The sequence below is a fragment of the Brachionichthys hirsutus genome, chromosome 13 (genome assembly GCF_040956055.1).
Source record: "Brachionichthys hirsutus isolate HB-005 chromosome 13, CSIRO-AGI_Bhir_v1, whole genome shotgun sequence".
Lineage (NCBI taxonomy): Eukaryota > Metazoa > Chordata > Actinopteri > Lophiiformes > Brachionichthyidae > Brachionichthys > Brachionichthys hirsutus.
This window is the reverse complement of record NC_090909.1, coordinates 3972165-4109207: the sequence shown is the minus strand read 5'-3', so window position 1 is coordinate 4109207 and position 137043 is coordinate 3972165. Positions and strand designations below refer to the sequence as shown.

The window sequence follows — 137043 nt, the reverse complement described above, 5'->3', positions numbered from 1 at the left end:
TTATAATAGAGCAGCTGTCTGCTGCTTCAGTTCCTCAGGCTGCGAAACCAAGAACAAGCTGGCCGACCGACCGAGAGCCTTTAAGTGCTAACGTCACACTTCTCTGGTTGAGCTCCAAAACTCTTGGCGGTTCAGCCATCATATCTAATGAATGATTCTGTTTTGTGGAAATTGTTTTGGACAGGAGAACAGAGAGAGTAATATCGGGGCAAAACTGAAAAGGGTCTTTGACAACAGTTACATTTAATAAGCTGGTAGTGAAATAGAGAATATTGTAAGAACATTCTTGTCTAGCGATTTAGTTTTACATTGCAAGTCAGACACCGACTTGTTTGTGTCACCGCTAGCAGTGTTTTCTTTTTTACTCTTTGTGGAGTTGGTGTTTCAGTTTATGTTCCTTCCAGGAAAACACATTTTGTTCTTCCTGCCAAGTCCCAATGCTTCATGAAATGCCGGTTTCATGGCAACCAAATCCCCCCCCTCCCATTTTTCTGATTATTTAACATTGCGATCAATGCCGCAAATAGATATTAAATAATAAAATTCAAGCCAATCTCAAAGTGAGAACAGTCATCTCCACTCCACTCCAGTTCATCATTTCTGTAGCAAACAAACAAACAAACAAAATGCAAAGGAAAAACAATATATAAAACGTGTAATATGTGTTTGCTTGCTAAAGATTATAGCGATAACAACATTAAAAACAAAAATATTGATGAAAAGAGCTTGCCAAGAATAACACAGGTGTGTAACAACTAGCTGTGCCTGGCTCTACTGGAGGTGTTAGCCGAGCGCTACTAGGACTGATGACACTGTGATGTTATGACATTCGCCTGCTAGCTCCAACCTGTTTCATCTGTGTGGCCCTTCTCTGACCATTGCAGGTTGCAAAGCGGAGTTCCCGGAATGGTTTCCTCAAACAGAGTTCCCATTTACTGCAAGAAAATGATCACATCAATTATCACATCAATACCCGTATTTGATTGGCCAGATAACTTTACTCTCATGTTCTTGGAAACTACTGTTTGCCTGCATTCAACAAACTTAGCTGGGATTAAAGCCTATCTTCATGTAAGGTTTACAGTTGTCAAAAAAATAAAATTTATTTGTGGCATTCATGAACCACTGCAAGTTTCCCCTTCACCTTTAGATGGGGTTAGTGCATCGTCTATGAGACGGTCAGTAGCTTGATGAAATCAGATGAGCAGCAGGTAACAGCAAATTTAAGTTGTTGTTTTTTTTTATACTTATTTACCATGCCTAATTATTTTCAGCAACCCAGTCTGATATCTTCTGACTTTGTGTCAGTGATAATCCTGTTTTTGTCTTGGGACTCAAATCAAAGAAAATGTCTGTCTCCAGGCCAGGGGGTGTCTGGAGACAGAGCAATTCAGAAAAGGTCCGGCTGATAAACTGAATTTGTTAGCAGACACATGTTTTCTTGTTCATGCTTTTAAAAAGGCGTCAGCATGGCTTCCTTCCGTGCTCTTGATACAATGCCTCTCTGTCATATATAATCATGATCGTTTATTCCCGTGTTGTGAAAACCATTAATCATCTAAACAGGAAGAAATATAACAATCAAGTGTTTTTCCTATGAATTAAGAAAATCCTCCCACGTCTTAAGCCGAATAAAAACGACTTGTTATTTGTATGTGAAATCTGCATTGTCACAAAGCATAAAATGAGCGTGAAAGTGCCTTGCTCAAGGGCATCTCAGCAGTCCTCTGGAGGTAGACTGGCCCTCTCCAGCCACTAGCGCGCACTCTATATTTTGGCTGGGCCGGGATTTGAACCCGAATCCCAACCCACTGAGCCACTGCCGCCCCACATGCTCACAATAACAATTTTTAGTCACTAATTAAAGTTGGATTGTGGGAGAAAGACGGAGTGTATTGCAGAGAGCGAAACAGACCCTCGACACAGTTTAAATCCACCCAATTGTCTTACTGTGATGTACCAGTGCTAATGTTTAAGGTGCAAATATCCTTGACAGGACGATGTTAAAGTTTAACAGAACAAATTTCTTACTGTGTAGTTTTTCATGTAAAACAAAATGCATTGAAACTTTTGCAATCTTTCAACCCAGCCTCTGTCGACGCGCTGACATTGGCACGAAGCAACGGGACCCCCCTGGTCTGCGTCTGCTCCGTCACAACACATCCTCCAAGTTAGATAATAGCATCATAAGGTCTTTTTTGGACTGTCCTATCAAAACCGGGGCAGCAGCTGTGTGGTACACCAACCCGTGAATACACTTACACACAGATGCGCCTCAAATGGGATCCTTCTTGCTGTGCTAAAACATGTCACATGTTCCATTTTCAGCCTTGCGGCCCATGGCTGTGACTGTTTCCACATTTCACCACAACGCTACCCCTCTGGACTGTTTGTATCCTGTTGCCTACTCCTCCAACTCAAGCTCATCTGCTTTCCCAAATGCTCCATTGGCCTATTGACTTTGCAAAATGCCCCCCCCCCCCCTTGATCTTTTTCTGAATTCTGCACCAGTCTAATGCCTTCTCCTCCTCTCAGTCATTTCCCCCTGCTCCTCTTTCGTTCCTCCTCTGTTCTCACAGCCTTGGCTTCCAGCTGCAGAGACTCAGAGGAGACACAGCACACCAACACACATCAAGGCCAAACTATTGGTACATGTGCATGTATGTGTGTGTGTGTGTGCACGCACTTGTGTGTCTGGTGGCCTAGTGTCATACTGTGTAGGCTTGCATTTATATTTTGTATCTGTGTCGTTGTGTTTAATGATCCCTCCGTTTTGCCAGCAGGGTTGTAAATGGATGAACACTGACATCACAGGAAGTCACAATAGAATAGAATAACAACAATTCAAGTTATATAAAGAACACACACACATATCCATATCCAATATTGCACCATGTCACCAAATATATACAATATATGCAACCCTTCGTTTTATTTACAAGTCAAAAATAGGCCTCTGATAACATCTTGAAACCTTTTGTGTCTGCATATGCAGAAATGGTAGCATGTAGCGACAACAGAACAAGAGACAGAGAGACATAGGTGCAGCAGTTTGGAAGCAAAGAAAAGGGGCGGGGATCTCTGCATGGCCTGTGAGCGATTTGATTGGACGGCACAGTTTCATTCACACACAAAGATTTACAACGGTGGCAAACATGACTGTGTGCGTGCATGTGTGTGAGTGATTTCCCCTTTACAGCTGCACCGTTGAACCCGTCTATCTCTCTCTGGATCTGACCGTTGTTTTTCTAAGCAGCATGCTGAATGCCTGCGCCGAGCTGGTGACCCGGAGTGCGTGAGTCGGGTCACTGTGAATCTTTCATAGAGCGCCTCATCATTTTCCATACTGAACTTTCAGCATCAGTGAAAATCAGAGTGCAGGCAGGAGTGTGTGTGTGTGTGTGTGTGTGTGTGTGTGTGCGTGTGCGTGCACGTGTGTGGCAACAGCCTCAACCCTTTGATGCACTCCACTATCTCCCGCCCACGCACTTGCCATGTGACCCACGGTCAATGACAGGAAATCGATGTCAAATCCTGCTGCCTGCTAACCAAGATCCTCTTCTGCTTCCAGTCAAAGACTTGTCTTTGCGTGCTAAAAGCTTTAACACACCCACAACACAGATCCAATGTTCCTCTCAGCTCAGTGTGCATTGACAGTTTGTACACCGCGACCCCACTGTCATTGCTTTGTGTCGATTGGGTAATTGCTTTCTTAAGCCATGGCACCACATAAATAGGACTGATCACATGCTATATTTCATTTCCTTACTGAAATTACCAAGTGTGTGTTCCCCGCAGCCTATGTGACTTGGTATCTGTCAATGGCAGGTGTAGCGCTGATAACAAAAAACTTTCTTCAACAGTTGTGTTTACATAGTTGACACCCATATGCCTACATAGATATACTATCTCATTTCCTGTTCCAGTCTGTCAGTAAAAACGTTTTTTTTATACAGATTAGACATGTCTTTGAGAAAAATATTGGTGTTCAATTCAAGTTTACTGTTGTGTACACTGTACACTGTTGTGTGTGTGTGTGAGCGTATGTGTGCTTTCTTGTGGGTGGGTGCACGTGCATGCATACAAAGTTGAAGGGACACAACCGCCTCTATGTTCTCTCCAGCAGTCAACTGTTGGCTGTTAGGACAGAACGCAGTCCCGGGCTGAAAGGCAGTACTCCTTTTGCTCAGGTCTGTGCTTGTCTTCTCTGCTTCACGCAGACATAAATCACAGGACAAGGAAAAAGTAACACGCCCTGTACACCAAGCCGAAGTAAAAGGGTATATATTAACCTTATGTGACCAGCTTCAGTTGCTTAGCAACAGCCTCAAATAACCTGGGGGGGGGGGTGACATTTCGGGACACAGCGTCAGACACAGGAATCACGTATACTTTCATTTCCCAAAAAGAGCAGCTCGGTATTTTGGAATTGCCATGGGAAGAAGTCAAAACAACACGCACACACACACACACACACACACCTTGGTCTTTCAGACAGTACCTCAATCCTGTCTTTCCTGTCATGGGAGGCGCTAATGTTTAAGATTGGTCGGCACAAATGAGCTGTTGGCTGGTCATGCAAACTCGTGTAGGCGAACATCCTTCATCAAGATATTCAGCGCGATGCTCACTGCCCCACATCCTCACTGCGGTGCCTGATATCTGCTGGTCACAGAGACTTGTTTCTCAGCGGTGCATAGTAAAGATACGAGATTGCATAGTTCCTGTCCAAAAAAACAAAGTGGATAAACAGAGGCATGCCTTTGTTTGAAGGTATTCAGTGTCACCATCCACAGCAGTGATGCAATCAGTAAAACACACTGGAGTCACCTGTGTGTTTGTGAGTGACTCCCCGGCGGTGATGAAATAATGCCCCCCACTTAGACCCTGCTGCCTGCAGTGGAAGCGCACCAAGTTTCTCCAGAGGTTCCTCCTTGTCCCTGAGGAGAGGTTCCCCTTCTTCTTCTTCTTGCCACAGCAAATCGACCTTCACGTTGATTGCATGCTTAATTCTGGCAAAGTTTCAGGGCGGATGTCATTCCTGCCGCTGCCCTCTTGCATTTATCCGGGGTTGGGACCGGCTCAAGGGAGACGCTGCATGCCCCGTGCCACCTCTATGAGGCTTGCATTCCCTGAGGAGTTGCTTGTTCATTGGAAATGCAGCTGTCATAAAATGTCCACATAAACAGATGTGTGGTGGCTATCGCTGTGAGTTCAAAAGAAAATGCGAACTGCGGAATGTTGGAAGTTACAGTGAAAAACTTTCACATTTCAGATCAAGTACAGATACATTCCTGCACCATGGTGCTTTCCAGAAGACCCGCACCCACAATTCACCACATGAGAGATGCACAAGTGCTAACAGCTACGAACCATGAGCCTTATGGTACGAACTCCAAGGCAATTCCTCCACTATCCTCACCACCCCATGTAGGCGAACGCCGTGGCGTTCACGTACACAAAACACTGGAATGTAAAGTGCGTGTTTATTTGTCCAAAAAACCTATAAACAAAAAAAAACACACAATAAGACCCTCTAATTGAAAATGATGTGGGGAAACAACCATCATGTCACCAGTAATTAGATCCCACCTGAACCACGTGCTGCTCGGTGACAGCGCCGCACGCCCACAGCAGGCCCATACAGTATCTGTGGCTACTCAACTGACTACAGAAAAAACGGCGTAATGGTTGCCAGGTGAAACAACAGCACGTCTTCACTTTGGATGAGCCACGCTTGTGCCAGTTAAATACCAGCGGCTCTTTTCAAGGTGCAATTAAACTCTTCGCCCACGAGAAGATAAAACAGCTTTTGATTTCTTTACTACAGATGTTGTAAAACAATGCGGGGCATTGATCCATATGTCTTGAACCATATTCCCAAGTTAGAGTGAAGGCGGATCCAATAACAGTAAAACTGCCGAGTTCATCTGCCCCACATCCTCTTCATGTAGAAGTTGTCACACCGATATCTGTGCTCCCATCTCCTGTTCCTTTAACCGTTACCACACAGACTTGAAATAATCCTTCCGGGCCCAGGCTTTAATCACAAAAAAAAAGACAAAAGAAATCTGTCAAATATTATTTATTTGCTCCCAGCTTGTGTTTCCTGCATCTGCGATTAATTTTCTGCGGAATGTGAGGAGCAGCTGTCACTTTAGCACATGAATGAAGCCAGTTTGGCGGCCCAGAGGCATCAGCGGCAGAGGAGGGACAGCTGGGCCCGAGAGGGGGACAATAGGCACTCTCAGTTAATCATTAAATACTCTTAATGAACAGCAGCCAGGCACCAGAGGTTCACTCACCAGTCTGTCCAGAATATTCCGCCCGCAACAGGAGAACGCAGGCAAGCAGGCTGACCCCAAACTGACACTTGTTGATTGGGGCCCTTAAAAGGGCCGCTTTATTCTGTTTGATGAAGTTTCACGCATCAGCCTGATAGAAAATTACAAGAACGACGGATCAAAGCTACGTTGCGTATTTGTGGCTCAAGAGGTTGATAAAGTCATGTTGAAAAATGCTTTCACCGGGGTTATAATGACATATGAAAATAAAAAAGGATTCACGGGGACAGCATCGAACTCCAACACCATAACTGCGTTCAACTTGCACTATCCCATTTTCTATGGATGATTATTTTTCTGCTAAAGAATATTTTATGTGAATAAATGGTCGATAGAATGCAGTTGTTGTTGTTGTTGTTGTTTTTAATCAGCGATGACATCTGACATTTGATTCCTGGTGACTCAAGCTTTAATGAGAACAGCGGCTTGCGGGGGCGTGAGATTTTCTTATGTGGTGGGGGGGGGAGATAAGAAAACATTAAACGAGGTTACAGGAAGTTGTTGCTAAGAACACAAGTGATTTATTTCTTTATAAGGTAACCACTAATAAAGAAGGACATTTTGCCGCCGAGCCGAATACCCATAACCGTTATTAATTATTGATTCTCTATTTGCCTTAAGGAAGACTTTTTGGATTGTTTTTGTTAGAGTTAAGAGAGCCACCAAAACAAATCTGAGATGTTTCTGAAAGATAAATGAGCTCCTAAAGGAGAGCAGATGTTAGCTCGAGGTCTCCTTCGACTGTTGTGTAGATACGTGTGCATGTCTGTGTGTAAATGTGCCACCGCAATAATCTGTATGTAAGTGTGTGTGTGTGTGTGTGTGTGTGTGTGTGTGTGTCTGCACGTGGCTCGGCGTCCAGCCCGGCCCTCCCCATCAGCGGAGGTGGCAGGTGTTCCTCTGTGTCTCCTATAAGAGCAGGTTTTTATGTCGCCTCCTCAAGTTAGTGGTTTGGTTGCCACGGCGATGCCTCAACAGAAAGAGGCTTGTGTCTGGGGGGGCCGGTGCCGGGGAGAAGAGCCGAGGACAAGGAAAGAGGGGAGAAAGGCTTTACTTGCGACACACACTCCGAACCTCAGCCTGGCTTGACAAGAAAGAGGAAGAGAGGAAATCAAGTCAGAGACACAAAACCGGCCCGGGCTGTCTGCCGGACGCCGGGCCGAGCCTTTTCGGTTGGAAATGCCGCTTAAATATTAAGCTGCTGATAAGACTTCACTTACATGCACCGCTAGGGATAAGTGACGCTTTTAATTCCTGACAATGGGAGTGGGAAGTTGAAATGGAATCCTATATCACACACCTCCTATCAGATTCCCCCCCCAGGTTTGAGACAGCTGTCTACTTATGTTCACTGTACCCTGTGCCTTGTGGCATGGCCACCCCCCCCCCCCCCCCCTGTATTTAGGTGGGACGTGGTCAACTGCGATCAATCTCTCCCTCTGTGTGATTGTGTATGGTGATGGGGGGCGTGATAGGGGTGTAAGGAGATCTGGGAAAGACTGGGAGTCACCTGTTCCTTGTTGGCCGGGCTCACCCCCCCCCCCCCCTCCCCCCCTCCCTGGGGAGGGCCATAATTCTCTCTTGGCTGTGGTGATCAGCAGATGCCACGCGCATATCCACACTGATATAAAGGCAAGTACTGCCACAATTCAAGAGCAAAAGCATAATCAATTATGCACCCCCCCCCCCCCCCCACCCCCCCACCCCCCCCCGCCAACCAGGCAGCTCAAAAGTTAATTATGCAGATTTGAAGTGTAAGTAGATTTGAAAAGAAATTTAATAGAATATGCCTTCATTACCCTCAATGCTATTAAACACCAAAGAACCTCTGAGCGGCACATAAGAACCGTGGAAAAGCAAGAAGCAACGTTCGCACCGTTACAATGTTTGGTTTCTTTCCTGCTTTTTAATTCCTTATCTGGTTTTACTTGAACTTGAAGAATGTAAAATTCCAGCCCGTGCAACTCGCATTGTCTTATCACAGCAGCATTCTGACCTGGGAAATGCTCGTTACAACCTGTCTGACAAAACATTTGACAACCTACAGCGTTGACAGAGGTAAAAACAGTTGAACCAGCTCATTTTGTTAAAACCTGCAAAGGAGTGGTGGCGTTGTTAAATGTTATGACACATACTCAGGTATGCAGAGATGTAATTCCAGCAGAGGTTTCTGACTTGATGACAAATTGTGTTTCTTTACTTCTGCATGAGAGTAAAATCTTTCCTAAAGGGTCACATGCTAGACGTGTTCATGTTCTCTGGTGTGTGTGTGTGGGGGGGGATACATGCATACAGTTGTGTGTTACCTGTAATGTACTTTAGTAGATCCGAGTAGATCTGAGTGCCACATTTCCTAATTAGCAACATTCAGGCATGAAACAGGCATGAAAAGCAACATTCATGCGTATTCTATTATAAACGGATGCTGTAGACGCCCAGATTAAATTAAACCGACATAAATGTACAGCAAGTCACCAAATGCACATAAGCACATCTTACTTGAGGAACTATTTGTTTCTGAAAACCAAGGCAAACAGGTTGCTATAGTCATAATGCACTTCTTGTCAATGTAAGGTGTCATTTTAAGGAAGATGAATCCATAAAAGCAAGAATAAGTTGATAATTTTCTCATCTTGTCCCCACAGTTGATTCAGAATTCTCATCCATGTACTGTGAGAAATAACTGAGGAAAATACAAGCTTTAACAATACTTTTGTCACTCCGTGAACAGGATGTTCTCATTTGGACCTTTTCCAAAAGGACTCCCACTGAGGAGTATTTTAAAATAAAAGAGTTCAGATGTCATTTATGGACAAATGACTGTCATACTCATCTCTATGCACAACGGCTTTAATTGGTTTGTTCTCCAGCCAGATAACAAACATGCATGCTAATGTATTTAATCTGGGCAGCGGTTCTCAGAGCTGATTTTACATGAACAATGACGCTGGAAAAATATGAATGCCTCGCGTTTTGCAGTAATTGGTCTGGGATACATTGTCTGCATTGTGTGTTTTGTGATGCAAATGCATTAAATGTGGGGTTGCTGGTTAAAAAAAAAAAAAAAAAAATCAGGGCAGTGGAGATTGTCCCACATACTTCCATGTCATTAGCTCCCCAATTTATCTTTTCAGTTGAAATCACTGGATTCTGCAAGCAGAATGCAGAACGGGTTCGCATGCAAATCGTAGCACCGGAGGAATGCCCGTCCTCTCTGATCTTCTATGCATTTTACAATACACGCCTGGCAATGAAGTTATGAGAATGAGCCTTGGTTGCACGCCCGTAATTGGCTATTCATCGGAATAATCTAGCATCGAGTCTTGTCATGTCTCAACCGTGTCCAACATGAAAGAGAGAAGAAGAAGAAAAAGATTAAACTTTATGTGACAGTTTTAGAGACAGAACATTATGGTTTTTAAATTCCTACACCTTTCAAAATAAAATAATAATGGCAGGAGGGGGGGGGGGGGGGATTATGGCTATTAAACTATAAAATATAATCCACAATTCAACATCTGTGGTTTACATGATTTTCAAGTTTGAATTCTTAAAACGTGACACATTTAAAAAAATAATAATAACCACAATTTAATCAAATATATGTTGATTTAAATGTAAATATTTTTTGATGATTTAAATCAGACTAAAAAAAAAAAAAAAGAATGAATCAGTTAATACCAGGATGATAGCATTCTGCTAAAGTGAACCACCTGGTAGCCCACATGGCCATCCAGCTTGCTGCTGGGACATGGGGGCTCTGAGAACGACCACCGGAGCAGAGGAGCGCCCTCTGCCACAGATCAAGCCACCGGGGGCCTTGAACCTGACCCCCCCAGGACCATCTAGGGGTGAGCTTGTCACATTAGATCCCCGCTGGCGCATTGTGCGCATGGAGCGCCTCAGATAGATAGTGTAGCCGTCCGTCCAATGACCCCCCCCGGATCCCCGCGGTGCTGCCCGGGTTGACACGGGAGACAACCCCCCCCCCCCCCCGCGGAGAGGACTATGAATGGTAAAGCGCTCTGAGGAGGCCGAGGGAGAGCAAAAAAAAAAAAAAAAAAAAAAGGGAGGCGGCGTGCCTTTGTAGTCAGGGAGGAATGCGGAAATGTCCCCGCTCCGTGTCAAACCTCTCTGAAGGGGGTCAGGCCGCATTCAGCCGGCGTGGGAAAGCCGGGCGGAGACGGAGCTCACACGGGCGAGCGAGGCTGCAGTTGCGTGGGCCTAACGTGGAGGGAAGAAAAGCGTGGTTTCTGGAGGCCTATATCACGCGTCTGCCTTTGTCCTATGACCCCCCCCCCCCCATCCATAAAGTTGCAGTGAGAGTGTGTGGGTGAGTTTTCATAGAGCCCTGCACCTCCTCCTCCTCCGCCTCCTCCCTTGCTTGAGCGTCTCTGCTCGGTCGGTGCAGTCTGAGGGGATGGGGGGTTAGAGCCTGCACCATCCGACTACCTGTGTGGCCCCCGCATGGAGGACAGTGGACGGGGATGCGTTTAAAGCCGGACAATGAATGTTTCCCTCGGCATATTTTTTTTTATTTTATTTTATCGGACATGCCGACGTTACGACATTTTTTATTGACAGCATAAACAAAAGGTAAAACAGCGATTGTGTGTCTGTGTGCAGAAGTGTGTGCGGGATAATATCTTATTTAAAACCACGAATCTTTTTATTTATTTATTTTTTAGAAAGATGAAATGAGCCGGTAAGTTAACTTCACCGTTAGTTATTCGTCCGCAAACAATCAAATTAAGGGAAAGAAAATTGAGTTAGTGTCGGAAACGTCACTAAAACTCATCCGGAGGTTGATTTTACGCATCGACGCGTTGATTTTCGCTCCGATTGTCGCGTTTTAACGGTGTTTTAAATGGACTGTTGCTGGTAGGAAGTCCAGACAATGCGAGCCAGTCCGACAGCCACGTGCTCTGCCGGGTCCGTGTCGCCGATAAAAGCCAGACCGGGGAAAACAGCTGGCTCTTTATCTCTGGCGCGTTTAAAACATCGCGTTATGGAAGGTCACTCTGCGGGTTCTCCTTTAAATGTAATTTCCTTTAACAGGATGAGACAGCCAGCCCACGTGAGCGCAACTTTTTACAGCGTTATTTTTCATTTATTTTTATTTGTTTTAATTAATTCGCGAGGCCATTTATTCACGCAAATAAAAGTATTTTTTTCTGTATTTAATTAGAATTATTTGACTTTTTTTTTTTTTTTTTTTTGCGTTAGCGGTAGGAGGACATCAGTCGCGATGCGTAATAAGGAGGAGGAGGAGGAGGAGGAGGAGGAGTGGAAGTCGGGACGCAACCCGGCTCTTGTGGGGTTGATAGTCGGAATAAAACATCATGACAGTCCTGTTATTGCCAACCTGGAGCACAGTTTGAGCAAATCTGACAAAAGATGGTGTCTTCCTCCATCTGTGTCTCCTTGTCATCTAGGCATTGCGTGTGCCGACTTTTTTCTCTGAATATGCCTTTGTGAGACACTCTCTGGCTCCGTCCACCCTCTCCGGGATTCCCCCCGCCCCCCCCCCGCAATATTTTCAACAAGAGACGAGAAAGAGAGGGGAGAAACAAATCCGGCAAAAATGGACAGAGACCCATCCGGTACTCAATATGAGCCCGTGGCCGAGATCGGAGAAGGCGCCTATGGGAAAGTGTACAAGGCGAGAGACTTGAAGAATGGGGGCCGCTTTGTAGCCCTGAAAAGAGTCCGCGTCCAGACGGAGGAAGAGGGGATGCCTCTCTCCACCATCCGGGAGGTGGCGGTACTGAGACAGCTTGAAGCCTTTGAGCACCCCAATGTAGTCAGGTAAGTGAGGGGGGGGGGGGGGCGCAAATGTGTGTTTGAGAGAGTGAGATCCAGCTGGAGAGGAAACAGTCTCCTCGTGGTGTGTGTGTGTGCGTGCGTGTGTAGGTGTGTGTGTGTGTGAGTGAAGACGTCCACACAAGCCTGATGTGATTTCATTTATAATGCAAATTTAAACAGCCAATAAAGGTGAAACAAAGTATTGGACATAAATAATTATAAAATGCATCAAAATAATAATAAATAAATAAGACAATAAAAGCAAACAAAACAAGACTAAAGGCTCAAGTGTTGAATGCCAAGGAATATATATGTGAAGTTTTAAGACTGTTTTATTTCTGGCGTAGGAAATGTTCATCTCCTCATGATGTATGAAAACGCAGTTTGGCGTTTACTGAACATCTGTCAGAATCACAGTTATAATATTTAGCCGCAATCCCAGTCTGCAATCTGTTTTTTTATAGGACTGATCGCTCCCGGGAAGTGTCTCTTCAAAAGTCATCAGTTGCTATTTACCTCCTGCTCAGAGTTTTATTTTTATTTTCTTTAATCTGACCGGGATTAGATTGGTAATAAACTAAAATATGTCATTGGAACCACTTTGTTCCAGCTTTGTTTGTTTTATCTCTTCAAAAATGTATGCAGGATTTGAGAAACTACAGAATAGGGTGATCCTGAAACTTGGTAAGGGGGTGTTTCATTGGACAAAGAACAATCCGTTAAATGTTGCGGGGGGGGGGGGGGGTTAAACATATAGGTCGGCTTCTCCTTTCCCAGTTCGGGAGAGAAGAAGGGGGCCAAGCAAACCCCCGACAGTGACAGAAGAAAAGGAGCTAGCTGTATTAGCAGCAACAAATCGGCGACTCATGGAGAAAAAAAAGAAAGCACCACATTCTGACAGTTTTATGCCGTTTACTCTCTGAAGCACATCAAAACACATCCCTGCAGGAAAGTGCCACATTTCTGCTTTGCATGTCTGACTAGCTCATGTTAAACACGTTGCACTCCTGCAAGCGCTTTATGCATCCGTGACAGTCGGCCCAGAGGAGAGAGAGAGAGAAAGAGAGAGAGAGAGCTGTAACCTGGCCGCTGCATTTTCAGCCTTTAAATCCCACCTCACACACTTGATTCGCCGTTATTGGGCCGGCCGCTTGCAAGACCCGCTAATCCCAACAGCTGACGCACCGCCAAACGCAGAGTCACAGACACAGACAGACCTCCACACCTTCTTTTAAAGGTGGGCATTAAGTTGAGAATATATTAACCCAAATGAGTTCAAAGGGTCGGTGAAGTCTCAGAATGAACTGAACTCACTCAAAGATAACCAGTCATATATTCTAAATACTGAATATCGCCAAGACAGGGTGTGCCATTTTTATTTTTATAATAATAAGACCTGATTTAAAACAGTGTCACAGAGTTTATCTTTTATATCCTGTGCCTATCAATTCTTAAATCAGACACGTGGTTCAGTCCTACTGGGGTTTTTTTCTTTTCTTTTCAGTTTCTGGATGACTTATTCAGCCGGCGGTCAGGAGTCGGATCCTGCGTCATATGTTTGCACTGACGGCCGCTCTTGCTTTATCATGGAATACTGAGGACTTTGGAATGACGTTTATTCAGCGTTTGAATCTGTTGCACGCACTGATGTGAAGCCGCGAGCTAGGAGAATCTGCAAGTAGCATTTGTTGCATTAAATTAGCTTCAAGGGTGCAAAACGTCATCTCTGTGAACCATCAGTGGGAACCGAGCTGTCTTTCAGCTTAGCCAACCGGCATGAGCAAGCAGCCCAGGCCAGGAAGGGTGCATTGTGGGCCTTCTGTGTGACTCCAGGCAAACCCCCGGTTGTTTGTAATGAGGCCCATTATTCATTCCATATGTTCAGTGTCTGCTGAGAGCCCCCCCATTGTAGCCCAACAATCGAGCTGTGAGGGCCGTTTAACCCAAGTGCTTCAGAAGGAGGGCGGCGTTTATTCTGCGACATCTTGCGCCGTGTACTAATACCTTGAATGAATCACCTCTCGCTCGCTCGCTGCGCCGACTCCAGCGTTTTCCAAGTCCGCTGATTACAAGGGTGTTGGCACGGATACGCGGCGCCTCGCTGGATCAGAATGAAAGAGTTCCTGGAGCGATTTAGTCATTTCTTTCCAAATGCCCTCGATTTTAAACGGCTTATGCAGATCAGCTAGTTTGGATTACAGCAGCATATGCTTTGAGCGTTGCAGTAGGGTCAGTGTGTATTGGTCATTGTTGCAATAATTATAAAGTTAAACTCATGCTTCATGCTGTGTAGCATGGAATTAAATGGACCGATATTTGCCATCGAGTCTGTTGGTCCTTCATCTTTGGAGGAAGGTTAATCCATTTGTTCGTGAGCCGCATTGCGACCACGATGCTCCTTATTTGTCTCCTGTGTGGCCGAGATAAAAGATCCCGTCTCTGCAGCGGCACACGGCCGGCCTCGACTCCACTGCCCGTAGAGCATCAGGCGTTGTCATAGCGCCGGTTGAGGAATGCTCTCCCGCTCTTTGAAGAAGACCTGCTGGATAGCCTTTCGCCAAAGCCTGCTTTGGAAGGTCTGCCGACATAATCTGGATTCTTCCTCCTAGTTTGTCGCCTAGCAAAACACAACTGCGAACAATGGGTCTTTGGGATTGATTGACTTGATTTTTTAGAATAAAAGTAGTTCTTATTTTCCTGTTTTCTCAGTGTAGCTTGACAACATCATCAGGGGTCGGGCGTCCCGCAGCAACTGGTGGTTCTGGTCTGGAATCATGTTCATTGTCTCTCTGTTTCTGTTCTCTGAAAATGCTCAATAGCAGAGAGCCCAGGAATGACTCATGCTTTCCTTTGCATTGTGTCAAATGTTCAACTGTGGTTGAAGGTTTATTGGGGATTATTTTATTTTTTTCCCATAATGAAATTTCTCTTGCTTTTTGACCTGACATTTTAATTTGTCGTATCAGGAAACACACAGTTGGGGTTATTCCCCCCTCAACATTTCAGATAACCCCATTGCTTTAAGCTGTTCCAGTGACTCATAATGGGTCTTATTATTGTCATCAGTAGCACCTGCTACTCTACTTGATTGATCCTCAATCAGAAGAGGTTGGATTAGATTGGACTCAACTTTTTTTGGTCATTGTGTGCTTGTTCCTCTTGTTTTAGGTTGTTTGACGTGTGCACCGTCTCTCGGACCGACCGAGAAACCAAACTCACTCTGGTCTTTGAACACGTGGATCAAGACCTGACAACTTACCTGGAGAAGGCCCCCGACCCCGGAGTCCCCCCAGAGACCATCAAGGTAAGACGAACCACTGTCTGGTGTGCATTAGTGAGTCTTTGGAGACCTTTCCTTGCTAACATTGATTAAGGAACACATGAACAGCATTCCTGGACTTTTTCTAAGGACTTAATTTAGAATAATTTGCCCATCTTATGTTTGTAGCACCGAGTAAGGCATTTGCTAATCTTCTGTGGCTCCACGTTGCGCGACCACAGCCGTGCCTACAGGGTCCCGGGTTTTCTTGGCCGGAGAAACAGAGGATCTCTCCGACATCAGAGGGACCAGAGCATTTTGAAGGGCAGCACATGTGGCATAAGGGCTCCAAATTAGAGACTCTCCGACTTCTCTATTTTCACTCTTTCCTCTCTTTTACTGCAGCGCAGATGGAGACGGAGGATAAATGTGTGTGAAATTAGACTTTGAAATCTTACCTTCGTGTTTAGAAACTAAGAGCGCTCGGCTTGATGTTAACCAGTGCGGTAGTTCGGTTCCTCTCCCAACAAAGGCACGACGCATTAAAAACGCCGCCGCCGTCCGTTGCTCTGATTCACAGGATAAATCGTCCCAGTGTCCTTTTACGTTTTGCCAAAGGGTCGGAAGTGCATGTCCCCGACTCTTTTTTCCCCATGTAGCTCGACTTTTTATTTTATTATTTCTCACAGTCAAACCGTTAAAAAAAAAAATGTGTCGGTCATGTTTCACCCCCCCCAGGTCTGTTCGTGTATTGTGTATAATATCGGGCAGGTATAACTTATAACACTGGAGCCTTGGAGTTTGAAGTGTCATATTTGAAACGGACGTTTGCGGAAGCAGCGTAACCATTGTTTGTCACCCCCCCCCGCCCAGGGAGGAGTTTGTGTGAAAATGTTTTGTGCCTATCTGTAACAGTGGTGGGATGTGTAGCTCGGTCAGGTAGATCACACCTGAGGCTGTCCCAGGCTTTGTGGCTGAAGTTAACGCCTAATGCCTTCTAATGATGATGATTTTCTTATTTAATATTATACTTCTGCCACAATGATCAAGCATTCATTCTCAAACAAGCTTGTAAGTGCCAACGTTTATCATTATTAGTTGTTTGAATTCAGTTCTGCTTATTCTAGTTAGGGATACAGAGGATTGAAATTCCGTTTCTCTCAGATCCTAGATGCAACAAAGAACATTCATAGCGAATTAAAAAAAAAATAGAAAAACGAGACTATTGAAAAGAAAATTGACTCAAATTTAAGTCGAAGATAAACAGAACAACATAACGTAATGCACAGAACAATTCTTAAAAGGCCGTAATGCAATTTGGCAGTAGTGCAATTATAGCTTTAAATAGTTGTGATCTCCAAACACAGTAATTATAGCTTATTAGCTATTTATATGAAGCCCCCCCTCGTAAGTATTTGTCTTTTTATGTGCTGACATGAAATGAGTCGATTGATTGGATGATAGAAAATGTAAAAAGAAAAAAAAAGAGAAAACGTTACTGCTTGCATTTGATGGCCCAGTCCGTCCCCGTCAGCGCCTTCGCCACCCACTCAGACTCAAGACCCACCCACGTGGCCATTGATGAAAGCGGCCCCCTCCCCTAGGAATCAAACGAGCTGGAAGGACATCCAGCCTCGGTGCTCCTCAGCCGGGCCGACGCTTTGGGTCTCGCCCACCCTCCTCCGCCACCGCCGCCGTCCTAGCTTCCACGACTCCATTCTCTGGGCCCCATGAAGGCGGAGGTTAATGAAGCATGGGGAGGGAATTACACTAACGCTAACTGGCAGATGTCCCATATTGTGCGTAGCTACAATAAACAATATGGCTGCCTCTGGGACATTTGCATTTGAAAAGGGGGCGTACTCGGAAAGCCATGTTTTGACCACGTCTTGCGGAGGACTGCCCGCTTTTTTTTTTACCTGCTCCTGCTTTTTCCGGACCTGATGTGTTGCTTTTTTGTGTGTGTGTGTGATTTTGTGTTCTCTTGTGCCAGTTGAAGACATTTGCCGGTTGAGCAACGCCCGTCTTCGTGCTGCTGAAATCGACTTTGTGCGAGGTTATGCGTTGTTTGACGGTTGCCGTCGCTGTTGCTTAAAATTTGCGCCGGTATTAATTTGAGTGTTTCAAAACTTGTTGCGCTGTTTAATAAACCCGGAAACACTTTTCATTACTCGGCGATGGTAATTGACTTTTTAGCAGCGATGGCGGCGGTGAGGCCAAGGTTGTTGGTGCGTTTGTCTAAGAGTCACACTTCTGAGATAATTAGTGTTTACTAAGAAACGGAGCTGAAAGGAAGCACATCGAAATGGCTATTTAAAGTGGAGAGGAACTGGCGGTGGGTGGGGGGGGGGGGGGGGGGGGTGTTGCTATTGTGTCAGTCCCCTCCCCCCCCCCCCCCCCTCCCCTCCTCCTCGCACATACGGACACACACAAAATAACCAACTGCCTGCCTCACTCCTCTTATGTTCCCGTCTGTCTGCTGCCCTCCTTGCTGGATCATGGCTGGATGGAGATGCAGAAAGGAAGGCCTGTTTATGCATCCTGCCTGCCGCCGGTCAGAGGGCAAACGCACGTGTGCATGCCTGCACACACACACACACACACACACACTCGTATACCCTTAAACGAGATGCACACACACATAGATGCATGCTCATTTATATGCATGCGTTTTTGTTAACACACACACACACACAGCGCTCCTCATCTCACTGTATTGTATGGGGCGCCCCGCCCCGTCTCCCCAGCACAGGGGCGAGCCTCACGCCGTTTGCTAACGGTTTCTGCTTGAGTGTGCAGACCCCTTTGACTCATTCACCAGCTGGTCGGCTAGTGAATAGAGCTGCGGGCTCAGGTCCATGTCACTTGTGAGGTCTTGGCGGAGTGTTTTGGGGTGTGTGTGTGATCAGGAGGGGTGGGGGGGTGGGGGTACATAGGTTCTTGGATTCAAAACACCGCCACCACCGTCGAGTCATTTCCCCTCACAAATGTCTCTCCTTTATCTCCACCTTGTCCATTTGACGTACGCTTGGCTGTAAACCGATGCTGAATGACTGGAGACGACCAAAACGACCGTTTCCCCACACTTAGTTATACCAAGCGATCCAAAACAAAGCGGTGCCAAAAACTATTTTGCAACGATCCCTTGCAACGGCGTATTTGTTTACAAGTGCGGCACCTGTTTGAAAGTCTTTCAGGTTGGAGAGAACAAGTTGAAGCTGGTTTTTCGATGTAGCTCGTCACTGTTTGCCCCGGTTTACCTTTTTTGCTGCCGTGTCCAGGTGTGGGTGCCCCCGGCCATTTCTGTGGTCAGCTTGTGGGCATAAAAAGAGATCGCGGGCCAATTAGCTCGAGCAGAACAGCTGCTCAGAAACGGAGATCCACGCCGGTATGGAACGGGGGGGGGGGCCCTCTCCACCCCCATTGGGGGTGTGTGTGTGTGTGTCAGTTATCAAACAATCAAACATCTGCTGCAGCCGACAAGAGAAAAGCCTTTATGCTTAACTTCTCATTCAGGCCTTTTGTTGGCTGGTTCGATGGAGGCATGAATTCAAATGTGGAGGTACGGAATCGTGAAGACATCTGTCTTCGCGAGGACAATTGAGACAATTTCGGAAATTCGAACGCATCCATCTGGTTTCAGCCATGTGCTCGGTCTCGTTTCTTTTTTTATCTTCACCTCCTTGTTTTAGATTTATTGCAGAGTCGTCGTATTATTAACGCACCCCTCCGTTCTCTGATTCAATTTCTGATTTGGTTTTCGACAGGATATGATGTACCAGCTGCTTCAGGGGTTGGACTTCCTGCACTCACACCGCGTGGTTCACCGTGACCTGAAGCCCCAGAATATCCTGGTCACCAGCGGAGGACAGATCAAGCTGGCCGATTTCGGCCTGGCCCGTATCTACAGTTTCCAAATGGCGCTCACCTCTGTGGTGAGTTATGTTTGATCATGTCTCACAAGTCAGCAGGACCCATGAAATGTTCTTGCAAAAACTGGAGGATCCCCCCCCCCCCCAATGGATGCATGATGCAAGGCATTGGTTTGTGATGTCACACGGAGTGCAGACCCTGAGGAGTTTCAGCACATCTGCATCCCTAGTATTTTGTTTGGCTATGCTATTGCTATTCTATAAATTACACACAACGCGCTTGGATGCTTCTTCTTAAACCGATTGCCATTCTCATCGGGGAATGTAACTAACGACAGAGCGACGGATCGTGTTGGACATCCATCCCATCTCTCTCTAGAGAGAGAGAGAGAGCTAGATCAAAAGCGTCTAATGTGATCAATGGGACCCATGTCTGCAGCACTGGGTCTAATGATAGGACTTCTCTGTGTAAAGTGAGAAGCCAAGAGCCCCCCCCCCCCCCCCGTGCTCTGTCTCAGGAATCCCTCAGTGGCCGCTGCAGACAAGGATGGGACAGACGAGGAGAGACGGACACCCCTCCCTCCCCACCAGACGGTACTTTGATGTCAGCTGGTGGAGCTCGGGGTTCTGATAACCAGATAAAATAGAGAGGCTGAAAAGAGCCTTTGGAAAAGCTTGAAATTAGGAGCGATGAGACTCTCAAGATAAAGGTATCTCGCAACAGCGGCTCGGTGTCGGACCGTTTAGTCTCAGAGAGGAGGGTTTTCTGATCGGCTTTGAATCCACGTAGCCGTCGGCTCCCACGCTGTTGGCCCCGTTCAGTTCGGAACCATCGGGTTTATTTGTGTTCACAACACAGAAGCTGGCGAATGAATCCGTTTGGCCAAACGGTCCCAACTGGTGTGAATGCAGCAGTACGCCGGCTTGGATCATTTGCATGTGAATGCAGGCTAACTTTACAAGACAGGTCTATTGAATTAAAATAGCATGTCATAGCTAAAACCTTCCAGGCTGTAACACGACACGCCGTTAAAGTCCAGCTCAATCAAAGCCGAATCGGAAATGCAATGATACGGGGTTATTGATCAGTGACACCGTTTAATCATTAAGACAGCAACTTTAAGGAAGCACAGCTAAAGGTCTCAATTATAATTTTTTTGTTTCAGAATTTCCCCAAGCATTTTCTATTTTGGCGATATTTTCGATTTTAGTCTCATTTCTCAGTATTATTATCGAGGTGTTTTTTTTTTTAGATGTTTCGTTTTTCATCATTTATCTCTGTACTTTAAAAAGAAAAATACCCAGCCAACTAATCGGGGGAAACATGCTTCACCGCAGAATTTACACAGTGACATATTTCTCGGTGTTTCATGCTTCATTTATGACTAGATGGGGAATACTTTTTTTTGTTTTTTTTCATGGGTAGAATAATTACCTGACAATTCACCTCAGAAGAGTCCCGTATCAAGTCCCTGAAGCCGCTCGTGCACGCACCGAGGCGCGTAGCGTGGCTGAACGTGAATGTGTTTGCACATATGCTCATTTCCTTTCATGGTTACACAGATGGGGCCACAAAAATACTAAATGGAGGGTGTGCGTGTGCGTGTTAGTGCATGCATATGCTGGGAGTGTGATGCTACAGGATCATTGGTACTGGATTGATATGCCGGGAATCCCCCCCTATCACACGCACACACACACACACGCACATTCAACTATTAAAACCTTCACAAATACACACGGCATCGAAGAGGATCTTCCCCCTTTGCCCAACAGAACAGCAGTTGCTTATTTAGTCACCTAATGTCACAGTTACTGGCGGACAGATGGGCTTTGGAGAACTGCTGTTGCTTAAGCGAACGAGATACTTCTCTCTCACTTTCAAAGTGATCCGTTTAGCACTTCTGGAATGACAAGATGGCTGAATTGAGCTTTCTCGTGAAGCCGTCAAAGAGTCCCGGTTAATTTCCCGGCAATGCTCAAACCTTTCATTTACGCAGTGGATGTGTCATCAACAACAACAACAACAACAACAAAAGTGATCTGTTTGTCTATAAAAAAACTTTGCAATGGAGTCTGTGTGCATTTGTTTTTTTGGTTGCATGTGACTGATGGCTTCATCGGCATCACCCGTTTTACATGTTGCAACCCCCTCTGAAGAGAGAAGGGAGCGGGACCACCCATTGGGTTAACACTGAGGTCCCGATTAGTCTGCCCCTGGCAGCCCCTGGGGATTGGCTGCTTTGTTAATGGTTATTTAATTACCCCTGTGTGGCTGCAGGCACGTTGTACTGACTTGCGTGAAGGGCAGATGGGGGGGGGGGGGGGGGAGCTGATGGGTTAATCTGGCATACCACAGGAGAGTGCAGAGGGGTCTTTTTCTGTCCGCCTCCTTTATAGATCCAATTTCTCCCGAAGCACTTTGTGGAAAAAAAAATATTTTGAGGTTGATTGAATGTAAAATGCATGCTTTGATGAATTTATATTTTCCCACGATGCTGGGCAAGCAACAGATCGAATGCAGGGGCTTTCTAAAGTTTTGGGTTTGAAGACGATCTTTTTAAATTGGCACTAAATTTGTTCTGAACCGATACTTCCGTGTTTATCGCTCAGTTGGGTCAGGTGCTGGTGCTGTTCTCAGAACCTAGGGTGACTTTACTGCAGTGATTCCAACTCGTCCAACCACATAGTGGAAACCATTGTAGTACAAAAGCTAACAGGATGGCCCCATGAAATCAATTAGCCTCTGCTGTCATGCTCGTCATGTGCATGTCATTGCCTGTTGAGTTTGATTTGCAAAATTGAAATGGGTTTGCCATCAAAAATGTGTCTCTGTGCTTCTTTTTTTCTACCTCAAAACCAAAATAGACTTTGGGGGTTACCATAATGTGCAACCGATGACAAAGATGAGCTCAGCGGTTATCTTTATTCTGAGTTGATCTGTAAGGCAACAGCCTCATGACGCTTGTATAATAAGAAAATCAGCCCCAAAATTAATAAAGCAAATCAGTCGTATATTAGTAGTATCGGCTGTTTTGAAAACTGTAACGCGTCCATGCAGTCGCTTGTCGCAGTTTCCTGTTAACGTCGCTGTCGCTGACTTGCAGAGTGAAACTGTTTCCTGACCAAAGATATTTTCCCAATTCCCCACCTTCGTTCCCACAGCCTGCAGCCCTCCCACTACGATTACCAGAATAAGACACCCGTATCTCAGACAACATTAAACAAATTGAATCCAGATTTTCTTCCCGCACTCAAACAGCAGACATGGTTTTACAATCCAAAGCTTTTAAAGAGCAGTCGGGCTGTATTCACAATGATTCTGTCCCATATGTGTGGGCTCTTGCTTGATTTGATGAATGCAAGTTCAAATCAATGGGTGCTGACCGCGGGGGGGGGGGGGGGGGACTATTCACATTTCAATAACGATGTTAAAACTGATAAGAAGATCTCATGATGGGGAATCACATGCATGTTGATGAGTTCCCCTCGCATGAATAGAGGGATTTTAGCAAAAATCTCTTTGCAAAGCATTCCGTCTCATGACTCCTGTAATCTTTAAATCTTTTACCCAGACTAACATCAGCAGTTTGCTGTCACTTGCACCGCATCACAGCTGAGGAACTGATGTCTGATACTGAAATTCCTCAGTAATGATGCCGTTTGCTGCCCACGTGAGCCGGAATCCATGCTGTTCGGTGGGGGTGGGTACCGTCCGACTTAGGGTACGTTCAGGGTACGTTCATACTAAATTAATCATTGCCGAATTTTAGTTCCTGAAAGTCCATCTGAGTGACGGAGTATAGATACTAGAGAAAGCGAGGTTTACGGGGTTTCTGAGCTCCGTGCTGATAATGCCACGATGCGACTGCAAAGCTGGCCAAGGCAGACCATCTCCTCAACGTATCAGAAAGCTGATCAGTGTGTTTGATCGCCTCGGTGCTACTCTTCAGTTCAGTACACACAGATCAAATCAAATCAAATAGTTTTTAGGGTTAAAACACATTTGCCGACTGAGTTGGCATTGGCCAGCGGTAGCACGGTTCAAAGGTGAATGGTACCCGACCCAAGTGATCCGGTGGACCGCCGTGTCTGTCGTTCTGTCCCTTAACCAGACAGTGTGCTTCAACGCAAGCAGGAGGGGCGGGGGGGGGGCTTTGCACTTCACGCAGTAGAGCATGTGCAGTGCGCTCTGGGAATGTTTAGATATCTCCTCAAATGACTCAAAAAAAAGGGGGAATAGTCTTCCTCTATGCTTTGACTGCAGCCGGCTGGAGGTAATGTGCTGGCACCACACACGCACACACACACACACACACACACACACACACAGTGATGTACTGTGGTTTACACACAACACATTCACGTTGCAGGTTTTATTTTATTCTTCCTGTATGCATTCCTTTTTTCTTTTTTTTTTAAGTGTGCAGAAAAAGAATAATGGTGGCAACACCTAACACACATGCCCCCCCCCCCCCCCCACACACACACACACGCCGCCTGCACTTAACTGCTCCAGGTGGGGAGAAGGAGTTACCGATGGGTGTGCATGTACACACACACACACCCGTATCTGGATATTAAACCAGCACGGCAAGAGGAAGAGAAGGGGGGGCAGTGGAAGGAAAAAAAAATTACAGCATATATCAGGAATTTTCCAGCTAATGATGTGCGGATGTGGTAGCACTGGGGAGAGGGAGCCACTGACTGTGCTGTCTTTGTTTCACTCGCCGAGGGCCCCACACTGCATTCCTGTACACTGTGCATACTTTGGACACAGTCGGCGCGGCCCTTTTTCTGTCTTACTGTATACAGCTTGTGTGCTGCTCTTGCACTTTTCGATCTCATCCCGCAGCTCTCCATCCCCTCGTCCTGTACCTTCTCTCCCGGCCTTCCGCTAATCTACCCCCCCCCCCCCCTATTTCCTTTCTTGGCCTGGCGCAGCTGTGTTGTTTGGACTATAAAAATATATATTGTCTGTTTTGCAGAACAAGAGCGAGGGAGAAAGTGAGGGAGGAGTAAAAATAATGGTGTTTACAACATGGCTGACTGCTAGAGCTCCAAATGGGGCCCCTCTAGAGACGCAGCGTTGCAGCATGAGCAGAAAAGTCAGATTATTGCTCATTATTATTACAGCATCCGCTCTCCTTCGCTCACATGTGGCCTGCCTGAGCGCTCGGATCGCTTTTATCTGTTTTCCTTCCTTAGACTCGCGTAGGAAGACTTTAAATTGTGGAGGATTCCTTTCAGAAATGTCATCAACGTCTCAAAGCATGAAACAGTGGAGCCATTTACCTGAGAGACGCAACCGAATTCTGTGTTTATTTCACTTTATTCAGTAATTTCTGTAAGACAAAACCTCCAATCACGCTCTTATTGATTCGATTACAATAGTTATTCTGTCCTCTGATGCATTCAGAGTACTTTCCCGAGCATGTGCTTGTGTGTGTGTGTGTGTGTGTGCAGTGTTGCTCTTTCATCCTGGGCTTCCTCAGTGAGAGGGAATGTAAACACGGGCCACCGGCCAAGCTCTCATCAGCCCCAGTGGCTATGGCACTGCAAGCCTGAAGCCCGGACCGCCGTCCTCCTCACGGCAGCGGGTCACTGCGAAGGTCACCTTCAGACAGTCACATGCGGCGTGACAGGAAAACGTTTTGTGTCACGGTGGGGGGGAGGATGGGAAAGAAGGGTCAAGAACTCCAAACATAATTTTACCCATACTTTAAATGATAGCTTGCTGATCATTACGGCTTGAATATTATTTTTATTAACATTCCCCACCATTACCGAAGGGAAAAAAGAGAATAAGGAAGAAAGGAGTTGCGTCTTTTGGTAAAAGGTTTGTTTTCTGGTGCCTCACTTAAAAGCGTGTCACATATTATTATTATTTTCATTGAACTTTGTACGCACATCAGTCACAACACAAAGTGGAATATTTCACAATCTGCTGAATTTTGTTGCTTTCATTTTTTTGTTTCCATAGTTACAAGTTGAACTTAAGGTCGTTCTGTGAGTGGGGAGATTTCTTTCTCAGATGTGTGTTTCTGGGCTGTGACTGAACAATATAAAATATTTTTTCATAAAACCATGTACTGGAGAGGTACCTTTAGAAAAAAAATATCTTTTTGAAATTGTATTTTTTATTTAATTTTCTCAAAATTTTCTCAGATATCCAGTAAAGAATTGCGACGGAGCAGAACATCTGTCTTTAGTGAAAAGCAGCTGTTCTGCAGGATCCGCAGCATTTCATGCTTGTTTCTATTCGTTTGTGTCAGTATTGCCAAGGTTCGATAAACTTTGTGCTCATCAAAGTCTTGTGCTTAAATTAAACCGGAAATATCATATATTGAACAGCTAGACATGAGGGTGGTATTGATCTAGTTCTCTAAAAGCAAAAAAGCACATTAAGTGTAAGACCCAAGTTATAATTGTCCAGAATTAGCCTCAAAACTTCAAACACATGCTGCAGATAACTTTCATACATTTGAAGACACGCATACACAAAATCACTTGGAAATGAAACATGTGAGAATCCATGCAAAATCAGGCGCTCGCTGCATCACATGCAAGTACTTGCACATAAAACAAACCAAACGTCCCCCACACTCACATTCCTACTTTCTCTATCCTACACTCCTCTGCTTTTCACGCACACTGCGCTGGTGGCACAGGTCTGGATGCTGCAAACCAGACGAGCTTGGAGGTCCGGCCCAGGGGGTCCGGGGGTCCTCTGGGGGCAGGAGAAGCCATTTCCTCCCTGAAGCAGAGCGGGGAGCAGAGTGAAGCAGTGAGTGCTGAGAAGGATGGTGGCGGTGAGGGGAAGGGGGGGGGGGGTGGATGCTCTCAGCAGAGAGGAATTCCCAGAATGTTGCCCTTTAATCTGGAGTCAGCTTCACACACACTCCGTCTCTCACTGTAACTCTCCCCCTTTTCTTTCTCCGTCGGCTTTATCTGACCCCCCTCTTGCAAAGACCCCCGAGGGCAAAACTATTTATATATATTGTTTGCACATTTCGGTCCTAACTCTCTGTGTCCCGCACATTGAATGTTTGCATCCGTTGTCATGCAGTACGGAAGAGGGAGCGCGGGAGTGTGTAATGATGGGATATGTGAAGCAGAACTGAGAATGAAAAGGGTGAGAAGGAATGCAAACGTGGTCGGAAGAAGAGGAAGGGAAAAAGGACCAAAAAGAAGCACTGTAGTTGGGGAAGTTTTTTTTTGTTTTTTTTTACAAGAGGGGTTGATAGTCATCTCGATGACTGACATTCAGAACATGCTGCTGTGTCAGGCACGGGCTTACGTCACAGGAAGAGGCATTTTGTGCAGACAGGACAAGATTTGAGCCGATGGGGAGGTGGTTTGCTACAGAAAGGTGAGGATCGCGTGATGGAAAGCGGGCTTTTGCTCACCTCTACCACCACTGTGATCTTTTCCTGCAACGATTCTGTTGTAAGGATGCACGAAAGACCAAAGAAGCACATCTACAAACTGCTTTCCATGAGTAGTGTAGTTTCATATCGCATGCAATATGCTCACTCTATCTTCCGGTGCCTCTGTGATGTGCATGTGTGATATATTTATATGCCTAGATACGCAGTTGCGGTAAGGTTTTCAAGCGAGACTCTGATGCAGATTTAGCCCCCAACACGCAGCCTGTGGTTCTTCCTAGAAGGCTCTATGTGTGCCTTATATGTTCGTGCAAGCCCTGACATTTATCATCTCGTTTGTTCTGCACGTCTTAACAAATAAATAGAGGTGTGGGTTATCTGACTGGGATATCCACATAAAAAATTGAGAAACAATTAAAAATCAAATTAAACAATGACATTTTCTTATATTTAAAAGGCATCAATGCAACGTTTCAGTCGGCTTTGCAACTTTCATTCATGCTTTTCTCGGAGGTCTAAGTGTTGTAGAAATCTTGAATGGCAGACGGTTTATTCTCAGCTCACGTCTTGTGTCTGGTCTTCGGGCTCTGCCGACAGATCTCGGTCAGCTAGCCTCAACTTCCTCCCTGTTTCCACTAAAGCAGGAAGCAGGAGAGTAAGTGCCACAGATCTGCAGAAGGCCCCCGGCTCTATTTATAGCGACATTTGTCTTTAGAAGGCAAAATGTGAACACACTTTAAATTCCTCGCTGCTGAACATCTCGGTTGAGAACTAAACTTGAGCATGTTTCATGTCAGATGCTGTGAGGCTGAATTTGGACACAGCAGAGCTCTGAGCTGTGTACAAACATCATTATATTATTTTGTAATGATGTTCATTAATGTGCACTGTCCCTATCAAATCAAATAAATAAATGATTGAATGAGTATGCTAATGTGTGAGCAGCCACTATCCAAATAGGCAGATTTTTATCAGGTCATGTTTATGCAAGGTTACCTGTTGACAAACTAAAATTGCAAAATGAATTATTTTTGCATTTATTTTTTGGGGGGGAAAGCTAATTATTATGGTAATCAGACAGAAAATGAAGCAAAAGTTTTATTTTATTTATATATATATATAAAATAAAACTTTATATATATATTAGGTGTCTTTGCACATGTATGTTTATTTACCTGCAACAGCTTCTATATTAACTGTAAATTAGTGATCTATTGCAAGCGTGGGTGTGAAGTCAAATTTTCTCGTTGAAGGTAAACTCCGTATAAAAGCCAAATTTGCATCAATCATTAAAAAAACATCTATAGGATTCAAGTGCAGTGAACCACAAGTACAAGTATCTAATCTTAAAGCAACAAGTCTCATAGCTGATGAGATATTTTATTCTGGTTTGATGATCCAGCTCTTAGCACTGGCTTTTCCTGATTGTAATCTAATAAGGCAAGAGCAAACATGTGCACGGAGGTAAGGTAAAAGTACGAGGGGAGCAGTCTCACACGCACACAAATATTTGTTGGCCTCAATTAATATCACTGATACTTAAATCATCCAGCATCCCATGGCTCATATTTTCAATCATCCTTTGAAAATTCCTTCTCTGAAATCTCATGCTGTTGTTTCCCAGTATTCCCACAGACGGTCCAAAACGACTAATAATGATATTTAGGTGACACCACTCTTTCTGCTTACAAATACTCTCTTCAGACTCTGATCCAGATAAGACCTCTCCAGCGCCTGAGAGCCAACAGCCAAAAGCTGTTGGAAAATGTGGCGTTTAGGAAAGCACCTGGAACTGTTCCACGCTCTTACTCTGGGTCACTGGGTTTTGTCTGGAGGCTTTCCCTACTGTAGCTGTTACCAATACTGCAGTTTTCCCTCAAGGCTATAACGGCTAATACACACACACACACACACACACACATATTCAGAACTCCCGGTAGTCACAGGGGATACATTGGATAACGTGCGTCGTGTGAAACGGCTGCAGGTGCATGGTGGCTTGAAGAAGATTTTTAAGTGTTGCGTTTTGATGCATCAAAACCAGAGTTGCGATTCCGTGTCCTGTTAGGTATGATTTCATGTCTTGAATGAGGTCAAGATGTAGGGGGAGGGTGTTGTGGGACACTTGTTGAATCCTGGGCATGAGTCTTGGTCTTTGTCCATGTGTCTGTGTGTTAACAGATTGCTGTGTGTGTGTTATAGGTGGTGACCCTGTGGTACAGAGCCCCGGAGGTGCTGCTCCAGTCCAGTTACGCCACACCAGTGGACCTCTGGAGTGTCGGCTGCATCCTTGCTGAGATGTTCAGGAGAAGGTGAGAGAATGGATGGACTGAAAGTTTTGCGTTGCCTTTCATTCATAGCCTTTGAGTATGTTATGCAGTGACATATATATATATATATATATATATATATACACTAAGTCATTTCCCATTTGTTTGAATTACTTGTTTACCTGCAGGGATATCCACAGAAATTAGGAGGAACCATTTTTTTAATGAATTTCTTTTGCCGTTGTTTTATCATAGTCACATCTTTTCCCCAAACGCCACCTGCCACATGTGTTGCACACAAATCCATTTTCCGTTGGCTTATCAAACCACTACAGTCATGACAGGCTGCGTGCTGTGGTTTCAGAAAGTCAAGATTTGGCCTCTCGGCTTAGTTTTTTGTCAGTTTGTGGTCTAACGAACGTCTCAAACTGGAGAGGCAACCCAATAAGAGATCTTAATTTTTTCAAAGGGGTAAACTGCCTGCCTTTTGGGACGAAAAAAAAGTATTTTTCAGGGAATAATGATATTTTTTTTAAATCATATCTTCAATCTAATACTAGCATTTAGTTGCTATTAGTAAGTATTGGACTGTATCTTCACAACAGCAGCAGTGAGCTGGGACTAAGCTGCCTCAGAGGAGATAAGAAAAGCCTGTCTGAGGTAGAGGGCAGGGTGCCAGAAGGAGCACCCCGTCTCTAGTTTATGCTTCCTTCCCCAACCGTCCTCATTGCGGACATGCACAGCCATGTGCATGTCCGCAATGAGGACATGCAGTAACCTACTCTATGGGATTGGATGGGCCCTGCTGGCGGGGGGCGACACTGCTACGCAGAAAGACGGCAAGTAAAAATGAGTCGTTCGTGCAAGATGTAGGGAGAGGCTTCTGACCAGGGACAAAAGAGACCCCAAATGGTTCATGTACCTCATTTACGATGATTGTGAGATTCAATCTTTATAAACATTTTGACTTAATCATCATTAAACCCAATGAATAGTATTTGTTACCAATGGCTTGATGCTTGTTTTCTTGTTGCATTTTAAAATTGAAACTGAAAATATGTAAATTTGCCAAATATGAAATTATTTTCATGGCATTCCTGTCAGTGAAGAAATTTATATATCCAGCTTGAGTTGAGTTGTTGCTTTTATTTCATTTCTGTGACAATAAGGGGACTATTTTTGTGTTTCTGGCTATTTGTTGGGTCAACTTACAGGTAATGTTTGGAAAGTGGATTATTTATTTGTTTTACAATTTATGAACAGAAACATTCCCAAAAAATCAGTTTTTCAGGAATATAATCAACAGCCATAATGTGAAATTACATGTAGTGTTTCTGTGGCCTTTTAACAGGAATTTAAAGCATGCAAGAACTGCAGCAAAGAATTAAGAATCAATATAAAGTACCATCAACGTTTATTATGTGCAAGCGAGGGTCTGCCTTTGATGCTCAAAGCGTTCCTTTGAAAGCAGACGCAATCTGAGGCTAGCAGTTATACAGCGATAAAGCTGTGTGTGTGTGTGTGTGTCGTCTAGGTAAAGGCACTTCTTCACTCGCTCTGACACAATAAACTGTAAAAGGCTTTAGTGTGTGTGTGTGTTCTCACAACGTGGCGCCCGTCCAGCTTTGCCTTAAGGTAGAAAGCAGAGCAGAGGCCTTTGATGGCCATGAACAGAACGTACACACTCGCTCCCTCTCCGTCTCACTTTCTACAGGTGATTGAGATGGCTTTTTTAAAAGGCCACCTGTTTAAGATTAAAGGGCACCTGGGAGAATCGCTGAAAGGAGGCAGGAGAAAAAGCGGCGCGATCGAGCCAAAGTGCAGAACAACAGCGGAGGGTGCTTATTGAGTTTGCAGCTTATGTGAATTGGAGATTATAGTTGTTGACAGCTCGGGCATGACAAGTTAGACATCACCTCTAGTGACTTAGGTGCCTTTGGGAATCAATAAACAATTCGATCATAATGCACTAATTCATTTCCCTTCAATGTAATAGCTTTCACTTGAATTATAAACCCCTCAGAAATTGTGAAACAGAATTCAGTGAAATTTCGTGTTCGTCCTGGGATCTCTAAAGGCATTCATATTTTTTGTTTTTTTTATATTCGCTTATGTTTATGTTTTAAGACAGTCAAACTTGTGATTTTCATGTCTGTTCTCTCACAGGGGTTTCCCCATCCCCTTTATGATACAAGTGTTTATCGGAGTCTCACTGAGAAATGACCCCCCCCCCCCCTCCCCATTGGGCTCTGTCATCATATACAGCGGATGAGAAATGTGCAAATCTGCCCGAGGATGGTTTTCTTATGACTCATGAAACTTCTGAGGCCCCTCCCCCTCTTAGCAGCGTCCTCACGCCTTCCATCATCGCACATGCCTTTGTTAAGGGAGGGGGGGTAACTGTAACGAGAATCGCTGTGAACTTGTCAAAAGAATTTGAGCAAATATCATGCAAGTCTGCATCTGCATGGCTGGAAATAGTGTCAGGATGAGTCATGGTTGGAGTGAATGGGGGGGGAGAGAGAGAGAGAGAGAGAGAGCGCCTGCTTGTTGACATTTCTCCAATCAAAAAGGTTGAATTAATGGTGCAGGAGAGGCCCCCACATCCGTGTTGACTTTCTCACACTTTTCAACTCAATTGAGAACTCCTGAAAAACCTCGAGCTGATGTGCGTGTGTTCGTTCGCACACTATCCAACTGCCGCACATGCTACAGTTGTGTGTGCAGAAGCCTCGGTCAAGCACAGAAACGCACATCTGTGTTTTCCACATGCCGCCGTGGCCTGCAGACGTGCACATGCACACACACACGTACACACACATACATACCAGAGGTTGTCTCAATAGAACGAAGGACAGAGCCATGTTGGCACCGGAGGAAGTGTGACTCAGCTGCCTGTCCCAGCCCAGGCTCAGACCTCTATTTACTGCCACCTATTTGTGTGTGTGTGTGTGTGTGCGTGCTCCCTCCTGCACATGTATGCCTTTGTGCACCCTGATTTTATGTTCTACCTTGAGTGCAAGTGTAGATTTGTACTCGATCATTGTGTGCATGCCAGTGGCCAGCTTGATGGCCTCTGCCCCCCCAACAAACCACTCCAGGTTTAAAAATGGACGTCTTGGAATTATCAGCCCAACTTGTTTTGTCATGATGGCTTTGCGGTAGGTGTTTTTTTCTTTCTTTCAGAACAGGTTTGGTCTGATCTTAAACGTCTTTCAAACCTCGGTGCCTTTCTTTTTTTCCTGGATAGATGTGGGTTGCTCATGATCCGCTTTCCGTGTCGGATGTTTAAAAGTAGAGCCACACAAGCCCCGGCAGCAGAGCCGTCCATTAGTGAAGGCTGCCAGGTTTGAACAATCGAAACCAACTCCATCTCAAGTTCACTGTTGAACCGGAGCACGTGACCGAGAGTTCGTCATCCCTGTGAAATGTGTCAAATGCACCCCCCCCCCCCCCCTCTAATTTCCTTGTGGCTCAGTCTGTAGGAAAGTGTGGGTGTTGAACTATGCGACGCTTCCTGCAAGAAGGAGAACGTGGGGGGGGGGAGCGCACGGCGGCTGGCCAGTGTGTTGACTCCACTTAAGTGGGGGTGCGCTCGAAAAGCGTACTGAGGCCTGGATACACACATACAAGCACACCGGTGTGACAAGCTTGCATAACATTGACATCTGCTGGCGACTGATTGACCGTTATAAAGCTAGAATACAACACAAAAGATGCGCCTTTATCCTTTTCTGGAGTCGGAGTGTGGGTTCACACAGTGTGGTTGAAATTAAGAATAGAGGAGTATAAAACCATCTACATTTCCTTTCAGAGGACCTTCAGCAGGAAAGTAGCTCCTATAGAATAATCCATCGTTTCTTTTACACGCCTCTCCCTCCCATTTTCCTACACACACACACACACACACATACACTCTCTCAGAGAGAGCACAAACGATGATGCGTATACACATATAAGGGATAAATGGCTTGTCTCTGTTCGGTGCGGCAGCTGGTAGGCTTGTGCTGATGATGACTGCTGGGACTGTGCGGCTGCCAGGGCAGGCGTGGCCGCCCACGGGCATCCAAAGACGGCCCAAAGCCACAGGAGCCACGGGCAGCCCTGCTACCGCTCTCCTCCTTCCTTTCCCGTTCTGTTCAGCGGTACTCCCGCCGCTGCTTCGCAATCCTGGCGACGTGAGATGGAGCTGCGAGTGTGTGTGTCTACTTCGAATGCTCACATCAGAGTCACACATTCCTCTTTTGTCCTGAGCCAATAGCCATGTGTTTTAGGGCTGTTCATCTGGACCGTACGATGGCACAGGGTTCTTATCCAAAATAGGTCAATAAGAGCATTAATGAAGGCTGCACACTTTTGACCATAATGCATTTGAAACTTTCGAACCAAACTGAACTGTGTCTTCATTTTTTTTTTCTCCAGACCACTTTTTCGAGGGAACTCCGATGTCGATCAGCTCGGAAAGATTTTTGAGTAAGTGCCATTCCTGAACATAACCATTCATTCATGAGAAGGAGTGACCGAAACCTGAGAAGTTTGATTTAAGTTCTCCAAATCTTACATCTGTAGAAATCAGTCGGTCAAAAGTCGATCTGATAAAATCTAACTTCTCATGGCCTCCTCATCATGGAAACATTTGGAGTAACGTGTTTGTCATTTATATTTTAGATCGGGATCTAAATATAAATGATTTATTTAAATTATTTTTTTTATCTGGTTAAATTTAGTAAACTTCAGGGATGCGTACAATCCATTTGAATGACTGTTACTCACTTCTCTATTCATGCATTGTCATCAGATACATTTCACCTTCCTCCAAAAATCCATATTTTAATCTAACATGATCAATCAAAAACAATTTGACTACTCCAAATATATATATATTGCATGTGCTATTTCTACGCAACAGGAGCTAGATAGAACAGAATAAAATGGAATAATTATTTTACATAATTAAAGTTAAAAACCCGCTGTGGGTTTTTTATGATTGCTAAATGCTACTGGCAAAGGGCTGATGATCATTATCGTCCTGCAGCGTTGTTGGGGTGCCATCGGCAGAAGACTGGCCGCAGGAAGTGGCCCTTCCGCAGAGTGCCTTCACCCCCCGGCCCCCGAAGCCAATAGAGAACTTGGTTCCAGACATGGACGAGCAGGGACGGGCCCTCTTAATGGTTGGTAGTAGAAGCCGCAGTCCTACCCAAATGCAACGCATTGCATTCATCAGCTGATGTCTGACGGGCTGCGCCGTTCTTTATCTAGTTCAACTTATCCTATCTTTTTTTCCTTCACAGCTACTCCTCGCCTTCAACCCCTCCAGGCGAATATCGGCCTTCGCCGCGCTTAGCCACCCCTACTTTCAAAGTGTGGATAGCCACAGTAGGAGTGTGTACGCGGCGCAGCCCATACCCAGCAACAAGCCCGCGATGGGGGAGAGGACTGCCTGATCGTCCCTCGACAACATTAACAATCCCTCAGTGTCTAGAAGAAAAGAATTCTGCATATCCAACCTTGCTGTTATTCAATTATACTATCTTTACAGCATTCAATGAATGTTAAGATTTTTTTTTTTTTTGACACTGATTTGAGACAAATCTTTGACTTTATGTCAATATTAAGGTGGGGGCGAGGGGGGGCACCTTTGGCATCATCTGCGTGTGACTCTTCATGTTTTGATGCTGCCATTTTTTTAACATTCTTCTTTGCAAAAAAATTATCGCTGCGAGTTTTGCGCGGTGAGCAAGCCAGAAGGGCAGTTTTCATGTGATAATTGGATTTAGGTTGGCTCGATTGTTCTTCTCCTTCCGGGTCATCCTTCAGGATTCAGTTTAAATAGTCCATCTCAATGAATTCGCATTGCTTTATAAGTGATTGAGTTGAAATGGATGTGGGGTATTTTTTTTTTTACCTTCACAGCTGCACAGAAACGTGCTGAAATTTGATACTAGCATCACCAAGATTTGCATAGCATTTAGCTTATTGGTGAAAAGTTTGTTGCCCTTGCATCATGTGACCTTCTTTCACTTCCAGTTTGGATAAATCTAAACGGAAACATCCTGAAATATTTCTAGGTCGGCTTTGTCTTTGCCAGTTGGGCCCTTAAAGCTGGAAATCAGAGAAGTTAGGAATAGATCTCATCATTCTAGACCTCATTCCTTGAGGAGGACCTGCTCTGGATAGACGCACACTCTCTCGGTGCCTTCGTACTTTACTGGTATCCTTCCATTGATGGGCACTTTTCAATAACCCTCTCGCTGACTGGTTTAGCTTAAAATTACTTTTTATAATCAGTGTCCAAAAAAAAAAAAAAAACCTTACCTGTATTGAGTCTGTTGTTCATAAAATCAATATGAAATAGACTAAGAGGATAAATAAAAAATTTTTTATAGACGATGCAGAAGGGTCCAGAAAAGTACACCTGAAGAGGGTAAAGATGGTGATGACACCAACGCTTCCACCCCTTGGAAAAATGCACAAAAGCTCTCCTCTTTCCATGAACTGATGTTTTGTTGTAATTGCTGCTTTTAGGTCTTTAAAGTTGATGATTGACTGTTTAACAATGCAAAAGCGACTCGCGTCTCTGATGGAGTCGGTAGGAATCGATGGACTGGAAAGAGGCCATGAAGCAGAGGCCTCTTTAGGACCGACGTTTAGTCTTGCAAGGGTCCTTTTTTTTTTTTTTTTTTTTTTGGATTCATGGGCCACATCAGAATCGTCCCCGGAGCCTGCGCGGACAACATGGACCTCACCACCTTGTACTCTCACTGTGGTTGTGTGTGCACTGAGGAGATTTAAAGTTCCCACACAAATACAGATGCACAACATTTTAGTGTGTGCATCATCACCGACATTTCACTATCGCGCACACCAACTTGCTGAACCCATCCACAAGCCAGCAACTCAACTGCCATGACTTATCATTCCAGCTGTGTGTGTGTATTAATACTGCCACCTTGAGGATGCCCTGTGCAACTGCAGACCAGTAGCGGGATTCTAATGGTTTCTGCAACTCTTCAAGAAATTTTAAATGATGTGCTTGTTTTTCTTGTGCCGAGACAATGATGAAAGATTAGAAACGTTTGTGCCACACTCTGTTTATGGCTTGTTTCTAGTCTGCCATCATGGGCTTTTTCATCGTTATAAAATCTAATTATTTACTATCCGAATGATAAAGTAATGCACAAGCATGCAATAGGTGGAGGAAAATCCCCACCAGCACTATTCAACATGAATACATTTGGCACAGAATAGTCTCACCAATATTCTGTTTTTTAATTTTATTATCAAGTCTTATATATTTGTTTTCCATCAAGCTCTTGCTTGGATTTTATATTTTTGTTTTTGAGATGCTTGGGCATCCAACTTTCTTACACCAATTACACTTATTTTTTTTTTTTTTTTTTTAAGATTATAGAATTTGTGCAAGAATAGTTTGACAATGTAAGAAGTGTACAAGGAATAGGCATTGGTACTGTGCATTACAGAATGCGATGTACAAGATGTCACGATATAGAACCATTTTGATGCGTTCGTTGTCAGTCCCTAGACATGTAAGGATGGATAGATGTAGAGTTAGTGGAGGAGGGTCAGTGGGAAGGTTGTATGGCAAGAGTATTCTGTCATTTCAAAATGTTGTGTGAGCAACAAAACATTTTGACTAGGTTTGGATCGAGTGCGTCTAAGAATTTTATAGTGGCTTTGATAATGAAACGAATGCACAAAAGAATCTGCGTACAGTTTTTTCACCCTTTTATTTTAAAGTTGTGTCCCTTTGTATTCCAGTTCCAGTTTTTACCAGCAAGGAAAAAGCAAGTTATACAGAGTTGTATTTTTGTATTTAGTAGTTCTTGCAGAACAGTAACATATTTTTTAACACTGGTTTATGATTTCTTGACAGGTAGTGCTGCTAGCACGCACACAGACCCTCTCTGACTTTCTCAGGTTCTCGTTATGGTTCTTGTCCGAAACGTTCGGGCTCCGTTTGCACATCCCTGGGCTACTAACTGACTACATCGCAACTCCGTCAGGTTTTCTTTCAAGCTGTTCCGTGACTGTGCCAATGATCACAGTCTACTGTCTTTCCTATTTATCATATATATGTTACTGTAAACTGTCTGAAGATAACTGCCTGTATGAACTGTCATACCAGCAGCTTTTGATTGAACACCATGTAGATCTATGTATGACTGTCTGCTTGATAAGCACTGTGTGAATCTTCTGTTGGATTGGATGACTCACATCTGGTGTCAGTGGTGCGTACAATGCAATGAAAGCTCCAAATACTTTAGACATAAGTTTACAATGAAATGACTGCTTTAGTGTCAATACTCTCAATACAATCACTGTGCTATAGCCCCCCCACCCACCCTGAGTTAACCAGCTTGAAATACAGTCTATTACAGCAAATTTAAATCCACTGTTGATTTTTTTATAATACAAATTTCACACATACTCCCGTTTTATATATTTTTATCATATCGAAAAGAAGACTATGAGGAACACAATCACAATACACTTGTGTGTGAGAGCTGGCATTGGACTCGTTTGAGTATGATCGACAAATCTTTCTCGTGAATGTGTATCAGTAACAAGTATTACATTTTGGAATGAGGGAACATTAATACGCAACCCCACTGCTGTTCCAATTTGTTATATATACATGCATTCAGCTACACTGCCTTTTTTTTCTTTCAAAAACTGCTATGTCATACCAGTATGATATTACTTTTTTTTTTTAATCATTAAATGCATCATTGGAAATTTGTCATTGGTCTGTCAATGTATTAGTTTCTGTTTCAAGTCTAGACGGTGTGTAATAATGGACATTGTAAACAGAAGAGGTCAGAAAAGAAAAATTTGTGGAAAAGGTTAGAAAATTGAGCAATTGAAAATATGTTTAATATGACTAGAATTATGCAATTAGGTTGGCATGGAGGGAAATGCTCAGGTTGATATGTCTCGTGTGTTTGTTGTATCAGTAACTAATCTAAATGAGCTACTTCTTTTTCAATTATTGAAATAATATGACTAAGTTTATTGCTTTACGCAGGCTTCACAGTAAGATTTTATGGAGAAGCCAGGTTGAGTTATGGTGGAGTGCTGCAGATTTCATGTTGTTTAAAAGTGAGGTTAACATCAGATGGCTCACTTACATCTAAATCTACATTTTGGAATAGGGGCTGTCTTCGTTTAAAAACACTGTGATGAAAAGGCTTACAAACGTGGGTTATTGGGAGTCTTTAAAAAACAAATCTCGGATACACGTGTTGAGACGCTGGACTGACAGCAACCAATCACAGGACGCGTAGAAGGCAACGAGTATCAGCCAATCGGATGTAGTTTAGGGCGGGTCTTCGCTGAGGGGAAAAAAAACAACACTAGCAAGATTAATGTTAGCTGGAAGCGCTGATGGTTCTAGTCTGTGTTTGCTATGTACCCCAATGCTAATTTAACATGGGCAAGAGAGACAATAGAGTGGTGAGTAATGCAGCCCTGTTAAATAGAACTGGAACTTTGACAGACGTTACATTTAGTAAGATTACCGTAGTAGATGCAAGCGTTTAGCTTTAGCTTTAGCGTGCATGTAGCATCGCCAAATATACGTCTCTCTGCTTGTTGTTCCGCTGTTAGGCCTAGACAGCGACGAGTCGCCTGTTAGCACATCATATATTACAGCAAAATATGTGTTAAATCTTTGCTAAATTTTCTACATTTTAAGTAATTAATGCATCGTTTTTTAGCTATAGGCTGGCATTAGGCTCACCCATGGCTTGGGGAACTGCGCAAAGCTGCAAATGCTAACCTTAGCTCATAACATTTTTGACCAATATTTCTATGTGGTGATGCTGCGAACCCCTGTGCGTATCGAGTCAATATTTTTTTTTTGAAATAGTAGATTTGCGTTATGATTAAAATGTCTAATCAGTAGCTGCACCTTGGTCCCGTGTGTTTGTGTCACCGTAAGCTGTTCGACCATGCCAAGTCATTTCTAGCCTTTCTATAAACTGGTGCAGATGTTTTATTCGGCTAATGCTGCTGCGGGCTCAATGTTGTAGTGTAACAAAAAAAAAAGAATACAGTACTTAGTGACTGATTGTTAGGTAAACCTCACCATGAAAATATCTGATGTTAAAGGCATGCACTGCTCCATTTTTTTCTGGTCATGATGTAGAACTGTACTGTTTTGTTGTTTTCAACAATGTCTTGTCGGTGTCCCAGGCTTACATCAACCCTATTGCTGCTGCTCGAGCAAGAGGACCCGCACAGAATGCTGGACCGACCATACAGGATTATTTAAGCAGACCGAGACCCACATGGTGAGTAGCAAAATGTCCTGGTTCCTGGTACACCCATGTATACTCCAGAATGACCTTAAATCACATCAACTCAAAAACGTTGGCATATACATTCATTCGCCCGATGATAGTGCACATAAACAAACTATATAGCTAGCTCAGTTTTATATTTTAATCCAAATGTATTGTAAAATATCCTGTCAGACTTAATTGAAGCCAATTATTTTTTCTTACCATAACCACAAGGGGGCGCTATATGATATAATACTGCATTTAAAAATGAAAGTTTCATCATCTATCAATGTCTGGTTTCAAGTTATTAGTTGAGCTTTTTTCCTTAATTATAATTAACTAAAATAAAATAAGCAAATGTTCAAAATGAATGGGGCCCTTGATTCTTGTTAATCATTGCTAAAAAAAAAGAAGTGCCAAGAAGTGATGGGATGAGACAAAGAGCAACAGGGGACACCCACGTTCCTCATTTTGGGGAGCTGTGGTCTTGATGAAATGTTTCTTTTGGATTAAAAATGATTTATTTGTTTATTTACCAGGGAAGAGTTAAAGGAGCAGCTGGAGAAGAAGAAGAAGGGCTCGCGAGCCCTGGCTGACTTCGAGGACAGAATGAATAATGTATGTTTGTATTATACTGTCTGACTTCACATATCTCTGTGAAGGTACTGCTGCATATAGAGACAATGATAAAGTCAGGCCCTCACATATTTACTATTGCTTACAGAAATGGAGAAAAGAACTGGCAAAGAATCGTGAGAAGTTATTGGGAAGTGACAAAGAGAAGGACAGAAAGACAACAGACAAAGAAAAAGAGGAGAAGAAAGAGAAAAAAGAGGTGTGGTATAGCTTTATCGGGCATTCGAACGATCGCGCTCTTAACTGTGGTTTTAACCTCTGTTGGCTTTTTTATTCATCTTCAGAAAAAGAAGAAAGAGAGGAAGAAATCCAGTAGGGTGAGGAGAGACCTCCACTCGAGACACACACACTGTTTACAGATATCATTTAGATCCAGTGAATTTTGTCTTTTTCCATTTTACAAACGAGTGAATAGCCTCAAGTCTAATAATGAGAAAGACAAAAAAAAAGTCTAATGAACCCTGCATTCATTGTGTTTTGGTCAAGCATTCTTCATTCTCCTCCTCCTCATCGAGTTCTGATTCTCCCAGCAGCAGCTCCTCAGAATCTGGGGATGAGGTAAATCCTTACAGATTTAAACCTGTGATTGTTGGATTTATAAACATAAATCTATGATCTTCAATTCAACTGTAATTATGATTATTATTATTTTCGTTACTTTCATGCGAGTGTTGGAGTGACAATAAAATTTCTTGATCTTGATCTTGTAATAATTGCTGCTTCCTCAATCGTTACAGAGATCTTTACCTGCTCTGATTGATGACGTTGATCGATTATAGCAATGTTAGCTGCTAGATGTTGATGATGCTGTTATAGATTAATTCTAGGAATAGAGTTATACATAATACTGCACCACACTGTTTGACTGTCTTTGTGTGTTTTAGGATGAAAAGAAGAGTACAAAGAAAAAATCTAAAAGAAAAAAGGCCGCAGCCAGGAAAGCATCCGACAGCTCGGAGGAAGAATCGGACTCTGAAAGCAAGGTTTTTCCCGTTTTTGTGTTGGATTCCTTTTTTTCTGTACGTAGAATCATGTTCTTGTGTTGAAATTAAATCAAATAATTGTCCTGCAGTGAATTCCAATTATTAAAATACAAGTAATTAAAATCCTTTCTCCTCCCCCTGAAGAAAATGAAACGAACCAAGGAGGACGGGGACAAAGACAAGGTGGCCTACTTTCTAAAAATGTTAATTCTTTTAATTTTGCTGTTCTTTGATATATACATTTGTTTCATTCATAAAACTTAGTTGTAAATTATCTCTCCTTTTTGCCAGAGTCGTAAAAGAAAAAGAAAGGCCGAGCGAAGTCACAGAGACTCGTCTCCAGAGTCATCCGTGGACTCTGTGTCAGAGGAGGTAATCAGTAACATTCTGAAATGGTTAAATCTCATCTTGACACACTGGATGATTGCACATACGTGCACACACACACACACACACACACACACACACCTTAATTCTTGTCTGTCCCTCCCTTTGCTTCTTTTAAAACTGGTATTGCTGGTTTGTGTTTTTTTCCGCACACTGTTGTATTGTTTTGTAGCTGCATGTTTCGACATACCGACTTTACCAGTTCCCCGAGCCTAACGTTTGCGTTTTGAAGAAATGTGACCAACTGTAAAACAGCAAGAGCAGAAGAATGACTGCCATTAACATTAAATTCAACTTTCTTTACGTTTGGGCCATGGTCACAGATTGTGTTAGAAATAAATCTGTGTTTTTGGGCGAGGAGCTGCTTTTCAGATTGTGAAATAAGATTGTTGCATCAAATGGGGTACTTTTATTTTTATTTTTAGATTGGATTTGAAACTCACCACACCACCTGGTCTTGTTTCAGCTTTCCCTCCCACAGGCCGAAGCCAAGAAGAAAAAGAGAAGTAGCGAAGAAAAAGATAAAATCACGGTGAGTCATTTGCTTCATAAGTTCCTCTTTATTGTTTCCAAATAATATATCGAGCTACTTCCACCTTCTGTCCTTGTGTCGGCGATCATTTTCATTTATGGCCTGAAATACAGTAGCCATAAACGAATGCAAAGGGAATAAAATGAACAATGAGAATGACGGGTAAAGCCGAGGTCGGGTTAGGCCAGCATGTTACGATCACACCTTAACCCATCCCTTATCTGTCCTTTGATCATTGTTTCTTCAGACTCGCTGCACAAATAGTTTCGGTTTGATCTCGTGCAGCTATGTACGTACATTTGTTTCCTGATTACTGCAGTATCTGAAGAATTTGTTTGACCCCAGAGAGAAGTTCTGTTTGCAACACTGCTCCACTCAACAGAACGTAGGAGAAATTAAGACAAGCGAAAAGTACCTAACGTCTGATGTTTTATGTTTACAGGACAAATCCAAGAAGAAGAGGAAAAAGAAGCACAAGAAGCATGGCAGAAAAAAGAAAAAGAGGGCGGCGTCTCAGTCCGACTTGGAGCTCGACTAACAAGCGCAGCATTACATTTCTCTCATCCTCCTGGCAGTCGGCTTGTAGTCATTTTTTGCCTTTCACTGCAGAACCAGTATCTCCCATCCAGCTCCGGTTTTAATGCGTGAGCAATAGGCCTACAGATTGTTAAAGTGCAGCTCCGTGAGTGAAAGCGAGGGACGCACCAATCCCTCTCAGTGGTAACTACTGGTACTTATCTTCCACTGTGTGTTTTTCTATTTCACTCACCGAGACTGAGAGGAACTCCTGTCTGCCCTCCTTAACTTAGAGATTTCACTGACCGCTACATACCTGCATCTATATACCCGCCACGCTGCCCTTGGGAATAGACTCCGCTAAAAACCCGACATCTTGCATTTCCAGTTGCTAGATGTGGATGTGCTGCTTCATGCCTGTGCCACGCATGCAGAGCTGATGTCTCGCCGGCCTCATATTGAAGTTGGGCACGAGAAGAAGAAGCGTGAGCTGCAAAGTCGACGTTTACGCAAGGGATAATTGTTTTGTTCTGGTATTGTTAACACAGCGGTGTAAATGTCCAATGGGAACTCATTAATAAAGTGTTGATTTAGCTTTTCACGCTGTTAAGCCAACCATTGTGAGACTTCTTTATTCTTAAAAAGCGTCGTTACATACAGGGAACGGAAAGATCACAGGCTAGAGTTGCTGTGGTGAAGACCTGCAGCCACATTTTGTTTTTCAGACGTATTCATCTTTATAAAGTCTTAAAAACTCAGGCATGGTGTCTATTAACTTAGTTTAACACCGCCGCGCTTTGAAAACATTTGTGCACGGCGTCTTCATATTGTGCACACGAGCAAATGTAGTTACTTTGCAAGTAATTCCAACTTTGTGACAGCTGAAACCTTTTTCTTGCTGGTGTGGATGTGGAATAGGTCTTTAAAAAGTCCTATATTTTACTCTTTGAAACCTATTTTGAACCCTTTAATGTCATTGTGAAACAGTACTTCCTTTAAACTGAAATGAATGTGGAACAAACGCGAGGCATTTCCCTGGGACCTGGTTGGGGGTAGAGTCGGGGTTAAGCACCCTACCGGTACGTGCTTTGCTAAAGGGCACCTCGACAGTGTGTGCACAGGGGGTGGTATTTTTTACCCTATTTCTCAATCTTGACTGTTTTACCATCAGGGCATGTGATTGAAGCACTTGTGTGAGAGTGAAGTATCGTTTTCTTGGGAATTTCTTTTTTTTAAAACAAGTTGGAGTTCATTCCAGAACCGGTTCTGATAACCACATTACAGAGGGATGAACGGCCCGATCAGTATAAAACAGCGTATCCAGATCAGTTAAGAGCAAGTAGGACGCCGAACAGTCTCATCTGAAGAAGGTGAGTCATCTGTAACTGTAAAATGGTTTTACGCAACTTTTACCATAATGCACACTTCTGCTTCTTCATTTTTACAGTTCAGGGCAAAGAGCAAGAGCAAGGTGAAATGTTAAAGCAACTTGGGGAATTTAAAGAATTATTATTATTTTAAAAGGACTCTGCAGATGGTTTCTGAATTTGTGTCTCGTGTTTATCGGTTTCAATTTCAAATGAACGTTCTCCTCTGCAGATGTTGAAGGTAACGCTGTGCTTGTCGGTGGCGGTGATCGTGTTGGAGTTTGCCTCCTGCTCGATCACGTGCCCCGACAGGAGTAGCTGTGAAGATTCTCAAACCTGCTGTATGGCTGGCAGTGGATATGGATGCTGCCCATTGCCAAATGTAAGTCACACATGGCAACACAAAACAGTCTGTATTTATTCAATATTTTAGATCTGAAATACAAGTTGAACTTCCCTCCCCCTCTCTCTCTCTCTCTCTCTGTGTGTGTGTGTGTGTGTGTGTTGATGCATCCTTAGGCTGTATGTTGCTCGGACCTTCCTGGAGAATGCTGCCCTTTTGGATATAAATGTAACGCCGTCAGACGGTCGTGTGAGATGCAAAACCAGCCATCGGTGCAGATGTTGAAGAAGCAGGCAACACACAAGCGTATTCAATCTGCATCTGACCCTGACCCTCAGGAGCTTAAAAACGGTATTACGTCCTTAAACTACGTCTGAACAAAAAACAAAAAACATGTCATTTATTTGTCAATTCTGAATTTTTCTCCTTTTTTTCTTTCTTTGATGCAGGGCCGGTGTTTATCTGATGATCCGCACTGCTATACCTGCGATAACGCAGCTTTCTCATGGCAAAAGAGTAAACCTTGGATCCTCTGAGAGTTAGAAGAAACTGCCACTGGCAAAATACGATGAAGATGGTTAAATCTGAGTACACTGACATGTTTTTGTTCCCCTCTAAATATTATTTTGATGGAAATTTTAGATAGCAATGCTTTAAAACGTTCTAACTGAATTATGTTTTAAAATAATGTCATACTTTACTCTATTGTTTCTCTCATTACATTCTATCCCAATTTCATTCTCATTATCCAGCCAAGCAAAGTTTCCTGTGATAAGTTTGCATGAAACTGAATTAATTGAAATTTTTATGAATGAATTTTGTTTAAATAACATTTTGAAAACGGGAGTGATTTTTCTTTCTTTCTTATAGTCTATTTTATCATGGGACTTGAAATGAATGTAACAGATCACTCGAGTGTTGAGTGAATTTGACTCGTGGTCATTGTACACTGGTAACTTGTAATGGGTTACCTGTTTACCTACAAATGATCCCCATCCTGTCTCAGCATTACATGAAAATTAGGTATAGGAAATTTGATATAATGGGAGAAAACCAACCACTTATTTTCAAATGCTTGTTTAAAAGGAGGGGTATAGATGCATGACAGATTGAAAAATATGTTATCACAGTATCACGCCTAGATACCACTGACTTGCTTCAGCAGTGAAGCTGCTCGTGTGTGTGTGTGTGTGTGTGTGTGTGTGTGTGTGTATTTTTATTTCAAAATGTATGACTTACAGTTTATGAAGATAAAAAATCTGGCATCACACAATATTAGAATATTTCACAAGATCAGTCAGAAAATAATAAACTTTATTTATATAGATATCACATTTCACGAAATAAAATTCACAAAGTGCTTTAGCAGACATAAACTAAAGTACAAAATCAAGTTAAAATACCTTTTTCAAAAGCAACAGTGGCGTCAAAAGGGAAAATCTAGTGGAGCCAAATGTATTTCCTTCTGCAAAATTTGCACAGAAAATACACCAACAAACGAATTTTTACATTTCATATATATATATGCATGGAAATGTATTGATTTGTCCCCAATCTCCGTGGTGGATTTATAAATTGTGTCAGAAGTTGAAAAGTTAACACGTCTCAATCAGGATGATCGGGTTTATTACCAATGGCATCATGTGATCGAAACAGTTTAGTGAGAACAAAGGTTAGTGGAATCTTCCGTCCATAAAATAACTGTAGGCTAGTACTGGCTGCTTAAAGCAACAAGCTCAAGCTCGTTCCAGAACAGAGGGCGGGGGCGGGGGCGGGGGCGGGGGCGGGGGCGGGGCGGGGCGGAAGGCGTGGCGGCCTGATCCGATGTATAAAAAGCGGTGTTAGAGGGAGTAGGGGATTTACGTCGTGCATGTTCTCATCTGCAGAAGGTGAGTCATCTGTAACTGTGTAAAATCGCTTTACATAACTGTCACTACAACAATGCACACTTCTGCTTCTTTTTATTTTACATTTCAGGTAGGTATAGTTTTGAGTTTTGTTTATATCTTGAAGAACTCTCAAAACACGGAAAGGACTCTTTAGATCGTTTCTGAATTCATGTAATGCCTCTCGTGTTTACCGGTTTCAACAAGTTCAAAATGAACGTTCTCCTCTGCAGATGTTGAAGGTAACGCTGTGCTTGTCGGTGGCGGTGATCGTGTTGGAGTTTGCCTCCTGCTCGATCACGTGCCCCGACGGGAGTAACTGTGAAGATTCTCAAACCTGCTGTCTGACTGACAGTGGATATAAATGCTGCCCATATCCAAAAGTAAGCCACGCGTGGCAACACAAACAGTCTGTATGTATTCAATATTTTAGATCTGAAATACAAGTTGCACCCCTCCACCCCTTCTCTCCCTCTCTCTCTCTCTCTCTCTCTCCCTCTGTGTGTGTTAATGCATCTCCAGGCTAAATGTTGCTCGGACTCGATCCACTGCTGCCCCTTCGGATATGATTGTAACCTCGCCACACAGACGTGTGAGAAACAAAACCAGCCCTGGATGCAGATGCCCATGGCGATGAAGCAGGCACCGAGCAAACGCCTTCAGTCTGCATCTGACCCTCAGGAGCCTAAAAACGATATTACGTCCCTGAACTACGTCCCGGAAGAACTGAAGAGTTCAGCTGTCCAATGTGATTCTTTTTTCCAGTGTCCCGATGGTTCTACTTGCTGCAGACATCCAGGAGGTCCATGGTTTTGTTGCGTGTATTATCACGTGAGTTGACCTAAATATGACTGTGCAATAGTAGCACACACACACACACGACTGTGTCGATGTTCCTTATATCTGTTGTTAACGTTAACACAACGCCAGCAAAATCAGTTAATCAGTCGGGTCATGGCTGATTCTCCGAAATTCATAAACTGTTCTTTCCTTTATTCCCTGTCTGCGCTCTTCTAACTCGTTATAGAGCCTGCCTTCAACTCATAATGTAAAAGTAGAGGATACTCATTAGCTGATGGAATAACGTCTGTGTGGGTTCTCAGTCGTCGAGGTAAATCACGGAGGTCGAAAACGATCGTGATTTAATGGAATAATAAACAGTTCTTTACTAATTTTTGCTTGTTTGTTGGACAACTCACCTTTTTGCCCATTTATTAAGTGTTACTCTAATATTTGAGCATTTTAATATTAAGCAATACTGATGCAAGCCTGTTGTTTATCCATTGTAGGCCGCCTGTTGTCTGGATGGGTTGCACTGTTGCCCATTTGGCTACCACTGTGACCTCACTTACACGTACTGCTATCCAAATCGCCTGAGATATCCTTTCCTCAGAAAGCCAGTTTCATCTTCAGTCCCTGCTACTCTCATTTCACGCCCAGAGGCCGACATGGTATGTCACAGTAAATGTTTTCTCTGTATGGTGAATTTGACACAGTCACGTAAGGTGGGGGGGGGGGGGGGGGGGGGCTATATCTGATCCAGAATCGGATCCAGAATGAGGTCATGAAAAAAAATCTTACATTTTAACATTAAAAACCAGATTTATGGATTCAAAAATCAGTTAAAAATACACATCAACTCTGATTCACTTTTACTTTTCATGGTTGGTGTAAAAAGATACCAAGAACAATTTAGAACCGTTTGATGACGATCCAGATCACCATGTGGACGGTGTAAATCCAATTAGATGGGGGGATGAGCTCCTTGGCGGAGGTCTGCGCTCTCTGAGTACTTTTCTAGTTTTTCATTAGTTTGAAGGAGACGGAGCTCATTTGAATAAAGGTGATGTCATATCTACTTATACAAGGGTTTAAGGGGTTTGATGATTTGTGTGATTTAAAAAAATTAAATTATAGCCCGAGTATAATGATCATATTATATAGCTATTAATGACAGAAGGCAGTGGCAACGTCTCTGGTCCTGAAGTAATTATCTGTAACCAGCGTTTTCTTTCAGCTCCCACAGACACAGTGCCAAATGTTTAAATTAAAATCTTCTTAATGGAACGAAATTAAAAATGAACCTGTTCTCTGTAATTTATTTGTCAATACAGTATTTTTCTAACTGTTTTTTTTTTCTGATGCAGGACTAGTGATCTGATGATCAGCACTGCTATACCTGCGATAACGCTGCTTTCTCATGGCAAAAGAGTAAATCTTCGATCCTCTGAGAATTAGAGGAAACTTCCACTGGCAAAATACGATGAAGATGGTTAAATTTGGGTGCACTGACATGTTTTTGTTCCCCTCTAAATATTATTTTGATGGGAAGTTTTAGATAGCGATGCCTTAAAACGTTCTTAAACTGAATTCTGTTTTAGAATAATGTCATACTTTACTCTATTGTTTCTCTCATTACATTCTATCCCAATTTCATTTTCATTATCCAGCCAAGTGAAGTTTCCTGTGATAAGTTTGCATGAAACTGAATTAATTAAATTTTTTATGAATAAATTAGGTTTAAATAACATTTTGAAAACGAGAGTGATTTTTTTCTCTTTCTTATCGTCTATTTTATCATGGGACTTGAAATGATTGTAACAGATCACTCGATTGAATGTTGAGTGAATTTGACTCTGGATCATTGTAAACAGATAACTTGTAATGGGTTACCTATTTATCCACAAGTAATCCCCCTCCGCTGCTTCTACAGATTTTACTGTTCTGTCTTTTTATAGAAATGGGGGGGGGGGGGGAATGAAAGTTTACTCTTTTGTGCAATCTGGACGGTTTTACCATTGGATCATGTTATTGAACCAGTTTAGTGAGATCACTTTTTATTTTATTTTTTGTTTTCTGTCTTGTTTTACTCTTAATTTTGTTAGTTCTGTGATAAAACACATCCATAGACGGCTTTTAAAAATTTTCCTTTCTTTCCATGTTTTTATGAATGTCTGTGATGGAAGCCCATCTATGGACAAGTGCTGCGAATTAGCTTTAGCTATAAGCTCTATAATGCAAACATCGGATACCTGTGCTACATGTGTCTATGTTTTGTATTTGTCCATATTCAAATAAACCAGAAATAAATAAATTAAAGGTTAGTGGAATCTTCTGTACATAGACTAACTATTGATTAAAAAAAAAAACAAGTTCCAGTTTGTTCCAGAACCGGTGTGGTTACAGCACTTCTGATAACCACGGGACGGAGGGTGGGACGGCCTGATCCAATGTATAAAAGGCAGCGTATCTCGTTCAGTTGAGGAGAAGAAGGAGATTTTCATCTGCAGAAGGTGAGTCATCTGTAGCTGTATAGAATTGCTTTATACAAACTGTCACTATATAATGCACACATCTGCCTCTTAATTTTTTTTGTTACATTTCATGTAGGTATAGCTTTGAGTAAAAGGACATTTTGAGTGTGATCCAAGAGAGAGGGGGAAAGAAAACCATGGAAAGGACTCTGCAGATAGTTTCTGAATTCATGTCTTATGATTTCAAATGAACGTTCTCCTCTGCAGATGTTGAAGGTAACGCTGTGCTTGTCGGTGGCGGTGATTCTGTTGGAGTTTGCCTCCTGCTCGATCTTGTGCCAAGATGGGTCTAAGTGTGAAAATTATCAAACCTGCTGTCTGACTATAAATGGATATCAATGCTGCCCATTTGTAGATGTAAGTCACGCATGGCAACACAAAACAGTCTGTATTTATTCAATATTTTGGATCTGAAATACAAGTTGAAATCTCTCTCTCTCTCTCTCTCTCTCTGTGTGTGTGTATGTTCATTCATCTTTAGGCTGTATGCTGCTCTGACATGACAAGCTGCTGCGGTCCCGGCCATCATTGTTCCGAACAGGGGTGTGTGCAAGAAAACCAACCATGGACACGGACATCCTCGTTGATGAAGCCGGCAACGCGTGTTCAATCAGAACAACCGAGGCCAACGCCCCAGAGTCCATCTGTCCAATGTGATGCCGATACCGAATGTTCCAGTTATCATACCTGCTGCAAGCAATCAGGAGGTCCATGGACTTGTTGCCATTATAAGGACGTGAGTTGACCTAAATATTACTGTGCAATAGCACACGTGACTGTGTTGATGCTTATTAACAGGGTGGAGATAGATCTGCAAAGACAGGAGATGTTATGCTTGGGCATAGACAATATTGAGCCAGACTAGACAGTTAGTTACTCATTTTCTTAATTGGACGACTCTTTGACGACTTTTTGCCCATTTATTAGGTGTTAGCCTAATATTTGAGTATTACTGATGCTAGCCTGTTGTTTCTCCAATGCAGGCCTCCTGTTGTATAGATGGCAAACACTGTTGCCCATTCGGCTACCACTGCAGCGCCAATCACTCGGCATGCACTCCAGATCTCTTGACGAAACCTTTCCTCAGACAAGTTTCATCTTCAGTCCCTCTTACTCTCGGTTCACGCCCAGAGCCTGATATGGTATGTCACAATAAATGCCCCCCCCCGTATGGTGTAGGCCCATCTTTCTTTAAATTTCCAACAAATGATTGAGCATATGTGGACATTCTCTCTTTTACGGAGCCAGAACCTATTCAGTCATTTCACAGGGGAATTTCGTGTTATAAGTTCTTTTTTCATTAGGATTAAGGAGAGAGGGCTCATTTGAATAAAGGTGATATATCACATCTATTTATACAAGGGTTTAAGGGGTTTGAAGATTTGTGATTGAAAAATTTCAATTATAGCCTGAGTATAATGATCAGTCTGTGTTTACCTTTACCAGATATTAATGAGAGAAGCCAGTGACAACATCTCCGGTCCTGAAGTAATTGGCTGTGATTCCAACTTTAACTGTCAAATGGGGGAAAGTTGCTGCAAAGGATCCAGTGACCAGTGGATGTGCTGTCCTTTCAAAATGGTATGGATTGAGCATCAAACACAAGATCATTTGGGATTGTGTCTGTTCACGTTGACACAGTGGCAAATTTTCTTAATGGTAAGAAATTCAAAGTTTGCCTGCGTTCTGTAATTCATTTGCCAATTCTCTATTTTTTTGGATGCAGGGCCAGTGTTGTGCTGATGGTCGGCACTGCTGCAATTATGGCTATACCTGTGATAGCACCGCTTTGTCGTGCCAAAAGCGTAAACCGTCGATCCTCTGAGAATCAGATGAAGATGGTTATATCTGAGAACAAAGAACGTTTGCCTGAAAATTAAGTTGTTTCAATTTTCAGAAATAAATGCATATTAAACAGAATTATTCAAATGTGAGTGATTATTATTAATTTTTTTGTATGTGATTTTAACTAATGGCCATTGTAACTCCTTGAAAGTTTGCTCAATCTGAATAATTTCAACATTAACAGCGAGCTGAGAATCTGTGCTTTCAGTCATTATATGATTTGTCGTATTGAAAGAGATGTACATGACATCACTTTAAGAAACTACCGCATTGTGGAAGCAGCCCAGGAACGTGGCGAGTGAATATGGTACAGTAGTTTTTGTTCAGCCAACTAAACTGATGGATATGTAGAAATATTATTTCTTAAAATACCTGTGAATATTCCCATTTAATCATGTCAACAAACTCATCACCCTTGCTCTACATAAAGTCACTTTTTGTGTAATTTTCATAGTGTGTACTGACCTAGAAAAACTGGTACAATATTCAGAGAAATGAGGACCAGAGCCAGATAACTCGAGTTCAGGGACCAGAGTCCAGTGATCAGAATCATCCGTTTCTCTGAGGGGAGGGGGGAGTGCCCACCAACTTAATGAACTGGGTGAAACACCACCTGAGCATAATGGTTCTGCTCTTCTATTTCTACACAGATTAAAACATTTGGCGGCTTTGTTTATTCACAAACAAACCTATTCTATAATAACATTCTGACGAATTGGGAGGAAGGGGCTATTGTTTCATGCACAGATAGCAGTTAAAGTAAAGTAAGATAAGTATATAAGTATATATAATAAGCATTTTATTTTTACTACCGCACACAAGAAATGCCTTCTCTCGTTCATTAAGACTTCCACACAGATAAAAACGAAATGAGACTCCTCAGCTTATGAACTGAAAATGCTTGACTGGCCGGTAGGGGGCGATACGCACCGCGAGCTGTTAGCGGTTCACCAGTATACTGAGAGAAGAGCAAGAATACGGTCGGCAGCAGGAAGGAAGAAGGGGAAAGCGGCACCTGGCGGCACGATTTGACTCTGTTCCGGAGACCTTTTCGACGTTTACTTTACCCCGGTTAAAAGCAGTAGCTCCCGGACGAGTTACTGTCTTTTTTTACAAGGGGAATATGGCCGTGTTGAAGATGCAAGACCAGGTAATGTCATATTGTCTAATAAGGCAACGTAACTTGTCAAGTTGACATGGTGGTGTCGTTTTTTTTTGGGGGGGGGGGGGGGGGGACGGACTATTAAAAGCTAGTTCGCTTCATTGTCTAACTTGGGGCACGTCGCCGCAACTTCTCGTCTTTATATAAATGCAACAGCTAACCTAAGAGGACTCGCGATGCTTCGAACCAGTCTGCCGGAACGTTTGTTTACAATAAGCGCTCGGTCTGCTGTCGTTCTCGCCTGCTAAATCAACTGGTACGTTAGCTAACTAGCTTGCGATAAATAAACCAGCGTTCACCAACGGAACTATTTTGCCAATCTCTGTCAGAGTTTAGATATCGGGACATTGATTGGTGTTCGGTAACCTCAGTGAGAACGAGACGTTTCATGTCAAATCGGTGGCTTCACGGCTTTACTCTGTGATTTGAACTGTTGCTGTTTGTTCTTTTTCTCTCTCTCTCTCTCTCTCTCTCTCTCCCGGTGGTGATGTGCTCTTGAACATAGCTTGGTGGCTAAGAGGTTTAAAAGAGTAGCTAACGCCTGCTAGCATCTTGAAGTAATGCATTTGTTGTGCTATCCCATTTGGAAATGATTACCTTTTGATATGGCGATATACTTTTGTTCTATGTTAGGTTGTGTGCTATCGACTCAATCGAATGGAAATCGATTGTCTGCCCAGGCAGGTCGCTTTATCGACGTGCTCTGGTTCCATAGTTCAGCTCCCTGTCGTTTCCTCCGGGTTGCTGAACGTGCCAGTGACCTCACCTGTTGGAGATGAGAAAATAGAAGGTGGTGCTGGATCCAAGTCTCCAGCTGTGACCCTGAATCAATCGAATTCCACAGTTGTTGTGAACACTGCTGGCAGCAAATGGCAGCAACCCATAGGATATTATGCATCACCTAAGTAGTTGTTTTATTCTAAAAAATAATGTGTTTTAATTTGTATGCACTAGTAGTACATACTGCTCTAACACACATCTACGTCACAAGTAGAGTTCATAATTCAATTACTATGAACAGTCAACGGGGGGGGGGGGGGGGGGGTCAAGCAAGGCCGCAATTCGGATTCGAACCCGCAACCTCCCTGCTGTGAGGAAACAGCGCCTACCGCTGCGCCACTGATCAATGAATCATAAATCTGTCATTTTTGTAATGATCATGTAACTCACATTAAGAATACGAATTACTACGTGCTTGAAACATGATATTTAGCATTTTCTTCCCCGGTTCACAGTCATGCAGGTCCTTAGATGTTACCATAAAAAAACAACTGGATTTCTCTGTAAGAGGTGAAGTTGAAATGTCTCTAAACCACAAAGTTAAATCCGGTTTTTAGAATCTCAAAAGATGGCCGTTACCTGGATACATGAGAAACTGCAAACATATTTAGTCTTTCAGATTTTGTCAATTATAGCTTCATTGCCTCTGGCAACTTGTGATAAATAGGGTACAGTATATGGTATTGTCTTTGTCATCAGTTATTGATCAATTAATACAGTTATAAAGTCAATTCAATTTGCCATTTATTAATTTGGACTTTGGTAAAATTTGGATTTCAGTAAGTTGGTGGTTGCACAGCTCCATGGCTTCTGGGCAATAAGAATAAGCTGGAACGCAACAAACGGAATTGTGTGAGTGCGATTAGATCTCAACTCTGTTCTCCATTGTTCTCAGATTTGTGCTGGCTGACAGACACTGGACAGAGGGACAGAAATAGTCCCGCATTGAAAGCAGGACCGAGACAGGCGTGTGTGTTTTTTTTCCAAGTTGTTCTGTTTTTCCGCTAGGGGGCATCATGCAGCTACGCACACGCACGCACGCACGCGCGCGCGCAAACACACGAACACTGCATCCTGCCTGAGAGGTGAGATGAGATGGTAGAGGCATTCAAAAATCACAACTCATGAAAACAAAAGGGCAAGTATACAGTACACGAGAATATATCGCAGTTTTGTTCATGTGTACTTGGCAAGGGGCTTTCCAGATGTATCAACGAAGCGTATATCATGTTACGCTGTGTTTCATATTAAGTTTATGATTTGTCAGTATGCGTAAATGCTCCATTCGATGGACGCGCACACACACACACACACAATCCCTTCATCTGAGTTAATAAGGTTGTGTGGCTTGGCAGGATTTCCCTTTTTAGGATCTGTGTTGATTATGAAGGGGATTTAGATGGTCTTGTTAGCTGTCCTCGCATGCTCTTGCAAATCCAGCTTGTTCCAATTTTATAATGAGGAGATGGAGACTTTTTTTCTTTCGCCCTGGTACAACAATGGCGATACTAGAAGCCACATTTTTACACACAACTAGTATGTTTTATTATGAGCTCACATTTAGGAAGAAAGGCCATTTGTGTCTTAGCACTAATGTCACGAAGACAAACACTGAAACATTTAATTAGCACCTAAAATCGTCGCGCTCTTCAAGTTTTCACCATGTTGTGGGTAATGGTTTGTGAGGTTGTCTCAAGCCAGTTCATTCAATGGCGTGTGAGAAGACCTTCAGTGGTTCACACCATCACTATCATGTATAATACTGGAGATTAGCACAGAGTCCCTTTTTAAAAAGACGATAAAATCAGCTGGTGATGATGCCCTCAATAAAGACCATGGCAATAGATGATGGTGGATGCCGGGCTTCTCAGTAAGGCCTCCGTAGTTAATAAGTTGGACAAAAAACAAACCCAAACTGAAATTGAGTTCAGTTTTTTGCTTCTCTTTTGTTCCGTTTTTATTCCTCTTTCTCTATCTCCGTCTTTTCATCCTGTATTTTGAGCTGTTTTGCTCCATAATTAACTTTATGTAACCGATTGCACCCGTTGATCTCCCTCTTTGTCCTTTGCTCCATTCATCCTTCGGTGTCTTTGTGCTTCATAGCGACCTTTATCTCGCTCTTGCTCTCTCTCTCTCTCTCTCTGTTTCTCCATCTCTATTTCTCCCTCTGCTCTCTCTCCCCCCTCCCTCTCTCTGTCCCCTCTTTTCCAAAGAGCTGGCTTCAGCAGTCTGCCGGAGATGAACAGCGCATGCCCACATGAATGCGGGCTGCTTTTGGGCCTCATCCATTTGTGCATTCGCCTCTCATGTGTGTGTGTGTGTGTGTGTGTGTGTGTGTGTGTGTGTGTCAGTTCGTGGCTGCAGCACAGCAATGAGGATATGACGCTTCCTGCGTGCTGCTAGGCAGCCCAAACTGATTCTGCCGCATGCCACTTACCTCCACCATTACACAGAGGAATTCCCTGCTGCTGTTCGCAGAGAGTGAGCGTGGGTTAGGGGGAGGAGGAGAGGAGGAGAGGAGGAGAGGACTCACGCAGCAAGGCAACACCGACAGATAGAGGACGGAGCTGGATTTCCCATCGGCTTTTACATGAAGATGCGGAGTCCGCGTTTACGAGGGAACCGCTCGGCTCGTGGGATTTATTTCTGTCTTCAGTCTTCCTGAGTCGCGCACACACACACACACACACACGTAAGAGGGGAAACTCTGTGCGTTTATGTGCGCGCGAGTGATCAAATAAGCGTGCGTATGTGTTTTCCTAATGCGGTCAGAGCGGGCAAGTCGCGTGTGTATTGTAGTCCTGGAGGAGGTGGAGGAAGATGAGCCCTCTTCTTCGCCCCCACCTCCCCGGCCCAAATCGTCCCCTGATCGCAGAATCCACCAAGCCCCTCAAAGGGCTGCCGTTCAGGAGGACAAGGTGAGAGGCTCCTTCTGTTGGGTTCTTCGTTTGAGTGGATCGGTTCAGTGAATGCGTGTGAATGGGCGGCATTCACCGGGGCTTCATGCAGTCCAACGCACTCATAACCTGCTCTGAAGTTTGGGGCCCCGTGAAAGTGCATGTCGCTACATGTCTCTTTGCATGACAATGCAAATGCCCCCCCAAAGACTCCGGCGCTAAATATAACGTCTGTATAGTCACCGCTATACTAGCCCTACCCTATGAGATGACAGCTGCGTTGTATAGATCATCAGCAAAGCCTAGGCCTTTGAAGTCTTTTTATTGGCTGTTTAAAAAAAGCAAGTCCACCATTGAAATATGCGAATCGTTTCATCCGATGAGAGAGATGTTTTTAGAAATGTCCACGGGAGAATGGAGAAGCCCTCCGTGATGTCACGGCTTCGCACGTGTCCATCCTGCGGTTGCAGGAGGTCATCGGTGCGACAGACGGCGACGTGCCTGACAGGAACACTTATTTTTAGATGGAATGAAACGCGAGAGGGAAAGGGAAAATATCAGTAAGGAGCAGATCCATATCAAAGAGCGTGTAGGTAGTTCTGAATTGCTGAGGGAAAAGTTGTGCTGATGACAAAAGTGTTTCCTGTGTGACAAAATGCTTCCCTCGTTTGAACGTTTACGTGTATAAAAATTAAAAATGTTTGTTTCTCTGTTGTACAGAAATTAGTTTATCAGGTTTAAAGTTTTTCATCATCAGTGTTTTAGGTTGTCGTCCTTATCTTAGGGTAAATGGTCCCCCCCCCCAAACAAATCCCACCCAGTATCAGGCTCCTGGCTCTCATGCTTCATGCCAGCTGTTTACATTCCCATACGTGTACTGACTGTTCAGACTTTTTTTTTGTGTATGTTGATTTTTCCTTTTGGTGTAATGTGGAAGTTCTTTACTCAGGAAAGTGCGCGTGTTTTATCACCCGTTTAAATTGTCCTTAGAGTGGAAATGCTTCAGCATTTATTGGGAATGTTATCATTTTTCTCCCACCTTATATTCATCTTTTTCATTGCCGTATGAACATTTTCATTTTCGGGGCCTTGCACCAACTGTCTAGAGAGCACAGCTTCAGCCCCTCACAGATCCAAACGCTTGTGCAGTTGTGTGTGTGTGTGTGTGTACAGTACGTGTGTATTTATCTGATGCAGCTGCCAAATGTTTTAAACAAAGTAGTGATATACTTTCCTTTGCGTCGTCTGGCCTAATCTCACATCTGGAGTTTACTATCAGTGTTATAATTTTACAGATAACGCAGATGTCGGCATAGAAAAATACTGCTTTACGAGTTTTGTATGCGGTGTGCATTTCTGCAGCCATCTCTGTTAAGAGCCATCTTCAACCTGGACCCAGACGAGGTTCGGTCCCTCATATTCAAGAAAGAGGACGTAAACGTGCAGGTAGGTCATACTCGTCTCGCTACTTCCCCCCAGTGTCTGTTCGTTCCGTTGCAGCCCAGTGTATAGTTTTTGAAACGCAGCAGGCTAACAGCAATTGATCTGGGGTTGCTATTGATTGCTTTACTGACTGAGGGAAGCTGCTGCGTGTTTCTGGCTGTCTCTGGATCTATAGTGCGTAGGTCATCTCGCCGAGACTGCCTGGAGTCAGCAACACTGGGCCGGGTCCATTGCAGTCACATGATATTTGTTTATAGCCATACTCTGTTAATGTTTGGGGGGGGGGGGGTTACAGGAGCAGTGTGCTCTGAAGTAATGGAGCGAATTGCATGCAAGTCAACAAATGATTGACTTTGTTCTGTGTGTGTGTGTGTGTGTGTGTGTGTGTGTGGTTTCCATGCCCTATCTTTGTGAATATAGAACTAATACAAGTGCTTAAATTTAAATTTGAATGCTTCTGTTTTTTTGGGATCTCCTGTCAGGACAACGAGAAGCGAACGCCTCTTCACGCTGCAGCCTATCTGGGCGACGCTGAGATTGTTGAGCTGCTCGTCCTCTCAGGTAAACGCCACAGCTACAATTCATACACATATACACACACACAAACACACCCCCGTTCGTCCTTTCATACCACCATCCCCTCACACACGTCTGTGAAGCTACTGCCTGTTTGTCGTCGCTTTCCTTTTCACATTCTTCTCCACATCTGTTTACCTCCACAGCCGCCTTATCTTGGTGACTGATGATTTTATCAATCACCTGATAGGGTCTGTGTCGGATTCACTTACTGTTGAGTCAGCTGAGCACATCAGGAGGTGGGACTTACCCTGTCGTAACACAAGTGTAGCGTAGAAAAGTGCGTGCGTGTGTGTGTGTGTTTGTGTAATCACTGTTTCTCAATAACGTGAAGCGCAAGCAACAGCTGCAGCTCTCGGGTTATTTTAACCGCCATGTTGTGTCAAAGAGGATCGTGGACGTTTTACGTCTTCCGGGCTCTCCTGGCTTCCAATAAGTCTTGTAAAAATCATTTCACATTAATGTTTGCCTCTTTTATCTTGTCCTTGTACTCTTTTCCTTTGGTCCTTGATGTATCTTCCAATGTTGAGACCTTTTTTTGTGTTTCCATTGATGATGTATCTGATGTCTTTCACTCTCCTCTCACTCAAGGAGCAAGAGTTAATGCCAAAGATAACAAATGGCTGACTCCTCTTCACCGAGCTGTCGCCTCTTGTAGTGAGGTAATGTGTGCTTTGCTCTCCCGTCACCGTAAATGTGTAGTTCTGTTCTGCTCTGCCACAAGTTGAGGAAATGTAACGATTCTTGTAGATTTTTTTATTGCTTTTCCACCCGTATTTCCGCTCTATTCTAGACAGATGACCGATAATCACCTGCTTCTCATGGCTGATAAGATGGGAAACAAATCAATGTAAAACCATACAACTATAGAGTTTATAAGATTTGTGGTGTCAAACCATTTAACTTTTTCCTCCGTGTTTTTGGTTTTATTAGTGGATTGCAAACCATATTTAAAGACTCATACACCTCCATCTCCTCTACTGGAATTTGTACATACTGTACTTTGTTTTGTTTTTGTTTTTTAGCACAGAGGCCTCCTAAGAGTAGCAAATACTTTTGTAATCACCCCAACACACACTTGTGAACTGTTTATTTAGTTCTCGCTGTTCATTCAGGATGCAGTGGCGGTTTTGCTGAAGCACAGCGCAGACGTTAACGCCCGGGACAAGAACTGGCAGACGCCGCTCCACGTTGCGGCTAGCAACAAAGCGGTGCGTTGCGCCGAGGCTTTGGTCCCGCTGCTCAGCAACGTCAACGTGTCTGACCGGGCGGGACGCACCGCTCTGCACCATGCTGCCTTTAGCGGACATGTAGAGGTGGGCGTGCCTTTTTGTCGATTGCGCACACGGACACTCGCGTTCATTCCGACCTCCAGTTAATTTGCTTTGGTGCGATAGATGGTGAAGCTGCTGCTGTCCCGGGGAGCAAACATTAATGCGTTTGATAAGAAGGACAGGAGAGCTATTCACTGGGGAGCCTATATGGGTGAGTAATGATGTCAGGTTCCACTGTAAGTTCTGACAGCCTCTGTCTCCCCCCCAGTCATACAAACTGATTTATGTCCCAGGCCACCTGGAGGTTGTGAAGTTGCTGGTGTCCAGCGGGGCAGAGGTCGACTGTAAGGACAAGAAAGGCTACACCCCACTGCATGCAGCAGCCTCCAGTGGCATGAGCAGCACGGTGCACTATCTCCTGAGCCTGGGGGTCCATGTCAGTACCGACACACACGTATGCAAATCCCAGCAATACCCCTAATATGTACTTTGAAGAAAAAAAAAAAGAAGAATTTAAGTCCTAGAAATGATTCTGTGTCCGTTTAAATCATCGCGTATATTTCTTCTCTCGTTGCAAAGGTCAATGAGGTGAATGCCTATGGCAACACTCCGCTCCATTTAGCCAGCTACAACGGACAGGATGTGGTCGTCGGCGATCTCCTCGAGGCGGGGGCGAACGTCAACCAGGTGCGTGTGGTCAGGTGGCAACGCGTGAGGCCATTGCGTTTCTTTGATCGTGTCGTTTCTGTTTCTTTGCTTCAGGTGAACGAGAGAGGCTTCTCTGCTCTCCACTTCGCCTCCTCCTCACGCCAGGGGGCGATGTGCCAGGAGCTGCTGTTGGCAAACGGCGCTCACATCAACATGAAGGTGTGAATGCGTTCATGCAGACACGCCATCATACACTAGAATATTTTTATGACTGCGTGCCGTACATGGGCCTGTCATCACAGCTCTTATTGACGTGTCTGCTGCGCAGTAATGGCAGTATTATTAGTAGTATTAACACCAGTAGCAATAATGGAAACTGATATTAGGTCCCCATGGCCTCAAGACGCAAGGCCATATGGTAGATGAAATGGGAGCGGGGTGGGGGGGGGGGACTCCCTGAGGCTGCAAGCTGCTCAGTGTGTGTGTGTGTGTGTGTGTTAGTGGAGAGTCAGCACACACTGCAACTCTGATATATAGATTTAATATTCGTCCTTCACCTCTTCCTCCGTCTGTCCAGAGTAAGGACAGTAAGACTCCCCTCCACATGGCAGCAACTCACGGAAGGTTCTCCTGCTCTCAGGCCCTAATTCAGAACGGTGAGTCCGTCCGCCCATCGGCCTGCCCTTCACCTTCTTCTTTATCTCTACTCATCCGTTCTCCTCTGTTCTCCAGGAGCTGAGATCGATAGCGAGGACGAGTGCAGAAACACCGCGCTTCACATCGCTGCCCGCCACGGCCATGAGCTCATCATCACAGCGCTCGTCAGACACGGCGCCGACACCGCCAAGTCAGTGACAAATAGTGAAGATTAAGACGGTTACCATTCGGTCAGACTGTTAGCAAAAATGCTCCTATGCATCCTCGCCTTACCGTCTATGTCCTGCGTCTCCTTGTCCTCTGCCTCCCATCTTTTTCAGGAGAGGTATTCACGGGATGTTCCCCCTACACCTGGCAGCTCTCAGCGGCTTCTCCGATTGCTGCAGGAAGCTGCTCTCCTCAGGTACATTCGAGCTGACACCGTTTTTGCCCTCTAGAATCACTTGACATTGTTATTATTGATGGTAATTGCATATTCTCAAAGGATTTGACCTAGACACGCCGGACGACTTTGGAAGGACCTGTTTACATGCTGCTTCAGCTGGAGGGTAAGTCAGAGTCTCTGCTTGCTACCCGATTGTCGTGTGACAAGTCTGTCAGACTTCATCAGATAATGAAACTCCTATGTTAAAACCAGGAACTTGGAGTGTCTGAACCTGCTGTTAAACATGGGAGCAGACTTTAACAGGAAAGACAGCTTTGGAAGGTGAGATAAGCATTTAGTTATATTGCAGAAATGCTTGAAATCAGATTGAAATCAGGACCAATGATGAAAGTGTGATTGGCTCATTGAGACAAACAAAAACAAACGTGGACTCTGTGACTGTCCCAGGACTCCACTACATTATGCATCAGCCAACTGTAATTACCAGTGTGTCTTTGCCCTGGTGGGCTCCGGGGCAAGCATCAACGTGCTGGACCAGAGAGGCTGCAGCTCTCTGCACTATGCTGCTGCAGCTGACACCGACGGGAAGTAAGTTCACCTCCATTGTCACACGCCGATGCAAGTGTGAAAGGACTTCCCAGTGTTCGATCGCAAATCTCTTCGTGTTGGTTGGATTCGTCAGGTGTGTGGAGTACCTCTTGAGGAACGATGCCGATCCGGGAGTGAGGGACAAGCAGGGTTACAGCGCGGTGCACTATGCCTCGACCTACGGGCGCACGCTCTGCCTGGAACTGGTGTGTGCAGAGTGAAAATATGTCCCACCGAGTCAGAAATATCAGAAAAGATTACAATTCCAAGCATGATTCCCTTTGTGTACCAAATAGTTTTAGAAGTGTAAAGAATACTACACAATCCCATAGTGAATAGTGGTTGCCTGTGCTTCTTTTAGATGGCAAGTGAGACACCTCTTGATGAGGTAAGAAAGAAATTGCCATTATCCTTTGTACCTTTAATATTAATATTTTTTTGTCCTGGCTTCACTGGCTTTTAACCAACACTTAATTTCTGCACCTATCTCCGCTGCTCTAACAAGTAACCTTTGCAGTGTAGGAATAATAAAGTATTATCAGTAGCAACATATCATATTACCTTTAACCTCGCGTTGATTCTTTTTGCATGGCGCCCCCTGCTGGGTATGTGATTGTCTGTTGAGAAGTCAAAGCGACTGCTACTTCTCTTCTTAGACAATGAAAGGAAAAAAAAAAAAAAAACTCCTTCAATAAATTTGGGGCGCATGGGTCTGTGAGAATTTGCACATAATGTCTATGAATCGCATTGAGGCTAAGTCATCACGTGTGAACACAGAGATCTGAAGTGAGCTATAAGAACCACGTCTGCATTTCAGCTGATGGAGACATCGGGAAGTGACATCCTGAGTGACTCGGAGGGCCAGGCCCCCGTCAGCCCGCTCCACCTGGCCGTGAGTTTGGCTCTCCCTCACAAACAGGATCTCGCCCTTTCTGCCGTGTCACCGCGAGACAAAAAAGAAGAGTGTCGCTGTGTGTCCCCCCCCCCTTCCGTTGATTTAGGCTTACCATGGACACTGTGGAGCTTTAGAGGTCCTCTTGTCTTCCATGCTGGAAGTGGACATTTGCAGCCCAGAGGGCCGAACGCCCCTCAGCCTGACCTGCTCCAGGGGTCATCAGGAGTGTGTCTCGCTGCTGCTGCACCATGGTTCTTCACCCATGACACGTGACTACTCGCAGAAAAAGACAGCCATGCACGCTGCAGGTATGCAGAACAAATGCAGAAATCTGTTGTAACGCCATTTATTTTCTGGCTTATAAAATGTTGCTTGTGCGTGTGTGTGTGTGTGTGCGTGTGTGTGCGTAGCTATGAATGGTCACTCGGAGTGCCTGCGCCTGCTCATGAGCAGCAGTGACCAACAACACATCGACGTGGACGCACAAGACATCAACGGACAGTGAGTCTGTGTGCTGTGTGAGTTTCCTTTGAACTGGAAACATAGATGGAATCTATTTTGGATCTTTATTTCCTGACTGTTTGCAGGACTCCCCTGATGTTGGCTGTGCTGAATGGACACACAGAGTGTGTGTACTCTCTGCTCAGTCAAGGAGCCAGTGTGCAGAATCAGGACCGCTGGGGGAGGACGGCTCTGCACAGGGGGGTGAGACGTCCTCGCTGGCGTTTCGGTTTCATTCATGATGTTTCCTACGTTGATCTCCTGTGACGTTTCCTTCTTCATGGCTCACGCAAGGCGGTGACCGGCCCGGAGGAGTGCGTAGAGGCCCTCCTCCAGCGCGGGGCTAGCGTGAACGTCAGGGACATCCGGGGCCGGTCTCCCCTCCACCTGGCATCTGCTTGTGGCCGTGTTGGCGCCCTGGGGGCCCTGCTGCAGGCCAACACCGACATCTCACACACTCAAACGCACTTCACTGACAACCAGGGCTACACACCGCTGCACTGGGCCTGCTACAACGGTACTGAGACACGGCACCACGACCAACAAGTGTGTTACAGCTGAACCTGGATCTGTTCCTCCCTTTGTACTTCTGTCCCCTCTCTCTGTTGTCTTAGGATACGACGCCTGTGTGGAGGTGTTGTTGGACCAGGAGGCGCTAAGGCAGATTAAGGGCAACTCCTTCAGTCCGCTGCACTGTGCTGTGTGAGACGATCTCTTTTTTTACATTGATGAATATTTATATGGAGGAAAAGGCTATTGACAGTAGCGACTTTAAACACAACACGTTCAAGGACGGTTGTGTCTTCATCATTATTATTCTTTTTTTTAAGTTATCACGGCTTCTTTCAAAGTTGTCGTTTTTCTGCCTGTGAGCTTACAGATGTAGCAACTGCACTGATTCTGCACCTTTTTCCGCACGATAATTGTCTTTCCACCAGGAGCATGCTGGGAAATGATTTCAAAAGAAACTCACTGGTAGCCTTGTAATCAATGAACCGGGTCTTTGTAAAAATCCTTTAGTGTGTGACTTCCGATAAGTTGTCCATAGATGTTAGTGGGAGTTAAATCTCCACAGTTTTATTGTGCGACCTTTTTGTAAAAAATGGCCCCGGCGTGTTGTTTTTTCAGGATGAATGACAAAGAGGGAGTGGCTGAGATGTTGATCGACTCTCTGGGCCCTGCTATTGTCAACAGCAGCGACTCCAAGGGCAGGTGAGACGTTAGTTTGGATCGCATCCCCTTTTTTTTTTGTCTGGTGTTGCCATTCTGTTATGTTGTTTGCCGTTTTCCCATCTACGCAGGACCCCCCTTCACGCTGCAGCGTTTTCCGACCACGTGGAGTGCCTCTCTCTTTTGCTGAGCCACGGCGCTCAGGCCAATGTACTTGACGCGCACCTCCGCAGGACGCCTCTGATGATGGCGGCGCTCAACGGACAAACCAACACTGTGGGTCAGTACGCCCCAAGCCGGCGCACGCCGACACGTTGACGTACCGGTAATGCTAACCTTTTTGACCTGGAACCATGTGGCGTTGCAGAGTTGTTGGTGAGCAGCGCTAAAGCAGACTTGACTCTGCAGGACGTACAAAACAACACAGCGTTACATCTGGCTTGTAGTAAGGTAAGACTGAAAGGGGCGTGTCGCTCTGATGTCACCAGGAAACACATAAGGATCTATAACCGTTAATACTCTAAACGCATCGATAATTATTCCCTTCATTTTGAACGGGAATCGCTTCCTTGCCTTCAGGGTCATGAGACGAGTGCCTTGTTGATTCTGGAGAGGATCACGGACAAGAACCTCATAAACTGCACCAACGCCGCTCTGCAGACGTGCGTATTATCCTTCGGCGGTGGAGGAGTGCAGAGATGAACGACATTCAGGCTGGGTTTAACTCTGTCCCCTTCCTGCAGACCCCTGCACGTAGCGGCCAGAGAGGGACTGACGGTGTTGGTCCAGGAGCTGCTGGGAAAAGGCGCCAGTGTGCTGGCAGTGGACGAGAACGGTTGGTTTTTATCCTTCGCTCCCATCAGCAGTCGCACTTCTTCTTTTTAACGCTCTCGCTCCTCGCTCATCCGCAGGCTACACTCCAGCGCTGTCCTGCGCCCCCAACCGCGACGTGGCCGACTGCCTGGCGCTCATCCTCCACTCCATGATGCCCACCTCCCCCATGGTCACCATGGCAGCTCTGCCCACCGTCACCATCACTCAGACGGTTATCAGCCACCGCCCCGCCAACAGCATCTCCAAAGGCGCTGCTTTCGACACGCCTCCCTCCCTGAGGCCTGACGACGCCTCCTACTGCAGGCCGGAGCGCCCGCCGTCTTCCGTCTCTGCAGACGACGAGCTGAATGACTCTGACTCGGAGACGTACTGACAGACGCAGCCGCTATTAGACGGAGCCCCACAACACTCGGAAGCCTTAACGGATCACTGACAAGGAAGTTAGAAAGAGAAAATAGATTATTTTAGGTAAGCGTCTTCATGTCTGAAATGGCTCTTCTTGTAAGCCGGATGTTTATTTCCTTATGGAGCGCATCTCTGAGGGACGGTGTCGTAAAAACACAGAATGAGGTGAACATGTACTGTAGCTGTGTTTCAATTCAGGCGCTGCGTCCTTAGGGGGCGGTGTTTAAACACAGACTGTGACATCAGCGGCGCGAAGGAAGGTCTCGCGTAAATGCTGCGTTCTATTCTGTGGACGTCCCGAGATTCATTTCACACAGTGGTTTTACTTCTTTTTAATTACCACCACTATTACAGCTTTTACTTCCACCAACGTTTGTGCTATCACTACAGCTGCTGCTGCTTTTACCTAGCTGCCAGTGTTGCTGGGCAACAAGCGCGGTGCCTCGTGAAGCAAGATGTGAGGGCTGGAGAAACGCGAGTATCTCATTCTGATGCAGCACCGTGAATCAGCTCGTATTCCTCCGACGGCACCGCGGCATGATCCGTAGCGTAGCCGCCCATAATCTCTTCTTAAGTTTAAACAGACCTATTACGGGAGGCGGCGATAGGCGTCACATTGATATTGCTGCCTGACGGTTCCTAAACCACTTTCCAGTTACGAGGGGACGAAATCTTTTTTATCAAATCCTATGAATTTGCTCGGCATGTAAACTGAATTGTTTGGAGCTTGTTCTGATCCATTTACTGTACGATTGGTCCAGGAGTCTGTGGAACGATGACCAGAACGAGCAGCGGGAACATTTAACTTAATATGCTGTAACTACTCTATGTCTGTGTACTGTACTGGAGACGGGGGGGGGGGGGACTGTGTGTGTGTGTGTGTGTGTGTGTGTTTGTTTTTAAAAAAAGAACAGCATTTTGTGCACGTGTGTGGAAGAGGGAAATTAAATATTGCCTTTTTTTTTAAGAACAAGCAACTTTCAGGCAGAGAATGAACACTATTTGTTGCAATGCTTTATAAAGCAGTGGATGAATAAAGATGGTTTTATAATTTATCGCAGCGCGCACGTATGATTGAAACAACAAGCTAATTTTTTCTCTTTTGTTTTTATTACATGTTACATGTACAAACATGTGTTCCAAAGCATTTCACTGTTTGTCCAGGTGATACATTCGTCCGTACAGACAGGCAGTCACCAACCCAGCGGTCATGTTGTGGTGTTTCAAAGTCACTCGGCCGCATGCAGCGCTTTGGAAATCCTTGGGCTGCTCTAGGATCATATCGCTCGACAAAACTGATGGATAAACATATTTGGTGTCAAACATCCCTTCCAGTACAAAGTCAAATTTAGACTCCGATTCATCCACTTCCTGTCCGCAGGAATAGGGGTCCGAGCCTGCACAGCGAACGAGAGCACAGATCTGCAACAGAGATGTGATAATTGTGACGAGATTCTCACGAAGCGCCTTCAAATAGTTGAAATTGCTCTCGATCATACCTGGAGGGCGTAAAGCCCGTTTCCCTTGTGTGTCCCAGCGAATGCTCCCAATGCAAAGAGCTCTTCACTGTTCCCTTGTGGTGACCGCCGGTACTGCAGGTAGCAGCAAAAGGTGCCATTGCACACCTTCAGGTTGCCCTCCGTTTCATTTAAGAGGGCAAAGGTAAACGGATCATGCATCATTGATGAGATGAAGGTATCAGGGGAGGAATAAACTGCACCTGCGGGTTCAGGAGGTGAATCTGAACCATTCTTTTTGTGACAGTATCCAGATTCGTCATTACTAAATAATCCGGACTCGTCTGCTAGCACCTCCTCTTCTTCGGTGATGCGCTGCTCCAACCACCGAGGGTCCAAGACCGGCACCCTTGACATTAGCAGCCTACCCTCCTCTGGCTCTCCTTCCTTGGCGTGGTGGTAGTAGGCAAACCAAGGAGTGTAGATACCACTTCCTGTCATAATGAATTTATCATGACGAATGTTGGCAGCCAACAGGGTGACATTGGCCCCGAAACTGAACGCCCTCTGGAACTGGACTGAATCTAGTAGGGGGAGCTGGTTCATCCAAGCCGTGGGGAAGATCAGCTGACGCACACCCTGGAATGGTCCAAACGGAGGCAGATGTTAGGAAAAAAAGGTACACAGAGCTGCAGGGCTGTGTATGAAATGAGATGTTCTACCTGCTCCACCAGAGTAACGGTGGGATTATAGAACAGAAGGTCGAAGCAGATCAAGAGGCCAAACCTCCCAGCAAAAGGCGTGTCAAATGTTATGATCTCAGGCTGCGGAGGCGTGTCAAAGGCATCCTCGTAGTACAGGTTGTGCTTATGGTAGCGCGCCACCAGCAGACCATCTGAACTGTACGAATAATAATGATTCGATACTAGTAATTATTCATGTCGGCTGGGATATTCCAGTACGGCGAGAAGCCGGTCTTTGTCTTAATGCTGAAAGATCTACGCTGAACCTGAAAACCACGTTGGTGTTGAACTGCCACCGTAGGTCTGCGGGGCAGGTGGCGGAGGGGTCGGTCGGCAGGGGGCAGGGCTGCAGGTCAGCCACATTGGCCACAAGGTAGAGGTTGTGACGCCGGGCCATGCAGCTCAGTCGGTAGAGAACCTGTGAAATAAAATAGGTACTCAAATGGTGATGCATGTTTTTACAATCCCAAAGGTGTCACCGTTTCATTTCACATTTTAGACTTCCTGATCCAAATCCCATTGAAATAAGTTTTTAATAGGGGATGGTTTACCTCGGTGTTGTTGTGTTTGCCTGGCTCTGTGCAGGGGTTCCACTTCTCCTGCTGGGGGTCAGGAATGGTTTCAAGGTAGCCAGCGACGGATGAACGGCTGAAGTTGAAACCCTGGAGACCGTTTTCTGGGAACACCAAGATCTGGACACCCTGAAGGAACAAAGGCCAAGTTTCATTACGCTACAGCAGGTACTGAGCGTGTATTATAATACGCGTTGAAACGTATCTCAGCAGGAAATGGGCTAAATAAAGAGTTGCGCATGCTTAAGACTTAAGATACAGCAGCAGATACAACCATAGAGTTGTCTATAACAATTTTATAGACAAGTAATATAATTTATAGTTGCGGGGGGGGGGGGGGGGGGGGGGGCGTAACAGAAAATAATTGAGAAGCACTGAGATATAGGGGAGATCCAGCTTTCATTGTACCCGCTGAGACGCCTCGGCTGCCTGCGTCTCGTAGACGTCCAGGTTCAGGTTCATGTGGCGCAGCGCATCAGCCCGGGACAGGGGCACACGGGGCTCCGGGTTCAGGATTATCTTGTGCTCGTACACCGCAGCGTGGTACGACGGACGGAAAAGGGAGGAATATGGTAGAAGGGCCGAAGTGAAACCGAAAATGACCGGAACAAAAACGAATAAAAACATCGTTTCTTTCGTTGAGCGCCGTTCGATGATCGCCAAAGGTCACCGAACTAGGCGGTACCGACCTGGTCCAGTTGGTCCTATACGAGTCCGACGTGACCAGTGGTCAAGGGCCACCAGTTGATTTGTTGCCGACGCTGTCAATGATTAAACTTGCTGTGGTTGCGTTTACATCAATCGGGAATAGGAAACAAACAATGCCTTTGTTTTGAAAAGAACAGACAGGAAATACCAGTTCCGTTACCCAGAACCCCTTTCGAATCCGATCAGTGTTAATTTATTTGATGGAAATGTTCCAGATTTAGCATCTTTTTTTTTGTTGTTTTGTCGTAAACACACAAACTGTGTTTTGTTCCACATGAATGAAAAATATTTTTGATTAATCAGTCATAAAAGCAGAAGTTATTTCTGGATGGTCGTTCCACGCAAATGAGAACTCTGTAAATAAATTTAAGATTGAAAACCGGAAAAAAAACCCAAACCTTTATTTTAAAAACAAACCGGAAATATAAAGTTTTTAACCCGGAAGCACTTTGAAAATCTCTTTTTCGGCCGCTTTAGTACGTTTATGACAAACTACGACCGTAACATCGCGCTTTTTTGATTTTCTCGTCCAAGATTTATTAGACCACATGAAACATTTGATCTTGTCGCGTTTCCGTCACGTCTCCTTGCGCTTTGCCCGGGTCATATATTAGCATTAGCACTAGCACATTGCAGCGCAATGTCAACCCCTCAGGAAGCACCTTCAAACGGCGCAGACGTGTCAACAACACCCACCAAGAAGATATTCGCTAACTGTTGGAGCTGCCGCATTCTCTCCGGCGGGGGTTTGATCCTATCTGGAGCTTACGTGTTTTACGCAGCCCGGAAAGTAATGCAGCGCGGCGCACCGCCCGCAATGGGGACAATAGCGCAGATTACTTTCGCTGCTAGTAAGTTGTGTTGAAACTGTAGCTGCGACATCAACGAGGCGCCGCTTTCTCAATGATACGTGTTTGTTTGTTTGTTTGTTTTTTTTCCCGTCAGGTTTATTTGCGTGGGGAACTGTTCTCATCGCTGACCCGGTCGGAAGAGCGAAGGCGGCGGACCTGAAAGTGTAAACAAACGTCTTCTTGAACTACAAAGTGACGTAATGATGGACAACGTGACACCAGGAAGAAGTCGCTGCTCCGGTGTTGGAAGATACGCTTTGCGCTGTAAATGGAGCGACGTATCATTGTGTTGATGAATGGAATCACTGAAAGATTAATTAAAATGGATTCAAAAGGGGATATTTTCTTCATCTTTGTGAGTATACGCATATATTTTTGAGTAGAAACGAGTGCATTCATGCGGGAAGGTAAAAGTATGCTTAACAGGAATGGGTAGGTGAATAGAAAGTAATTCCAAAACTATATCTGAGTGTAAAATAGACATTTTATAAAGTTTAATTTTAATATTTGCTCAATCCCTGCTGACAATGCTGAGAGGCAGTTTACACCTCGGACAGGTCGCCAGGAGACAACAGACAAAAGTAGACCTTGTTTTAACAGTTTTGGTGGTGATAAAGTACGCATCCTGCCTGTTAGGATTTTAAAAATAAAAAATTAAAGCTCAATCTTGACAAGAAATGCAAAACATGCTGCCACTTCAGACACATCAGTGTTTGGCATTCATAGCAACAACCTCAAATTCAGAAAGCAGAAACACAAATATAGAGCACACACAGTGGGTAGGTTAGTCTGAGTTACCTTTTTATTAGTGTTATACTGGTCTGAGCACAATTGCTCACATGAATTTGATAAGCATGACGCAAAATAAACAACCCTAAAGTCATTTTCATTCGCATAAAATGATCATGGCGTTGATTTTTTTTTTTGTCTAAAGAAAAATATGAAAATAGAGTTGACAATACATTTAGGCACACTCTTAACATACTGTACACAGATATGCACATTTTATCATTATCATAAATACTGGGGTTAAAAAAAAATGCCTTCTTCTGTGCAGAAAGTTCAGGGTGATGCTTCCTCCAATGTGGGCTCAAAATGTTCACCTCCCAGTAAGAGAGGCTCCAGTTCATGTTCTCCTGCTCCACCCGGAGAGATCACCAGGGCCAATCAGTGCAAGCAATCCCCCAGCCAAGGGGAGAGGCCTTCTAGCAGCTGCTAGTCACCTGCTCATTCGCAGTGATGTCATTGGTCACAAGACTTAGCTCTTAAAAAAAAAAACATTGGATATCAATAACTAAGACTTATTGCCACTCAAAACAGGTCAGACCCAGATTATGTATGTAGTGGACAAACCCTCAGACTTATAAAACAAGTCTTTAAATCAATTAAATGTACTTTTACAACAAAGGAATGTTGAGTTTTTGGGATAAGAAAACATCTGTGGGGGAAGTTCTTTCACTTTCGCTATTAAAACCATACAAAGCACTTTTTTGTTTTTACTGCACAATTATTCAAAATGCACATGCATTAAAGAAAAAATAAATAGTGCACAAAATTAACAAAACTTTGAATGAAAGTGATTGGGGATATTTCTCCACATCACATCCCCATCTTGATTTTCCTCGTAACGTTCAGTCATGTGAGGGCAAGCGACCGCTAGCGTGCGTCTCTTGGTCAGTATGTACTGTGCGTATTCTTAAGGCTGATTTCTATCTCACACTTACAGTTTCTGACTGACGAGGGCTGCTTCTTCGTGCTACACGTACATACGCACACACACACACAGACACACACTTCTACATGAGCCTAACAGACTGGACCAGAGAGTACATTCTTTGCTTTTAGTTCATTATAAAAGGTCAGCTTTGTATTCTCTTTCCCCACGTGAATGATGGTATGAAGCACAGTAAATATTCAGACGATCCCCGACATCAAACCAGTGCGCGCGCACACACACACACACACACACACACGTGGATCAGATTGAGCTTTGGTCGTCATTAAAGGGGAAGTCACTTTTTCTCAGAGGATCATGGGTGGTGCACAGATGGTACAACTTTGGAAAGAGGAAATATAATTCTCAACATGAATCTTGAGAAACATACAAAGTTAGAAGAGGAGGAAAAAAACCAGGAAGAAAAACAGAAGTCATGCTTTTTGACCCACATTTGTTCAGACACATTTTAAAAACGCCGCCTTTTCAACCCGGTGCTACGGTCATATTTGGTTGCTATGAGAACGAAATATCCTTGCATGTGAGCAAGTGTGCGGCTTTTGCAGATGAAATTAATACGGCGCGAGGGAAGGTTTTACTGCAGCCAGCCAGAAGACAGAAGCAAGAAGGTAAGGCAAGGTGTGGGTCTATGCTATCAACGCCTGCATTTTAAAAACTATACAGTATTTGTGGTCTGCTCTCTCCGGACCGCAGGACAGCAGCATTTGATCAGCCCACGATTTAAAGCTCAACACAGGTCCAAAAGAGGCAGAGGACATTATTCTAAATAAAAAGAAAAGACTTCCAATATTCAGTCTGGGTGCAAATTACAAGAATCGTTTGTGCGTGCGTCACAGAGTGAGGAGGGCAGAGTGTGTGTCGCTTATCCCTCAGCTCCCTCAGAAATAATAGTCAGGATAACTGGAGTGTTTTCCGAATAGAGTATGTGAGGGGAGTGAAGAGGCTGAACAATCTGTGGCGCACACGCATCACCATTCGCAGCAAGCCACCCCCCCCTCCACTCTCAGTTCTCTTATTAGTGTCAAGTCAGCCCCATGTCCCGTTGCCCCCCGTCCTTTCCTGTCACCTCTTGAGTGACGAGGATTTGAGTTTCTGGCTGTATCTGTGGATGCGCGGCGAGCGGGAGTGCAGCTTGACAAACAGCTCAGGGAATTTGTACTGGGGAAACATGGTCTCCAAGAAGCCCTCCAGGAAAACGTAGACCAGGCGCCGGTTCATGGGTTGGTACTGGAACATGTCGAAGACGCGGAGTATGCCCTTCCTCGTGGTGTCCGCTCCGATTATGTGCTTCAACTCATCTGAGGTAGGAAAGAAAACATGTCGGAGGGAGTCAGGAGGTTTGATCTCAAGTGTTTGCTGACAGAATGTTTCTGTTCGAGAACTCGATGCCGTAGACCCAAACAGGGATATAGGACATCTAGATTAACTGTGCACGTGTTTGTGCGTTTGCACCTGGCATGATGCCCAGCAGGCTGGTCTTGGCAGCTACTCGTGTCCTCATGCGGTTGTTCTTGTCCCGGCGGGGCGGTGTCTCGGCCAGAATACCGTTGGGCCAGTAGGAATCCCTGTGTTCAGAGCCGACGAGGATTACTCGCAATGCTTCCGACCAATCGGAGTGATTTCAGAGAGAAAGGGGCGGGCTTACCTGAACTTCTTGACGTAGTCTGCCACCTGTTCTGGTGACGTCAGGTAGTCCACATGATCTACAATTTTCCTGTAGAAACAAGGTCGTTCATTTATTGGTCTAATCCTCGTCTGAGTGAGAATCATATTTATACGTCCGCTCAGGTTAAATTGCTTGGAATAATTTGTTTATACGTTTGGTTTATTTTGACATTTTCGAGCCTAAGCTCTATGTCTATTTGAACATGATCAAAGGCGGTGGTGAGATCGCACACACACACACACACAAATTGTTGCTTCAGCTTCACTGTGTTTGTTTCTTCAAGCAGCAATTGAAACAATTGAGGGTAAGACTCAAAGATACAACCTCCTTGGCGGCGGTAAAAATCATCTTCTGCCTCAAAGCTCAAAACACTTTAATCATATTTACACAAATTTACGCCATCATTAAACTTCAGTGTGTCCGGGTGGAAGGCAGCACAAACAAACGCCTTATTTTTTTGCCTGCTGTCTATGTGCTGATATTTTCCATAACTTTCTGAACTGCCTTTTCTGACCTGTTGATCGTGTCTCCGTACGTGGCCCTGATGAGCTGCTGCAGCAGGTTCTTGATGTTCCTGCGCAGCCACTGGTTCTTCTCCTTGAGGTCAAACACCTCGTCCATCAGCAGCAGCATAACCCTCAGCGGGATGTTATCGTCCACCTGGAAACGCAAACGGTAAACAAACGTACAAATAAAGCCACGAGGAAACAAATGAAAACACACACCCAGCCCCCCAAAGTGCCCGCTGGCTCACGTTGTCATCGAGCTGGGCCGACACTCGACAGTGTTCAGGGTCGATGTCGGCCTTGGGGAGGAGCGGAGGCACCTGGTAAAACCGGAGAGGATGTGGGGATAGTCAAATCACAACACCAGCAAACAAGAGATGCTTTTTGATTCACAAAATCTACAACTAGACGTCTTTATTAGGCTACGGCATCCTGGTGCTACCTTGAGGATGGACTGTTTAATGTCCTGGCCCAGTCGCTCCGACATGCGACCCATGTTATCAGACACTTTGGTCATGCCCTCAGCCAGACTGTCTGGCAAGGCCTTCACCTTATTAGACACGTTTCTCATGGAGCTCCTCAGAGGATTTACAAACGTGTCAATCTGATGGGATGATAAAACCAAAGGAGGAATTGTATTTTATATACACATTTGCAATTATTTGGTAGTAAGCATAAGCCACGGAAACACTTGACCAATTTACCTTTCGTGCAAACTCTCCCTTGCCCTTGTTGTAGGCTTTGTTCTCTAGGAAGTCGTAGACGTAGGGAATCAGAGTTGGACAGGCCTTCACCATCTCTGGGTTCAGCAGCAACTAGCAACACACATCCGATCGTTACCGGCACACACTCTACAACACGGTGCGAGACAGTGAAGCCAACTAAGAGTCCGACTGGGAAAACCAGCATGTAAAATTGTTACCTGAAGGTAAGCGTTGAGGTCTTTTTTCCTCTTTTCGAGGAAGTCTCTGTCCATGTTGTTGAAGGTCTTCTTCCCCGGCAGCTTCAGGATTGATGCCAGGTTCTCAAACTAAAAACACAAAGGGACCCGTTCATGAGCTGCTGCTGCTTCGTGTTGCAGCACGAATCCTAACTCCCTTCAAGATAAACTCACTGAATCACACACACACACACACACACACACACACACACACACACACACACACACACACACCTGTTCTGTGATTCTCATGTGGAAGTCGTGGAAGTCCGAGTAGCGGCGGTAGGTCTTCCAGCAGTCATCGCTGCCGTCCTGATGTCGTCTGATCACGGTGATGGCGTACAATGCGTAGGTCTTACCGTGCTCATTGCAGACCCCTGCAGCACCCCAGAATCCCGGGAGAGAAGCATCAGCTATCCCGCCCCGGAATTACAGCCAAAATGGGGGTGGAGGAAGAGGGGTTGGAAGCAGAAGATGAAGGGGGGGGGGTATGTGCAGGTTGAAAGCGGGAGGGGAAGAAGTGTTAAAAAGAAAGAATGCAGAGAAGAGGGGGTGGGGAGGTGATAAAATGGGAAACAGCGTGGCAGGAAGAGTAGGAGGGATGAAAATGGAACAACAGAAAAATAGTGAAGGTGATTGATTTACATAAATAAAGAATACTGGAACTGAATGAGGTGATACAGCAGACATGCTGTAAAATGGAGGGCGAGAAACCAAAGAAAAAGCATGCAGAGAGGGATGCAAAGGGGCTAAAAGACATCGAATATACTCAACAAAGTCCCAGTCTCGTATTTCCCATTACTTATAACACCAAAAACCCACACCTGTGAAATGCAGATGAAGTGTTCTATAGTATAGAACACTTCATCTGCCAAATCTATACCGACCCTTAATGTCTAATTCACAAACGTGCATCTAAAGGTGATGGCTGGAAAAAAAAAAAAATCAGTCATAAGCTGCCAGTGACTGAAAGAAAACCCACAACCTCCTGACCTTAAGACCCCATGGCAACAATGTTCAGACGGGAGCATTTCTGTACCTGTGTCAGAGATGAAGGCGTGTATGTGCATAGATTCATCGTGGCAGGAGTTGGACAAGTCGTCATAAGACTGAAATCACAGCAAGCGAGTCGTTTAGTTTACTCAGAGTTAGACAGCTACATCAGCATTTTTATCCTGAACGCGAACGCGACTCACGAGGCTTATGCTTCCGGTCGGAGAGCCATTGAATGATTCCCCGTCGCCGTCATCAGATCCCCGGAAGCTGGGCTCCTTCAACATATCCAGCTCTGCCAGCATGCGGACGTAGAGCGGACTCTGCTTGAAGGAAGGGTAGTAGCGTTCATCGCGTAGCATCATGTCATACACCTGGGGGGGGGGGGGGGGGGGGGATAAGCATAAGATAATTTGATACCAAGCAGAAGCAAGGCAGCACATAAAAAAAAAAAAAACTGTAAATGTATTTCATATACAAATGAAACACACATTTCTCTGGATTTCATCAAATATCTCTGGCGTGGGGTCATCTTTCTGTAGTTTCTCCCCGAGATTTGAGACGGACACCTCGTCCACCTGCACCCGAGGAGACGCCTGTTGGGTAGAAGAGCAACAGACGCATGTGCATTTGTATTTGAAATAAACAACAACAAAAAGACAGGAAATAAGTCCAATTCATTATTTTCCTTTAAAGAAAAATAACTCTTGTCTTGAACTCGACCTGGGGCGGGGGGGGTTCGAGTCGAGCCCTCCTACCTTGTCAGAGAGGTATTGTTCGAAGACGCCCAGGGCGGCAGCCTTCAGCAGCCCCTTGGTGGCGCTGGGTTGCTTCCTGCCATCTTTCTCCCAGTCTTGCATGGCCTCCAGCTGCTGCTGCGCAGTCACTCGGTAGCCCTCCACAGTGAGCCAGAAGAACAGCTCTGCCTGAGCCCCCGCCGCCTGCATGTAGTCTGGGTCAAAGAATCACACCAGCTGCTCAGGAGAGCGTCTGTCCACCACGGCGCTCTAATTACACGCGCATAAACAGAGCGTTTATTTGACTGTCTGTTGATCTTGTGACGGACGAGCCATCTAGTGTTACACTTTTAGAACGTAATTTTGATGATGCAATCATAGTTTGACGTTTCAAGCAGCATATAAGCAATCCATAATTGTCGGCCTTCTATTATTTTCCAGCCCATATCCTAAAGTAACTAAATTTGACTTCTGGTTTGCACTGTGGTAATCTGATCTGTGCTGTTTAGCGACCTTTAAAAATTCTACAGACAGGGAATACATTGCGAGTTCTAAAGATGATTCAGGTCTTGGCAGTCATTTCTGCAGCGATGTCTGGCAAGTGTGACGTGTGTGAGGATGCATCTCCAGAATTACCCATGAAGAACTGTAGCGCTATGTTGTGGATGAGAATGTGATCCAGTGGGATAACACAAAGCTTGCCAAAGTTGGCTGCCAACTTCAAGGCATCCACCTCCTATACGTCACAGAGAAAGATCAGTGAAGTTTTGGCGCAGAGATAAAACTGTATGTTTGAATACAGGCCAACACAAAAAACTTCCAAGACTTCAATAGCAAACTGGCTCTCAGCAGGTCCAGCTGATATTTTCAGAAACTATTCAAGATAACAAATAGTGTTTATGCATCTTGTCGGATCCACCAATGCAAGCACAATTAGTCCGTGCAGCAGTTCCTCACCTTGCCAGACCGTAGTCTCTGGATCCTGGTCTCACACACCTTCTTCACAAACAGAAGACTGTTGATCTGGTTCTTGATCACATTGATGTCTTGAGAACAGAAAGACAAAGAAAGCCAGGGAGGGGAGGAAAGCACAAAGTTACGTGGTGCCTTTCTCCTCGCACATTAAATGACTACTGGTGTGCGAGTGCTCACCATCTCCAGCGGTGTCCAGGGAGCGGAGGTACTGCAGCTCCTCCAGGACCTTGTCTTTGACGGCCTCCAGCTCGGCGGGCTTGTCCGTCAGCTTCAGGATGTTCATGAAGGCTTCGTAGTTACAGCTGGAGTCGTGGATCTACGGAAAAACAAAATGCATTTGCGCAACGACATCTCTCTTTTTAGTTTTGCCTCGTGTGACTTCCTTTTCGGCGACAGTGTCAGCTCTCTCACCATCCAGATGACAAACTGGTTGATGTAATCGGGGTCGCTCAGCTGGTTGATCAAAGGAAGTAGCACGCCACGCGCTAGGACCTCCTGAGAAACATCGCAGAGCATTTCCAGGTGCACTCGGAACAATCTGCATTACATGTTGTCGCATAAACAGGTATACTGCAGTGCGGCGTGTTCACAAGCATTGTGTTGGACAATAACGCTGTTGACTGGCCGGCGGCCAAAAGCACCAGCAGCAGCTCTTGGCTCGTGGGCTCAGCCATGATGTATTAACAACACAGGCAGAGAAATGCGTTCTGCGATTGACGATGCGATTCTGAATCCAACATTCGCATCTCGGAACAAGGAAGTCGAGTGTGTTTAGCTTGTATGAAGACTCACTCTTAGGAAGTATCTCATGTTCTTGTTGTGGAAATCTCCAGGAGGTAGTAACAGATACAGAAGCAGTTCGCACAAGTCCCGAAGAAAACCTGACGTGCACACACACACGAACTTCGGTTTGCGCCAATCGTAACATCAAGTGGAGAAACACTCCCGTTCCGAACGGCGAGGCCGACAAACGGCAGCTGCGTTTACCTTCTTCGTCCTTGTGCGACGTGCAAACCACGTCTCGACAGATCTTCCTCTCCATCTCCACCTCAGCCTCAAAGAACGACTCGACCAGCTCCTCCGCAATATCCCCTGTTCAGACATAACTCCTCTTCAATCATCACCACTAATGTCCACATAGTGATCATTGTCTTATTGTGCTAATGATCGCTCTGAGCGAGAATGATAATATGTGATTGAGGCCATGTAGACACGTAGCCGTTTTTTTAAAATTTTTATTTTACAGAATATCCTTCCCCGTCCGCTTCGGAAAAAAAATATATGTAGAAAAATATCTTGGTTCCTGGAGACACCCGGCTAAGTGTGGACATGTCCCGAGTGTGTGCTTACTTTGCTTGTCCTCTCTGTCAGGGAGGCGATCCTGTGCTTTTCTAAAGACGCGTAAATGTGTGGCGAAGTCGTCCACCAGGCGAGTGGTAAAGTAAGGCTGCCAGTCCACCTCTTTTGACCTTGGCACATGAGCAAATAACGAAGAAAAAGATTTCAATTAAAAGCAAATAAAAAGAAGCGACAGGCATTGAATATCGAGGCCTTAAAAGCACGTCCGTGAGTCTCGTACCTCGTGGAGAACTGGACGAGGGCGTTTTGCAGTGTCTGCCGGATCTCCATTAAAAAGGATTCATCCTCACTCAGAGTGTAGTACCAGTACTGGATGTAGTCTCTCAGAGCAAACTGGATCACCTGCAGACGAATATGGCGGAGGATGAGAAGGGAAATGGAAAAAAAAATTCTGTGATGACCCTCGGAGAAAGATCTGAGCTGGTCTCCCCAAAAAAGGGAATGACGAACTGCTTAATTAAATGCTGCACACGACTCAAAGGCGAGATGGGCAAATAAAGCTTTGAAATGTGATTAAAATGTGTTGACTGCCAGTATCTAGTGCAAACACCCAGAGAATAAATGAACGGGCACTTCGGTCTGAGTAAATGTGAGCAAATAAATCATTTGGTTGTGCTAATATTCATACAGCTCAGAAATATAGCTGTCATAGCAGTATAACATCTTTATTTATGCAGAGGGAGAGAATGAAACATTTCAGATGTGTATATATATATAATAAAGATGTTATACTGCTATATATATATATATATATATATACACACACATAAACTGTATGGCCACGCTTCTTTACAGAGGACAACACAGTAATTCCTTGTTGTCTGCTGTCAAAGCTGTAACCGCAGGATGGGGAGAAAATAAATAAAACGACCCGCAGGAGGAAAAGACAAAAAACATCTCTTCTCTGGCAGACAGCCGAGTCATCATTTAGAGAAACTATTTATGAATTAAGATGAAAAACATTTACCTGCAATCTCAGAAAGCATTTTCCAGCATCAATTAAATCAGTTGACCTACTCTCCTGTGGAACCACCTCTTCATCGGGGAGGAAGACCCCCCCCCCCCTTACAGATCTATTTACCCTTTTTGATAAATCTTAGATTTAGGTTGACGACTTCTTCAAGAATCGAAGCCCAAACTACAGTTAAAAACTGTTTCTATAAAAACCTGAACAATGCACACACACACACACACACACACACACACACACACACACCTGTTGTAGTGGTTCATCTATGAAACTGGAGCCGGTTAGTCTCCGGTCGATCTTCGGAGGCTTCACCTCCTGCCTCATATCATCCAATGTCTGGAGGAGATAAGGAGAAACACAGTCAGTGGATAACAGTGAATGTAAACTTTAATATTCTTTAAGATAAAAAAAAAAAGAAGCATTGAGGCGTACCTTCAGTATACCGATTTGTGTGGGAGGCAAGTAGGAGTGCTCTGACTTCTCCAGATGTTTCTCTGAATTGATCTTTCCATAGAGCAGAGTGACCGCAAAGCCCCTGGAAAGCAGAGGTGGGAACGAGAGACCAGCTGGTAAACTGATCCATCAGGCTCCCCGTACACAGTGACGTCACGATTAACGCGAGACGGCGTGCTAATGCAAAGACCGGAAAAGATGAGCAGTTGAGATGTCGTTCTAGCTCACCCGCCAATGAAGCAGAAGATATAAAAGGCCAGGTAGAATATGGCAAAGGGTCCAAAGGTGACGAGGAACAGCACGACTCCAAGACCCCCCCATCCCCAGATGGACAGGCTGGCCTGAAATGCACAGACATTATATATATAAAGATATATATCTCAAGCAGTTTCGTAGCCTGAAAATATCAAAATCTTGGCTGAGAAATTAAATTAAAGTCAACTAAGTCTAAAAACAATAAGCCAACGAAATACTCCAGGTTCAAGTTGTACAAAGAGAAGTTGGAGCCACAACCTTGATCATATTTTTTTTCTTTTGCCATGTCACGCAGCCCTACTGGTGAGTTAGGATCTTTACAGACTGCATAGATCTTGAGAGCATGTTTTCATCCGAAACCAGCATTTATTAACTCTGCAAAGGACGTCGTTTTTTCCCAGTTTTCTGATTAGGAAGGCGACGACGGAACCCGTTCGCAGCATGTTTAGTCTATAATCTTATCTCAAAACCTGCACAATGCGAGTAGCTACCGTCTACAGGCCGATGCACAGATATCTATCGGTACGAATAGAGAACCATATGTTATTTGATCAGGTATTCTTAAATACCTCTTTTTTCATTTTATTATTATACATATGTATTTACCGCACTGTGCATGAACATACAGTATATATACTATGGTTTGCAACAACAATTGCAAAACCCGTTCTCAATCCAACAAACTCAAGAGGAGAAACATCTCTTATCAAAAAGCTCAGACGGCGTCACAACGGCGCATACCAGACACCGCTAGCTCGTAAGGTGATGACAGACTGTCGACAGACTATCTCATAGCTCCTTGTTATGATGTGCAAGCTTCACAATGCCTTAGCGCGCAACGCATACTAAATCAGTTTCTTGAAATACTTCCAAATGTTTGTGTAGAATCGATGGACAGACTCTACGGGAGCGTCGTCGTCACGACCTCTTTGTCAGGGTCGTCTCCATCCAGTTTGTACCCTGCCTGAGATTCCGTGTTAAATGACAGAATGCTGAAATAGACCGTCGTTATCAGCCACAATACGATCACCATTGACAAGAAAATCAAGTTATACTATAGATCGGGACTTTGTTGTGAACCTCAAAGAAGAGCTTGATCTTTACTGACAGATCCACTCTGTTTATCTTTCACTCACGTTATCAGTAGCTCCGATGGTCAGACGCGTTCAGCGGGTCGTCACTGACATGTTTGTTACCCCGGGCTTTCGGTTACACTGGATCAATCAGTATATTGAGCTCTTCTATCAGGTGAATATAAACAGTTTTGCAACACTACTGTAAGGAAACGTTTCTCCTTTAGCGATGTGCCACACATCCCCCCCCTGCCCCCCGACATGAAAGAAATACTGCCCAGGTCAGTCCAGCCAACGACAATCATTCCCCGAGTCGGCATTTGAATGTAGTTCAACCGGGTAACATAAGTGCAGCCTGACGTCAATGACTCCGGTGAGCAGCAGTCGATGTGGGCCATGTGAGGAGGCCGTAGAGGCTCGGCTCGGCTCGGCAGGACAGACGATAACCGCCCATCTTGAGTAATTACAGCTTACGCAGGGCTTTAGACATGAACCATCTGTCTGAGCGATTAACACCGAAGCCCGCCAGGAATGCACATCGAGGCAATTCCTTACGCAATCCAAACACATCGACATGAAACGAGTGATATTTTCTGTGCGGGACGCCTGTGGATGAGGACACACATCGCGTTTGTTCGAGAGCACAGGGCTGAACTTTAAGATGTCAACTCGTCGCGCAGTGATAAGATGCTTCGCTGGTGTGAGGGCCGACCGCCCCACAGAGAAGTATTCACGCTAATTTCAATGCAACACCTCTGGAGCCGTTGTATTAACTCGCCATTTCTTAACTTTGTGATATTATATCTGTCACAACCGCTCTCAAACCTGGTGCAAGGAACGTCAACTCTGCATAATCCAAAATGTTTAAAAGCACCACCGCACAAGGGCTTTGGTGAAGAACGCCACTCCTGGATGTCCTTGACTCCAGGCACATTCAGACAAGCTTCTGCAGCCTCTTATCTGCGCTTCGGAGGTTATCATTTCCCAGATTTCATAGTGCCACTTGAAAACAAATGCACGCACAACTACGCACATGCTGCACGTGTGGAGAAACCGCTAAAGATTGGATATTGCTGGGTTTTTTTGCGAAACATCCCCCCCCCCCCCCCCCCCTCGGATCAGTGCGGCCACTGACTGGGTGAGAAGTTAACTCAGCTCATTAAAGCGCTCCTGTGGGATCTATTCTGTTAATGCCTGAAGAGCGAAAGCAAGAGGGGCTCACAAAAACGTATGGGTCAAATCCACACGGACTCACGTTGACCTTCATTCAAGATTGAAACCTGAAGAATCAAGATTTTCAGGCGATTCAGGCTATTTTTTTTTTACCCCGTGACCCGCAAAGCGGGTGCAGGTGAGACGATCGTCATCTACAAGACAGCGGATAGGCGGATGGACGAAATCAGGGCGTTCCTTAAAAAGACTTTGTTGCTCTACAAAGATGAATCAGTTATGTGGACATAGTTTGGGTACCAACATGGACGGTAAAATGAACCAAGACAGGAAATACAAAAGTAACAAAAGATATTCTTCCAGTGACTTGGGACTAATGTGTGTTGGTTTGTTAAGGTATATAAAGTACATTTGCACAGTGAAATGTTTATTTTGCCTTAAAAGTTAACATTTATTATAAAATATATGAATTTTAACCACTGAACGCAGGTTTCTTCAGGCAATTATAACTTATCACAGGATGCTCCACTATAAAACTATAAAGAATTAATTGACAGCTGTAGGTGAGGCAGGACATTTAGCAAAGTGAAGCTAAGCTATAGTTAAACACCCGATTAGACATCCGGAAAAAGTTCAAACTTCTGGAGCGATGCCAAGAGAAATGGCAAAGGTCATAGTCAGCAGCCCACGCCTCTGACATCAGTAACTGCATCACGTGACACTCACGTGTCACCGTGCGAAGCCATCACGCCAGCGGAAGCTTGATCAATGAACTGACCTGCAACACACCTCATCATCAATAATAGAAGACGAGGCTGCGTTAGCCCAGTTTATTCTGCCGATCGCCATGAAAGGCACGATCGAACAGTACACACACACACACACAAGCGAAGCAATGAATGAGAAGGAAAAGCTAACAGCACTCTTAAGCCAGCCTTAATTCGGTCGTTGCTAAATAATGTTTACATAGATAAACACAATTTAGCAGTAGTCAAAAACCGTGATTAACCATGCCAATACCCAAAGGGGTTCCAGTCCCAGTCGAGGCACTCCGATCAGCTCACCTGTGTTTGATGTGATGCGGGAACTCGTTGTTGAGGGACGTTACTCATAATCTAAACACATACTACCGACGTTCGCCTGCGACGAGCTAATTCCTGCACGGTGTTCGGCAGCGCGGATTTCCAGAGCTCATCGTATTAGTTTGAGCAATAACGGTGTGATCCCGGGCTGACAGCCACTTACGGCACACAAGCCTTTCTGGAAACACAAGCGGGCGTGCGTGTGTGTGTGTGTGTGTGCGTGCGTGCGTTTCTCTCCCTGTCACAAGCCGTGTGTGTGTTTACCTGTGGGGCGAACGCTACGGCGCTAGCTGCTACAAGCTAACTAGCATGTCACTAGAAAAACAAACTACTCTAACAACGCTCGCCTCTATTTGATTGCCACCATCTTACCTCCGCAAACATCGTCTAGAAGGCGGTGGCTCTGGCTAACCCCACCACATTGTAACATGCGAGGATGAGGTTATGTTCTCGGTTAAAAACGGCCGTATTTTCCAATCTCCGTACTCCCTCCGGAGCGTCGCCATGTTTGCGAGGTTAATGTCTTGGGTGCCTCGGGTCTGGGCTTCGCTACGCGATTGGCTGGAAAACGATGACGCGACGTATATCCGTGACGTGTCGATGACACAAATGTTGCGCTAATCACGACCGCCTGCCCCAAATACAAGAAATTTTTACAATTTCTAATATTTTTAATATGTAATCACATTGTTTCCATATGAAATTATATAATAGAACTGTTTTCGAAAGGAGTGATTCCTCAAAAAAAAAAACATTTCATTGAAAGGGTAAGAAAGTAAAAATAGCAAATACAATGCAAACTGAATTATCTGACTTGTCTTATGCATTCTGTTCAAAAGAAAGATAAACTAATAAATAATAAACAGACACAAGTATATCCCACGAAACCTTTTAGAAATCATCTTCAATTTGATTAAATCTTTGTTTTTTAATTAGTGATAGATTTGAAAAGTCACATGCAATCTATCACATTGATTGAACATAAAAAAACATAATTTTCAAATGTCTTGATTAATATGATGATTCTTTTTAGTATGTAAACTCTGTATGTAGTAAACCATGCACAATGTGTTTCTAGTTTTATTTTTGTCATAAATTATTTCAGACTGAATTTATATCAAACCATTGCCATTGGTGGAATCTTTTCCATGCAGTGACAACAGCAAATGATTGAGCCAATGACATAGCCTAATGTTGATCTTCCTGACAATAGGAACTGAGGTCAAACAAAATTAATTAATGAAAATGATTGACCAACGATCAGTGGTTATCAGTGGTTACCAGGAAACATCAGCATAATTAATAATACATTGCCCCAATGGCAACTTCATTAACCCGAGTTTACACTTCCCATCCACCAGGAAAGGGGGAGAAAAACAAAGAGTGCAGAGGCAAAGAATCCCAGAGCAAAAGGATTGTTTGGCGCAATAAATCGCTGTGTTGTTTAGGGTCAGGATACCTGTCTCCAGTTTGACGAAACCAAAGGTGCACACAGCAGGCTAGGATGAAGCAAAATAAATTGACTGGCTTGTCCAATTCCAGAAAATCGTAGTGCACTCACTAGAGTGCCCATTCTTCAAACATACAGGTGAACACGGGGACCTCCCCAGCTCTCCTGTGCTCCTTCTTTGTGTCTCACAGAAATGTTCAGGGTGGACTTTATACCCGAGTTTTATGACTTACAAAGCAATTATGAGCAAATCATGTCACAAGTTTTTCCAGTTCAATTCTGAAAATGCATAAAGAGTTTAAATGAAGTGATTCTTCTATATGCAGAATAAAATGAAAACTAAGGAATGTTGATAAACCTGTTTTACAGTTTTCCTCTTAATTGCAACGGGAGGCTGGCCGTTACAACAATCACAGCAAATGTAACATAAACATTCCATTTCACACAATGTCTTCAATCTTCAGAATGCATTTGGTGCAGCGGGTTCCAAATATAGGTTTCCATATATTTATTTTTATTTAAACTCTATTTGCGTCGCAAAAGCGCACTCGCAGTGCTGCATGTTAAGCACTAGATGTCGCTGTCATTCTACCACCAACGCATTGTAAGGGTGGCGAGGCTCCTCTCGAAAATCATTGATGAATTTCTCTAATAAATAGTCGCTCACGTACACAATATACTTTATATTGTGTATATTAATGAGTAACACATTTTTATTCCTTAAAGTACAGCGCACATAAAGGGCCGATTAAATAGAAATGATAAATACAAAATAGGAATGGGGACATTTTTGCAGGACACAAGCTGAAAACCTCAAAAGAAAGCGGAATATTTGCCATATTTTGGTGCAAGTATTCAAATACACAGCATTGATTGTGGAGCGGTGGTTTACAATATAGATGTTTATGTCATCATTATATTGTCTTATTAAAATACACTGTAATTGATTGAAAGAAAGCTAATCAGATCCACTGCTTATCATCTTTGAGGAAATTAGAGACACCCTTGAGCGAGAGGGCGTTGTGCTCTAAAGATAGTTTTGATCATCAGGTCCACACATGTACACACATACACGCACACAGTTATTTTTGCGTTTCATGTATGTTGTTAGATTATCTTTCCATAATGGTACAGTGGAAAAGCAACTACCGAGGGTTTGCATGGAGGTTCTACTGAACTCTCAATTAGTGGTGTCTCTTTTGATTGTGTCTGTGCTGTATCAAATATAACATATTTCTCGCTCTCTCTCTCTCTGTCTGAGATACTGTGCTATACACGATAGTGTGAGCTATGGCCAGACTGCAGGGATTCCTATTTGTAGATCTTACCTGCTTAATCGCCCTTAATGATGAGAAACTTGACTGGTCTGTAAACAGATTACCAATCTAACAGAACACACAGAAGTTTGCAGAGAACACTCGATCTATTGGGGTGAATGCTGACAGGCAGCTTTTATGACTGTTTAATGATATTACCTGTTACACACATCACCAACTCATAATGTTAACTTTATTGCGTTTGTTGGATGACCATGTGTAAGTGAATTTATTTGTCACTGAAATGTATTCATCAGTGTATCAAGCTCATTTGGCTCTGCTGGGTAAGCCAATGAGTGACCTGAGGCATGTGGACCTGTGTGTCATAGTTCAAAGGTCAGGAGGTGGAATGTGATGGCCAATGGTAATTTAATAAAGAAGGAAATGTGTGTTATAGGTATATATATATTTATCGTTTGAATAGAAACTTCACATTTGTAACATTTCACCACATCAAAGGCTATACGGCCCTAGTGCGTTGCGTTTTGAGATTTTGTGATATATTTGTAGCCCCATGAAGTGTGAAATCCTGACATTCAAGAAATGATCTAGATAGATGAACAGGTAAACAATCTTTTCAGAATACATGATGCATTTTTATATTTCAAGGTTCCAGTAAAAGCTGTGCTTCCAGCCATATTTTGGCAAATAGCGTGTTTTTTTAAACCTATGAAGTTTTGAGACGTGTTGAGACGTTAAACCTTTTGCAGTCATCCTGGGTGTAACATTGATTCTCAAAATATATTCTAAGCAGAACTCAATTTGCTAAGATTGATCAATGTTGAAAGATTTTGAACTTTTGACAGCAGAGAGAAGCCTCATCCATTTGCCACTTGTTAATTATCTGGTGCTGTTTGTCCTGAGTTGTTTGCATGCGTTGCTACTGAGCCTGTGGTGGCTGGGTGGCAGAAGGTAGATTAGGGTTGACTCTAGCTAAATGTTTGCAGATGAGGGTTCCCAATATCTAATCACCGCAGTCACAAGGGTCACCAGGGTAGGCCAGTGGGCCGATTAGCCAAAGGCACTGTGGGTATGAAAGAGGTAGGATGCTTACTCCAGGATCAGCTCTTTCTGGGTATGTACATGCATGAGGTTGAATCGTGTGTGTGCTCCCAATTGTGGCTCGATCACTGGCCTGAGGGGAAACGTGTGTTTGGCCACTGGTCTCCTGAACCCCACTTAACACAACCCCCCCCCCCCCTGACCTCAGCATAATCTGCAGAGTCACAGTCCTGTCAGGAGTGCACACTTCCTGGTGCATGAGAATCGTGCGATTCCAGTGCTGTGTGTTCTCCCCTATCGTTGTGTTAACACCATTATTCATGCAAAATCAGAGACAGAGAAAAGATTCAAACTTTTGAGATTTTCCCTCAGATCATATAGCAAAGACTGGACAACATCACTGTCGAATATCAGATTCATAAGTTCAATTTTGCATCCGTCTCAGAAGAGTCATCAGCCATCACCGCCAGCAGTGTCTGACTTGTCACTGCCACTACCCACAGATGCTCTTTGCTCATCGTCTCCCTGAACAGTCTGAGCACCGAAGACTTGCTTTCAGACTAATTATCACAAATCACAAACTTTAATTTGTGTATCAACAGGAAGAATCTCGTGGATCAGTCTAGCAACAGTCAAACACACATTGTAAGCGCTGCACTGACCAGGATAAATGGTAGAACTTCAAATTAACAGGAATGTGCCCTTCACTTTCTACTAAGATGGAGATCACCAAATATAATCCATCATTTTTGCAATGTTTGGACTGGGAATTTAGTTCACTCAAGGTCTTTCAGTGGAATTATTTTACATTGGTTAATCTTCATTTGATTTATTATTTACAAATGGCTTCCAACGGCAATAAAAGCAATATATTATATTAATATTATAAAGACAGAGAAATGTGCTTTTACTTGACTTGACTTTTCTATTGATTAAGGTAAGGCATCAGTAAAAAAAAATAAAAGTATTTATTTGCATTAATATCATTACAGGGAAACAAGCGAATCACATCCCATACTATTGAAATGCTAAAAATCATCCCGTTTGAACTTGTTGACTCGCTTATAGTAATCTTGCCGGTCAGGTCTTTGAAAAGATTTTTAACTGTTAATCACTGACAATATATATTAAGACAACATGGTTTTATTTTTTTGTGCTATTTTCATATACTGCAACAAGATTGTTCTTCTTATTCTCTCCAGCTGCCTTTTCACAGTTGGGTCTACATAGTAAAATAATACAGCCACATAGCGATAAGGAAAAATTCCACAAGAAGAGTGTTGTAGGAATACTGTGGGCAGGAATACCGCAATGCTTGAGGGAACACCGCAGACGAATATTTCCTGGAATTCTGGGCTTGTGCAACCACAGCGGCAGCTCGTTTTGGGTCTGAACCCATGCAGCTCATTTTGAGAGAACACAGGTAGCAGGGCGTTTCGTCTTGTTGACTCCTCTCCGGTGGACGAGAAATGAAAACAATAAATGGAGGAGAGGGGACAGGGAGAGAACAGAGGGGGAGGGGGGAAAATATAGGAGAGGAGAAAAAGGTGCATTTTTCAAACGGTGAATAATTTGTCTGCTCTGACAAGATGCTGTGCAGGACCACTTCCTGTAGCTCGGGTTTCAGTCTGTGTGAGTGTAAATGTGTGTGTGTGTGTGTGTGTGTGTGTGTGTGTGTGTGTGTTGGGGAGGGGTGTCCACTTCCTCCACCAACTCCTGAGGTTTTTAGCCTCAGATTCGTGCAAAATGTGGGAAGAAGACACAATAAAAGCACAACTCAATAAACCATAATACTCTACAAATCCATTCATGTTGGCAATTAATATTTCAGATTAGGAGTAAGAGTCTGGCTCATTATGGAAACACGTAAACAGGAAGTACATTTGTGACAGAGTAAACAGTAAAGGAATGACCTTACATTGCAGGATTTCACACTGAATGTTATTGAAAGTATTTTTTTCCATTGACTATGATTTAATGTAGCCTCTAGTATTTCCATAACCTTTCATAAAGCGGGTATACTGCTCACGTGTGGCTAGCTCTAAGCTAAATAACTTTAACCCTAACCCTAATTTCACATCACGGCCACCTTTTATTTTAATAGCAGGTTTGTCACCACTGGGGTGTGAACCTGTGTCCTATTACAACTGGAGTCATAGTGTGAAGGGCTTTCTGTTTGATGGGAGTTTTGTTTCAGCTTAGTTGAGTAAAATGATTTGCTGGCTTTTTGATTGATTTCTCTTGTACTGTCCTCATGCGCTGCTGTGTTGTGTGTGTGTGTGTGTGTGTGTGTGTGTGTGCGCGCGCGTGTGTATTTTTAGGTTTGGCAGTGTGTCCTCTGAGGTTTCTGTGGCTGTAGGTAACGGACCTGTTCACTTAAACACTGTACCTCTAATGTTCTCCAGATGATTTTTTTTTTACTCCCAACAAGCTGCATGCACTCTCTCTCTCTCTTTCACACACACACACACACACACACTCCTTCTTTGCATTTATATTATGTATGCTTTTGGTCTCAGCAAAGCAATTTGCCTTTAAAAATATTTGTGTTACTTTAGTGTGTGTGTGTGTGTGTGCCAATATGAGGTGAGTGTGTTTGCATGGCTGTGTGTTTATTATGCCTGAGGCTGGTGCAAACGTTCCCGTGCAGCCAAAAGATGAGAATTATAGGGCATTTAGACCTTTTTAACAAGTCTCAGACATGCAAATGGTTCACGTGAAACCAAACACCAAGCTTATAAAATCACGCAGCCGACACCTTCTGGGAAAGAGAAAAAAAAAAGTGAGACACAGACAGAGAAACAACAGAAAGAAAGGAAAACATGATGCATTCCTATTGAACATTTTTGCAAAGTGAAAAAACACAGACGCAGGCTGATCTGGATCATAATTGGCTTGGAAAATGCTGGCTGGTGATTATCACAAGACCTTGTTTTCTTACAGTCCCGACATCTTTTTCTTTGTCTCAAAGGAGATTTAGTTCTCTCTTCTCGTACACACTAAGGCTACAGCGCTGTGTGCACACTGTTGGCGACCGGCCATGACTCCATAGCGAGGCATGAAGAGTGTTATTGTATTTGTGAGTGGAGGTAAACAAAAGGGGGCGCTTGAATGAAGAGGAGGAAATGAGAGAGGGGAAATATTAAACAGAGAGAAGGAGATGATATGATAAATGGAGACAAGGAGGGGAGGGTGGAAGAAGTGGGGTTGGAAAAAGAGCGAGAGAGCGAGAGGAAAAGGTGGAAAGACAGAAACCGACCACCTCAAAGATAGAGACGCGTTGAGATTGAAGAGGGAGCGAAAAATGAAGGTGGAGAAAGAGAGACCACCCGACAGTGAACACCAGAGGGAAGATTTCAACGTCTATTTCTCTCCCAACACGGCTCCTCTTAGACCAACACTGAGCTTGGAGTTGCTCTTACTGCCAAGTCCTTCTACCCTTTTGTGTGTGTGTGTGTGTGCACACACCCACACCCACACACACACACACACATTTTAAACCTATGACAGGAGCCCTCAGAATGCCAGTAAACTACGGCCGTTCTCTGGTTTCTGCTTTCAAAAGCTTGAAAACTTTATATCATGCAGGATGATGCAACCCTTTGACTGTGTGCGTGGGTCTGCGTGTGTGTGTGTGTGTGTGTGTGTGTGTGTGCGTGTGTGTGTGTGTGTGTGTGTGCGTGTGTGTGCGTCAGATGAAACTGTGCCGAGTTGGACAATCCTCTCTGCTATTAACACAATGAAGAAACATGCATTTATCCATTGAAAGCCACACTCCCATCATTGTGAATGGACCTGTGTTGAGTAAGACAATGCTCTCTCTGTAGAAATAACACACGGTGTGTTGTGTGCAACCTTGGGGCTTCTCCCCATAGTCCATCTATGCACGATAAAAGAGCTAGTGTGGATTTCACAGGGTAAACATGGAAAAGCACCTTTCAATCTCCATCAGTAACCCCCCCCCCAAACCAAAATTAGATATTCAAAACAGTTCAAGTCAAATAAAGGAACTTTGTATAAGTTCGAGGTAAATTAAGTTTGGAGAAAGAGACCATGTGTTTGAATGGACCATGCTGATCTTTGATAAAGCGTGTGTGTTTATATTTGTAAAGTGGGGGGTCACTGTGATATTGTCTGGTATGTGGGGAGTTGGAAGAGGCTTGTGTTTAACTCAATCTGCAGGATAAACAGCCCCGGGGGCAGGAGCTCTGAGAGGATTCATATTAATTGGCTTCCTCCATCCTGCCTGCTTTTCTTTCTCTGACTCCAACTTATTTGGCATCTTGTTCTTTTTCGCAAACTTACTCCTGCAATCATACATATATACTTCCTTCCCTGCTCGCCTCTTTTTTTGTGCTCCTCTATCCATCCATTCATCTGAGAGGCATTAGTGAACTGAGTGGGCACTTTGTGGTGTTGAATACGGCGGCTCGCGGTCCAGCTGGGGGTCGCTATATTCTGGGGACGGGGTCAGTTTGATGGATCAGAGGTCAGGAGTGATAGGTGCAGTTGGCACCGTCCTCAGGGAACATGTGTGTGTGAGCTCATTATGTTTCTGGGCCAGTTTTAGACGTGACTTCCTTTCTGTCACTCTTCTGTCACTCTATTCCTTCCTCCTTGCTTTAACAAGGCCCCTGACTCTATTGAGTAATGTCCCCCTTCAAATAACGGGCAACACTGCCGAATACTTCCCTTATTACTTTGACTAAAATGCAATAATGCTTGGAGTCCAAAGAAACTCTCTAACAGGCCCAAACTACTCCGTTCAGTCATTGGAGGGCGATTCCAAAGAGTTATGCTTCCATGATGATGAATATATTTATTAGATAGAATGTTAGAGTACAAGTACAGTCACACAGTAGCATGTATTACAGTACAAATAACGTCAAACATCCTGTCTAAGAGGAGCATTTCAAAAAAGCCCTTGCGGGCTTGTTTCCGTTGAAAGTCCTTCGTACATAAATCATCCACAAATAACAATACAAATAAAAATAAAACCAATATTAAATTACGCAATTGATGCAACATAACATTAGAAAAACAAAAATAAAATGTTATTACACCGCCAGTGCAAACTAACAATTAATCTAAAATAAATTACACCACTGATGCAAAATGACAATAAATAACTTACATAAATTACAATAAATTACTAAAGCAATTAATACGTGCAACATAGGTGGACAAAAAAAAGGAGGGGGCGTTTGATCCGGAGAGAGTCGTGATGACTATCTCCGTTTCTGTCCCCCTAAAAGGTGTATTTTTAGGGCCTTTTTGAAGGAGGCCAAAGAGGTGCATGTTTTGAGGGCGGGAGTCAATCCGTTCCACCCTTGGGTGGCCGTATTGTAGAAAGATGATTTACCCATGTTAGTCCTATAGGAGGGGGTAATCAGGTTGTTGTTTGAGCTCCCTCTAGTGTTGTGGCTGTGGGTGTTGCAGAGTTTTTTAAAATAATAAGAAATGTATGGAAAAGATGTGTGGATGTCCTGAGTTTTGTTCTCCGGTGTGGGGTTGGTTCCTATAAGGCTCATTTGATCAGATTTATTTTATAACTCCAGAGAGCTCCGTTCAGAGCTGCAAAATATGTTGAGCAATCGATTTCGCTGTTGCCTCATGCAGAACAGCCAGAAGGTTCCAAGTTCGATTCCATTCTGTGGGTTCTCTCCGGGTTCTCTCCGGGTTCTCCGGCTTCCTCCCACCTCCAAAAACATGCAGCATAGGTGAATTGATCTACACCAAATTGTCTGAAGGTGTGAGTGTACCTGTTTTTTTTGTCTTTCGTGTCGACCTGCAATGAGCTGGCGTCTCATCCAGGGTGTACCGCTCCTCTCACCCATAACAAACTGGGACAGATTCCAACAGATAGTTGGATGGATATCAAACTGATTCGGTCATTCCAATAAAGGATTTATTTATTAAATTATATTTAAGTTTATATGGTCAGGAATATGCTCACAGTTTAGGCTATTTATTTTTAAAAAGATCACCTTCGCAGGGATGAATATTACATGCCAATCAATGTCTAAGGTATGATGTTCTCGATTTTAGTTCCATGAATCAAAAGCAGTAGAGAACTCTAGTACACACACACACACACACACACTCACTGCCTCAGGTTGAGATGAAACACACATAATTAGCTCTAATGAAAACCAGACTTGCAGATCTCCTTCTGCCTGTGTGTGTGTGCGTGTGCCAGTGTAACTTCCTCTCCCCCTTCTTCTTTGGTGTTGAGGGTTAATGTAAACCAGCTCCTGTCACCCCATAATGGGAGACTTCATAGGAGGATAGAAGTGAGGCAGACTGAAACCCGAAGAAGTAAAGGCAAGAGGTAAAACAGGTATGCTCCTGCTCAAGTATTGAAACAACCACACAAACAACTAGAAAAGCACATGGAGCGCAGACCTCCGCCAAGCACCTCAGTCTCCAGATATTGTGATTTACACCAATAATAATGGTCCTACATTTATTTTATCTGTATTTTTAGACCATGAAAACGTACCTTTAACAATGTTGATATCACGTTGATATTATTATTAGTTTAGAAGTTAAAAAAATCACACTTTCAGTATTCAACTGTCCTTGGTAACATTCTCAACCTTTCCTGAATTTTTCATCAAGATTAATCTGTAACTTTTTAAGCTATGGTGCTAACAGACAGAAAGACGCAGGCAAAATTTAATAATGTGTATTTACTGTCAACTTAGGGAAAAAGCGAAATGCACATTTATAAAGATCTACAGCATCATTGAAACACACTCAGGTCGGCACCTTTGACTCTTCTATCAGTTTAAGGACCGAATGAGTGGCAATATAAACTGCGATTAATGAGCAGGAGAGCGAGGGTGTGCATCGGTCATCAAAGAACTTCTCATAGCACAATCTGAATCGAGAGAACCACACGCCTTCACTCTGATAACAAGCAGTCATCCCTTTACCTTCAAACATCAAAGGAGGTGGGGGTCTTTCTCTGGAATCTATTCCCGTTTGGTCGGCGTGAGAAAAATCCCTGTGTGTGTGTGTGTGTGTGTGTGTGTGTGTTTCGAAGCCTCAGAGGTGACATTCCTCCGTGTCAGAGCAACAGCCTCAAGTTTAAGATAACATGGCTACGGTGATCCGAGGGTGGGAATTGATTCCCCACGGTGGATGGCGAGGGCCTCAGCTCAGAGCTGATGGCTTTACCTTCCACATGCAACCCTTAATACAAAAACACAGGGATGTTCCCTTAAAAGTGCTCCAATAAACCCAATTGGAGATGTGTCGAATGCACTCCGAGGTGCTGATATTATTGACTTCAGTTTGTCAATTTTTTCGGACGGTTTTTTTCTATTTACTTCCACCAGATTTAATAACTAACTCAATTCAATCTTTAGTCACAACAGACAAGTTGATGCATATTTATACACCAAAAGAAATAAAAAGAAAAATATTTAAATTAATCCTGACAAAACGGATCACTTAAAATTCATTTCTTAATCATGTGAGAGAGAAAAAAAAAAAAACAATATCTATTAAGGTTGTGCACGGATGGAGCCATGTTTAAGCCTGAAGACCTTTTTGTGAAGTTGAATGAAACTTTTTGTTTTTTTGAAGGTGAGGTATTCTGAATTATCTCATGCATGAAATGCACATCTGGATTTTCTAAACTTGTCCAACATGTTATTGTTGCAGTTATGAAATAGCCCTTTCGGAAATTTACAGTATTTCACAGTGACACTACAGTCTTAAAGTATATATATGGGACATTTAAAGTTAAGTTAATTGAAAGTACAGTAATGTACTTTTTCTTGTTCTCTATCCTAACCAAATCATCATTTAACATTCAATAATTGAAAATTACAACTATATTTATTTTTGTTTGTCATATAAACATGGAATCTTAAGCATTTTAAGGATTTTGCTGAAGGGACAGCTTGACACCAACATTTTCTACATCAGCATAACCACAAGTAAGTAATCTAAGCCTGCATTGAATTTGAATTGTGACCCATATCCACCCCTTTTACCCACCAGAGCTCATGTGCCATATAGCTGCTGGAGCACCTGCAGGAGACTCCCATGGTGACCTGTGTCTCGAAGGACATCTGGGAATATCATGCATGACTCCCACAGCTCCACATTCGCCCTGTTCAAACAGACCAGCAGCTAATTATGGCTTTCCCAGATCCCTGAGCTCAAGAAATCTCAGAATAAGTCATGGGTATGAGATGTTTTCTTTTGCCCCCTTAACTGGGGATTCAGCAACAACCAATGCAAATAAACTTTCATTGAGGTTTAAAGTGCTGAGACTATATGGGAATGATTGTTTCCAAAAATTACAGGTATTCAAAACCTTTTTTGTGTCAAATAAGGAACATCATGCCATCAGTTGATATTGAACTATTACTTATTTTATTATTCAACACCTATATAGGTCAAAGTAAATATCCAGACAACTGATAGGTGAGAATAATGCTTTCTTGTTTTTGTTATTTTTATTTATTCAAGATATTGTCAGATAATTACAACACTCAAAATGTGCAGACTTTAGATCTGTTCATCATTCTGAGAAATCCCAAAAATAAATAACTTTTATTCAAGTGGGGGAAAGGAATTTGGAAAATGTGTAGAAAAATAAATACAGAAAAACTTGATTTGCTGCAAAACACAGGGAATGTAGAATGAGTTTCCATTTTTCTTTTGTGTTTTAAGCAGTCCATCGGAGATCGCTTTGTTTTTTAGAACATTCATAGTCGCAGTGGTCTTTTTTTTCATATCCGTCCTGCAGTCATAAGTGCTCCCATTGCAAATGTTACAGTTCATGCAATGGGAAATATGAAAATCCTGCTCTTCAGCCAGGCAGGCCTGACAAAGGATCGGCCTCTGTGTCTGGCCTGATCCAGTCCTTCTGACGGGGGGCCGGCCTGGTCCACTCCTTCACTCTGCATATAGTCTGTGATAGAAATACAATCATTCACTGAAATGTATAGTTTCATAATGAAATAAACTTTAATGCATTTGTAAGATGTGTTTGAAATTAAGTATACTGGTGAGGTATAAGAATGCATGTCTCTAAAAAAGACATGCATCATGAGGAAAAATCACGTTTGAAGTGAAATAACGTTGTTGGTTACAAACTGCGCGTATTTTTATCCACGAAAAAACCCAAATGCAGACTTTATTTATGTGTTTTGACTAAATGCTGTTTTACACGCTGTATCAAAAATATTATAAGCATGTCGATCTTTTGATTTTTCTGTGACGTCGGTGCGTAAAAGACTTTTGGCACCGCCGCGGGACGATGAAGTGAAAGGCGCGCTCGCTTTACCTTGCTGCGCCATGCGCACCTGAAGCTGCCCCATGCGCCTAGTGGGACGTCGTGGGCAAGGACCTGCACGCGCCTCCCATCCTCCAGACAGAGAACGCGTAGCTCAGGCGCTCGTGCGCCACGTAGCTGCAGCTGGTGCCCCGCGCGTCCAGCTCGTCGCTCTGCAGGACCTGATACAGGAAGTCGATGTACCTGGACGCCAGCTTCAGCGTCTGGATCTTGCTGAGTTTGTCTGACGGCAGTGTGGGAATGATTTTACGCAACGACGTGAACGCCTCGTTGAGGGACTGCGTCCTCTGCCGCTCGCGCACGTTGGCCATGACGCGCTGCGTCTGCAGGTCATCGAAGGAGGGCTCGGGGCTGCTGCTGCCTTCGCTGCCGCAGCTCCCCGCGCTGCCTCCCGCCCCCCCGTTGCAGCTCTTCCTGCATTTCTTCTCCCCTGGACTTGGACCGTTCCCGTCTCCCTCCTCTTCATCGTCCGCGCTCCGCCTTGCCGGCCGCCTCTTCCTCGCGCCTCTCCGCGGCAGAAGACGGTCGGTCTCTTCTTCGCTGTTCCCCGCACTGTCCATCGGGGGGGAATCCTCTTCCCGCATTGTATTTTTCCAAAAGTGTTTTTTTGTTGAACCCTAAATAACTCGTGAACCCCGAATCACCTGAACAGAGAGTCAACAAACACGCGGGCCGGAAAGAATTTTGGGGGCTGATATGATTTCGTGCGCCACAAGGAAGGAGAGGCGTCTGCCAGGATGCGCTGCGCGGGGCTCTTATAGCGGGGAGCGGGCTGGAGGATTTTTGGGGAGCGCTGTGATTGGGTGAGGAGGGGTGTAACGTAATACTGCAGGAGAGGGAGAGTTCAAGCTAATATCTAGGAATGGTGTTTAAGCTGCATGCGGCCTCCTTTACGCAAGATTATGAGTTTCCAAGAAGGATCTTTTTATTCCCTTCTTCTTGTCAGACTATTCTGCATTTTCTTTCACCTTTATTGCATATACTTAATTATTTGACTTCATTTTAATATTTTTTTTATTTCCTTTTAGGGGTTGCCGCTATGAGTTATTTCTCACGAATTTCCTTTGAGTCACAAATTAATCAAATTGACATCAAGTCGTCTCCTCATAGCTGTTATGGGTCTATGTGAGGTGTGGCGGTGGAAAAAAACAATATCAGGCCTACTGAAACACGGGAGGCTACCGCAGCAGGAGGCCTCTGCGCTCTCTGGTGTTTATTCTCTCTTCCCCCCCCCCCCATCAGCTGCTGCAGCGTCGAGGTATGCGCTTAAACGGGTCTGACTCCCGCGGAGATGTGGACGCCGCGGCTCCGGTTTAAAAGATGAGCCGTCGCAGGGAGCTCTCGGGGCGGATCCGCGCGCACAGCGGGGTCGCATGGTATATAACGCAAACACTGGAGGTGATGAAGATGGACGGAGAGAGAGAGAGAGAGAGATAGTTAAATGACCACCCAAGGCCTACCGCGACATAACGAAATCAAGCAGCTCCCTCCGTTGGGGCTGGAACCAGATCTGGCAACTTTGAGCGGTGGTCTGTTGTGTTAATTATCCAAAGGGAGCCCCTCACACCCGGAGAACCACAATAAACCCCTTCCTTCATTAAAATGAACCGCCACATGCGCCTTTGGGGCCTGCGTCACCTCGCAATATAAATATCTCTGTTTTCCAGCGTGAGATTAAGTGCGTTTTTTTTTTTTTTTGGGGGGGGGGGGGGGGGGGGGTCTGTCTCTCGTCCTGCATGGTTTCTTTCATCATATCTCTAACTCAATTCACACCTTAGAGCGAGATATCGCATCAGATACGCTGAACCGTGAATCATTTACATGCGACGCATGTTGATAAGACTTTTTTATTCCCTGCTCTTCATGCCGAGTCTCACCTGTTCATTGTCAGCATCCAGCCGCTCTCCAGGGTGCTGAAATAGCACACCTGAGGTCTTGCCCTCAATAGTTCTTATACTGGCCTTTTTTTTTGTTGTTGTTGCTGTAGTGCAAGTTCTACACATTTTACTACTTCAAACGTCTTTTTTGATGCGGCATTCTACAAAATCAGAGGCATGCCGGACACAAAATAAATCAAATAATGTGTTTACTTCCTTTTTATAGTTGTGAATCAGGGCAAAGAAAACACGGTATAACGCATGCATTTATTCTAAGGCTAAATAAGTCGCATATCATTGAAATAATGTGAAGAGGTTCTCACAGTTCCTTTAAATCTAATTATTTATGCGACCTGCATGAGATTAATTTGTCAAATTTCCTAGTTTTGGGTGACTAAAGTAAATATATTATTCTTATCTTAATATTATGCTTTTAATTCTACAACTTTCTGAAAGTTTTTTTTTTAACCTTTGTATCGGGTTTCAACATTTTCTTCACACACATCTCAGCTCACTGTTAATCTCGTTCTATTCCAGTCTCCGTGGACTAATGTGACTATTTTTGCTCCAGCAAGTCAGTCATGAAGGAGATGTAGACGATGGCCAGGCGGAGGGTATCGATTCGAGACAGCCTCTTCTCGTAAGCGAATGTGGGAACTTTCCTCCTCAGTTCGTCAAACGCCTCATTCAGGCTAAACATTCGCTTCCTTTCGCGCACGTTGGCCGCCTGCCGCTGAACCACGTTGACGATCCTCCTCCGCCTGGGCTTGCTGCAGGGGTGTCTGTGCACTCCTCGACTGCAGCGCCTCGGGGCGCGCATCGCCAGAAGCTCGTTACGCACGCCGATTTCCAGGTCCCCGCTCCATGGCGTGTCATCCAGCCACATCTGCGTGCTCGGACTGATTGGGTCATTATCCACCTGCTGTTTCGGCTCCATGGTGCGTCTCTGGCCAAAGTCTGGTAACTTTGCGTCCCCGCAGCGGCCTTGCGTCCCAACGTTCATTCCCAAAACGCAGAATCTGTGACGTATAAGGTCTGCTCTTCAACCAGGCGCAAGAACAGACGTCAGTCCAAGCCTTCAGTATACTGACAGTGTGTCTAAAATGATTCGCCAAGTACACAAATCGAAGCAAGAGCGCATCTCCACAACCGAAACCAAAAACGTCTCCGGATCCGGTCGGCGCACATCAGGGTGACATCCTATTTGGCTGAAGTCCAGACCTTTCCTGCTGTTTTAATAAGCCGCCTCTGCCTCCTCACAGTGCGGCATGCTCCATGCCCACTTTAGTCCTGAATGGATTCAATTTCCAGAGATTGTCGAACCGGTGAATGTGCGTTGAATCTGAGGAGAGGGGCTTAAAAAAAAAAAACCCAAAAAACCCAGACCCGTCAATGGATGCAGCGTCCTCCTCGAGGCCCTTAATGAGCTTCTGAAGAACGGAGGCCCTTGACAGAGGGGGTCATGCAAGTCTTGTTTGCACTCTCTGCCTCAGAGGCTAAATAATGACACTTTTATCACTTTAACAGGCCTGGAGAAAACCAAACAGAACATTCCCTAACAGTCACCTGCACACAACACCCGCTTTTCTGTTGCAAATTAAAGCAAATACCTGTCCGTTCCCGTGGCAGCAACTTCAGCAGAGCCACTGACTTCATGCCTTTCGTGCTTGTCTATCCACTTTTGTTAAATTATTACATCGTTTATGGCCTATATTGTAAAGTGGTTAGTCATAATAACAGCATTTGTAAAGGTTTGCAAATTTTCGCAACTGCAAATCTTGTATTTAAAGGAGGCAAAATGAATCCATAACACATCCTGAGGTTTGATTATGAAGTTTGAAAGTAACATAATAATGTGGTCATTTGTGTATTAAACTGTAAGTTTAATCAAGCAGTCATTTACTGTTTAAATTGCACGCTTTATAATGTCAGCCTTTATATTCTCCATTAAAAATATTAAATATGCTAAGGCAAAATTATTTTTCACAATACAAGTTAAGACAAAACCCTGTTAATGTTAAATGCCAGAGACATTTTCTGTGTTTTAGACACTCCATTCGGGGTGTATCCTGTCCATCCCGCTCTGCTGACGCTTCTTCATTCTCTGTTTTGTGGGCAGGAGGATAAACACGATGGGTCATTCTGCTGGTTGTCCTGGAAACGCTGAGAAAGCACAGCTGGGCGGGAGAATATGAGGTAATCTCACCCTGGGGCTGGTGGGTAAATATTGGTCTTAAATAAGAACTAAAACCCTAAAAGAGGCACACACACCTACACACGCACGCACACACACGTACAGAGGTTTATCCCATTTTTGTGAAGACTGTAAACACACAGGGCAAATCTTCACACAGACTCATAAGGGTTCATTTCCTGCTTTGCTCTGTTATTATTGGTCACAGAGTGCAACATTAATGATATTTTATGGTGTAATCAGGGATAGTCTGAGAGATAAAGCCTGAGATTGGAAAACAATCTAGATGTCCCAATAAGGCGAGTGGATTTTCTTTATTTTAGGACGGACTGGTGGTGCAGATCCATCCTGCTCATGTTTGTAATGGAGTCACTGGGTGTCCTCGTTTCCTCCTACAGTCAAAAAAAAAGAAATAAATTAATAATCATAGGTGGATTTCTGACTAATTTATCCCAAGGTTTGAATGTGTATGTGGGTCAACCTATCCAAGGTGTAACCTACTTTTTGAAAGATTTATCTGAGCTTGGGACCGGCTCAAGGGAGACACAACCAATCGGCTAAAAATAAAAATAAAATGTATTGTTCCAACAACATACACACACACTGCAACCGATAGACCATCTCAACACGAACCCCTCTTGGATATTAGGTCCAAATAACAGTCAAACCTGTGCTGCGTGTTGTGACGCATGATTTTGACTAATATCTCATGATTGAGTGTGGAAAAAAATATTTTAATATGTGAAGACTGCGTATGAATGCTAACAACAGTCGTCATGGAGTAGTTTTTGTTTTTTTAAATCCAGAGATCCCCAGAGGCCGGCATGCGTGGAGTGTGCGGCTCCAAAACAGCCAGAGCTGTTCTCACCCTGTAAATCTGCCTCCCTTCTCCTCCTCTGGTTCAGTCCTGCGTTGTAAGAACGCAGCCAGATCTCTCCCACCCACCAGCTCTGTAAATCTGAAACTGGACACTTCTCTCTTGTTCCTCAGCTTCTTCCTCTCTCCTTGACCGCGTCTCCTCTCGTCTTCATTTTCCTCTCTCGCTCTGCTGTTCCTCTGTGATCGATTGCAGAAACAGAATGGTGCCGTTACAAACCCCTTACAACGGCGGTACTTAATCACATTCTTTCTAGGGTAGTTTGAAAGGGAGGGATTGGAGGCAAAGAGGGTGTGTGAGGGAGATGAGTTTAACTCCTGACCTCTGTCACTCTGACTCCCTCAGTCTTTCTTTCCTTCTCCCTCCACATCCAGAGGCTGGCTCAATAAGCTCCACCTTCCTCTGCATTTTGCCTTCTGATTGGCTTACAAGCGCTTACAACAGGGCTGGATGTAGGGTTCATGCTTGTGTGCGACTGTGCGTGCACGTGGAAGTTGGACAAACCCCAAAACCACATCATATATATGTTTGCCCCCCCCCCCCCCCCCCACTCCTCCCACTCTCCCTCCAGACCTACATCTCCTCCACTCGCCAGCTCCTCCTTTTTGGAGTTACTCCCCCCCCCCCCCTTTCTCTTAATCCAACCACTCAAACCTCTTAGCTCTCCCTCTCCACTGCCACATTAACACACACACACACACACCCATGTCAGCACCTTGCCTCAGCTCAGCCCAGCCCCCTTCTGTCGCCGGACTAATGTCTGTGTTTATTTTCTGGGAAAAGTTCACCCGCTCTTTGCTCTGTATTTTAAGGGTGCCATGTTTCATTTGTTTTACCGGTCATATTTTTAACTCTGCTGTTTGCTGCCTGGAGATTGGCGTCGCTCTGTGATGATGATGATGATGATGATGGCTAAGATGATATAAGTGGATAGCTGTTTGCTGCACATTTATGTTGTAAGCTTTTCTGCTTCCCGACATGGCCTTACTTTAAAGGTCCATCATGAGCTGTTGTCTACTTTATTCTAGTAAAGTAAAATCAAATCGGCAGCCTTTGCACTTTTTTCTTCGCATTGGTTGTATTTGTCATAGAACACACTTGGAGTGGAAGATTCCGTGATCAGGGGAGGGTCTTTCATTTTCACATCATTTCTTGCTTTGTAATTGCTTTCCCAGTAATCTTCTCTAATGTACGCATCAGCGGCGGCGCTTGGGCCACCCAGGTTCCATTTTCCCTTTATCTCTTCTTTTTTGCCCTCCTTCCAGTACCCTCAGCTCTCCTCTGCAGTTTAACTATAGGCTGTCATGAAAATAAAATAATGAAATATTTAGTTGTGTCCTCCTGGGTATCCTCCTCCAAAGCTACAGGACTAAATGTGAGATAATTTTTTCCAGGGTTCTGGGATATTCTTTTTTTTTTTAATGCCCCCCTTTTGGCCTATTTCTTTTTCTGTGGCTTTGCGAGGTTGAGAGTCTGAAGATGTAACTCTGTGTTTTCCCTCTTCTTACCCCTCCCTTCACTACTCCTCTCTATGTCTCTTCTCTCCTCTCGATTTATTTGCAACAGGTATAGGGAGCGATAAAGCTATCTTTTTTTATTTTAGCTTGTTGTTAGATCAGCATCACATTTATACGTGTGCTCGTACACTTTAGTTTCATTGTTTCGCTATGATTCTTGTCTCTGAAGGTGATGTTTTTGTCCCAAATAGAGAGATTAAAACTTTTTTTTTGTTTGCTTTAGTTTTGGTCCTCTTTACAATATTTGCTCAGTGCTTTGGGTGTAGGAGTTACAGTTTGGTCTGAACTCTGTCTAGACGCCGATGAGCCTCCCATTACTACACTGAGTACTATTAATCTCACTGGGCTCGCTGACCAGGGCAGAATATGTACAGTATGTACACACACACACACACACATTGTAAAATCATAAATAGCAATAGATAAAATGCCTTAAGAGAATGCTGACTATGAACAATGTGAATGTTTAAACATTACAGAATTTCATTCTGGGATGCTTCTCCCAGAGAAAATCATAACTCTAAAGGGATTAAATTCTAGTTACCGGTATACTCATACCTCTATGGATTACAGATGCAGTGACGCATTCAAAAGCGATAGCTCGCAAGAAAGTGTAGTCTTTATACATTCAAAGCAGAAAATAACTGTAAAAATGACTTTTCCTGATGGCGGATGTCATAGAGTGTGTAACTAATATCAATACGACTGTAGAGATGATCGGAAACCGTGCTGGCATTAACGGAGTTTATAGAGAAATGTATAGAGTGGAAAAACAATGAATATCCTCAATGCAGTGCAAAAAGTGCTTCTGTATGTTCCTAGAAAGGCGGGTTTATGTGGCACTGGGGCGATTACACGGCGTACTAGCATCCCTCCATTCATACTTCATGTGCCAGCAAATGAGCTATTGAGGAACACATTTTGAATCTGTGCAAATGCAATGTTAATGAAAATGTCAAAGTGATCCATAATTCAGGATCTCTTCTGGAGCAATATACCAAAATATTATCATCTGTTCCTGGGAGCATTCCCAACATTTCCTGGAAAGTTCACCAAGATCCTTCTGTAACCTTTTGAGTTATGTTGCTAAAAGGCAAACATACAAATCAACACCTGTGATAACCTCTACCTTGGCGGAGGTAATTATGGTCATAGTCGGGCTATGATTATTTATTTAATCAGTTGTGTCACTAGCATTTTCCCATCCTACAGATAAAGGGCTTGTGAATTCAGGCCAACAGATACATGCTACCCCGACACACTTCTTTTAAGTAAAATGGTATCGCAATAAGACCCGTCTATCATCTCCATGGTTACTAAAGGCAGGACTATGGGTGTCGGGTGCCATGGAAGCAATGAGAATCCTACTGGTGACCAACCAAAAGCAATGTTTACTTTTGGTGTTAACAGAGTGTGTGCGCATGTGCATGTTTGTGTGCACATTGATCCTTTGGGAGCGAGTTTAAAGCTTGGACCCGTCTGCAGCAGCGTGGGCTCTGTGCCTACCCGAGGGAGCATAAAAAAAAACCCCAGGAGCAAAGACGAAGTGCCAAAATTCCTTCAGAGATGCCTTTGAAAATACCATAAAGGGATTTCATGGACGTCAGTAGGCCTGTGAGAGATGGGGCTTTTCAACGATGGGCTGTGTTGGAGGATATATGGCCACAGTTGCACGGCTCAGACTGGTGGAACACTTAAGGTTTTATGACCTGCTGCCATTTGGGGCTCTGGGATGGAGCGCAGTGCCAACCACATAACTAATTAGAGCTGGCAAGCGAGGGTGTTCAAGGACGGGGATTTGCGGATTGTGGGGTTTATGAATGTGGCGTGTCTGCATGAGTGAATGGTTTTGGGGAGCCATGAGTGTGTGGCGCGGTGTCTGTGTGTGTCCTGAACCTGGAGTGATGCGCTAGGGAGTGGTTTCTACTCAATAAAGATGTGGGCGGTTCTTTCATCTCAGAGCATCCAGGCCAGGAAACTTTGACACATGTGATACACAGCCAATTCACACACACACACACACACATGCACAAACACACACACAGTGATGGCAGGACTATTCCTGCTTCAGACGGAGCTTCACGAAATGATAGTCTGCCCTTCCTTGAGTCTCCTCCTATGGTCTCATCCCTCTTGTCTCCATCGGGGTATCATGAAGATGAACGACAGTGTCTAGATAGGAGAGTCCAGTGGCAGCGCAGGGAAGGGAGGGTTAAAAGTGGAATGTGTGTGAACTGTACACAGCCTCCAATAAATCAAGGAGACAAGGAGGATGGGGAGGAGGAAGAGAGAAAGCAGAATTGGGGGTGGGGGGGGGGGGGGAAGCAGGAGTCAGTGCGAGGGAGTGTAAGAGAACTGACAAGATAAATGAGTGATGACGAAGGGAGGGAGTGCAGGTGCGAGAGAGGTGCAATGGGGCTCGGGGTGGGGAGAGGGTGATAGAGGCAGAGGGAGAGGAACTTCTCACTCAGACTGTAAACCTGTTTCAATTGAGATGTCCTGAAACATTGGAGACAGCGCAGTCTGAGGACAACCGAGAGAAAGTGTTAAAGACTCTCTCTGGACAGGTGTCCTCATGGCACGAGCCAAAGTTCAACATCAATCTGGGTTTGCTTCTAAGATATCTGTGATGTCACAAATGCTGCTTTACGCACAGATAAGCTTTTTTTTGTTTTTTTCCAGGGAGAAAGTGGACTCATTTTGAAATTCTGCCCGGTGAAAATGAAACATTGAACCGTAGTGTTATGGGTGTGTATTAGGCGGGTTTCAGTGAGTCGTGCATTAAGAGAACATATTTTTAGCACCACTTAGAGAAGATATACCACATATCGATGTTAGAAGCGGTCAGTATCTATGAATACGTTGTCAGTAAGTCATTTACCAAATACTTAATAACAGTTGTAATCCATAATAAATGAACTTTGGAGTTTCAGACTGAGAATCACGTCATTAACAGCCCTGCGTTCAGAGATCTAGATTAGAGATGTTATCAAATGTTACCATATCTAACATCTACATTTACTTTAATCATTATCAAAGGATTTTAATCAAGGAGCACAGATCTGATCGGGCGTGACAAATGAGGCCGAGTCGAGTTAATCGCAGCTCCTTATCTGCCCTCTTTAGACAGCCCTGATAAGCTCCAACTCTTAGCACCTCTCAGCTTATGAGCCTCCCTACTGAGAGGAAGGGGGTTAGGGGGTAAAGAAAACAGAGATCTCTCGCCGTCTCTCAGCACTTATCATTTGACACTCGCTGCTCTGCACAAGAGTTCGTGAAAACTTGGCGCACACACAAGAAAACCCAGGAGATTCTGGCATTAATGTACATTACATTAATTACAGATCCCCCCCCCCCCCCCTCTCAAAGTGTTAAGAGATTTGATGTGTTTTTTATTTCTTTCTGTGATCAGAAATCAGACAGAAACAGTTCTTAAAATGAAATCGGCAACATTTCAAAAATACAGAACTCTTTTATTTGGATGAAAACTGAATATATTGCATTTCCATGATCTGTTTATCTGAAAGTGAGCTCGGCAACTTAGACTGTCTAAACGTTCTCCTTCAACACCACAGCAAGAGGAAACGCACCAGAGCGGTTACAGAGCGTTGGATTAACTTCTAACATTTGGCTCGGTGTATTCAAGCCTGCCCTCATTACTGTCAGCGGGACAGGAGCGAAAACGTTTTGGCCTCCCCAGTGTGGATGTAGAAAGTAGTTTTGCGCCCCCATCAGGCGATCTAAGGAAACTGGAATTCTGCCCTCTGTCCTCGTGCTTTTTGTGACTGGAGAATGAGTCGATCTGAAAATCTGAACCTGATTTTAAAGTATTTTGCTCAAATTTTTAAGGCACAACAGTATTTTCCTCAATCATTATACGCCGAGATGAACATTGTTGCTCAACAGATTTGTTTTTAACCAGTTACTTGTTTCCTTTTCTTAACCTTCGGTCCAGGCTCTTCTCTGGTGCCGGATAGGAGAGCTGTACCAGTTTCGTGTTTCCTCTTCTTACTTGGCTTATCGCTCTGGTAACCGCTGGAGTCGCTGCCATGGACCTCCACGGGGGGCGCCTCCACCACCTCTTCTTCTTTAACACGTTTATCCTTTTTCTTTTTCTTCTTTTTCCCGCCAGCGGCATTGCCATTTGCTTCACACACTGTTCCGGTCAGCTCTTGTGTCGTGTTCGTTAATTCCATTTCTTTCTCCCCCACTTTGTCTCTCTTCTCTTTCTTCTTCTTCTTCTTCTTCTTCTTCTTCTTTGGCGGCATGTCTACGGATTCCTCTGTGGATTCTGGTTTTTGTTCCATTTCTGACGTTTCCGGCTGGTCTGCATCGACAATGGACGCCGAGCGCCCGCTCATTGCCAGCAGCTCCTTCACCCTGAGGGAAATGTAGTCAAAACACAGACATCAATAAAGGCTTTAACAAACCTTGATATTAGGCTGTAGAAAAAAAATCCCTCCATTGCAGACTAATAATAATACGCCCATCCAGTGTTCTCATTACACAACTTGCCTGGTCCTGTCCAGTCGTCCTCTGATCAGTAGCACCCCAACAGCGTTAGCATCCAGGGCATTCACCTCAAATTCCAGGTCCGTCCCGACTCTTGGCCCAAAGTCCCGCCAGGTTTCCAAAGAAACAAGGTTAGGTTTGGGGATGCTGGCATTGAAACAGCCATGCACCAGGCAGCCCACGTGGCCGACCCCAAGTTTATTCACTGTACCCTGTGATCAGAGACACAGCAGGACAATAATGAGAACAAAAATTTTAAATAACACATTAGCATTCAATAAATAATTTATATCCCGAACAAGGGAGAAAAAAAAAAGTAGCCCTCCAATATATGAAAGATGTGCACATAAAGTTTTGGGTGAGAATATTTAACAGCTTTTCAATTTTGCTCTGAAAACTCTTCTGGGAAGCCTCTTGGAAAACGCAACAGTTAATGAGGACACGTCTGTACTTTACTGTTGCCAGTAGAAAGATTTTGACAAAAAAAAAACTAAAAAATACTGATGAGTATTTAAAAATTGCTTTGAAAACAAACCCAACCAACAGAGCGAGTTAGGGTCCATCGTGCAAACACGGAAACAAACTTCAGACAAGAGAAAAGATTTCAACTTATGCAACCAAAACAAGCCGTGAACAGTGGATGCTTCCACTTTGCTCATGGTGGCAAAGATTTTTTCCTGGGCTTTCACAAAAAAAGAAAAAAAGTCAAGCCATTCAGAATAACAGAATCTACTAAGTGTTGTTATTGTACACCGTACCAGCAGTTTGTGGTCTTTCCCGGGCTGAAAGACAATAAAATTAGCCTCTATGTCCATGTGGATGTAGCCGCTGTCATCATAGATGTGTCCTTGCTGGCCCAATATCCTGATGCCGTCATACGCCAAGGGCACTCCCTTTAGACTGCAAGGATGAAAGAGGTGAAGCTTGAATCAGCTTTGATGGGACATCAAACAGTTCGACACAGATCGACATGACATGATTGGGTGAAATATGAAAAATAGCGCAAACACAGGAGGGAGAACACAAAAAAAACAGCAACACGGATAGCTGTAACCGTGTGTGTGATCACAATCACATCAGCCCTGAACACTAACAGACTGAACTTGCATTAGGCTGCTTTGATATCGGTTCGAGTCCCTGCCACGGTTGTCTAGAATGTGTGGAGTAAAATACAGACAAAAATATCTCGTTACCACTGAGAGAATTTCAGCAGCTCGGCTCCCAGCTCTTGCTCAATGCCCGTCCTCTTCTTGTTCAGGTACATGGGCGACAGGCTGACGTGCCTCCGGTGCGCGTTCATGACCAGACACGAGTACGGCGCTGAGAGCAGCTCGGAGGCGGCTGCGAACGACGGGACGGAACAAATGTCCGCCATCACGTCTCTGTGCGCCGCAGAGGGCACTACAGCCGTCTGGTCTTTCACGTCAGCGGACACTTTCACACGTTTTGGGTCGTCTTCTGCGTGGTCGAGGGTAGCCATGTTGTTTCGGAAGACCGGAAGTTGTAACGAGAAGCGACTTCCGCTTTTAAGAAGGTCCAGACGCTGTTTGATAACTCAAACTCTTTTCTTATGTCGCCACCTGCTGGCCAAGATGAGAACTGACAGCCAACCAGCCATCGAGGCAGAGAAACCCGTTTCACTGAAAATTAACACGGATTGTCGACCAAATTGTGATTAACATTTTTTTTGTGTGAGTAATAAACATGTACTAATGTGTCACAGCATCGACTAACATCACACATGATGTATTTGGTACTTTTTATCCCCTTAAGACTAGTTTGCAGGAGGTGCTTTGTTGTTTCTTCCAAACATTGTATTGTATTGACAGGTATTATATCTATTACATACAATATAATACATCCTTGCAAACTTACAGTATATATTTTTAAACGTATATTCCTCTAAAACGATTCCTAATTGATTCTATAATTGATGCCCCAACTGCTGTAAGTCTGCTGAATAAACAATAATTGGCGTTTCCTCATTTATTATATTTATTCATCTTTTTATCGGGTTTAATCTTAATCATAATCTTAATCTTGTGTTGTTATTTTTCTTATTATTGTGGTTTGCAACGTTTTTTATGATATCCTGATTACTGGGGCATGATGAAATATTCTTTGAGCACTTTTACCGATTGTATAAGTTTTATATGAATGTTTGCGGGTTTAAATGGATACAGGATGTTTTATCTGATCTCACAGCAAATCAAGTCTACCTACGTGTACAAATAACGTGACCTTGAACCTTGATTATATACCTTCCATGACACAAAAGGTAATTCGAGTGATGTGTCATTTAATGCAATCAGTGCACATACTTCCACGGAAAGGCATGTGTCAATCCAGCTCTGCGGTTTGGCAGAAAACACACTGCGTGTTTCCAAACCTGTTTTGCCACATAGTGACGGAGTTACTCAGCTTGAGGAGAGGTAAAACGAATCGATGCATGAAAGGACGAAAAGTGAACCTCCCTTAGACAGAAGAAAACCTTCAAATAGAAAGTTCCTCCTTGTTTGTGAATGCAGCGCAACCTCTTAGTCCATCTCCACCAAGTTAAAACGTCTTGCTCAGAACGGCAAAAACATCACATGAAAAAATATTCAGAGATGAGATGAATGATACAATTAGTTTATTTTAAATAACTTTTATAAGAAGCCTTTCTGAAAAAATATTTTTGTGATTTATAGGTACAGCTGGAAACCTGAAATACAAGTATGGATATAATTACAGTACCTTACATTGTTTAACACTGTATTTTTTATCTTAAACGATTCCTTGATGGGAACATAAACAAACTCAATTATAGGCAGTCTCTGCCTGTATTCATTCTCACTATGAAAGATAGAGAGAAGAGTAAGGACATTGTGCCTGAAATAACCGTAGCCTTTCAAAACCGGCGAATCAGCTGCATGCACGGCTTGTGCTCATCACTTCTATGCGTTGCACTGGATGAATCCTCATTTGACCAGAGGTCAGATAAAGTCACACAGATGTTTATCACCTGAATAATTGTTCAAACAGGAGTCCTCCATCCTGATTTTGAAGTTTAATTGCATAAATATTCAGAGGCTCAAATTCCTCCTTGTTATTTGTCGGTGTATTCCAGCAACAAAGAAAAAGCTTCACCCGCTGCAGCCAGGATATTGTTGCCGTATATGCAACAGGATATGTGGATGCATATAATTTGTCATCCGAGTCTGACAGCGAGCAAATCACAAACTGTTTCTTTTTCGGTGTGTGTGTGCCTTTGGTGATAGGTTGTCATGGTGATGCCGCTGTGTGTCCGTTGTAGGAGATCTGAGGGATGCCGTTGCTGGAATTGTCCAGCGTTTCCTGTTAAGGGACATCCAAAAACACTCGATAAGTTAATAAAAACTGCGATCGGAATGTTCTCCACCTGCGGTCGTGTTCACCTTATCGGACATCTCGTGGGAGTGGTGCAGCGAGTGCTCCCTCTCCAGAAACATCCTCTGCTGCTCGGAGCTGGCCAGGCGACAGGTCAGCCAGGTGGATAAGGTACAGGATGAGATCCCTGGACCAGAAAGGAAAGGGAAACCAGGGGAGAAACAACGGAAGAATCCTTTATTGGAGTGAAAGAGTGACTTCCCTTCTTTTCTGTTTCCCATCTGTTTGACCACGATAGTGACATTCCTCTCAGATGGCGATGTCGGAACTTTATTAAATCAGTTTTAGCACAAGTTTGGGGGTCAAAAATCAAATGATGGTTTGCTCAAAAAGAATTATAATTGCAGATGATTGTGGCCCTGAGAGGATGTAGCCTCATTAACTTCGATGTTCCGATTGGCAACGCTTCACGTGACACTTACAGCAGACGTGGACTGTGGTGTTTAATTGCACCGCATTGAATGGCATTGTGTTGTGCTGTGTCATGGTTTTGTTTACCCATTAAGGCCAGCGTCATGGCAGCGAGATGGATCGACTGCATGGAGTCAGGTCGTTTGTTCAGCGCCCGGACAAACTGGAAGTTGAGGATCCCACCGATCAAACCACAGATGCAGCACGCTGAAAACAGGATCATCTGAGGGGCCGGAGAGAAATATTTATTTTCATGTAAATGGTGTGAATTTGCATCCTATCAACAAAACTGAAAGCAAATCATTACAAGTTATGGTAAACATTCCATCTCCATTACTGTTTTCATCGCCTGCATGCTTCTCCAATGAGGAATGTGCATCTGTCAAAAATAAATCTCATTTCCAACTCGAAAATTTGGTTTGCTGTGAACGTGGACTGTCTCCTCTAGATAGATTACACGGCTTGGGAATGTGCTTTCATCACTCAGTTGTGAGCGTGTCTGATTCTAACTGCATTATTTAAGCAAACACATTTTATTGATTGCTTCCTTAGAACTGTAATCAGAAACTGACCGCTCAAACGCAGCATGAGAATCAACTGCCCTTACATGATTTTGCAGTCAGAAAAACAAAAATCAAGATTGATACTCTATAAAAAAAAAAATACTATGCATATGCAGGTGTGTGTGTTTGCCCAGGTTATCTTTCACTGATCCCAGTCCACATGCATTTAGTGCCCTTAACCGCATGGAGAAAAAGCATCTCCAGTTTCAGTCATTATCCAGTGAAGTGTGGAAAGCGGCTGGCAGGAGTCTGCAGACAAACCGACCTAATGCAATAATCACCTCACAGGCTGGTGAGGAAAGAGAGGATGGAAGGAGATGAGGGGGGGGGGGACTTCGGAGCACTGATACGACTGGGAAGATGAGATTGAACAGTTAGACAGGAGTGATGGAAAAGATAAGGCATGAGGATAAAGATGGCGACAGAGACAATAGGAGTGGATGGATAGGGTGAGAAGGAGGGAGGGGGGGGGGGTAGGTTGAAGGATGTCTCTGTTACAGTAGAATGTGCTGACATTGATCCATCGTTAGTGCTCTCTCTGCAGGAGACAGAGGGAGTCAGAAAGAAACACGAGGACTCTGACATACAGAGTGACTGAGAGGCGATCGCTGAGCAAAAAAAAAGAAGATTCAACGACAGGGGATGAGCAGAGAGGTGACTGCACGTCTCCTCTGATTTCCTCAGATGTCTTTTACGGAACAGCATCAGATGTCAGCACACTAAAAAAAACACACACACACAATACAGAGGCAAACTTTGAACTTTGTGTGAAAGGTCAACAGCCGACACAAAGAACTTTCACGTCTTCGCTTGTGACTATGCGCTAAATCACTGGAAAGACAAGACGCTGGAGATGCTTTTCTTCCTGCTGCGGCGCTAAAAAAGCTGTTTAAAAAGAGGGAAGCGGAGGAGAGACGCTCCCACGTCAGACGGCGCTAAAGAACTAAACATAAAGATAAATGTACTCACGATGAGGCCTGACCTCTTTCGAGCGCACAGCACGCCGCACATGCCACAGACGAGAAACTGGGAAGAGAGAGAACCCAAGAAAAAGAAGAGCAAATGAAAAGTACAATATTTGCAATTTAAAACGGTTGTTTAATTTACTCTAATATCTACTGCTGGATGTTGTGGCCTTCATCAGTGAATGGACTTTGCCAGTTTGACAGTAACTATGACGATCTGCAGCCAGTCTTTCTTAATTACTCCTCTTCCTGAAGGGAGATCTAAACCTCTGGGGTTATCATGACACACGGGTGACCGACTCGGCACGCAGCAGAGGCTGAAGATGTCTCATTGCATAACATCTTGTGACGATACGCGCAACACTGTGGCAGAACACACACATGTGTGTACTCATAAATAAATATACACCGGAGTATTTACTGTCAGAAGTTACAATCTTGGTGCCCTTACTTTTAGATTTATATTGTCAGCACTTTGCAGGGCACTTAAAGTAATTCTCAGAAAGAAAAAAAAGAAAGAAAGCGGGAACAGCAGTCACAGCGAAGTCGCTGACTCAAGCTTGTGCTGCATATAGCTACTAAAAATGTCAAAAACTCAACTTGTCCTTGCCTGGCAGAGAAATGTTACGGCTTAGAGTAGCACTGTGGCAGGAGGAGGAGGTGTATGAAAGCGCAGGGCAAGATCAAGCATCACACGGCCGCATGACATCTAATGGGCAAGTAAAATATTTAGTCTTACAGGCTGCTGGTCGTATAAGCTTTAATGTTGCTGATTAATTTACTACATTTATTACTGAAGATAAATATCCACCTATATAAACCAAAATCTGTTTAATCAATTCAGTCATTTGTGCCTTCAAATGGAGGCTTCGACATGAATCTAAAAGATCAGGCTTTAAAAATATATATATATATATGTTTTTATTTATTTATTATAAATTGTTGGATCAAGAATGTAGCATTGGAGGATATTTAATTTGAGCGATTTATGAATTAAATTATTTTAAGACGCGAACATATAAGAACACAATATTCAGGCGATGTCTCATTAGCAAAATCATAACAGAAACCAAAGAAGAGTCATTGGAATATGGATTTTAAATATGCGTTGCTCACGTAAAAGTAGAACCTGTCCGAACCTATGAAAAACATTCCAGACACATGTCAGTGAAAAGGTTGATGGTTGAGCTCCCTCTGTTCCGCTACCCTTCACTCATCATCTCAGGGAGCAAACAAGGAAAATTAAGTGCGTAAATTGTGCCATGGACTTACGCAGAGTCCACTCCACACCGGAGACGCGTCGCCCTGCTGCGGTTTATGATGTCCTCGGACCCAGCTGATGCCCACGGCTCCCAGGACGATGCTTGCCACACCCACGCCAACTTCCACCACGGACAGCAGGAGCAGGCTCCACAGGATCTTGCGGCTGGAGCACATCCTGCCCCGGGCATCTCTCCAGCTCCGGCGGGAGAAGGCGCACGGACGGCGGCGAGCACGAATGTTTCAGAGCCGTCCGGTCCGGAATAGAGGAGATTATCCGGAGAAGTAGAAAGAAGAACTCGAACGGTTGAACAAAAAAGAACCACGCACAAACAAAACGCAGAGCATGCTGTTTGCGATGCGCAAGAAGTTGCACCGCTTGCTGAAGTGCGTGTGTGAAGCCTGGCGCTGTCCACGACACTTAAACCACACGCACGCGCGCGAACTCGCCGCATTTGCCCCCAAGTGGATGCTTTTCATATGCCGTAGGTGTGTGTGTGCATGAGGGAATAGTTAAATAAGTAATGGTCGGATGAATGGATAATTGATTGATTGGTCACTGAATAGGAACTAAAGAGGAAGCTTTCACATACACCAATATGCATCATCATCAACGTGAACGCTCATATTTTACCCACACATAAAGGATCAACTCGGCAAGAAGTGGCACGGATGCAGGTAAACATACATCTGGCCAAGTACAGTTTCCTTGAGGTACTCCATTATTCTGTAATTATTGTTCTGCAAAAGATAAAGAGAAAACCTTTTTTCCCATTACTGCCTTTATTGTCATTATCATTTATACAATAGCAAACACGTAAACAAAACAAAAAAGAAGAAACAAATACTTACAGTTCCAACATGGATATGATGTATATTCATTATATAATTGATTACCTTATTTGTTGATTACCCAACCCCCGCATCCCAGAAAATATTGTTTGTGCTGAATGTGTCAATATTCAGTTTCACTTTTAACGTTCTTATATGCCCATTGTCTATGAAACAACAGTCAGCAGTTTGGTTTTGCTTCCCCTCCTAAGTAGTTTGAAATTGCTTGATTGTATCTGAAGGTAAACAAAATCAAATTTTCTAAAAAAAGGGGGGGAAAAAAGAAAACTAGCTGAACAAATAATTATATAACACAGATATCAGCTATCAGCTATCTCCAGCTGTCTCACCATCCAGACAGACTCTAATTATAACTGAGCCTCATGATTAACTGTCAGAAAAAGGCCCAATTCTTCCCTGATAACCGGGTCTCATCACATGGGACACAGGTTACAGGCTTAATATTCATGCATGTGCTAATGTGGATATTAACACAATTAAAGGATGTTCGTTGCTTTAGTCAGAGAAGTACCACTCATAAAGGTCATGGACGGCGTGGTATTCAGTGTCTCTCGACATGTGATCGCAGGCGAGACAGATGGGCTGAACGAATTCATTAATGGCTGGCAGGAGATGAGGCGTGGCTATGAAGAACTTCCTCCACTCAAAGTACTGCATGTACGCCTCATCATTTGTATCCAAGAAGAGCAGATAATCTGCCAGCGACTTTGCATCAGGGAAATCATTTGCGTGAATGAAGGAATGAGCGGGATAGAACTCCTCATAGTTGGCTCTTGGGGGGCCCAGAACTACGGGGACTGTCCCCGCCAACAAGGGCCCGTTCATCTTCTCAGTGATGTAGTCTCTGTGGATTGAGTTCTCAAATGCCAGGTAGAATTTGCAGCAAGCAATCGTTGAGCAATGGTCTTCGGAATTTGAGATCTGCCCGACAGCATCTGTACCTATGATGTCGATCGTAATGTGTTTGGAGAGTTCATAAAAGTGTTTATGTCCAAGTCCTCCAGAGACTGGGGCTTTACCAGTGACAACCCAACACACAAATTTGTCTTTCTTCGGCAGGACAAATTCATCCTGAATGCATGACGGTTTGATGACGAGGTCATTCCTCACCGGGATGGCTGCGTCTCTCCTGTAGTTCAGCGTCAAGTTGAACATCTTATTCAGACCTGGCACCTTCGCTGTATTTGTTGGGGGTTCCATATGGAACCAAATCCACTTCTGGAAAATTGGCCGTGGAGTTTGCGGCATGTTCGTCAATTGCCTTTCCATTTCTTTGTGGAAGAAAATGACTCCTTTTGATTTGTTGTAGAGAGATCTGTCAGCGGTCAGAATGCAGTTGTCAATGTTGAAGTAGTGAGAGCAAGCTTTAAAATCAAACTTCAAACCGAGAGGCCAGAACCACAGCAAGACGATGGGCTTCCCAGTTGTATCCAGTTCTGCATGATGACCTTGATAATTGTCCTTGTGTTCTAATATAGGCAGATATGACCCCAAAAAAAGAGAAAAATTCTCAAAAAATAGAAAGAATGCAAGAATAGAGTAGAGAATGGCAATCACGACAAGACTCATCGCCAGACAGCGAATGCTCCTGGAAGATGTTGAAGTCATCTGTGGAAGGAGAGTAAAGATATTATGCATTTCTTTAAAATCTACATTTGAATAAATTCATCGGGATTTCTGGGTCCATTTCATGGGGGGCTTCAACAACTATGGCAATGCATGTTTGCAAGCAAAAGATCAAAGATTTTTGAATTCACAATCAGTTTTACTCATGTTGGTGTTTCTGCAAACAACGGGGCATTGTCAGCCACGCGAAAGCCAAGCTAACGATAAAAATACAAATACTCAAGCATTTTTACTAACCCCTGTACAAGTACATTAGTTAAGATTCCAGTGTTATTTAAAGAATATTAGCCTGCCAAAAAGATCTCAGCGTCATATTTGTATCATAATAATGTAATGCAATGATATTTTATTTTAGCAAATTATTCTGTTACTATGACAAAGCATTTTTGAAGTTTAAAACACAAAACGATAATCAACATGCTCTAGCTTGTTTTCCCTGTTGTGTGAACAATTTTTTTTTGTATCAAATCCAAATTAAACTAAATTAAAATGGTAATTTCAATTGAACTGACTGTATTAGATCATTGACCATATTTGCATCCATAACATTCATTAGAATATAAAACCAAATTACAGTCACAGTTGAGAGATCTCTACAGAGCTTGAAGGTGAACTAAGAAAATTAACATTTTGTCCGCCTGAAATCGGGCACCCATTATTTAAAAAACAATAATCTGACTTGTATATCTTTGTCATTACCAGTTGAAACTGTGCATGTAATATAAAATGAAATGCGGAAACAGGTTCATCAGTCAAGAGGTGAGAATCATTAAATCGTCTGCATTTTTCATTTCAAATAAACAAGCGTGAGATACACGAGGTTCTTTTTTCTCTAATTGAATCATTACATGCTGGTCTCACCTTTGTGAAGACTTTTTAGCATAGACCTCTCCTTCAGGTATTCAGCTGTCCAGGCGTTGCAAGTGTTGTAATGGAATGAATCCCATCATGTGTAAAAAGCAACTGCTTGAGCTCAACACGATAAACTAGTTGTACCTGCTCCACCTGTTGAGCAGCTGCTGACTGTAACAATGCTGATTGTGTTAGTCTTTTTGGAGACTATAGAATAGATCATTTTTGTATGATCATGTTCAAAGGGGCTCTGATGATGTCTTGAAATAAAGCAAGAGCCGAGCCTTAGAGGAGGCTTTATGTCTGTGAAGTGTACATCAGTGATGATTATTAATTAATAATATTAATATATAATATAATCATCAATTATTATCGTGAGTCGTTGGTGTTATAAACACGCCGGTCATTGTACACAACTGCTAGGATCCCCTTCCTTCTTCTTTCTTCCTCTCTCTCTCTCTCTCTCTCCCTCCTTTTCTTCTTCACACATGCACACACACAAATTCTGGTATATGGTACATAGCGCAGACTGGTGCAATTTTACTGCATTTAAACACCACAGTCCGCCTCTCCCATCCCCTTGTGTGAGACGTCCTGCTCCGCCTCCGACTGTTCTCCCAGTCATGACCTCACACACAAATATTCACACCCATGTGCACACGCACGCACGCACGCACTCCCACACGCACTGCTGTTTGTTGTATTGGCATGTAAATGTTGGTAGTGTAGATGTAATGAAATGTATTGTTGAGGTTCATGTTCATTTTCTAACCGCTTATTCCGCTATCGGGTCGCGGGCCAAGCTGGAGCCAATCCCAGCAGTCAATGGGCGAGAGGCAGGGGACACCCTGGACAAGCCGCCAGTTCATCGCAGGGCAACACAGAGACAGACAACCAGCCACACACACACTCACACCTACGGGCAATTTAGCGTCACCAATCAGCCTAGGCTGCACGTTTTTGGTGGTGGGAGGAAGCCGGAGAACCCGGAGAGAACCCACGCAGACACGGGGAGAACATGCAAACTCCTCACAGAATGGCCACAAGTCAGAGACGAACCTGCGACCATCTCGCTGTGAGGCAACAGCGCTTACCACTGCGCCACCGAGCCGCCTATTGTTGAGGTGTATTAATTAATTGTTGATTTGCATTGCCACTTTTGAATACATTTGTCATATCTTAAAGATTTTTTTTTATCATTCTTGTTGATAATTACGGGTCATAAAATCTGGTTTCAACGGTCAGAGATCAAACTTCACCGGTGATGTGTGTAAGAAGGATGTGTGTGCCAACCTCCACTCGAAAAACCAGCTTGTTTAAGTTTGTAGGATGGCATGTACCGGTACTGCTGCAGCTTGTGATTCTGATTCTGATTATTATCAATCATTCTGGATCATGATAATCGAAGTACTGTTATTGATGATGATGATGATGCTCTTCGTCTTGTAAAAACAGACTAAAATAGAAAAGCACTCGCAGAGCGCAGACCTCCGCCAAGCAGCTCGTAATTGGATTTACACCATCCTGGCAACAAGGTGCTCGCATACAAGTCCCAACCCAGAGCCTGCCTCCAGGGTGAAGCCCCGGTTGAGCCATGCCGGGTGACGTCAAGGCCCTTGATTTTTGTCATAGGCCCTGATTTCATTCGGGCACTCAAACTCCCACCACCACGATAAGGTGACAGTTCAAGGGAGAGAAGATCCAACTAATCAAGCCAGTATCCAGAGGAAAGGCAAAAGTTAAATATGGCGTGGAGGAAGCACAAGTTTAAAGCTGGAGCATGTAGAAAACCAAGACCAACTGGTAAATGGAGAAATTATTGTCAAGGGAAGACAATGAGACAATTGCATACCTGTCAACCTCCAAGGCTCCATGGCCTTACAAACCGTTGATTTCTTCCTTACAAAATACAAAATAACCTTACACCATATATTTTTTTTCAAATGCGTTTATTTATGTACATAGTTGGACATTATTAATTAGGATACAGTTTAATTTTGATATTTTAACTAAACTAAAATATCCATTAATAATGCTTGTAATTTAATTTTTTAAATAAGAACAGATATTTCGGGGGAAAAAATCGTTAGCATTTTTATTTTTGTAAACCAAACTTAAGTATCAATCAATGATGCTTGTAATTTAAATTTCAAACAGGGACAGAAAAATACAAACCTTTGCTGGCTTGTGATTGAGAAACATGTTTTTCACGTTTCTTGATATTCGGTGCAGACCGGATGGGACTGTAACAGTTCGTGTTTGTGTTCGTAATTCCTACTCTGCAGAGAGTCAGTGAAGGCATCCAGGGAGGAGGGGCGGGGTGTGTGTGAGCGTGGAGGGGGTGAGAGAGACGGGAGAGGATATCTGTTCTGTTAGCGGCGGGGTTACCGATTAATAAAAGCTTGTTCTGAGACCCATCTCGTCCTTGTTTCAGCGTCTGACGGACGCTACAAATTTGCGTTTTCCCGTACAGATGTTCTTCTACGCCGTACACGTCTTAGAATGCATAAAAACCGTACTTTGTACGCAGAGCCGGCCCTAGCCATTTTGGTGCCCTAGGCGAGATTATGATTTTGCCCCCCCATAACGGCAAACATAATATATATAAAACCTTAATAACAACAGCCATATGACGGACCTTAAAAGTTTAATTATTCTTCAAAACAACTAGCACACGCTATACAATACAAATAAAAATAAAATAAAAATAAAATAAAATAAATAAACAGAAATAAAACAGGGTTACTGTTCAGATTAAGAGGAAATTAAAAGTCCTGACAGCTTCCACACAAACAATGCAAAACAGATACATAGCAAATAATTTTGCCATGATAGCTTACATTTAAGATTTTACATGTCTGAATTTCCTTGCGGCAAAGGCATCGATGGTATCATCAAATGATACCTGTCTTGAAAGCTCATGATTTATGCTCAATTTTTATCACCAGATCTGTGGTGTGGTCTCTCACTTCCTAAAGTGCATCTCTGACTTTTGCAGCCTGGTATCTCACAGCCTGTACACTGTTGATCCGACTTTCCCACCTAGTATCTGACCAGGATTTCAGTGTTGTGTGGACATGTGTTTTTAAGATGGACCATCTCTGAGTGGAGGCAGAAAATAGTGTGAAAAGCTTCTGCAGGTAGCCAAAGTAACCACTGGCATCTGCAGAGCTTTTTGCCCATGGATCAGCTACCACCAGATTTACTGTGTGTGCACTGCATGACACAAATAAAGCTCGATTTATTATGCTGTGTTCTTCTGGCATGTACGCACATCACTGAACAGAAAGAAGCAGAGAATATCTGTAAAGACAGATAAGCCACGGTATAATGGCGTTCTACCGTCGTATGGAGAGGGAAACTATTCCAGCTTCGACGCTGCACACGGAGATGATGCATTCAAAGGCGTCGGAGAACCATGGTTTGTTCACGAACATGGGACATGTGACAGCTCACGTCAGAACGAACAATTATCGGCTGAAAACGCGTCTATGAGCCGTGCAACGCCAAACTAATAATATGGGCTTTCTAACATACGTTTATTAGTTTATTATTTTCCTTTTTTTATTTATTTATTTATTTATTTATATTTTCGAGGCTTGGAGTGGCGCCCCCTCCAGCAGGTGGCGCCCTAGGCGATCGCCTAGCTCGCCTATGCTTAGAGCCGGCTCTGTTTGTACGGCAAAAACGTACTGGTTGACAGGTATGCAATTGACGAGGATTGATGAATGAATAAAGATGGGCAGAAAGCCAGGACACAAACTACTGTGTAAGGTAAAACAGGATTATTTTATATTCAGTCACGCAGGTGGAAGTCACAAGCCAGTCCCAAACAAGGGCTGTGCTATTTACGAGCCAAGCAATTATATTTCCACATCTCACTTAGTTAAATGATGTCTTGAGTTTCATTTTCAAAATTAAAAATTCTGTAATAGCCTACTCATTAGTAGTCTCAGCCAGCAAGATCTGAGTTCAGAGGTATTCAATCATCCATGTTTCATTTTTGACAATATATTTAAAAGTTGGCTTTTAATGGATTTTGATAATATTTTGGGTGCGAGTCAGGGGTGGTTCTAGTGTCAAACCTGTTGGGGGGACTCAGTCCCAAGAGGTAGTAGAGATATTTGTGTTTACAGAATAATATTATGGCACATCTCGGTTATATTTTGAGTACAAACATAATATTGTTTGTACTAAAACAGAGACACTGAAATAGGGACAAGAAAACTGAAAGAGCAAAACAGTCAACTAAAGACAGTGTTCAAAGCCTGGAATGTGAAATGCAAAATTCACTAGTTAACATAATTAAAAATGTTCTATTTACAAGTTTTGTCTGTTTTATTTTTTTATTGAAACAAAGTACAATTTTGGCATTTTAGTTGAACTTAGCTAGGTCTTGTCACATTGAAAAATGTTATAGACACAATTAAAGGATGTTATAATTGCTTTTCTAGGAGAAGTACCACTCATAAAGGCCTTGGACCACACGGTATTCCTTGTTTTTTGCCACAAAATCACAGGCGAGACAGACAGGCTGAATGAATTCCTTTTCGAAGGTCAGGAGATGAGGCGTTGCTGTGTAGAACTTCCTCCACTCAAAGTACTGCATGTACTCCTCATCATGTTTATCCAAGAAGAGCAGATGATCTGCCAACGACTTTGCATCAGGGAAATCATTTATGTGAATGAAGGAATGAGGGGGATAGAACTTCTCATAGTTGGCTCTTGGGGGGCCCAGAACCACGGGGACAGTCCCAGAGGACAGGGGTCCGTTGATCTTCTCAGTGATGTAGTCTCTGTGGATTGAGTTCTCAAATGCCAGGTAGAATTTACAGCTAGCAATTGTTGGGTAATAGTCTTCATAAGTCAACCTTTGGCTTGCAAAAGCGGTACCAAACATATGGATTGTAATGTGTTTGGACAGTTCATCATAATATTTTTCTCTCACAGCTGTTCCGGTGGCATGAATATTATTACTGACAATCCAACACACGAGTTTGTCTTTCTTCGGCAGAACAAAGTCATCTTTCATGTCTTTGGTTCTGACCTTGATCTCATTCCTCACCGTGATGTCTGCATCTCTTCGGTAGTTCAGTGTCAAGTTGAACATGTTATCCAGACCTGGTACCTTTGCCGTATTTGTTGGGGATTCCACATGGAACCAGATCCACCTCTGGAAAGCTGGACGACTTTTGGGCATTTCTTCAAAATGCCAACCGATATCTTTGTGGTAGAAAATTACTCCTTCCGCTTCATTGTAGAGAGATCTGTTAGCAGTCAGAATGCAGCTATCAATGTTGTAGTAGAGGGGGCAAGCTTCTAAATCAAATTTTGCACCGAGAGGCCAAAACCAAAGCAGGACGATAGGCTTATCATTTGTGACCGTGCCTTTATCATTAGCCCTGGCATCTAGAAAAGGTGGAGGTGTCCATTTAGGAGAGAAAGACTTGTAAAAGAAAAACAATGCAAGCAGAGAGCAGACGATGAGCAAAGCAGATATCTTTGCCATACAAAGCAATTTCCCAGGAGGTGGTGGATTCATCTGTGGAAGAAGAGAAAATAAATCAGTCAGTCACTTAACATCTGCTATTAAATCAGTTCTTTTCTCATTTCTTTGAGAGGCTGCAACAACTTTGGCACTTTTATCTACAAGAATAAAGAGTTTTGAATTCACTAGCAAACTTCTTCATTCTAGCGTTTCTACAAACATTGAGGCTTTGTCAGCCATGCTAAAGCTAAGCTAATGATAAAAATGCAAATACAAAACAAAACTCTAACCCCTGTACAAGTACATTAGTTACGCTTCCAGTTATCATTTAGAGCAATGTTTCCCAACCGGTGTGCCGCGAGAGATCGTCAGGTGTGCTGTGAGAAATTTTCTAATATCACATATTGAGCGACGCTAAGGCCGAGATCCGGAGCTATTTTGCGGACCCAAACCGATTTCACGAGGAAGTAAAGGCGCGCGGGTGGACGGGACAGTAACAATAGAATCCAAGGAAAAATATCGGCTTTGGATTTTTTCGACTTGGATCTAATTTTGGAACTCGGTGGTGGGGTTGTTTGTCGTGTTGCGGCTTTACCTCAGCCGACAACCACGGGTCCAGCGGCAACAATAACAACTCGGGCAACGCCGACAACTTCAGGAAGTGTGAGTAACTTAGCCTGAAGTAAAATGCCACCGAAATCCAAACAAGATGGAAAAAATGAAGACGATCCAGTATCGCTCGCACAAGTTAAAGAAATGCTGCAACAGCAGCAGCAGATGTTCACAGCCTTACTCCAGCAGCAGCAAGAAAACTTTAAAGGCTTTGTCAAAATGATAATGGACTCCACTAACACTAGGCTGGAGACATTAACAAAAGATGTACAGGAAATAAAAACAAGCTTGCAATTTACTCAGAAAGAGGTGGATGACATCAAAACGAACAACGCTAAACAAGCTAATCACTGCAATGCTATACAGACAGATTTGTCCAAACTTTGTGACAGTTTGCCCGCTGTCATTGATAAGATGGAATATCTGGAGGGACAGTCCAGACGGAACAACTTGGTCTTTGATGGGATAATCGAGTCACCTGGAGAGACTTGGTCTGAGACAGAGGAGAAGGTGAAAAGCGTTTTGGTCGAGAAATTACAGATACGAAAGGACATGGAGCTGGAGAGAGCACACCGTATAGGAAAACCTGCCGGAGATAGGCCCAGGCCTATTTTGGTGAGGTTTTTAAGGTATACGGACAGATCAATCATACTTCAACATACCAAGAACCTGAAGGGAACCAAGATCTACATAAATGAAGACTACACAGATGTCGTGAGGAGGAAGAGGAAGGAGCTGATGCCAGACCTGAGAGCCGCCAGAGAAAGAGGAGACATCGCTTATCTACGACATGACAAACTGATCATTCGTCCTCGCAACAGTGCTTCAAAGTAGATGCGACAACAGCAAGCAGCCAGCCAGCCAGCCAGTATGGGTAACTACGCGCACAAGTTCAATGACTGAACACACAACATTCATGCATCCTGGAATTATGAATGTTCAACAATGGATTAACGAAATTGGAGTTATATGGGATCAGAGGTGTGGCTTTGAATTGGGTTAAAAGTTATTTAGAAAATAGAGAGCAATATGTTAAGGTTGGTGACTGTTCTTCAGACAGACTGACAATTACGTGTGGGGTCCCCCAGGGGTCAGTATTGGGACCAAAACTATTTCTCCTTTACATTAATGACATATGCAACGTATCCAGACTGGTTAAATGTATTTTGTTTGCTGATGACACAAATATTTTTTGTATGGGTGAGAATTTGCAGCAACTTTTGAATGTTATCACTTCGGTATTAAGTAAAATAAAAATATGGTGCGACAAAAATAAATTATCAATAAATTTGAGCAAAACAAAAATTATGTTTTTTGGAGATTATAATATACAGAATCAGGTACAAATTGATGGTGTGAACATTGAAACAGTAAAGGAAACAAAATTTTTGGGAGTGATAATCGACAACAACATTTGCTGGAAACCTCACATTAAGTATGTTAAATCAAAAATCTCTCGCAGTATTTTAGTCCTTGTCAAAGCTCGGCATGTCTTAGATCTTAAAGCATTATTTATTCTATACAACTCTCTAATCATGCCATATCTACATTATTGTTCGGAGATATGGGGAAACACATATAAAACTGCACTCCAACCAATTTTTATTTTGCAGAAAAGAGCTATACGTATCGTTCATAATGTGGATTATAAAGCACACACTAATGATTTATTCAGGTGTTGACCCGGAAGGGCACATAGGTTTTGACCGCTCTGGCGGAATCGCTGCACCCAGATGTTCGGGTTTATTGAGTATTTTAAGTTGTTGTATTTTGTAATAAATTAGTGACATTTTATTCTCTTAAACCCGCTTCTGGACTCTCCTTTTCTTTGGATACGGCGAAACCAAGACGTAGCCACAGAGCGCGTCGAACCGAGAACGACCGGCAACACTCCAATAGCCCAGCATTGGGCTGGCTATTATAGAAGGCACAAAGAAATGATTTTGCAAACATACAGGGACAATACCTGACAATATCACTCGTGAGTCCAAACATGGGGTGAATTGCTATCTTTATTAGCAAATGATGTATATTATAAAAAGGAAAAGAATTTTATGTATATTAGCTAGTAAATTAATAAGGAAAGATGATGTTTAAGTTTAGAAGGGGTAGGGTTAAATAAGTATTTACTTCTTCCTACTCCCTTTTGCTCACGAAAATTGCATAGTTAGTGCATTATGGTTATTATTTATTGTTTGAGTTATTGTTAATTAATATTACATGTGCTGCGTTGCGTGTGTGTGTGAATATGTCTTTACATATGTGTGTACAGTATATATATTTATTTCTGTTTATGTATATGTGTGCACATGTATTTGGCATTGTTTTATCATTTTTGGTTGTTTACGTGGTCGAAATAAATAAATAAATAAATCTTTTTTTTTTATATCACCTAATTCATACGTACGGAAGCTTATTGCATTCACTGAAGAAAAAAAAGTTTCGGTTTTCCTGAATTTATGAATTAATGAGATAAATCCTTTCTTTCCTGTTTTTAGAGGTATTTTTTTCCGTTTTTCTGAAATAATGAGATAAATTAATGCTAAATATATTTTTTTCTGTTATTAGAGGTATTTTTTTCTGTTTTTAGAGGTAATATTTTTCTGTTTTTAGAGGTAATTTTTTTTCCAGTTTTTAGTGGTAATTATTTTTCGGTTTTTAGAGCAAATATTTTCTTTTCTGTTTTTAGTGGTAATATTTTTCGGTTTTTAGAGCAAATATTTTCTTTTCTGTTTTTAGTGGTAATATTTTTCTGTTTTTAGAGGTAATCATTTTTCGGTTTTTAGAGCAAATCTTTTCTTTTCTGTTTTTAGTGGTAATATTTTTCGGTTATTATAGGTAATTTTTTCAGTTTTTCTGAAATGTTGAAATAATTCTGTAGGCCTATTTATTTTAGGTCTAGTAATGGCTGCCATAGATCTTGCTTGTTCTATTCGCTTTTATTTTCATCTTGGTTTGAGACACTGGGAAATACTCTGCTGTCTGAGTAACCTTGAAGGGATTGTTCTCAGTTTATCGACTTTGCGTAGGCACCTCAAGTCTATGCGGTTGTTCAGAAGAAAGTGCCATTCTGATTTGCTGGATACTGCGCTGTTTCTTCAGGAACAGATGAATCAACATGGCATGCTCCATGGATATAAGATGATGCACCAGAAATGCCTTCAACATGGCTTTGTTGTTACGCAGGAAACAATTAGGCATTTGTTAAAAATACTCGATCCCTACGGAGTGGATTTGAGAAGAAGAAATCGCCTCCATCGACGTCTCTACAGAAATCCAGGTCCAAACTTTCTATGGCATGTTGACTCTTATGATAAATTGAAACCTTTTGGCATCTGCATTAATGGTGCAATTGATGGATTTTCAAGAATGGTGATCTGGCTCCATGCTTACTCGACTAGCAGTGATCCCAAAATTGTTGCGGGATACTTCATAGAGCAGGTTCTGACCAGAAAAGGGACTTCTACTCGAATACGATCTGACCAAGGAACGGAAAACCGTTATGTTGAACAAATGCAATGTTTCATGAGAGAAGATCACACGGACGAATATTCAAGAAGATGCTATTTGTATGGCTCAAGCAACCACAACCAACGAATAGAGAACTGGTGGGGATTTTTAAGAAGGCAACATGCTCAATTCTGGATGAATATATTTCAGGGTTTAAAAGACAATGATTACTTTTCTGGTGACTTCCTCGACAAAAGTCTGATACGGTTCACATGTCTTGAAATTATTGAGGTAAGATACATTTGTCTTCTTTTCATGTTTATTTTGTTCAATTTCAAACAGAACAGTTAAGGTTGCACTGATGGCAACCCAGGGCGTGTTGACTTGTTATATGTAAAGCTATCCTATTTTTCTGTAAAGAGCTAAACGTATATCTTTGTAAGTTTAGTAAGGATAGACTAATAATCAAGTAATGTTAGGTTGAGATACTTAGAATGATGATGATGAATATATTTATTAGATAGAATGTTAGAGTACAAGTACAGTCACACAGTAGCATGTATTACAGTACAAATAAAGTCAAACATCCTGTCTAAGAGGAGCATTTCTAAAAAGCCCTTGCGGTCTCGTTTCCGTTGAAAGTCCTTCGTACATAAATCATCCACAATTAACAATACAAATTTAACAATACAAATAAAAATAAAACCAATATTCAATAACTCAATTGATGCAACGTAACATTAGAAAAACAAAAATAAAATGCTTTTACACCGCTGATGCAAACTAACAATTAATCTAAAATAAATTACACCACTGATGCAAAATGACAATGGATGACAATAAATTACATATTATACTTGTTTGCAACTAGTCTTGTTTAGTGGCCATAAACATATAAATTGTAGTCTATTTTAACCCTGCGCCCATAAGACCCCCCCCCCCAAACAAAAGAAGGTAGTAAACTAACCTTACTTCAGCAATACAGCAATAAGCCACACAGTAAATGCTAAAACTGTACAGCTTTAAAATCTCAATCAAGTCAAAGTAACATAGGCTGTCTATTAGCTAAGGTCACTGTCAGTAGTTTCATGCATGCACATATACACATCATAGAAAATCATGCATGAATAAAACATTTGCAAAATTGTTTTATGTCAAATCTCTCTATGTGACTATGATGTACGTTTAATAAAAAAAACGCATTCATTTATATTTATGTATCATATCAGTGAGTGGCACGATCTTAGCAGTGTTTAGATATTACCCCAATTTGGGTTTGCTGGTAAAATATGTCCAACCCTTTGCCAGATAAACCACGGTATGCTAATATCAATCAGCAGAGCTGCAGAGATCATAATTCGCGTTGTTAACCAGGTTAGCAAACGGAGGCTATAAGCTAGTTATAACAGATCGGCTAACAGCAGATTTTAAAACAGCGCATGACGCTCAGCGTGTACAGTAATGGAGAAAATCAACTTTGAACAACGTACCTGTGTTCACCTGCTACACTGCTCAAAATATCCAATCTGTGGGCAAACGAGGGCGAAGGCTGCAAGCAGCATCGACATGCTTCTTCGGAAAATAGGGCTTGAAGTTATATCATAAATTCAGGAAAACCGAAACGTTTTTTTTTTTCTTGAAGTTATCTCATAAATTCAGGAAAACCGAAACTTTTTTTTTTTTTTCATAAATTCAGGAAAACCGAAACTTTTTTTTTTTTCTTGAAGTTATCTCATAAATTCAGGAAAACCGAATTTTTTTTTTCTTCAGTGAATGCAATAAGCTTCCGTAGTAAACATATATTTCCCCCCAAAAAAATTGTCCTTCATGCTTTGCCTTTTGCCTTTGTGAATGCTTTGGTTCCCCTTTAAGGAGGGTCATCCTCAGTGGCAGTTTGGGATCACAGCGAGACGAGCAAGTGACAGTGATGAAGTTTTTGAGAAGAGGAAATGCAAATGCCGAACAGGGACCTGGACAAAATTCAGACCCAGATGAAGGCCCTGGTATGAGTGGTCGACAAAAGAAAAAAGAAAAGACGGTGAACTCAAGGCAATACAACGAAAGCTATCTTTCATTTGGATTGACTTTCACCGGGGATGCAACGGCACCGAGTCCGCTGGGCTTGGTGTGTGGTGAGAAGCTATCCAATAACTCCATGGTGCCAAGCAAGCTCAAACGCCATCTCCAAACGAAACACCCTTCCGTTCAAAACAAGCCGATGGACTATTTTGTACGCTTACGTGCAAACAATGAGAAACAGGCAACTGTTTTTTAGAAAAACCACAAAGGTAAACGAGAGAGCCCTCAAAGCTAGCTACCTTGTTGCTGAACTTGTAGCTCAATGAAAAAAGTCCCACACTGTGGCAGAAACATTAATACTGCCAGCTTGTAAAGGTAAACGAGATGCTCGGCCCTGACGCGGCCAAAGAGATAGCTAAAGTGGGAGCCGAGCATAAAGTTTTATGACGAAATGTTCTTTGAGCAGTTTTACCGGTTGTATAAGTTTTATATGAATGTTTGCTGGTTTAAATGGATACAGGATGTTTTATCTGATCTCACAGCAAATCAAGTCTACCTACGTGTACAAATAACCTACGTGTAACCTACGTGTAACCCTGTGCTTCTGCATTCATATAATAAATATGAATTCCTCTTCCTCCATCAAGTCCTCTTCAAATCCATGTTGAGGTACTCAGTCTGGAATCCCTATATCCAGTGCGGCGATTTGTAAGATGAACTGATGTAGGACTGGATTAATCCTCTGCTATAAAGCGTAGAGGGACTCTCCTATTGTTTTAAGGGTGTGTTCTCAGTGCTGTAGCCCCAACTGTGTGCGGCGTCCATTTCAGTGCCTGTGTTAAACATCATGATCTAAAGAACATAAAAAAGTGATTCATCAGTTCATAAAGACAACACATGATCTGATTTATAAACCCCAAGCCTTTTACAAAATAGTATCTTAAGATAAGTCACTGGCACTCAAAGACGACAAACTTGATGTACTTTGTTGGCGATAAGGGAATTATCGCCAATTAATGCTTGGTGTGTGGTGAGAAGCTATCCAATAACTCCATGGTGCCAAGCAAGCTCAAACGCCATCTCCAAACGAAACACCCTTCCGTTCAAAACAAGCCAATGGACTATTTTGTACGCTTACGTGCAAACAATGAGAAACAGGCAACTGTTTTTTAGAAAAACCACAAAGGTAAACGAGAGAGCCCTCAAAGCTAGCTACCTTGTTGCTGAACTTGTAGCTCAATCAAAAAAGTCCCACACTGTGGCAGAAACATTAATACTGCCAGCTTGTAAAGGTAAACGAGATGCTCGGCCCTGACGCGGCCAAAGAGATAGCTAAAGTGGGAGCCGAGCATAACGTTTTATTGCTCCACACGGAGGTCCGGTGGCTTATTGTGGTTTGCAAACTGTTTTATGATATCCTGATTACTGGGGCATGACGAAATGTTCTTTGAGCAGTTTTACCGGTTGTATAAGTTTTATATGAATGTTTGCTGGTTTAAATGGATACAGGATGTTTTATCTGATCTCACAGCAAATCAAGTCTACCTACGTGTACAAATAACCTACGTGTAACCTACGTGTAACCCTGTGCTTCTGCATTCATATAATAAATATGAATTCCTCTTCCTCCATCAAGTCCTCTTCAAATCCATGTTGAGGTACTCAGTCTGGAATCCCTATATCCAGTGCGGCGATTTGTAAGATGAACTGATGTAGGACTGGATTAATCCTCTGCTATAAAGCGTAGAGGGACTCTCCTATTGTTTTAAGGGTGTGTTCTCAGTGCTGTAGCCCCAACTGTGTGCAGCGTCCATTTCAGTGCCTGTGTTAAACGTCATGATCTAAAGAACATAAAAAAGTGATTCATCAGTTCATAAAGACAACACATGATCTGATTTATAAACCCCAAGCCTTTTACAAAATAGTATCTTAAGATAAGTCACTGGCACTCAAAGACGACAAACTTGATGTACTTTGTTGGCGATAAGGGAATTATCGCCAATTAATGCTTGGTGTGTGGTGAGAAGCTATCCAATAACTCCATGGTGCCAAGCAAGCTCAAACGCCATCTCCAAACGAAACACCCTTCCGTTCAAAACAAGCCAATGGACTATTTTGTACGCTTACGTGCAAACAATGAGAAACAGGCAACTGTTTTTTAGAAAAACCACAAAGGTAAACGAGAGAGCCCTCAAAGCTAGCTACCTTGTTGCTGAACTTGTAGCTCAATCAAAAAAGTCCCACACTGTGGCAGAAACATTAATACTGCCAGCTTGTAAAGGTAAACGAGATGCTCGGCCCTGACGCGGCCAAAGAGATAGCTAAAGTGGGAGCCGAGCATAAAGTCTTATTGCTCCACACGGAGGTCCGGTGGCTGTCCCGTGTGTATGAGCTACGAGAGGAACTTAAAGTTTTTCTGACAAACGAGAGGTCCGATTACTCAAAGCTGCTTGCAAGTGATGAGTGGTGTGCAAATCTGGCATACCTGGCTGATATATTTCATCATCTGAATGAACTGAACACACGGATGGATGCAAGGCCGAAATGAAAACCTGCTTACAAGCACTGATAAAATGAACGGATTCCGTTTAAAGTTTAAAGGTGCAGCTCTGGCAACAACATGTGCAGCGTGGCAACCTTGACACGTTCCCACTCACCGAGAAACTGCATGATGGCAACACTGCTGCGATGTGCGAGGTGATTTGCACACATTTGAAAACTCTTGAGGAGAAGTTGTCATTTTATTTCTATTCAGCCTTCACAGAACCCCTTTGCCTGGGTTAGGAACCCATACAGCTCAGCATCTGGTGCTGGAGAGGACCTGACTTTAAAGGAGCAAGAGGAACTCATTGAACTGAAAAAAGATCGTGGTTTAAAGCTAAACTTTGCTGATCTTCCTTTGGACAGTTTTTGGTTATCTGTTGCCAAGGAGTTCTCCATTCTAGCCAACAAAGCTATTTTGACATTGCTCCCATTTTCAACCACATATCTGTGTGAGCTGAGCTTCTCAAGCTCAACGGCGATAAAAACTACAAACAGAGAGAGACTGAGAGCTGTTGAGGGAGAGCTTCGTGTGTGTCTTTTACCATTACTGCCGGGATGTCCATTTTGTGTTCATTGAAACAGCCCCAGGTTTCCCACTAAGTATAAATACATTAAAAACTGTATTATTAACTATATGTATTATAATAAAGGTCATCTAATCTAATATGTACAGTGTTAGTGTCATTTTGTGTCATTTTGGTTGGTGGTGTGCCGCGGGATTTTGTAAATGTAAATAATGTGCTGCAGCTCAAAAAAGGTTGGGAAACACTGATTTAGAGAATATTAGTCTGCCAAACATTTTCAGTGTCATATTTGTATCATAATAATGTAATGCAATGACTCTTCTATTACCTCTCAAATATAATTTTGCCTTTTTGATATTTCATTTTAGCAAATTATTATGTTACTTTGACAAAAGGTTTTTGAAGTTGCCCTGAAACCAAAACTATATTCAACAAGATCTATCTTGTTTTTCCTGTTGCATGTTGTGTGAACAAACCTGATATGGATCTGTTAGATTTTTAAATCAAATCAAATTAAGCTAAATTAAAAAGTTATTTTCATTTGAACTAAATGTATTACCCGGTACTTCATTGAACATATTTGCCTCCATGACATTTGTTAGAATCTAAAACCCGTTTACAGCAGAATGCAGCAGCTCGTGTTCCGACTGGAACCAAACTGAGAGAACACATTCCCCTGTTCTGCCGTCTCTGCATTACCATCCTGTTAGAGCCTGGATTTAATATAAAGTACTACTACTACTACTACTGTACTTTCGACTTGTCCTGTGAGGGGTTGCCACAGCAAATCAAGCTTTAATTTTGAAGAACTCAATTAGTGATCTAAAATACCACATTAATACGCAATCAGTATTACTAAATGTACACAAACAGACTGGAAAAGAATTATTAATTTAAGGCAATATTATAAAAATAGCATATATTGTTTTAAGGATACCTTATTATCAACAAATATCATGTCATGCTTTAATGATATCCTAATCTCATTGTATATCCACTATGCAATGACAATAAATGCTTTCTATTCTAACAAGTAGCATAGCCCTATGTCAGCCCTAAGCCAACATTAGAGTTATCTTATTAACTAGCAATTAACATAAGATGGTTGTTGCTAAACTGTTTAGCTTTGACTACTAGGCATAGGATACTAAAATCGACATGTTTCCATTATGTTATCCCTATCAAATTCAAATTTTCACAAATAACTAATAAAACCTAAAGCTGTGGCAGCCATCCAAATCTCGAAAACTCAATGATTCACTTAAAACATTATCACAGCATCACTAAAACGTCAAATTTTAACTTAAACGTTAAATGTCCCATGAGCCTTTGCACTCCTAACGCTGAACCCTCACCAATCATCCCTTCTGAGATGTTTAACCTGTGCCCGTATTTTGTATTTCTATTGGCTGTTTGTGGATTAGGGTTAGGGTTCATTTGTTTTAGTTACCTGGCGGTGATGAGCATTTTTAATACATTCGGTATATATTATGGCACATCTCAGTTATATTTTGAGTACAAACATAATATTGTTTGTACTAAAACAGAGACACTGAAATAGGGACAAGAAAACTGAAAGCGCAAAACAGTCAACTAAAGAAAGTGTTCAAAGCCTGGAATGTGAAATGCAAAATTCACTAGTTATCATCATTAAAAATGTTCTATTTACAAGTTTTGTCTGTTTTATTTTTTTATTGAAACAAAGTACAATTTTGGCATTTTAGTTGAACTTAGCTAGGTCTTGTCACATTGAAAAATGTTATAGACACAATTAAAGGATGTTATAATTGCTTTTCTAGGAGAAGTACCACTCATAAAGGCCTTGGACCACACGGTATTCCTTGTTTTTTGCCACAAAATCACAGGCGAGACAGACAGGCTGAATGAATTCCTTTTCGAAGGTCAGGAGATGAGGCGTTGCTGTGTAGAACTTCCTCCACTCAAAGTACTGCATGTACTCCTCATCATGTTTATCCAAGAAGAGCAGATGATCTGCCAACGACTTTGCATCAGGGAAATCATTTATGTGAATGAAGGAATGAGGAGGATAGAACTTCTCATAGTTGGCTCTTGGGGGGCCCAGAACCACGGGGACAGTCCCAGAGGACAGGGGTCCGTTGATCTTCTCAGTGATGTAGTCTCTGTGGATTGAGTTCTCAAATGCCAGGTAGAATTTACAGCTAGCAATTGTTGGGTAATAGTCTTCATAAGTCAACCTTTGGCTTGTAAAAGCGGTACCAAACATATGGATTGTAATGTGTTTGGACAGTTCATAATAATATTTTTCTCTCACAGCTGTTCCGGTGGCATGAATATTATTACTGACAATCCAACACACGAGTTTGTCTTTCTTCGGCAGAACAAAGTCATCTTTCATGTCTTTGGTTCTGACCTTGATCTCATTCCTCACCGTGATGTCTGCATCTCTTCGGTAGTTCAGTGTCAAGTTGAACATGTTATCCAGACCTGGTACCTTTGCCGTATTTGTTGGGGATTCCACATGGAACCAGATCCACCTCTGGAAAGCTGGACGACTTTTGGGCATTTCTTCAAAATGCCAACCGATATCTTTGTGGTAGAAAATTACTCCTTCCGCTTCATTGTAGAGAGATCTGTTAGCAGTCAGAATGCAGCTATCAATGTTGTAGTAGAGGGGGCAAGCTTCTAAATCAAATTTTGCACCGAGAGGCCAAAACCAAAGCAGGACGATAGGCTTATCATTTGTGACCGCGCCTTTATCATTAGCCCTGGCATCTAGAAAAGGTGGAGGTGTCCATTTAGGAGAGAAAGACTTGTAAAAGAAAAAGAATGCAAGCAGAGAGCAGACGATGAGCAAAGCAGATATCTTTGCCATACAAAGCAATTTCCCAGGAGGTGGCGGATTCATCTGTGGAAGAAGAGAAAATAAATCAGTTCTTTGCTCATTTCTTTGAGAGGCTGCAATAACTTTGGTACTTTTATCTACAAGAATAAAGAGTTTTGAATTCACTCACTAGCAATCTTCTTCATGCTAGCATTTCTCCAAACATTGAGGCTTTGTCAGCCATGGTAAAGCTAAGCTAATGATAAAAATGCAAATACCAAAAACAATTCTAACCCCTGTACAAGTACATTAGTTACGCTTCCAGTATATTAGTCTGCCAAACATTTTCAGTGTCATATTTGTATCATAATAATGTAATGCAATGACTCTTTTATTCAATTACCTCTCAAATATAATTTTGCCTTTTTGATATTTTAGTTTAGTTTTTGAAGTTGCCCTGAAACCAAAACTATATTCAACAAGATCTATCTTGTTTTTCCTGTTGCATGTTGTGTGAACAAACCTGATTAGATTTTTAAATCAAGTCAAATTAAACTAAATAAAAAAGTTATTTTCATTTGAACTAAATGTATTACCCGGTACTTCATTGAACATATTTGCCTCCATGACATTCGTTAGAATCTAAAACAGCAGAATGCAGCAGCTCGTGTTCCGACTGGAACCAAACTGAGAGAACACATTCCCCTGTTCTGCCCTCTCTGCATTACCATCCTGTTAGAGCCTGGATTTAATTTAAAGTACTACTACTACTACTACTGTACTTTCGGCTTGTCCGTTGAGGGGTCGCCACAGCAAAATCAACCTTCTCCACTTCACTCTGTCCTTTGCATCGTCCTGTCCTTTCCATCCTCAACATTATTCTACTGATCTAGTGCCTGTCTCTCCTCTGGACATGTCCAAACCATTGAAGTTGGTAAATAAGAAAATGAGTGTTGAGAAAGATAAAATTCATAAAAGAACTTTTGGACTTATTGTAAATACATTATGTTTCCGTCTGCTCATGTTCTGTCATTGTCTCTCTCTCTCCTTCTCAACCTAACGTGTCAAGACAGATGGTCGTCCACGATGATGCCTGACAAAAGGAAGATTTTCCTTGCCTCTGTCACCAAAGTGCTTGCTGGGTTCTGTATTTCCCTGCGACACCTGTAAAGTGCCTTGAGATAACTTTCTGTTATGATCTTGCACTATTGAATTGAAAATTTAACTGAATTGAATAATTTTCTAGTTGAAGTAAAACATGCTGTTCTCACCGTTTCTGAGGAATTTAAGGCCAGGAAGTTTCCTTTTGGTATTCAGCTGACCAGGTATTGCAGCCGTTTGCCGTTGAGCCCAGGTAAATCCAATGATGTGGGTAAGAATGATGTGTGGATGGATGATGTGTGTGCGAACCTCCTGAGCGCAACTAGAAAATCCAGTTTTGTAGGATGGCATGTACTGCTGCTGCTGCTGCTGCTGATTGTCATCACAGTACAAGTACAGTGGAACAACGAAACAAGTTCGATGAGTGAGCATCGGCTGCAGCGATTAAATCGCGCTGCCAACACCTCTCTTCTTGGAGAATGTGCAGAAAGCAGCAGGTACACAGGACAACACATGTAGAAGTGAATGGCATGCTGCACTGGGAACGCTGTACTGGGAACGTGCAGGGATTTTTTCAAGTAGCAGGAACAAGGCAAGTCCAGAGAATTGTCCTTTGTGGGAGGACGGGGGGCGCAGTAGGAAGATTTCTGAGAGCAGATGAGCCATTGAGGGGTGTGTGCGTGTGTGTGTGTGCGTGTGAGTTCATGTGTGTGAAAAGTCAGAAAGAATGTCCTTGGATTGTTTTGGGAGTCAGATAAGGCCGGAGTCAGTACTCAGTCCGTAGATCTGCCGATACAGTTCTACCTGCTGGCGCAAGATGGTATCCTCCCCACATCGATCCCTGAGCTCTTTGCCCAGGTCCTCGATTCGAGCCACCACACGGCCCCCAAAGCACCGAAAAGCACTTTTAGATCCATGGTCAATTTATCCAGAACTTTGAAAGCCGCAGTCTTGGAGACTTTCCGGTACACCAGGGCAACTCCTGTCTCAATT

At 43.4% G+C, this 137043-nt stretch overlaps 12 protein-coding genes across 13 annotated transcripts; 4 read left to right on the top strand and 8 right to left on the bottom strand.

The window, feature by feature from the left end:
• The first annotated feature begins 11928 nt into the window (after positions 1-11928).
• cdk6 (cyclin dependent kinase 6) lies at positions 11929-34382 on the top strand. Its single transcript, XM_068746918.1, has 7 exons — positions 11929-12152; positions 15318-15453; positions 19176-19343; positions 28871-28980; positions 33361-33411; positions 33974-34109; positions 34230-34382. The coding sequence occupies exons 1-7, from the start codon at positions 11929-11931 to the stop codon at positions 34380-34382; spliced, it is 978 nt and encodes a 325-aa protein (XP_068603019.1).
• A 3894-nt stretch (positions 34383-38276) lies between these two features.
• On the top strand, positions 38277-42905 carry fam133b (family with sequence similarity 133 member B). Its single transcript, XM_068747259.1, has 11 exons — positions 38277-38412; positions 39154-39251; positions 39782-39860; positions 39967-40077; positions 40163-40195; positions 40365-40436; positions 40763-40861; positions 41006-41044; positions 41153-41233; positions 41715-41780; positions 42223-42905. The coding sequence occupies exons 1-11, from the start codon at positions 38389-38391 to the stop codon at positions 42316-42318; spliced, it is 798 nt and encodes a 265-aa protein (XP_068603360.1). The 5' UTR covers positions 38277-38388; the 3' UTR covers positions 42319-42905.
• A 734-nt stretch (positions 42906-43639) lies between these two features.
• LOC137903186 (progranulin-like) lies at positions 43640-48991 on the top strand. Of its 2 annotated transcripts, XM_068747323.1 has the most exons (5): positions 43640-43666; positions 43896-44045; positions 46415-46723; positions 47182-47343; positions 48040-48991. In XM_068747323.1, exons 2-5 carry the CDS (start codon positions 43896-43898, stop codon positions 48043-48045), a joined length of 627 nt encoding a protein of 208 aa, XP_068603424.1. In that variant the 5' UTR covers positions 43640-43666; the 3' UTR covers positions 48046-48991. The 2 variants fall into 2 exon arrangements, with proteins under 2 accessions (XP_068603424.1, XP_068603423.1); XM_068747322.1 differs by lacking the exons at positions 43640-43666; positions 43896-44045 and adding an exon at positions 46096-46275.
• A 6436-nt stretch (positions 48992-55427) lies between these two features.
• Positions 55428-66326, top strand: LOC137903184 (serine/threonine-protein phosphatase 6 regulatory ankyrin repeat subunit A). Its single transcript, XM_068747320.1, has 29 exons — positions 55428-55911; positions 57253-57336; positions 57816-57894; positions 58501-58571; positions 59025-59225; positions 59307-59394; positions 59477-59619; positions 59763-59870; positions 59946-60050; positions 60409-60487; positions 60564-60678; positions 60809-60891; positions 60973-61036; positions 61126-61194; positions 61321-61461; positions 61556-61667; positions 61823-61849; positions 62279-62353; positions 62463-62664; positions 62767-62857; positions 62944-63061; positions 63152-63374; positions 63472-63559; positions 63986-64069; positions 64159-64307; positions 64395-64477; positions 64607-64689; positions 64771-64862; positions 64939-66326. Exons 1-29 carry the CDS (start codon positions 55756-55758, stop codon positions 65232-65234), a joined length of 3309 nt encoding a protein of 1102 aa, XP_068603421.1. The 5' UTR covers positions 55428-55755; the 3' UTR covers positions 65235-66326.
• A 43-nt stretch (positions 66327-66369) lies between these two features.
• Positions 66370-68665, bottom strand: btd (biotinidase). The gene is made up of 6 exons (XM_068747321.1): positions 68447-68665; positions 68018-68167; positions 67733-67884; positions 67446-67623; positions 66766-67362; positions 66370-66688 (listed from the first exon to the last, which is right to left on the bottom strand). The coding sequence occupies exons 1-6, from the start codon at positions 68663-68665 to the stop codon at positions 66416-66418; spliced, it is 1569 nt and encodes a 522-aa protein (XP_068603422.1). The 3' UTR covers positions 66370-66415.
• Positions 68666-70377: 1712 nt separating this feature from the next.
• Positions 70378-83974, bottom strand: snx13 (sorting nexin 13). The gene is made up of 25 exons (XM_068747021.1): positions 83884-83974; positions 80160-80272; positions 79911-80013; positions 79725-79814; positions 78729-78850; positions 78500-78618; positions 78137-78241; positions 77942-78030; positions 77561-77644; positions 77327-77465; positions 77132-77220; positions 76811-76910; positions 76196-76389; positions 75929-76033; positions 75641-75811; positions 75484-75553; positions 74679-74821; positions 74427-74534; positions 74209-74319; positions 73947-74108; positions 73753-73824; positions 73513-73658; positions 72978-73046; positions 72785-72897; positions 70378-72630 (listed from the first exon to the last, which is right to left on the bottom strand). Exons 1-25 carry the CDS (start codon positions 83893-83895, stop codon positions 72395-72397), a joined length of 2865 nt encoding a protein of 954 aa, XP_068603122.1. The 5' UTR covers positions 83896-83974; the 3' UTR covers positions 70378-72394.
• A 12528-nt stretch (positions 83975-96502) lies between these two features.
• Positions 96503-97179, bottom strand: twist1a (twist family bHLH transcription factor 1a). Its single transcript, XM_068747206.1, has one exon. It carries the CDS (start codon positions 97177-97179, stop codon positions 96625-96627), a length of 555 nt encoding a protein of 184 aa, XP_068603307.1. The 3' UTR covers positions 96503-96624.
• A 9285-nt stretch (positions 97180-106464) lies between these two features.
• polr1f (RNA polymerase I subunit F) lies at positions 106465-109052 on the bottom strand. The gene is made up of 4 exons (XM_068747280.1): positions 108766-109052; positions 108331-108472; positions 107576-107784; positions 106465-107440 (listed from the first exon to the last, which is right to left on the bottom strand). The coding sequence occupies exons 1-4, from the start codon at positions 109050-109052 to the stop codon at positions 106975-106977; spliced, it is 1104 nt and encodes a 367-aa protein (XP_068603381.1). The 3' UTR covers positions 106465-106974.
• Positions 109053-110836: 1784 nt separating this feature from the next.
• Positions 110837-114356, bottom strand: LOC137903304 (transmembrane protein 196). Its single transcript, XM_068747450.1, has 5 exons — positions 114192-114356; positions 112924-112980; positions 111479-111614; positions 110989-111107; positions 110837-110908 (listed from the first exon to the last, which is right to left on the bottom strand). Exons 1-5 carry the CDS (start codon positions 114354-114356, stop codon positions 110837-110839), a joined length of 549 nt encoding a protein of 182 aa, XP_068603551.1.
• A 601-nt stretch (positions 114357-114957) lies between these two features.
• LOC137902889 (4-galactosyl-N-acetylglucosaminide 3-alpha-L-fucosyltransferase 9-like) lies at positions 114958-116639 on the bottom strand. The gene has a single exon (XM_068746987.1). The coding sequence runs from the start codon at positions 116637-116639 to the stop codon at positions 115527-115529; it is 1113 nt and encodes a 370-aa protein (XP_068603088.1). The 3' UTR covers positions 114958-115526.
• A 5243-nt stretch (positions 116640-121882) lies between these two features.
• Positions 121883-123051, bottom strand: LOC137902909 (4-galactosyl-N-acetylglucosaminide 3-alpha-L-fucosyltransferase 9-like). The gene has a single exon (XM_068747012.1). The coding sequence runs from the start codon at positions 123049-123051 to the stop codon at positions 121960-121962; it is 1092 nt and encodes a 363-aa protein (XP_068603113.1). The 3' UTR covers positions 121883-121959.
• Positions 123052-133864: 10813 nt separating this feature from the next.
• LOC137902908 (4-galactosyl-N-acetylglucosaminide 3-alpha-L-fucosyltransferase 9-like) lies at positions 133865-135033 on the bottom strand. Its single transcript, XM_068747011.1, has one exon. The coding sequence runs from the start codon at positions 135031-135033 to the stop codon at positions 133942-133944; it is 1092 nt and encodes a 363-aa protein (XP_068603112.1). The 3' UTR covers positions 133865-133941.
• Between the last annotated feature and the right edge of the window lie 2010 nt (positions 135034-137043).

Excerpts from the sequence above, each read along its gene's own strand:
- btd (XM_068747321.1), bottom strand. The coding sequence starts at position 68,665 with ATGTTTTTATTCGTTTTTGTTCCGGTCATTTTCGGTTTCACTTCGGCC. Across the intron at positions 67,885-68,017 it reads GCAAACACAACAACACCGAG|GTTCTCTACCGACTGAGCTG; the intron begins GTAAACCATCCC and ends TTTATTTCACAG. Across the intron at positions 67,624-67,732 it reads AACACCAACGTGGTTTTCAG|TTCAGATGGTCTGCTGGTGG; the intron begins GTTCAGCGTAGA and ends TTATTCGTACAG.
- twist1a (XM_068747206.1), bottom strand. The coding sequence starts at position 97,179 with ATGCGGGAAGAGGATTCCCCCCCGATGGACAGTGCGGGGAACAGCGAA.
- snx13 (XM_068747021.1), bottom strand. Across the intron at positions 76,034-76,195 it reads AACAATACCTCTCTGACAAG|GCGTCTCCTCGGGTGCAGGT; the intron begins GTAGGAGGGCTC and ends TCTACCCAACAG. Across the intron at positions 73,825-73,946 it reads TTAAACAGTCCATCCTCAAG|GTGCCTCCGCTCCTCCCCAA; the intron begins GTAGCACCAGGA and ends CGGTTTTACCAG.
- cdk6 (XM_068746918.1), top strand. The coding sequence starts at position 11,929 with ATGGACAGAGACCCATCCGGTACTCAATATGAGCCCGTGGCCGAGATC. Across the intron at positions 12,153-15,317 it reads GAGCACCCCAATGTAGTCAG|GTTGTTTGACGTGTGCACCG; the intron begins GTAAGTGAGGGG and ends CTCTTGTTTTAG. Across the intron at positions 15,454-19,175 it reads TCCCCCCAGAGACCATCAAG|GATATGATGTACCAGCTGCT; the intron begins GTAAGACGAACC and ends GGTTTTCGACAG.
- LOC137903184 (XM_068747320.1), top strand. The coding sequence starts at position 55,756 with ATGCGGTCAGAGCGGGCAAGTCGCGTGTGTATTGTAGTCCTGGAGGAG. Across the intron at positions 62,354-62,462 it reads TCAGCCCGCTCCACCTGGCC|GCTTACCATGGACACTGTGG; the intron begins GTGAGTTTGGCT and ends CCGTTGATTTAG. Across the intron at positions 64,863-64,938 it reads GCTGGCAGTGGACGAGAACG|GCTACACTCCAGCGCTGTCC; the intron begins GTTGGTTTTTAT and ends GCTCATCCGCAG.
- LOC137903186 (XM_068747323.1), top strand. The coding sequence starts at position 43,896 with ATGTTGAAGGTAACGCTGTGCTTGTCGGTGGCGGTGATCGTGTTGGAG. Across the intron at positions 44,046-46,414 it reads GATGCTGCCCATTGCCAAAT|GCTAAATGTTGCTCGGACTC; the intron begins GTAAGTCACACA and ends ATGCATCTCCAG. Across the intron at positions 46,724-47,181 it reads TTTGTTGCGTGTATTATCAC|GCCGCCTGTTGTCTGGATGG; the intron begins GTGAGTTGACCT and ends TATCCATTGTAG.
- LOC137902889 (XM_068746987.1), bottom strand. The coding sequence starts at position 116,639 with ATGACTTCAACATCTTCCAGGAGCATTCGCTGTCTGGCGATGAGTCTT.
- LOC137903304 (XM_068747450.1), bottom strand. The coding sequence starts at position 114,356 with ATGTGCTCCAGCCGCAAGATCCTGTGGAGCCTGCTCCTGCTGTCCGTG. Across the intron at positions 111,615-112,923 it reads GAAAGAGGTCAGGCCTCATC|ATGATCCTGTTTTCAGCGTG; the intron begins GTGAGTACATTT and ends CCGGCCCCTCAG. Across the intron at positions 110,909-110,988 it reads CCCACGAGATGTCCGATAAG|GAAACGCTGGACAATTCCAG; the intron begins GTGAACACGACC and ends GTCCCTTAACAG.
- polr1f (XM_068747280.1), bottom strand. The coding sequence starts at position 109,052 with ATGGCTACCCTCGACCACGCAGAAGACGACCCAAAACGTGTGAAAGTG. Across the intron at positions 108,473-108,765 it reads CTGCTGAAATTCTCTCAGTG|TCTAAAGGGAGTGCCCTTGG; the intron begins GTAACGAGATAT and ends TCATCCTTGCAG. Across the intron at positions 107,441-107,575 it reads GGACGACTGGACAGGACCAG|GGTGAAGGAGCTGCTGGCAA; the intron begins GCAAGTTGTGTA and ends CATTTCCCTCAG.
- LOC137902908 (XM_068747011.1), bottom strand. The coding sequence starts at position 135,033 with ATGAATCCGCCACCTCCTGGGAAATTGCTTTGTATGGCAAAGATATCT.
- fam133b (XM_068747259.1), top strand. The coding sequence starts at position 38,389 with ATGGGCAAGAGAGACAATAGAGTG. Across the intron at positions 38,413-39,153 it reads GCAAGAGAGACAATAGAGTG|GCTTACATCAACCCTATTGC; the intron begins GTGAGTAATGCA and ends TCGGTGTCCCAG. Across the intron at positions 40,078-40,162 it reads AGAAGAAAGAGAAAAAAGAG|AAAAAGAAGAAAGAGAGGAA; the intron begins GTGTGGTATAGC and ends ATTCATCTTCAG.
- LOC137902909 (XM_068747012.1), bottom strand. The coding sequence starts at position 123,051 with ATGAATCCACCACCTCCTGGGAAATTGCTTTGTATGGCAAAGATATCT.